The sequence below is a fragment of the Barbus barbus genome (assembly GCF_936440315.1).
Source record: "Barbus barbus genome assembly, chromosome: 37".
Taxonomy (NCBI): Eukaryota; Metazoa; Chordata; class Actinopteri; order Cypriniformes; family Cyprinidae; genus Barbus; species Barbus barbus.
The window spans coordinates 13,537,802-13,645,024 of NC_136715.1; the positions used below are offsets into that span (position 1 = coordinate 13,537,802).

The window sequence follows — 107,223 nt, forward strand, 5'->3', positions numbered from 1 at the left end:
TGAGTCATCAGGCTCTGATTTAAAAGAAAAAAATCTCTCTCAAGGATTCATCTTATTGAGAAATTTGAGAATGCAGCAGAATACCCAGTGAGTTTTTGTGTGGCGTTAGCATGTTGCTATGCTGACGGCACAATTTTAAATTGTAATTATTTTTATGGACACTTATTGGTATCAATCGAAACATACAGTTGTTTATAATCAACACTGCCTTGTCTGCCATTTAATATTCATTTTTAAATGTTATCTCTTCATTCACAGTAATACACATAGATAGTATAAATGAAAATAGGAAGGTGTTAATAAATTAGATCTCAACAGGGCTTTTAATTTGAAGTCTGGAGTGTGAAAAGTCAGTTGAACAGCATTAGAAGGTTGTCAATGACATAATAGCACCATTATTTTTCAAACAGTTGAAGCATGTAAAGGTGTGGTCTTCTCCTGTTAACTTGTGCTTCAAGACGCAAGACACAAAAGAGTTGAAAGCAAATAGTCCTGTTTTCCAGAACTCCCTTGATTATTCACAGATAAGGCGTTAGACGGGTGTATCACAAGGAAATAGGACATAAACCTTACAGATGACGTACCTTTAATGTATATATGATCTGTGGTCTTTGAATGATATGAACTGACTGATAACTTGCTGACTCAACGCCCTGACTAATGCTGAAAGCTGACGCTTATCTAAAGCTGTGACCTGCAGTGATTATTTAAAACTTTCGCAAGTTTAGCCACAGGCATCCAGCTATCGAATATTCTGATTCATCTTACTGAATAACGATTCCTGTTAATCACAGACTTTATGTATGCAAGGTAAGAACCTTCCTGTTACTGATAAAAGTTTTGTTCTCATTTGTCACTCACACAAAATGTTTACGCAATGTTGTTTGTAATTCATAGAAGTGCCTATTTAAACATTTGAGAGGTGTTTCAAGTCAGTCTTTTTTTCTTATTTTGTTTTAAAAAGTGTTTAAAGCATGATTTGTATTTTGTTTTTGTTTTTTTGTTTTTGTTTGGCTAGTTTTGTTTTGTTTTGTGTTTTGTTTGTTTTATTTTTGTTTGGTTTTGTGACGGCTATTTTTTTTGGGGGGGGGGGGGGGGGTATTGTTTGTTTTTCGTTTGTGTTTTCCACCAAATTTACACATTTCACTTAGGCTACTGAAAGTGCTTTGTTGTTGTTTTGAAGAACGCAGTTTTAATCTGAAAGCTGTAACATTGGTTTATCTAGCTATGTGTCTCATTTGCATGCTTTGCAGATGATCGGCAAGTCCCAAAGCTGCTCATATGAAAATCAGAACTGCTGGCCTTACAGACAGTCAGCATAATATCCTCTTGGTGGTGCGATTTACTGTGAAATATGACTGGCAGGCTGTGTCAGCAGAGAATGATGGGATGTGGGTTTATGATGCCTTTCTAGTTGATCTGGAGCTGGTTAATCCCTACAATAAATGATGCCGACTGGCAGCTGGATGAGCTGTCATAATGTCGAGCGAACAGGAAGAGTCTGTGAATTACAGGATGCTGTCAATCACACACTATAGCAACAGTAAACTGTACAATCTGGTAGCAGCAGTACAGTACTCGTACAGCTGGGCTGTCTGCACATGTGTAGAGAATGTTTTCAGATGGAGTTACTTCCTGTTAGTGTTTGACTTGTCAGGTATGGATTCATTTGTAACCTAGTCTTTGATTGTGAATAGGATTATGTATATATGTGTGTATATATATATATATATATATATGTATGTGTGTGTGTGTGTGTGTGTGTGTGTGTGTGTATGTGTACTTTTTTTTTTTTTATAGCTGGTATGAGCATGGCACTAGCAATACCAAGATCATAGAGTCAGTTCCCAGATTCAAATACTGGCAAAATGTTGGATTAAAATATCATTGTCTATTTTTATTTTATTTATTTTAAATTTTTATTTATTAAATTAGTTTTTTAATGCATGCCTTTTAATGAATTAAGCCTTTTTTTTAGATACATTTCTATTTTATTTTCTATTTTATTTTATTTAGTCTTTTAATGCTTTTATTTTATTTTAGTTTAGTTTTATTCATGAGATCAGCTTGTAGAGTCAGTAACATTGGCACAAATACTGGAAAAATGAATGCCTTTTATTGCATTAAGTCTTTGAATGCATTTATTTTTGTTTTGTTTTCCTCAGACTTTGTTGAGAGGAATAGTATTTAGAAGAAAGTAAATCACTGGAAAAAGAGGGGGTAGGGTTTTTGAAAAAAATGATGTATAATGACACACACGTGATGACGCAAGTGCGCCAAATTCTGGGTAACCAAAGCTTTTACCAATTGCATGAAAATAACAATTTTACAATTATAGCTTGTTGTACTTAAATAATTAACAATTACACATTAATGGGAATGAAGCATCCTTTCTTTGTCCTCTCTGTCTCTCCCCTTTTGTGTTCAGCTGATAAGAAGGTGGGGCGAAGAGAGTTGGGAGGGGCTGTCATTAGATGGCAGCACCAATAGCAGCCGCTAAAACATAATTGACTAGAATAGGAGCGCCTACCCTTCCTCCACTTCCACACAAAGCCCCTCGCTGTGATTGCCTCCTTTGTTAATCTCTCTTTCCTCTGTGGCGGCCTCCTTGCCACGTGCCAAGTTTTTTCATCACGGCAGATGTCTGACACAATCTGCTCTAATCTCTGCCGTGCTTCCTTGACATGACTGGCATGTAGTGACTTTGCAATACTTTGAATCCTATTTTGAGTTGTGCACAGAACAGCAGATTTTGTATTTGCTCAATTTCATTTCACTATAAAGACAATGGATTGAGCCAGTGACTTGAAGCAATAAAGAGTCTGTTTAATTAAAAGCGACTGGCAGTGGACAAATCTCTAAATGGATCTATTTGTAATGTTAAGACGCTGCTGATGGCAAGGACAAGGGCAAGTATAGTCAATAGACAGGGTGTGTATTCGTTATGGTCCTCGCTAATGAATTTAGAAACCCTCTTTGACAAGGGCCAGCATGAGGTCTAATCATCAAAGATGCCTAACAACACGCTGGCTAATTAGATTAGCTTTACATCCACTGCATGCAACAGTTGCTTGTCTTTACTGATGAAACTGTGAAGGAAATTTCAGCTTTATTTTTTTACACCCTGTTCAACTTTGTTATTTCTTATGAAAACCTGAAAACTGATGCTGCTTGAATGTTTTCCATCTTGAGGCTTTAGGAGAGACTTGATCTTGCTCTTGCTGAAAGGCCTGCTGAGTTAAAGCTGAAGTACGGATGTAGAGCGAGATGAACCATCAGATCGTATCGGATTTGTGTGTTTAAGGTTGTGAAATTGCACCCTTGCTCCCGATCTGCCACCTTTGCTGTCTGACACTGTCCTTCGTGGCTGTTCATTCTCACTGTGTTGTTATATAACTGTGGCTGCCTGAATGATGAGTCAGTAGATTTGGTCTCTGGTTATCTTTCCCAGAGGGCTTTAGCCAGTTTATCTCTGTTAGTATCTAAGGCTGGGGACCTGGACTGTGTTCAAGGGATAGTTCACTCAAAAATGAAAATTCATTCCCTCACCCTCATGTTCTTCCAAGCCTGTATGATTTTTTTTTCTTTTCTGTTGAACACAAATGTGTAGAATTCAGTTGAAGAATACTGTTTACCAAACAGATGACATTAAGCATTGACTAATATATATGTATATATATATATATATATATATTAGTGGTGGTCAAAATTATTAGTTATAAGAACACTAGTATTTTCATCAAGATGCTTTAAGAAACCTACCTGAAAAACTACGCTCAAGTGCACCTATAGGGCAAGCGCTGCTTTAAATGCAAAGGATGGTTGACTTAATTTAGTGAACAGAAGTGAATTGATAAAGAAAATCTATTTATGACATTATTTTTGACAGCATTTTTACACAAGTGCTTAAAACTTTTAACAGCACTGTAGCTTTGCAGGTAGGTTTCTTGAAGCATCTTTGAGACGTTGCCACAGTTCTTCTGGATTTAGTCTGTCTCAGTTTGTTCTGTTTCTTCATGTAATTCCAGACAGACTGGATGATGATGAGATCAGATCTCTGTGTGGAGCCCTGACTGTTGTCAGACTCCATGTGCAAACAAAAATCTCACTGGATTATTACAATTTATAGCAAACTGAATGTTTGTATATTATTATGTAATCTGAAATATACTGAAAATATATCTGAAATGTATATATACATTTTCTGTATGCATGTAAACTTGGTAAAATGTGCAGTGTACAGCATGCTGAATGAAAAAAATCTCTTTGCACAAATTAGATCAAAAGAGAAAAATATTAACTTTATGCGATGCAATGGAATATCATATTAAAGGAACATTTATTGTTTCCTATGCTACATTTAAACATAGCATCAGTATGCAGTATATACTGCAATATGTGGTATCCAGCTAGCATTCTATTCTGAGCACAATCTCTGAGAATTCTGACCTTGTAAAATTTGATTAAAAATGCAATGGCTGCAATGAAGTGTAGCCACCTTCTTTTCAGATCTTCCTCTATTATAAGCCAGTCTTAAGCCATTTTATTTTTCAATCAAATTCCAAGTTTCAGAAGCAGTCAGTGGCAAGGAAGATTTAAGACATTATGTGGACTTGAACGGAAAAGAGGACAAGTGTCTTTCATGTATTACTGCTGGCCTACTTTGATTGCTTTAATTGCTCCAAGAAAATCTGTCCTTACTGTCGATTGCCATTTAAAAGAAGTCTTCTGCACTCTGGAGAGGTTTAGAGGTTCTTCTCTTAACTGAAGAAAATTAGAAGGAAAAGTGCATTAAGTCATGGACATTCATGTCTATATGTTAAGTGATCAGAGGAATGATAATTGTTGGGAGGATTCTGGGAAATGGAGTTCTCTGGGGAATGAGGACATGTACATTCCTCACGAAGGGAAGCCAGCACACAGTGTGGGAGAGGATGCTAAACAAGAGTCATCCTCGCTGTTTCACAGCCCAGAGTGGAAAGAAAGAGAGAGGGAGAGAGAGGAACAGTGAGTCAGTGCTATGTACAGTATAGCACTGGAACCACTGGAGCTTCATCCCATTGGGCTCAACCACAGCCAGACAGCCTCCTATTATGGCATTCTCTGCATGGGGATAGGATGGGTCATGGGCTCAATCCGAGTGTACACTGTACAATTTAAAGCACAATTTTTCAGGTCTTTTGACATTTAGGGGAAGGGGCTCAATTTGCGGTCCAGAGTCCCCAAAGGGATGCTCTTTTTGAGACTTTTGAATTTCAAATGTGGACATAAGTTGAAATTTAACATGATTGATTGATTGATTGACTGATTGATGGATTGATTGGTTGGTTGGTTGGCTAGTTTATTAAATGTCATTATTATTTAAAAAATAAATAAATAAATAAAAACTATAAAAAAGCTATTTTAACATTTTGCAATGACAATATAAAACCTTTTTTTATTTAAATTTTGTCATAATATTACACCTAATATTTTTCACACAGAGTATAAATCGTATTCACATGAAAATATTAGTGCTGTCAGATTGATTAATCACGATATATCACATCAAAAATAAAAATGTGTGTTTACATAAAATATGTATGTGTACTGTGTATATTTATAAATATATACACATACAATGACCTCCAAAAGTATTGTAACAGTAAAGACAAAATTGCTCTCTTGGCTGTAGGGTCAACACATTTACAAATATGATTAAAAGATGAATATAAGACAAAACTACAGAATGTCACATTTTATTATTGGGTGATTTAACACACAGATGTTTTACCAGCTAAGAAGTTCAGCACTTTTAGAGTTTCATCCCCCTATCTGATGTGAGCAAGTATTGGGACAGTTGCCTCACGGGTCTTTCTAAGTGATCAGCTGTGTCCTGTTGCATTAATTCTTCAGATATTAAAAGCAGTCGTATCAGTTATATCCATTACTTCTGCATTCTGAATCTTGCATTTGATGATGACACACACAAACCAGAATGAAGATGAGGGAGCTGACTTTGAGAGAAAAGCAAGCAATTTGGATGCTAAAAGAAAAGAGGAAGTCAATTATAGCTATAGCAAAAACAAAGGGCATGGAGAAATCAAGAGTTTGGAAACCACCAGAGACACCAGCAACCAACAACGACCTGATCGGCTGAGAAAACAACAGTAGCTGATGACAGACAAATCATAAAAGCTGTGAAAATTAACCCTAAAAGACGTGTCTGTAAAATCACCAACAACTTCCAGAAAGCTGGGGTGATGCTCTGACAATCTACTGTCCTCAGGAGACTTTGACACAGAATTACAGATGCTACACAACAAGATGCAAACCTCTGACCAGCACCAAAAATAGAAAGGCAAGATTAGAGTTTGCAAAAAAGCACGAAGGTGAGCCAGAAGAGTTTTGGAACTATGTTTATGGACCGATGACACAAAGATGAACCTTTATCTAAGTGATGGGAAAGCAAAAATGTGGAGAAAAAAAAGGTAACTGCAAATGATCCCAAGCATACAGCCTCATCTCTAAAGCATAGCGGAGGTGGTGTCATGGCATGGGCATGCATGGCTGTCTCTGGAACAGGCCCTCTCAACTTTACTGATGACTTAATGTATGATGACAGTAGCAGAATGAATTTGGAAGGGTACAAACCATCTTGGCTACCAATAATTCAAGAAAATGCTACCAGATTCATTGGGAAGTGCTTCATATTGCATCAGGACAATGACCCAAAACACCCTGCCAATTCAGTCAAGCAATTTATAAGGGCAGAGAAATGGAAAGTCTTAGATTGTCCAAGTCAATCTCTAGATTTAAATCCGATTGAAAATGAATTTCACCAGCTGAAGAGGAGAGTAAAGGCAGAAACTCCCCAAAACAAGTAACAATTGGAATTGGCTGCATTAAAGGCTGGGAAATCATTTCAAAGGATGAGACCAAGAGTCTGGTGATGTCTATGGGTCACAGACTCACTGCTGTGATTGTGCGCTAGGGATCTGCATCTAAATAGTAGATTTTAATCTTATATATCTGCCTTATGTTCAACTGTCCCAATACTTATGCTCACATCAATGAGTGGGATGAACTCTAAAAGTGCTGTTCTTTTTATTTGGTAAACATGTATGTGTTGAAACGGCTAATAATAAAATGTGACATTCTGTAGTTTTGTCTCATATTCATCTTTTAATCATATTTGCAAATGTCTTGACTCCACAGCCAACAGAGCAATTTTGTCTTTACTGTTACAATACTTATGTAGGGCACTGTACATGTAAATATTTAAGAATTTTATTTCTTAGTATTTATTTCTCACAGTGAGTGTCATGGTGGACTAAAATCGACTATAATTTTATAAATAATACTGTAATACTTAATAAAAAATAATATTTTTGTGTCACAGAATGTAGTTTTATGAGTTTTTTTTTTAGGCAAGAATGTATCGATTTGACAGTACTAGAAAATATAAATGAAAACATAACTACTGTTACAGCATATTTTAGGTAGGTGGTTTCTTGTACACTTTCAGGAAAGAAAATTCTGAAACTGTTATCTGTTGTGGTACTTTATGAAAAGGTACACCTCTGTACATTATTTATCCACAAAGGGGGCATATTAGTAACTTAAAAGTACAACCCAAATTCTGGAAATGTTGGGACTTTTTTAAAATTTGAATAAAATGAAAACTAAAAGACTTTCAAATCACACGAGCCAATATTTTATTCACAATACTCCAGAAACTCAATGCCCAGACGTCTTCAAACTGTTTTGAAAAGAAGAGGAGATGCTACACCATGGTAAATATGCCCCAGTCCCAACTATTTTAAGACCTGTAGCAGGCATCAAATTTGAAATGAGCTCATTTTGTGCATAAAATTGTACAATTTCTCAGTTTAAACATTAGTTATGTTATCTATTGTGAATAAAATAGTGGCTCATTTGATTTCAAAGTCCTTTAGTTTCTTATTTTATTCAAATTTATAAAACGTCCCAACATTTCCGGAATTCGGGTTGTACATATTAGTATGGAAATGGCGTAATTTAGTATTTTTAGAAAGGCTACCACCCCAATGACAGCTTTTGTACCTTTTTCCTGAGAGTGTAGGAGACTGTAATATTTGGGGGTTCTTGGAATGAAAATATTTGGTATAGGGCATAATTGTCAGTCTTGGGACATTTTATGAAAGTTCAGTCAAATATAGTACAACCTGAGAAGCAACAATTGTAAAGGACAGAAATTAATTGCAGTGTGCACCCATCTAGATGTAACCAGACTATTAAAATATCTGAGGCAGCAGTGAACTGAAGAGCTATTTCAAGAGCTAATTTGCTTAATCATTCTTTGCTTTGGCCTCCAGTTGTATCTGTCCTCATTTGCAGAGTTGTTTACTTCTTCCATGGCATATATGATTTTCATGGCTAATATCGCTTCAAGTTTGGATATAATGTCGTTGTAAAAAACAGAAAAATGAGCAGTAAGATATCTGTAGTGACTGCTGGACATGCAGTCTCCTTTGGCCAAGCATACATTCTGCTGTTTACTGCCTGTTTTAGTGTTTTTGTGATATTGCAGTATATTTTGTCAGTATTTTCTGTCCCCTACAAAACTTCTTGCCCTTGACATTGCCCTAATCCCTGCAGCCAGCAGTAGTCATGGCATACAGTCCAGTGACAGTCGTTGATAGTCAGATTTATTAGCATGCTGTTAGCAAATGTCCTAGAGCCAATGTCCATCTCCCTTACAAACTCATCTTTCTCAGGCGCTGACTGGCCTCTGCTCATCTGTCCTGATTTACCACAGATCAGCTGATAGGGCATGGGAAAAGAGCCCGCTCTCATGTCTTCAGAGCCATTAAAGTCAATGGACGGCTTCCTAATATGGACAAATTTCCAACATAATAGCACCACCTACATGTTTTTCCAACAAAATCTCTCTCCAATCTAGATTTATAAAATATTATTTTGAATATTATTGTTTGATGGATACAGCTCCCTTTTTTATTTTGAGCTTGCTGTTTTTAAAACTGTTTAAAAGGTTTTTATACTTTAAAACATTACTTTTGATGGTAATTAAATAATAAAATCACTATTGAAATTTTATACTACCGGTCAGAAGTTTAGGGTAAGGTTTTTTTTTTTGGGTTTTTTTATACAATTAATACTTTTATTCAGCAAGGATTAATTAAATTGATCAAAAGGGACTGTAAATACATTTATGATGTTACAAAAGTTTTTTTAATGTAAAATAAATGTTTTCTATTTATTGGTGAGGATCAGAAAAACATACATTTTGTTAACCCCAAAACTTGTGATTGTTAATAAATTATTGCAGGGGGAAAACAACTACCATAATAAACATTTTATTGTTTGATTTCCTCAATAATATGCTGACAAAGCTCAATTGTTTAGGCCTAAAAATAAAAGATACGTTGGTGCTAAAATTCATTGCACGTTGACATTTTTTGTGTTTAAAAGTTTTGTGTGTCTGTCAGGTCAAGACTATGTGCCATTTTGAGCGATAACCTTTAAAACTTTGCCATGTTGCAATGCTGATTGTGGCCATGTACAGCATGTTCTCTGCACTGCCTGGTTAATGATCACTGGACAATCCAAAAGGTCAGTTTGCTAACCTCTCTGGATCACGTGTGCTTTAAGTGACAGCATCTGGACACTGTCTGAACTTTATTGGTCATAAAACTGACAAAGCATAGGACACCATAATCGTTCTTTCCCTTTTTTTCCCCTCTTCAAAAATAGAGACGCATGGTTTTTCCATGTCCTTCTTGTGTCTTTTTCTTTCTGTTAAACCAGGTAAGACCAGATGAGAAAGAGAATTAGAGGAGCGGCAGCTGAGGGAACGTGCAACCTCCGCAGAACCATGAAGATCCGGTAACAATAGACTTGTTTTACTTGAACAAAGAAGTTGTCATGGTATTTTCCCACCATTCTCTCTTGAGCAGAACACACTGATTTAGTTACAAAGCAAAGTAATACCATACACAGATGTGGTGTGTAGGTGAAGCTTTATTTGTTTCCAGTGATAGCCAACCATATTCAGAGTAGCAATATCCTTTTTACACAGAAAGCACCCTGTGTTTTAGTTGTGCCTTTTCCCACCATTTTCTAAAACAGCTTCATAAAATATGAAAACGTGTTATGCACTCAGCAGGCCTGCAGTAGCTTGGCATGGATGTTGGCTATTAGAGCCGCTGTCATTGACTTGTTCCTGCAAACACGGCTGCTCTACAGTAGTGGGTCTGACAACACTTAACCCCCAACCTTGCCGAATACCGTAACGTTAAACACGAGTAGAAGCGTGGAGAGGGCCGGGAATCTCAGGTGGTTAAGCTTGTGGGTGTGTGTGATTATAGGGAAATATAAAGGCTCAGAGCACTTCAGTAATTGCTCACAGGCGCACTGGCACATGTGCTGATTTTAAGGGATAATTTTTGTGGTTTTCACAAAAACAAACAGGAAGACTACTGATAATCTTATCTAATACTTTGTAATATTCGGCATACAATGTAAAAAAAAAAAAAAAGAAGTTGTTTAGAAAAGATAAAAAAATAAAGGTAACTTGATGCATGAAGATTAATCTTGATATTACTTCTTTGGTCGTTCACTTACTGCAAAATGTCCTATTTGGTTGATGAATTCTTATTAAGGCAACTTTAGGTCTCTTGTTCAGAAAAGTTTCAAATAGCAAACCAAAATTGTTGGTTCAAATATGCTGAAGATGCTGGAAAACAAAGAATGTGGATTTTTCTGAAGAACAGCAGGCATTGTTGAACTGCTCAGGACACACAAGCAACTCATGAACAACTATCACAAAATATAAAAACGGTTGTGAATCATCCAGGAAATAACACATAGTATTAAGATTCAAGGGTATGTAAACTTTTGAATGGGGTAATTTTTATAAATTCAATTATTATTTTGTCTTGTGGAGTATATGTAAAAATCTCTTATGTGAAATAGCTTATTCAGGACAGTATTAAATAAAAAATAGCATGCAATTGTCATGATCCCTCTTATTATGCACTTATTTCAAGGGGTGTGTAAATTTATGAGCACAAATATATATATGTGTATATATATATATATATATATATATATATATATATATATATTCTTATTTATATAATCTTTAAATGTTACATCTTAATGTAAAAATCTAATATACTAATAAAAATGCAGCAGTTCTCAAAATATACATTTTTATACTGTACTGCACATAACATACTCTTATGTGATGCCTAAATTCACTTGCGTTTAAAAACAACTGTTGTTAATTTAATATTTTGTTTGTTTTATTTGAACTAAATAGAATACAGAAATAAATACAATGCTATGTCGAATTTTAATATCGATCATTTATCGGTTATCAGTAGAGATGCACCGTTACTGAATTTCTCAGCTGATACCGATAGCCGATTATTCAGAATGATATCGGCCTATTCCGATGCCGATACCGATAGTTAGAGTTAGAGATAGTTAAAAATTTTGACGTGGTCGCAATTGTGCCAGGGCATGGTCTGCGCTGCTCCAAAACGTATGCTCTGCTCCATGCATGAAGCAGGCGCTGCAGAGCCAATGCACAGTGCAGCAGGAGTAAGATTTCTGATCATGTGAGGAGAGTGAGAGAGGCGCTTTCAATGAGTGCTCTTTGGAAGCAGAGCCTGGTTTGTACTCACCACGTCAGCACCAGCGGCAAAAATTACGCAAAGACTGAGGAAAGGATGGCGGAGGGGATGGAGGATTTGGTTTTCAAGTGAAAGTAAAATACAAGACTGCTTCTTAAACCAGAGAAGGTGAACATGTTGGTTTTACACTATGGAGGCTTTCTTTAAATGTTCTTTATTTATTTGATTCCTCAGTGTTTGCTAAACCCTCTGGTGTAGCCTATGCCATGCCTCGTCTAATTCGTTTATGTTAATTACATTATATAAGTTAGTTTGTAGCATACTGTTTTATTATTGTTGTACTTTTTAGGCTTGCTGTGATAGACGGTGTTGGCAGTGATACCGGTGTTAAGCCACAACACCGGTTACATCACTTGCCCAACGCGGCACCGTCCCCCACCGTCGTTTTGATTTTTTTATAGTAATAAAATTTATTTAGTTCAGTTAGAAGACACTACAATTATAACTGAACATATGCAGCGCACGGAACGAACAACAGTCATGCATCACAGATCAGATTTCATTTAAATCACCTGAGGAGAGTGAGTTGAGCTGACTGACAAGAAGAGTGAGGTGAAAAATACTTTTTTTTAAAACTTTTTTTTAACTGTTAATGCCTTAATATTGACAGCCCTAAATTCAACAGAGATTTTCTTCACTGACAGTATGAGTTGCAGTCTGACACTTTTTTCCTCCTCCTTTTTATTGACAGGATATAATCGGCCCTGATCATCGGCTGATTTTGAACTGGAAATAATATTGATGGGAAATAATATTGCTTTTATCGGCCGATACCAATTGTATTGATACATTGTACTGATACATCGGTGCATCTCTAGTTATCAGCCATAGCATGAAATCTTCAACCTCTCTATATTGGCCAGATTTTTTATTTTTTTTAAAATTAATAAATAAATGTAAATTGAAATTTCCCAGTATTTGTAACTCAAACCTCCATATAAGCTTGATAAAATGTAATGTAATGTTTTTTGTTTGTTTTTTCTCTAGTGTTATTTGGCTTTGCCCATTCTCACAGATCTGATTGGGTGTTTGTGCACAGGGGGCCTCTATGAAATCAAAAAAAAAAAAAAGAAAGGTGTGTGCTCAGTTTATGTCTGTGTGCGTGCACGGGCACGTGAGGAACAATGAAAAGCACGCAGAAGGAGTGAGAAGATGATGAAATGTGTGCAGTGTAATCACCACCCATATCCAAGTCTCCATGCCTCTCAGTAGACCGTTGTCAGACACTCTCTCATGGCTGGCCACAGTGCACCTGACCTCAGCCCTTTCCCTTTATTAAAAAATGTTGCCATGGCTTTCTCTCTCTGGAAGAATAATGCTATTAAAAGACGGAACCGAGTGTGGGAAAATGAAAAGTGCTGCACTTTTGTGTGCAAGTATGTTTAAAAAAGGAAGTTGGCTGACAGGTTATATTTTTACGTACGGCCCAGCTGGATGTCCAATTCTCCTATTCCTTTTCTTTATCGAATCTGGATTGGAGGGAAAAAAGCTGTTCTTACACACCAGGAAGGGATTTACTCTGAGGCTGATGAGTGGAGGAGAAAGAAAGGAGAGGGGAAATAATTGTCTGAGAGTCACCGGTGGTTTCAAGTTTCGCCGTCTTTACCCTGGAGCTTTTGATTCTTTGCTCTCCCTTTCTCTCTCTCTCACTCACTCACCCTCTCCCTTTCTTTCTCTTCGCCAGCCACCCCCCTTCAGCCCACACCACCACACTTCAGGAGCACAGTAACCGGGAGAAGAGAGGAAGGCAGTGAAAGAAGCACATCGTGAGGACTTAACAGAGACGATTCTCAGCCACAAAAACTCCCAGCAAGGTAGGATCACCTCTTTCTTTTTGGAAAATTTTTAGCTTGGTGGAAAAAGAGGGAAAGTCCTTCTTCCTCCATCCAAATGGCTGGTTTCTGTTCTGTCATTTCTCAGTTGCTAGCTCCAGGATGGATGTGAGGCAATCAATAGGTGCATGCATGTTTGTGTGTGTGTGTGTTTGATATGGGATACAAGGTGTCTAGACGGAGAAGGTGGTTTGGATGCATTGTCTTAAGACCAGAAGAGGCTTGAGCAAATGTTTTCTGTCTTACAAAGAACAATATCTTGCAGATCTAGGGTAAATATGAAAAATATGAGGTGTTTAGACATAAGCTTGAAGTGTGAATGAATGCAAATACCTAAAGGACTTCCTAGAAGAAATCTAAAAGATACAAAATATCAGTGTTGTTTTAGTATTACTTGTATATTATTATAGTTTTAATATGACCTTTTATCTTTTATTTTTATATTTTAATTTTAGTTTAATTTGTAGTATTTTATTATTATTATTATATTTTAAAGTTAAATTATTTTAGTTTTCATTTTAGTTTTAGTTAAGTTTGTTTTAGCTTTAGTTTTTTTTTTATTATTAATTTCAGTTACTAATTTTAATGCTTCAACTGTTAGTTTTCAGTTAGTTGCCTAGACAGCATTTAACATTTTCCTGTACTTTAAACCTTTCATCTAATATTTATATTTTATTCTATTCTATTTCAGCTTCATTTCAATATTCAAGTTTTATTTTATTTCAGACTTTAGTTCAGTTTTAGTTAAGTTGAATTAAGGTTAACTTTTAGCTTTAGTTTTAGTTTTTATTATTTATAATAAATATATTATTTATTTATTGGACAAAACAACATTTCTATTTTTTTAATATAATATATTATATATATATTTAAGTTTATATATGCTATATTTTACATTAAATGAACACATTTTCTAATGTTTTAGTGTTAACTACAATATCACTATGCACAGATTAACTGACTTTAAGTTATGATTCATCAGGTTAGCTTAAACAGATGACATACAGTGAAGATACATGCTAACACACATGCTAAGACAGATGTTGTCTGAGGTCATCCAGATGCCCAGGTGTGCAGCACGCAACAGAAATATGCCCTCATCACCTCAAACCAAGCAAACCAAGCAACAGTTAATTATAGACGTGAATCATTTCACCAACCCCTGCTATTTGATTTACTCTTTTCTGGTGAGGTCCAAGCACCTGTTTTGCGGCTGCGGTATATTCCAAAATCTGGAAAACAAACTGATTTAAAAACTGGCAGAAGGGTTGTTGTTGCTGATGTTGATATACATCCTGCCGTTCTGGGTTCAAACCCAATAAGCCACGAGGCAGATTAAAAATTTAAATAGGAGACCATAAACTCCCGGGCTTAATTTTTGCAAGTTTAAAAGCAGGAGCTTAGTGGCACATGGTGAAACTGCAGTGCTGGTGTGAATTTTAGACTTGCTAATTTCTACGCTATATTTGGATTTTTAGGGAAATGCAAAAATGCTAATTTGTGATGGGCAGGCTGCCATCATCTGCAGAAAATACATAAATTAAACATTGAGAACTGTGCTGAAAATGATAAAACATCCTATGTAAACCGCTTGCAGTGCAGTTTGGGTTATAAAGCCTGCTTTTTGCATCCGCAACAGCATAAGTTTCAAAGATCCACCCTTGCTGTAATTGCATGTTGATATATGATCTCTTTAGCATTGTTGCTATGGCAGAAGTCAGCTGGTAGAAGTTGGTTTGGCAGTTGCAGTCGTCAGATTGGAGCAGGCTGGCGTCCCTCAACGTGACTAGCGCAGGGTGAATAGTTGCCTCGGTGTCTGGATGGACAGACTTGGCACTGGCCGACGGATCAGGAGAGGTGAACAAAAAGCTTGAAGATGACAGACGGGAGAGGGGAAGAATACTCCACTTGTGTCCTGTGTTTAAGGAGCTCTTCAGTGCTCTGTGTGGGAGTGTGATGTTTATCTGAGATTGTGAGGAGATAAAAGCTTATTTAGACACACCTTTTCCCAAAATACCCTTTCAGCACACAATGTCTGAAGGCAGTTTAGACTTTTCAAGGAAAGCACTTTTCTCCTAATTGGGTGAATTTCACAAAAGAAATTGTCCAAGCATATCAAGCAGATAAGAAAGATGTTGAATTATTGTATGAATCTCATAAAAGAAGTATGTAGGGCAAATTTAATTAAAATACATAGTATTAAGATATTTCTTGCATAATGGAAATTAATATTATTTTTATATTATTGAGTCGAGGACATTTAACACTCTTTATGCCATAAGCTTGTAATGTGTGTCATAAAAATTAAATGTCAAAATTAAATTCAGCTTTTGTTGTGCTGAATTTACTGAATTTATTTAGTTAAAATAGTGCTCTTCACTGCAGGTACTTAAAGGCTGCTGTCTCTTTAAGACCAAATGCTCGTAGGCCTACCTAATACTGACACACATCCGGTTTCTTTCTCAGCTGTTTCGGTTCACTTAAGACATAACCGACTGTGTTTACCAGAATACTTGCCAAAACGGGTATTTAAACATAACTTTGTGTGTATGTTTCCGTTCAAAGAGAAGTGAAAGAGGAATCAATCTGTGTGAGTTGCGCAGTCTGAATCGCGGTTCAGAACTCTCTCTCTCTGCATGTGCTTACTTCAGGTGTGTGCGGCAGCGGTAAAAAAAACAGTGCATGTGTTCTCTTTTGCTTGAATGGTTTAAAATTGTTTGAATGGGTAAATTGGCAAGACAAAACACGTGCAAATTATAAACTTTCACTCTATGATGGTTAAACTTAACAGGTAACCCGCGAATCAACAGTGAACAATGAAACCCGCCGAACCGTGGGGTCTGGCCTGTACAGATCACGGATCATCTACGATCCGTTGCACCCCTACTTTTAATAAAAATATGCATTGCGGTAATGAGAATTTTAGGGGACATGTATAAAGATTCAGTTGATTAAGTTTTACACAGTAAAATTGTCTGCTAAATGAATAAATGTAAATTTAAATTGTTATATATCTCTGAATTAGTAATAAACAGTGAAACAACAACAACATTTTATTATTATTAATTATTGATATATTTAGAGGTGAAAGATGAAACAGATATGTATTAATGAAATTCACACAGTTGTTTAACAACTATTGTTTAATTTTCTTAAATATGGAGGAGCAGTATTATACATTTTTTATGTTTTTGTTATGTTAATACATTTAGAATGTTATAGATTTTCAAGCACTGTGTAAAAGATCAGTGAAAATAGTATATTTAAAAGTAACCAAGTATTACCATTGTATAGCATCAAAAGCTTTACCAATACCACAGTATTTGCTTGCAAGGGTTGTGAGTCATAAAGATTCCAGACAGAGATAAAAAAAAAAGAAAAAAAAAGCCAGGACTAAATAACAAGGCAAAAGTCTGTTGTTCAACAAAGAACATAGTCTGGAATAAAGGGCTGATGCTGTGAGATGAAACGGCAACTTGTATTGTCTGTTCTTGATTTACTGTGCAAGGGCCATCTGGGGTCCTAATTAGCCACAGCATTATTAGCAATAGCCAGTTTCCATAGGCGTGTCCCCCATCCAGCGCACACACACACAGCGTAAATTAGAGCCTTCAGTATCTGTGTGCTGTTTGCACAAGTCACTTCCTCCCACCTCTGTCTCTGGAGCATCATTTAGATGGCTAACATGAAAGAGAGGGAGCAGAAGATGAGGTGGGGTGCAGGAAGTCATATCAGACAGGGTTTCGGGAGAGTGGGTTGACTTATGGTGCTTTATTGATATGGTTCCTTTGTTCTGTGAACCACTATGGCCAGTTTAATTACTCTTTGAGTGGCCCTGCATTCGTTCTCTGCTGGGCTCCTCTGCTGGCATAGAGATAATTTTGGCAGGTGTCCAGTGGGGAAACTGTTATGATCATTATGCTACACAGAATGTTGCTGTAAATGAATACTTGCTCAAATTAAACCAAGCCTCGTTGTAAAACAAATAAAGTATATTTCAGTAATGATGAAATTATATAATAATGAAAATGTTTAGGCCTCTATACCAACCGATTGAAGTACCTTACTGAAGTGCCGTAAAAAACACAGTATGAAATTTATATTTATTTTGAGATTTGCTAAATATCATATTTATATGTTTATTAAAGGTTATATAAATATGAATAAATTACTTCTAAAATGTATCAAGACATTTATCAAATTATTACATTTAATAATATTTCACAATATTGCGGTCACCTTTATTTATATCGTACTTTAGTTTTTTGACTGCCAACAAAACTATTTAATTATTTAAATGAAACACCATCTAATGTGGAGGAATTCTGGGAATGTCAATTAATGTTTTTACTGTAAATTATAAGATGACTTTCTACTTTTTACCTTCCCAAAACTTTAAATGTAACAGTATTTTACTGTAAAATGAATGTCCTGCTAGATTTATCACAGTTTTACCATATATAGTAACATTTCTGAAAACTTACTTGCATAGCATTTTTACACCCTTTAACCATTAAAATGATGAACATTTTTACTGCATGTGAAAAGAGAAATATTTAAATTCATCGTAGTCATAAAAACAGTAGGTAAAAAATATCCAGATGACAAATACGACTGTACTGCTTTTAATTTATCCATTATTGAAAGACAGACTTTAGTGTGTCTGGCCAACTTGAGGATGTATGATAACCCAGTGATTTGGAGCTGATGCTTTCCGCTGATCTGCAATCAGCTCTCTAATTACTCTCAAAGAGGTTACAGTAAAGTTGAGTGGGGAACCTGGTCCAAAATCAGAAAACAAAGATGCCACGTTTCTGGAGGAATTTTGTTGTGTTGCTTGTAGAGACCTGTTAATCACACCTTCAGTATTTCGCCACAGGACAGAGTTAAATACCTCTCTGAGGAGACGTCAGACACAGAGAATGCACCTTTGTCTAAACATGGCTGGATGTCATCAGTAGAGATGTGTTAACATCTTTTTAACTTGCACATGTGACTTGTACAAGCCACTAATACGCACAAACAAACATGCGCTTTCCAAAACAAACCTACACGCAGAGATGGAACCTCATCCATCTGGACATGACTGTTTGTAATCACTTTCCAGTCCATGGAGAAATCCTTTTAATAATTTCCTATGAACTGCTACTAACCTGACCTGGTCACTGTGAAGGATTCTGGATAAAAATTACAGAGAGCTCATTATTTCATTTTTGTCTTTATCTCGCCACATGTTGTTTCTGAATTGTTGCCAAGGAATGGTTTCCCTCATGAAAACAGAGAGCGTAATTAATGTGATCTCTATTTATCAGGAGAGACAGTGGAGTTATTCTTGCAATATGGCCACAGGGTGTCGACGTTAAGCATAATGAGGAAGTGTGTGTGCTTTCACAGTGTTTTTTTTTTTATCGGTTTGAACAAAAATATAATTATAACTCAGTGTATGAATTATTTTATTTTATTTTGTTGTTCTTTTCTTTTCTTCTTTTCTTATTCTCATTCTCCAAACTTCTTGTCCTATGTTGGGTTGCAGGATGCTGGAGCCAGCTTATTTTTTTATATTTAAATAAATAAAAAAATGTAATAAACATTTTATAATTTTTCTTTATAAAATACAAGTTATTTCATTTTATTAAAAAAAAAATACTTAGGCCTTTTTCTACAAACTTTGAGGTAAATTAGCACTGTAACTTAACGGTAATTATTTAGCAAACAGCTTCATGAGATACATCCTGGGATGTACATCCTGGGAAGTTTCCATGCTTGCTGGCCACTTGCTGTTTTCCTTAACTATCCAATCCAGCTCATCCATTAAAGAAAAAAAAGTTTTCAAGATAATAATATGAGAAAAGTGTGTCCAAACTAAGGCTAATTTGAAACTAGAGGAGCTGTAGGTAACCAATGTAATATTTTAGTGTTGGTCAGTAACATTCTGTTCTCTCATGCTCCTTTATCAGCATTTTATTGCAGGCTCATACCTCACTAGGGATTCCAAAATTAGTGCCACCTTTGATAAGATAAAAGGTTTAGTGCTCTTTGCCCAGTGGGTTACTCAGTGTAAGTGGCATACAAATAACCTAAATTCCTCTTGTTCATGGAACCAGCCAGTACCTGTTCCATTTTAGTCTCGCTTAGGCTTGGGATAATGGGTCTTTCTGTGGCCCGTTTCATCCTTTCATCCTATCAAAGTGCAGCCCAATAAACTCTCTGATGGCTAATGAGAAACAAACAAATGGCAAATGGCGTTAAACAGTTCTTGTTTTCAGTGATCGAGAAAAAGCCTTTAAAGTTTTGTACCCTACGGTTTGAGATTTGGTTGTGTCGGTTTACAGATTAGTGGTAAATTACAAGTTAATGGTCTTGAATGAAAACAAAGGATTGTGGTGCTGGAATGTTTTAATTGGCCCAAGAACGGGGAGATTTGTGGGTATTACGAGACGTTAGACCCTAGGCAATGAATCAAGCTGCTGTGTGGTCGGACAAATAGCGATAAATAACATTCCCCAGCGGGCCTCACCCGAGCATGCGTGTGCCACGGATTATCTCCTGTGTTGAAAGGACTCGACGTGTGAGTATGTGTGTGATTGTTTGTGTGTCTGTGACTGGCCATCTGTGTTGACTCGCTCTTGATAAAGTCAAAAGAGCCAGGTTGAAGCCTGACCTTGGCCAGTGCCAAAGGTGAGACTCTAGACTCCTCATTTGGAGACATCGCAGACATAAATGGACTGGAATACCAGATCACATCATTTCTGAGAAACCTCCCCCTGCTGTGCTCAAATATTTGGTTGTACTGTAGATAAAATGTTCTGCAGGGTTTCATTTGTACGCTAGATCCATGTCAGGTCCTTTGTATTTGATCCTGTTTAGCTACTTTTCTTCCTTATGAACAGATTGTATGTTGGCTGTGTGTGTGGACATTTGCATGTGGTTATGCTTATGTAACCAGTGCAAATAGAGTGTCCTCACACTGTTGCTCTGTCCCTCTGTTGGTTTCCCTCGCACACACACCGTCCTTTTCCAATATAAATGTGTGTGTTTGTGCAAGACTAGAGCTGGCACTAACTCCATGGTGACCAGGGAAGCATAAATAAGCCACCTGTCTAAAAGCTTTGCAGGGCTGGTGACTTAACACATGCTTTAAAGCCAGTCTGTTTGGATTTTCAAATGAAAAACTGTCATTTACCCATCTTCATGTCCTAAACCCGTATTACTCCCTTTGTTCTGTGGAACATACACGAAGGTATTTTGAAGACTGTGCTGATTGCTGTTTTCCATGTGATTATAACAAATGGCAAGTGAAGCTCTTTCAAGCTCTTAAAATTGTGTCAAAAAACCATAAAAGTGGTCCATATGACCTGTGCACTATATTCCAAGTGTTCTAAAGCTTTGTGTGACAATTTCTTTTTAAGAAAAAACCTTTCCTCTTCAGCTTGTAAGATTATATTTTAAAATCAAAGAACTGGATCATTTTGATTCCTGAGCAAATTATTCAGACTGGTTTTGTGAACTGGAACAACTCGTTGCAAATATCCAATTCAAACCAATGATTTGTTCATGAATAGGACATTGCATTTATGAACTCATTAACTTGGTGTGTTGTCTTCAGAAGAATTAGAATACAGGGTCATGTTATATCATTTTAATGATAATTTTATTGTACTCTGTTGTCATTTTGTATCTTAACAGACTTTTCCACTTTCATTAAAGTGACATAACACGCAGTTTCGCTCAATCTCGTTAATCTTGAGTACCTAGTATTGCATCCTTCATATCTCCAAAGAGTCTTTAGTTTTATAATTTTTATAAAAGAAAGATACAGCTTTACGATTCTTTCCAAAAACAGACAATCTCCTGGAGGCGTGGTATGGGCGGAGCTAAATAGTCAAGAGCACTTGCGTGCCGATTACCAACAAAGCACAGAATTTGGATGCAGTTTTACTTATCGCCTGCCGTTCCGAATCATGACCGTGATCTTTTATCACTGGGACCGATCCATCTTTCAGCATCACAGGATGTACAAATCCAACGTAACCCCCCCCCCCCCCCCCCCTCCCCCACCCCCATTAAATATTAAAACGACTAGTCTAGATGATGTGTGTATCACTCTGGTTCCATTTGCGTATCCTTTGTTGCAATTTTGTTGCATTATTTGAATTCTGTTACATTCTAAAGCATACATTTGAAAAGACATGCTGTTTAGAACCATCTGATTGGCACATACACATATGCTTCTCTCCTGTGTGTATGCAAAGATGTTTGTGCCAGAACTTCAGAGCACACTTTACCCATGAGGCCATTTGTGTGCTACCAGACCTGGTGTACAACGATGTGTGAATGAGGTGGTAATGGAATAGGAAATGGAAATGACCTTACCTCATGTCACCACTTGATATATTACTGAGATTTCAAAGGGGATTAAATAAATGCTCGATATCTTACTGAGAACCTGTGAAACCCCATGGGCATAAAGGTAGATCAAGAGAATAAATGGTTGTTTTGCAAATTTTTGCACATCAATCATAAAAAAAAAGTTACATTTTTGCAATATATACATTTTTGTTGTTGTTGTGGCTTCCTGTGCTTTTAAATCTCACTTAAGTCGTGACGTATTGTCAAGTATGGTGACCCATACTCGAAATTGGTGCTCGGCGTTTAACCCATCCAAGTGCACACACACAGCAGTGAGTAGTGAACAAATGCACACACACACACACACACACACCGTGAACACACACCCGGAGCAGTGGGCAGCCATGCTGCAGCGCCCGGGGAGCAGTTGGGGGTTCGGTGCCTTGCTCAAGGGCACCTCAGTCGTGGTATTGAGGGTGGAGAGAGCGCTGGACATTCCCTCCCCCCACCTACAATTCCTGCCGGCCGGGGGCTCGAACTCGCAACCTTTCGATTACAAGTCCGACTCTCTAACCATTAGGCCACGACTTCCCCCAAAGTGGCAGATGGGGCAGTTTTTCATAAGAAAAGACTCCATTAAAAGCAGACTTCCGCATTTATGCTGATTCTGTTGAGAGCCAGCTGGGTTTTGGAATGTTCTGGCCTGTTTTGCCTGCCTCCCTTGTCTTTAACCTAAAATGTTTGCGAGAAGGCAGCCAGAGTGTCTGATAAGGTGGACGGAGTGTCATTGAGGAATGTGAAATGATACAGCATGGACACTGTGACAGCATTGTCTGTATATCAGCTTGAGCATTTTGGAAAACAAGAGGTCACATTGCAAGCACTAATAGGTCATGCATGGCTATCAGACGCCAGGATGAGTTATGAGGACAGTCTTCATTAGAAGTTTGTTTTAGGAATGAAGTGCTGGGACAGAGGCCTTTTATGTGAAAATTGCAACCACTTCTAGGAATCAGAGATGGACTTTGTTACAGTTTTTTTCCAAAAAAATAAATAAACTTTTGTCATCATTTACTCATCCTCATGATGTTCCAAATCTGAATGGTTTTTGTCATATTACACATTAGGCAAGATATTCATGATTTTCTTTTCCATATAATGAAAGTAAATAGTGACCAGGAGCAAAAAGTAACTAAAAACAGTAAATGAACATACATTTTTCTGAGAATTTTTCCTTTAACTAGGACTGAGCATGTGAGGAGTAGGGGAGTAAAAAAACTTTGTAGAGCTGGTTCTGACTGTCTTGTACACAGCTGATAAACCAACAGAAGACTGATAAAATAGTAACATCCATTAATGTAGCAATCTGCATCGTTGTGAATAAACTGTGCTTTGACCTTGGAATTCTTGAAGGGCCAGAATACTTGTTGCCAAAACTCATTATCTTATAAACTGTAGCTAGTATTGGGTTGTAGTTATGGAGCAATCCTTAGAAACAGTACATCCTTTTAAGCACAAGTCAGCCCATTCTGATCCAATGAGTAAAAATTAAATAAATAACCACTGTATGATTATAACTGAACATTGCAGGCCAGAAAGATGAAATTACAACACATTACAATAATGGCTGAACATTATTAATAATCCCTAAGGGTGTCATTAAAACATGTTTTTTTTTCTTTCATTATCACTGACCTTCTACTATGACTACAAAAATCTCATTGAAAAAGACAATGCAATAGAGGCTAAAAGCTGTCATGAAGCAAATGAGACCTAAGTAAAATTAAGGGAAAATAACCAAGAATGGCTAAGAATTTATTTACATGATCTGTCTGTGTTGTTTTAGTGCCTGATTCACTAAAGGAATTATGTAAATCAGGAGCAAAGGAGCAAACATGGCCAAAATTAATGTTGAATGCAGTTTTGCAATGTAGTGTTCATTATTTGGACTACTTTTATGCCTTTTGTTCTTTTTTGTCATTTTAGGTACTAGACAGCTCCTGGTCACAGTTCACATTCATTGTACGGAAAAGAACATTCTGCAAAAAAAGAACATTCTTCTTTTGTGTGTTCCACAGAAGAGAAAGTCATCCAGACTTGGAACGACCATAGAGTGAGTTGACATTGACATATTTTTGCTATTTTTTTTTACTATCCCTTTAACTAGGGCTGGCTAAATGAGGTAATTATGGTGCAAACATAGCTTAAAAGTTTCACCAGGTTACTAGCATTGCATTTACTGTTGTTTAATGTGACATTAAATGCACTAAGCAAAAAGTAAAAAAAAAAATGTTAAACAGCATTTAGTGTGTCATCATTTTTATTAGGCAAATAGTATTGTGATTACTGTAGTTTAGTGCATTGTTAATTGCAGAAGCCAGATTTTAAATGAAATGTAGTTTACTGTCATTTAATGCAGCGTTAATGGCACCAGGCAAGTAGCAATGAGTTTATTGCAGTTTAGTGCAGCTCTAATTTGTTTACCGTCACCAAGCAAATAGTGTTGTTAACTGCTATTCAGTACACTGCTAACTGCACCATGCAAATAGTGCTGAGTTTTGAGAATAAGATATTCTCAACAACTTAAATATTTTCCTAGAAGGTATATTTAAGCTAAAATAATGGAAATTACTTAATTTACATAATACGCATTGTACTGTTTCTGAACATTTAGTACGTAAGACTCAGGTTTTTGTGCTGAAATACTGCTAAAGTGGTGATATTCACCCCTTTATATCTCAACTTTAACGTCAAAACTGGCAAACGCGTGTCTTATCACCTGTTCTCTTCAAGCTTTAGTGGACAGTCTGAGCATGAAGAATTTGGACAGGACATGATTACACTCCCGCAAACCTATGACAATGGATTGCTGAGAAGCCCTTGCACGGCATAGTCTGTCCAAACCTCAGATGAATTGCCCTACTTCATCATGTTATATAACATTCTGCAGCCCATTAGCACTGAATCAGTGGCCGTCGTGTTCACTTCCACTATCGGGGTGGTTGGAAAAAGCAATCCAGGAGTAAGAACAGTCTTTGTTTTGTTAACCCATGAGGAATAAGTGTCAGGAGGCCACCGAAAGGGTTAAAGGACGGACCGCCACTCCAATCAGAGTTAATGATTAGAGTAGAAACAGAACTGCAGAAATGAGGGAGCATGTAGGGGCTATGCTGTGGGGGGATTTGTAGAGGAGAGCGAGAGGGGGAGTGAGAGCGAAGGAGAGAGAGAGAAAGCCACTGTGCTTAAATCCAGCTGGCTGCCTCCCTGGGAATGTAATCCATATGTGAGTGTGAGTTCAGTTGCTGAAAAAAGAAAAGATATTACCCGCAAAGAAGCGATTGTTTCTGCTTTTCTTGTTTAAATTCCACTCATTCTGGCCTCTGGACTCTGGCTCTGGTTCAACAGCCAACACAAAAGAGAGGTATAGTGTGGAGAAGGACAAAGTGAAAGTTGAGAGAAAGTTGGAGAGGATAAAAACGAAGCCGAAAGGAGCAGTAGAGAACAATATACCGATTAAGGATAACCGAAAGAGGACACGCCGGAGAAAGGCGTAGTGAGGTAGGTCATCTTAAGTTTTGGTTTTGTTTTCTATTTAATGCCAGTGGTGCAGAGGTTGTACTTTGTACTAGGCTGTTTACACTATGTCTGGTTTGGAAGCAAGAGGGAGACCATGTGTTTGTGTATGTGTGTGAATAGATGAAAAACGGGGGCGTGGGGGTTCTGCAGGATCCAGAAGCCTTTAATATAGGACCACAACAAATATCTTATGATTTCACAGCATGAGGGTACATGGTATTTACTTTAAAGCTCATGTGAAGTTTGAGCTTTACTTCCAAGACATCCTTTACATTTCATTCATGTTATTGGATAACCAGTTGGATTCTGAATGTGTCCCATACCAGTATAGTATATTTGCTCAGTGTTTTGTGTTAGCTGAAGCATTTTATCCTTGTATAGCTTTCTTTAAATAGCTTTTCTTTTACTGTGATCACCTGAGATTTGTGTTGCATGGACACTCCCTTCAGTAGTCCCTGCTGGAAAATCCATTTTAAACTGGTAGCTATGTTTTGAAATGGGGTAATTGGTCATTAGCTGATAGACCATCTTGGACCAGGAACAGACCAGCTCATCATGCCACCTTAGGCTGATGATACACAGGGCAACATTTTGAGCAATGTTACTGGGCAACTTTGGTTTTGTTGCCGTTAACAGGCAACCAGGTGAGACACGGGGCCCACGACTGATCTAAAGTATTTAGATAGAAATTTGTTACCCATTCTCAGTGGGAAAGTGCCCAAGCAACATTGCTCAAAAAAAGTTGCCTGGCAAAATTGCTCAAAAACGTGCCCTGTGTATCATCAGCCTTAAGGTGTCTTGGTGGCTGGTCGACCAGCCAAAACCAGCTAACATGCTTCAAAACACAAGTACCAGCTTAAGTTGTGTATTCTTGAACCTGGTGGAAGGTTGCACACTCACAATGAGTTTCTAGTGTTTGATGCTAAGAAGATTATCAGGTTTAAGAGCCCCCTCCTATCCCTAACCCTTCACCTGCTTGTAAAACATTGTCAATAATGGCTCACCTTTATGTTTAGTGGAAATAGAGATTTTCCTCGTTCCCAGATGGGGAAATTGTGGAAAGGGAGAGTTTTGCAGACATGAACAAGAACCTCCAAGTCTTGATTGCTCTTGGGAAACACAGGGCAGGCTGGGGTGTTTTGTCTGGAAGAATTTTCCTCACTTAAACACAGTAAAGTTAAAAGCGTGAAAGTGCTGTCAGGCAAGAGCAACAACTTGCAGTGTGAAATAATGCTAGTGGTGCAGAAATAAAGCCTAGTACAAAGACTCTGTGTTTCTAAACAGCCTGTGTGCCATGCAGGACATTTTGTCCCCAACTTGAGAAGAACTCCAGAAATCAAAGTTCAACAACTAGAAAGGTTCAGAATGCTCTACTATGAGTGACCAATCCTGTTCCTAGAGGGTCAATGCCTTGCAGAGTTTAGCTTCAATCTGCCCAAAACACACTTGCCTAGAAGATTCTAGTAATCCCAAAGACCTTGGTTTGCTGACTCAGGTGTGTTTGATTAGGATTGGAGCTAAACTCTGCAGGATAGTGGACCTGCAGGAATAGGCTTGGACACCCCTGTGCTATAGGCCTACTTTTGTTTGTCTTATCATGCCACAAGAGGAATGCATCCCTTAACAACTACACAGGCCAGTTCTCTTACACCTAAGTAAATGTGTGCTGACAGTGTTTGTAAGGGTGGAAAGACCAGCATTCCCTGAAGCTCAGCGGTCATCAAGACTTAAGAGGTATTGTTGGGAATTCGTTTTGATTTTAAATGGTCTAGTGTTAGCACAAGACATCCTATTTGTTGTAAGATTGCACCCAAGAGGACATATGCGAGGAAAAAAGTGTGTTTTGCCCATTGGAGGTGGTATTATGCTGAGGAATGTTCTGGGAACGCCCCTCTCCAGCTGGTGTGAGTGTGTGTAAGCTACTAGGTCTCAACCTTCAATAGGGATTTGTAAGTGGAAAAAATAAAAAATTCAAGTGGTTTGAAATGCTGCTTAAGGCTTCAGAAGTGTCAGGAACATATCGTTTCAATGTATCGTATTTGTCTAAATGTCATCACTGACAAGCTGCGTGACTCACATTGCAGTCTTATCAACATACTCTTATCTCATGTGAAATGTGGACATGCACGTCCTTACCCAGTATAAAACAAAAAGTAATGCCTGTTTGAGTTCAGGTGTATCATATCATCTCTCATGTTCCACTGCAGTCTTACTATAGTGGGTTATCTAGGAGTGGCATCTGTTGTTTTTGTTGTACTGTAGCTGGGCCTGGTTCTTCTCCGACCCGACACAGGAACAGATGCACTTCTGCTTGCGAGTAAATAATAATTAAAAAAAATAAAGTGAACCTGACAATTCACTTAACGTATTTTTTTTAATTATTATTTACTGGATAATTTTAAGTCAAGGGGTTTCCTAAATTTTTTTAAGTTAAGTCAACTTATCACTTTTTGGAGTGTAGTGGATAGTGAGTTGGACTTGTAACCCAAAGGTCATGGGTTCGAGTCTCAGGTCTGGCAGGGATTGTAGGTGGGGGAGTGACTAACCAACACTCTCTCCACCCTCAATACCACGACTGAGGTGAGACCCTTGAGCAAGGCACCGAACCCCCAACTGCTCCCCGGGCGCCGCAGCATTGGCTGCCCACTGCTCCGGGTGTATGTTCACTACTGTGTGTACACTTGGATGGGTTAAATGCAGAGCACAAATTCCGAGTATGGGTCACCATACTTGGCCACACACCAAGATCACATCCCTTTAAGATCTTTTGTTAATGTCCCCTGAGAAACTTGTCTGTTCAGGGTAAGGTGAACCTGAAACCATCCTAATTATACAGGGATTCCTTAGGTGGCTAGTCATTCAGGCAGCCCACCAACTAGTTGTCTTTGCACAACTTTTAAATGAGTTTTCATTACAGTTTCCTCAATGAAGCAACTTCAACTCTTTCATGTTTCATGCAGATCCCATCAGACTCCCTCTGATAGTTGATTGAATTCTTATTTTGTCAACATTTGATTTGTGCTATACACCAGGAGCATGTTAATTACTTAACACTGCATCCAGAATTGCAAGCATAACACTGTGCCCAGAAATGCAAGTAATTGAATGAAAAACTAAAAATACATCTATATGTGTCAATTTATTTGTGCTTTGGGAATTGAAACTTTTAAAAAGCACTTGTTTCCAGAATTTGCTCAGTTTGATATAGATATCATCACCAAGGGAACATTATAGTTTTGAACATTAGTGCGTAAATGGAATCGGGTGCTACGTTTCTGCAAATCACTTACCACACTTGCATACCAAAATGTACCATGGTTGGCAACTAGTTTCTCTCAGAATCTTGTAGTTATTGCAGTTGTTGTTAATACAGTAAAACTTGTTATTATTAGCTACTTAAATTGAAAGTATCAGAAAGCTTTGTACACCATCTGAAGGAAATTCAATTGTAATGCATTAGTTCCACAGTAGTAACAATAACATTAGTAAACTCCAGGATTTTGACAGCTACCATGTTAAATATTTTGTGAGGGATGTCTTGTGTGCTTGTATTCACATGATTCATTGATCTTAGTGTTTTTTTTAAAACTAAAATATCCCACATTAGTACCGAACAAGTACTGACTACAAACATCACACTGGTAGATGAAATGGGTTTTTCTAAAAACAAAAGTGGACAGTTACTTGCAATAGAGTTTGGAAGGAATGGGATTTTTTATGAACCCAATAAACCATTGCTTTACTACATTTGGTCCCAAATGCATTTTAAAAACGACACTCAACCTCATAGCTGTCACCTTTGGGAACAGGAACCTAACAATATTGTTTGATTAAACTGGATTGTTTTTATTGATCGTTTGTCTTTGTTTCAGGTTAATTTAAACCCAGTATTAACTAGCTTGTTGAGTTCTTTATGTGCACTCCAGACACCCCATGCAGTGTCACTGTTGTTTTGTGATTTTGAAATCTGGATTCCTCTGAAGTTGTTTTGAAATGTTTGTCTGTCTGAGATGCAGGTCAAAGGACACATTCCTTGTATGAAGTTGTGGTGGCGTATATGTGCTTACATTCTTTGCCTTAACCGCGGTCTCAGTCTTAAGCCATGTCTTGTGGTTGGGGATTTGCTAACTCCCTTGTGTTCCTAAAAGGATATTGCTTCCTTCTTAATCTCTTGTCTCAAGAGTATACAAGGTCCTTGATGGACCCTAGTTAAGGTGAAGGATCCTGCAACTCACAAGAGGTTACAAGAGGACTAATGGGGAAGTCGTGGCCTAATGGTTAGAGAGTCGGACTCGTAATTGAAAGGTTGCGGGTTCGAGTCCCCGGCCGGCAGGGATTGTAGGTGGGGGGAGTGAATGTCCAGCGCTCTCTCCACCCTCAATACCACGACTGAGGTGCCCTTGAGCAAGGCACCGAACCCCCAATTGCTCCCCGGGCGCCGCAACATGGCTGCCCACTGCTCCGGGTGTGTGTTCACGGTGTGTGTGTGTGTGTGTGCATTTGTTCACTACTCACTGTGTGTGTGTGCACTTGGATGGGTTAAACGCAGAGCACCAATTTCGAGTATGGGTCACCATACTTGACAATACGTCACGACTTTCGACTAATGAGAACATTTTACCAAAATAAATCTGTGACATATTAGCTTAACCCTAATGTCCTAAACATTTCCCTCTAATCTTATCCTATTTTTATTTTTTCCAAAATGTTTTATTATTATTATTTTTTATCTATTTTGAGAATTTTACACACATAGTTTGGATGTTTTAAAAAGCCCATTGGACATTATTCTAAAAACAGTACAACATATTATTATCTATTTATTGATTGGTTGATTGATTGATTGCAGTATGGTGTTGAAATGTTGCTTGTGTCCAAATGTGTTTGACATTAGTGAATAACCAACAATAATGTTAAACTTGCTTTGATTTAATGGGATAATACTGTAAATTGTTTTATGCAGGTATTATTGTAAATAGACAACAATGGAACGGGAAATAAATACAGACAGGCACACTTATATACAAGTTTTTCTTTCAGGTATTGTATTCAATATCATTATTTTAGCCTAAACACCTTAATATTCAGCTACGCTATTATGCAACGACACATAAATTGATCAGAAGTGACTGATGAAGATATTTCTATTTTAAATTAATCCTGTTCTTCTTTCTATCCATCCTGATAAAATAACAACTGCACTGTTTCTACAATGTATCATAATAACAGTAATAAGAAATCTTTCTTGAACACCAAATCAGCATATCAGAATGATTTCTGAAGGATCATGTGCCACTAAAGGCTGTTGAAAATTTGCCTTTGACACAGGAATAAATAACATTTTAAGATGTATTGAAATAGAAAACAGCTATTCTGCACTTTAGAACGGTACAGTATATATGGGAAAAACTAGTATGGACATAAATCTACACACGCTAGTATTCTCCTGTAAAGCAGTTCTAAAAGCTGAGTTGAATTTTTGCCAGCAGAAGGATAAGATTACCCATATCTCCCCTTGATCTGATTACACTGTAGCACCTGCACCTCCATCGACACTTGACTGATTTCTGCTTCAGACAGGGCAGTGAAGGCCTCCTTTATTCATTCCGACAACTCTTTAACTGTAATCACAGACCTTTTTTAACCTGTTTATCTTTGTATGATCCTCCTTTTGTAATGAGGCACCTATTGTTTGTTTAAATGAAGCACCGGGATGTGGTGAAATTATCTGACTAAAATCATAAATGACATAATGATTAGTGTTATCATAAGACAGCTTGTTTTATTGGAATCATAAATACACATATATCAGTGTAGAGTCTGAACCTTTGCCAGGTCTCTTCGTAAGTAAACATACACAGTTCCACCTGAAATTACAGGAAGATCGTAAGCACTGTTGAGCAATGAATCTCACAGTTACAAAAGAAAGCATAGCTCAGCAATGTTCTGGAAGGTATTGTTTGACTTGGTCAGGGAGAGTGCAGTGCTCATTTCTTTTCCAATAGAAAAGGAGAGAGAGAGTAGGTGAAACAGGGGGAGGGAAATGGATTTGAGCTTCAGACAGCAAACCCGATAGTGGGCACTAATCACTCTCTACCGCGGTGATGTCATCAGGGTGTGTCTGACAGATTTACCGTCTGCTGGGCAGCAGGAGGGAAGACTGATCTGTGAATCGTTTTACCGAATTGTCATGTAAGCTTTGTGTTTTTGTGGCCAGGAGCCAGTTTCACCCATGGGATTTGTCTGTCATTTAGGTGTGCATATTTAATATTTTATGATTTATTGAGTCTGTGGCAGGCTGTGTAAAACTACTAACAATCAAATTAATAAACTAAATAGACAGTAGTGGTGATAAAGTCTGAGTGATGAGCTTATTGAAAATTCTATAGCTTTAGGGTTTCATTATTTCATAGCTTGCAGCATAAACCTTTTCATTCCATGGGGACTGACTGAGCATTAAAGGGACAGTTCACCTAAAAATGAAGTCATTATTTATTTACCTTCATATTGTTCCAAACTTTTATGCCATTTTTTTCCTTGATTAAAAAAGTGGAAGATATATTGATGGATAGATCTGTCTTTAGAAGTGAGAAACAAAACAAAATAAATTGATATAATCTATATATAATATGTGAACCTGGACCCCAAAACCAGTCATAAGGGTCAGTTTTTTTAAATTGAGTTGAATAAAAGCTTTCCATTGATGTATGGTTTGTTAGGATAGGACAATATTTGGCCGAGATGCAACTATTTGAATCTGGAATCTGAGGGTGCAAAAAAATTTAAAATATTGAGAAAATCGCCTTTAAAGTTGTCCAAATAAAGTTCTTAGCAATGCATATTACTTATCAAAAATTATGTTTTGATATATTTATGGTAGGAAATTTACTAAATATCTTTATGGAACATGATATTTACATAATATTCTAATGATTTTTGGCATAACAGAAATATCTATAATTTTGACCCATACACTGTATTATTGGCTATTGCTACAAATATACCCATGCTACTTATGACTGGTTTTGTGGTCCAGGGTCACAAATATACTTTGTCTTTTTTTTTTTTTTTGGAGCCATGGTTATTTTGTAAAGAGTTCCGTAAAGATAATTCAAAATGTTTTACTTTCGTTGCATGTAGGTTGTCACGACATGAGGGTGAGTAAATGATGACTGACTTTCCTGTTTGGGTGAACTGTTCGTTTAACGTCAGGTATTAAATGCTGTTACATTAGGGGAAAAGCATTTTAATGGACACTCTCATGCCACACTGAGCACAATACTCAATAGGATAGTCCTGAGAGAGAGCTTTGTCAGCACCCCTTTTCCACCAGTGTGCATTGATCCATTTGGGTGAGTCTTAACAATCAATACTCACCGCAGACTCCATCATTAATTAGACACAGGTAAATTTCCCCACCTCTGCTCTTTTATTTTATTACTGCTGCTTTCCTCTCTCTTGCTCTCTCCTCTTTCTCTGTGCTATGAGATCACACTCAGTGAAGACAGGGAGCCCAAGGCAGCTCTTGGCAGTTCGAAAATGTAACCTTAGCTTTGAAGAACATGAAGGGAAGTAGTGGGAAACTCCCTGTATCAGTTCCCATGATGCCTCCCCCTGAGGACAGCAACTCACAGCAAATTCATAAGCTGCTTCTGGATCACCCACACTTTTTTCGGTGCAGAAAGCACAGTATTTGTATATCGAATATCGAAATATATCGAAACTCTCTTAGAACAAAGTTGCTTAAGTTTCCCATCCTTTCTTTTTTCTTTTTCTAAAGCCCCAAGCTTTACTATCCCAGCCTTTAAAGAAAACGTGTTCCTTGTATAAGAGCTGTTTTGAAGAGAATGTTTTGAATTACAGTTTTTTCTTCTTGTTCAATTAAATTTTAATACAATATATTTCACACTATTAAGGTTTTTACTGTATTTTATGCAAATAAACTTGGTAAGTATAAAATACTTTCAAAAGCATTTAAAAAAAAAAAATCTTACCAATCCCAAGCTTTTGATCGTTAGTGCATGTTTATAACAAGAAAAAAAATCCCAATGGGTTAAGAAAATTATTTTAATTCACAATATATTCTCTAATATTTTTGTTTTCGTAATGTTTTTGTAACAATCCCTCCAAGGACGACAGCAACAAGGAATATCTTCAAACAGAACTTTAATGAACACAAGCAAATATAAAGCAGAGTTGCAGAAACACTGTTAACAAACAATCACCGACAAAAACTGAACAGAAAAGATGACTTTAAATATTGCAGCTGACGAGGGGTGAACAGGTGATGGGCATTAACTAATAAAGACTAATGAGCAAATGAATCCTAAACTGAACAAAACCATACAAGGAAAAACGGAACATATAGATGAAACAGAAAAAGACAGAACTGAAGTCCAAACTCTTAACATTACTCCCCCCTCCCAGAAGGCGCGTCTCACGCAGCAACAGTTCTACCGGGGAGGGGGGGCACGGCGCCCTGGAGGCCAATGGGTGGGTCAGGGGAGTCCAGCGGCCATGGCCGTATTATTTTTTCGGGAGGCCATGGCGGATCAGGGAGCTCCGTGGCCTTGGCCCGGCCACACAGGCAGTGACTATATGGCACCCCCAAAATAATTTTCTTGGGGAAGTTCTCCTCTGGAAGCAGTTCAGGAGGAGTGGGCTCTGTGGGGCGCTCTGGAGGCGCGGACACTCGGGGCGCTCTGGAGGCATGGACTCTTGGGGGCGCTCTGGAGGTGCGGAGCTGGACGGAACCAGCAGAGACAACGGAGAGCTGGACGGAACCAGCGGAGACGAAGGAGGGCTGGACGGGACCAGCAGGGGCTCTGGAGGAACCGACCCTGGAGAGGTGGACTCTGGAGGCACAAATATAGGAGGAGCGAGCAGTGGAGGAGCGGGAACTGGAGTCCAGGACATGCCCTCGTACTCCACTAATATTCCTAGGGGCACATTTAGGATATCCGGCTGACTCGACAGGGGAGGGGCAGGCGGGTTAGCATTGGTTGCGGATGGCAGCTGGCTTGCGGGGGCCGCAGACGGCGGTGGACTGGTGTTTGCTACAAAGGCAGCCGGTGAGGTGGAGCTCAGATGGGGTAGGGCTGGCGGGAAAGACGGTGGTGTGGCGCCCACATGTGATGACCGCGGACTGGACATCGCTTCGTCCACGGTGAATGCTGATCCAGCGATCCACAGCGCAAAGTTGATATAAAACTACTTAACGACCAGCACGGATCAGCTCTGGGCATGACGAAGCAGATATCGTGCTCCAGCCCGCACTAGATTCCCTCCATTAAGGAGAGATCATCACATGTGGCAAGATGGCATTTGTCCACAAACTCCCGCACATAATTTTCCAAATCTCCTCCATTTTGAAAAATAAAGATCATAGCCCCTGAAGGATTAATAACATCATCCTTTGGGGCTACATTGATGGACGCCAGCTCCAGCCACATACTTTCCCTTTTGAAGGTCGGGACTGTAACAGTCCCTCCAAGGACAACAGCAACAAGGAATATCTTCAAACAGAACTTTAATGAACACAAGCAAATATAAAGCAGCGTAGCAGAAACACTGTTAACATAAACAATCACCGACAAAAACTGAACAGAAAAGATGACTTTAAATAGTGCAGCTGACAGGGGGTGAACAGGTGATGGGAGTTAACTAATAAAGACTAATGAGCAAATGAATCCTAAACTGAACAGGAACAAAACCATACAAGGAAAAACGGAACATACAGATGAAACAGAAAAAGACGGAACTGAAGTTCAAACTCCTAACAGTTTTGCTTGAAATGTCAAATACTTGAAAACAAAAATTAGAATTCAAATAATAAGATTTACAAAGTTAAATAATGTATATTTTTGCACTTTATCCAACCTTATTTAATCATGTGAAAAGTGTTCTGTCATCATACATACATATATAAAAGATGGTGCATTTTTCTGTGTGTGTTTAAACCTCTATTAATGGCTCTGACGTTCTCAAAGCGGGATGAGTCATTGCATGTGAGTGTGGACATCTCAGGATTGCTGTTGCTAGGAAAACAGCTGAAACACCACATTTCTCTTTCTCACATCTCCAAGAAAACAAATACAGTTTAAAATGACCACGAGTGACTTAAAGCAATGCCATATCATTATTATAATTCATTTTCTCTATGAAGTCATGCATTATATCTGTTTGTGTATATGTACATATTCTATGTCTAGGGAGCCATTCGCTCCATCTTTATCGTGGAAATGTTGCTGTTGTGAGCATCTTAAAACAGCCAGTGATCAAGTTTCAGTGCATCGCTTTGTGGTTCGCTGTGCGATACTGCCACTGCAAGCTCATTGGAGGCAGTGCTCAAGTCTAATTATTCATGCCCCATGCCTCTCTCTCTCCCATCATCCCTCCAACCCCCTCTCATCTTTCTTCCCACTCATCCTCTGGCAAGCGTGCTGGCGGTGAGGATGTGGTCGCTGTGATGTGGCAATTGTGATGTTGCTCGCCGCCACCATCTTGGCTGTACTGAGGGCAGAGGAGGGGCTTACGATTGCATCATCTCGTAGCAACGACAGAGGGAATGAAAACACACACATGCATATCTTTTATATGCACAGGCACAAACACACATCCCATTCATCATAGTCCTCCATCTAATTAGCATCTTTTTAATAACGTGCTGGAGAATGTCATCACAGATGCGTAATTGCTCCTCTCTTTATGGTTTAATGAAGGTCCATGAGCCAATATGCTTCTAGGAAGTTCCCTGCTCTCCCTTTTTGCTATGTAAATAATGCTTTTCCAGACCTGTCTGATGATATGACAGGGAGATGAGAAGCTTAAGAGCGCTGTGCCATGCATCTCGTTTCTCTCTCTATGGCAGGGGAGCGAGAGACTGTTAGGTCTAATGCTGGATTGTACTCTCAGCTGAAACCTGAAAACCTGTCAGTGAGCTGAACACCAGCAGCCAGAACACGCTGGATCCTTTTACAGGAGCACTGTAGATCTGACATCATGAAATACCAGTGGTAATCTTTAGGGTTAACTTGTCAAACGTGTAGCTGGGTGTGTTTGTAAATGTCTTAAGCACACAAATATGTAATAAATACTCAAATTGGACATACACAGCTGAAATACAGTTAGGTCTGAATGTCTGAGATCATTCTGTGTTCATTCATTCATTTTTGTCTTTTAATGCAATGAATTTCATTACAAATTTTATTATCAGCCTGACAATTTCAGTGAAAAGTTCTTTTTAGAAATTATTCATTTAAAGTGTATTCATTTTAGGGTTTCTTTTAAGTAACTTTTTTTTTTTTTTTTGTTTTAGTGACAGCAGAATGTGAGCTGCATAATCTTTTGTGTAAAACCTGCATGATTTGAGATCATCATTTGATGATTTTGAGATGCTCCAAAGAGCATCTTGTGCTTCAATAGAAGCAAGAAAAATAAGACTGTCAAAAGAGTTAACGTAGTCAATCTCACAAATTTGATTTGTGACCAAGCAATAGTATGGAATCTTGAATATAATTAAATATTATTTTATATTATTATTTTTATTGTTGTTAAATTAAATTTTAAAACTTAAATCAAATATTTTGTGTATTTTTCTTTAAAATATTTTTAAGTATTTCTTTAAAAAAATGTATTTTAGAAAAAACCTTTTTTCACTTAATTGTAAATGTTACATTTCAAATAATGTTAATATTATCTATTCTTTTTTTTTATTTCATTTTAAATCTCATATTTTAAGTATTTTCAAATAATATTAATATTGACATATTTTTTTATTATTTATTTAAGAATGTTTCCATATTTTTAATGATTCTTCATTTAACTTATTTTAAAGTGGATCTCACCCCACAGTATTGCCTTCCTTTCCATTTTTCACAGTATTGCCTTCCTTTCCAAATTCTAGTTTTGACAGCGAAGATTATTTTATGACTTATAATTCACAAAAATAGCACTCCGTTAGATTTCCATCTTGCCAGTCTAAAAGAGTAGACATTATAATTCATAACCGTAATCACAACCCCACCCCTACACAGAACATAAACCGCATATTGTCTGTGGTGCTCTGAGTGGGTGCTCTTCATGGAGACAGCGCTCATACGAACCATTTGAATCCTGCAAGCACAGATGACAAACTGGCTCTCTGGCTGACCTTCACTCCTTCACCGCAAGGACGCTTTTAATTTGAGTGTGCAGCTCTCGATACTAAGTGCAGTATAGGCGGATGTTTTTAACAGCACAAAAGCAGCAGGTAAATTGTTAGCAAATGGAAGTGCTGTTTAGACTCACCATGCCATGTGTCGTTCTGTAAAGCAAAAAACTAATTACAGGCTTATATGGTACATTATATACCAGCTCTTTGTCTTAATAATGAATGAATGCATGCTCTTCGAGGTTTAAGAAGGGATAAAGGCTGAGGAACGAATGATGGGGTCTTTCACAACACAATATGGATTAGCAGGAATACAAATGATTACTGTGAGGTTTATAGGGTTAGTTCAGATATTCAAGAGTGCAATATTCATAATTTATGGTTTAAATAAAGCAAGAGATAAATATGAAGATTTGAAATCCAGGGTGAGGAGGGGGTATCAATATGTAGGTAATCTCCTCAGAGGGCCAGGTAATCTACACTTAATTGAAGACCATGGATAGAAGAACTGGGACAACTGCCGTGTGTTTTCAATGTATTTGACAGCTCTGAAACATCTTGCTAAGGCAAAACATAAGACTGACCTCAGCAGATGCCACTAATTTCTTATTGTTCTTGTTCACATTTGATGTACTCTGTAGGTGAGATATTAAATAATAATCTTTCCACAGTCACTAAGGCCTCTGTTTATCTCAGCTAATCACTCTGCACAGAAGCAGTTAACTTCAATACTATGACGTAACTATTCAAGTGGTGCTGGACTATAAAACTGACTGCCGCAATGCTAGAGTGCTGTGGGTGGTTGCCACTGTGTAAAGTGGTCACTAGGGTGTCCTTAGTGGTTGCTAGGGTATCCAGGGGAATGTGATGGGGTTGATACATAGTTTATTAATGGTTAATGGGGATTCTGAGTGTTTGCTAGGGTGAGGGATAGTATGCTAGGATGTTTTGGATGGTTGCTAGGGTGGAAAGTGGTAATTAGGTTGTTCTAGTTGGTTGCTAGGGTGAATGGTAAGTGCTAGATGCCTGTTAGGATATTGTAGATGGTTGCTATTGTGCAAAGTGGTCCTTAGGTTGCTCTAGGTGGTTGCTAGGGTGATGATTAGAAGCTAGATGTCTGCTAGGAAGTTTTGGATGGTTGCTAGGGCGCAAAGGGGTTTCTAGGTTGTTCTAGGTGGTTGCTAGGGTGAATGGTAGGTGCTAGATGCCTGTTAGGATGTTGTAGATGGTTGCTATTGTGCAAAGTGGTCCTTAGGTTGCTCTAGGTGGTTGCTAGTGTGATGAATAGTAGCTAGATGTCTGCTAGGATGTTTTGGATGGTTGCTAGGGTGGAAAGTGGTTGCTAGTGTGTTTTTGGTGGTTTCTAGGGTGATGGGTAGTTGTTAGATGCCTGGTAGGATGTTTTGGAAGGTTGCTAGGGTGCAAAGTGGTCACTAGGGTGTTCTTAGTGGTTGCCAGGTTATCCATGGGAATGTGATGCGGTTGCTACGTGGTTGGTGTTCTGGGGTGATGTCTAGGGTCTCCTGGTGGTTGCCAGGGTGTTCAAATGGGGGTTGATGGGTGGTTGTTAAGGGATTCTGGTGATTGATAGGGTGTTCTGGGTGGTTGCTATGTGTATGCTAGGGTGTTTTGATGAATGCTGGGTGGTTAATAGGGGGTTCTCAGGGTGTTCTGGGTGACTGCGAGGGGTTGCCAGAGTGGCCTTGGGGGTTGCTAGCTGGCAGATAGCATGCTTTGGGTGATTGGTAGGTCTCCAGGGGGTTGCTAGGATGTTCTTGGGGGCTGCTGGGTGGTTGATATTTGGCGTCTGAGGTGTTTTGTTTGGTTGCTACTTGCTAGGTGATTGCTTATTAGGGTAAGGTCTCTACATGATATGACACAAATCCCACCCTCACCATAAATCTACAGGATTGTTTTGTTTTGTTTTGTTTTGTTTTGGGTTTTTTTGGCATTGAGAGTGTAAAGTATCATTTTTGACGAGTTACAAGCCAAAGTTCAGTGCCTGGGGTTATGGGTCTCTCACATTAATATTGTGACTTGCCTTATTTCCAATTAAATAGTTTTTCTGCAGTCACCCCTTACTCAAAGATAAACGACTGAGTCGTTAGAGTGGGGAAAATGGCCGGATATATGTCCATAGACATAATTAAAGTCGATCTGACATGAATATATATGACAGAGTGACATTTTAATATGCCTGACTCTGACTTTGTGCTTTTAATGCTGAGCTTGTCTCTGTGTGAGATACAGATCTAATTATTTCTGTGTGGGCGTGATTGTGTAGGTAAGGTTTGACAAGGGGCTGGTGTAGATGCAAAGCCATATACCTGAGTGGGTAATGTCTTTTGTTTTTCACCTCAGCCACTCCTCTTCACCACATCTAAAGCTGTCATAGACGTCCCAGGGGAGTTCTGGTCATGACTCCTCCTCGGTCAGGCTTTGGGGGGTAGCATCTACATCTCAATCTGATCTGTGATAGGAGGCCCCACGTGTGTGTGAGGAAGAGAGAGAGAGAGAGAGAGAGAGAGTCGGACGAAACCAGTAACCAAATAAGCTGAGCCGAGCAGATCTAGAAGGCAAGAGAGCCAGAATGAGATATAGAGGTTGAGCCAGTGAGGGAGAAAGAGAGAGAGTGTGTGAAGCTGGCTGGCAACAGCACACATGCTCAAGGAGAGAAAAGAGGACAGCAATTATTGTATCCAACACCCTACAGCTCCTGCTGCTGTCGGCGTCACAAACCTGCTCTTCTCTCCACCTGGCCTCATCCCACTGACTTATATGATTGATCCGGGGGAAAATGCTGAAGTTCCGCGCGGACCGGCGAGTGAGGTAGGTAAGACGGGATGTTGGGAGCGAGTCAGACAGCGGTGTGAAGGGAAACTCTGAGCTGGAGGTCAGGCAGGACTGCAATGCAGTGCCGGCTTTCCCATGGACTATCTTTATGATATATTGGGGTTTATTCGCGTTGCCTCATGTGTGTCCTTCCTGGATTCCAGTGTGGACGCCTTTATATGCTCTCTGTTCCTATGCTGTTAAATAATTTCTTGCTCACGGAGGACTCCAGCATTGATTAGTGGTCATATTAGCAAGGTTTATGAGCAAATAAATGTTGTGTGCCTCTATGTAGGTTTATAGGTTACACACGAGCGAGCGTGATCAGTTGCAAGACCACATCGGAGCATGCGCACGTGCGCTCACACACCTCAACCTGATTTCGGTGGCTAGGTTGTTGTGCTAGATTTATCCTCTAGTGGTTTATGGAGCGCTGGGCTCTGTTATGTGTACCTTTTTGGTGTCAAGAAGTAGATGCCTTCAGCATGAGTGAATTCTTGGCTTGTGTTTCTTGTCCCCGACCTATCAGGCCGCATGTGTGTGTTGTGTGTCTGTGTATACAGAGACTGCACAGACTTTGAGTTCTGTTTGTGTTGTCCTTAAGTGCTTGATGCCAAGAATTTAGCATGTTGTTTGAGTGTACTTCTATGGCCCACTTATACACTGAAGAGGTGTATCTGCTGTATGTAGGAATAACAATAAACTGAAGTGAGCAAGATTAAAAGGGCCTCAAGTCTAGTGTTTGAGGTAAGTCAAGTTTACTGTTTGGGTAACACATTTATTTGGGGTAGTCGGGATTTGAGATTTCAAATTTGTAAGTGTAGGGGTTAAGTTTCTTACTTGCATGCGGAATTCATAAATTTGCTAAATTTATGAATTCATAAATTTGTACTGTTGGCTAGGTTTTTAACCTTTTCTCTGTTAATGAAATTAAACAGAGCATGAATGTTTATGCAACTGTACACGAATATTTCATGCAGGAAGAATTGTTCAGTATAAGATTGGTTGTTGGTTGTTAACTAATTTCTGTAACATTCTAGCACCTCGACAGTATAGACATGTAGCTCAAATGGTAGCTAGCAACTGCAAAAACTGATAAAATGCAGTTAATGTTGTTATGGACAAAAACATCTCCCAGTTGTGTAAATGTAGACATGTAGAACTTTGAATCAAGTTAGAACTAAATTTTTAACCCCAGGATAAGCATAGTGTGAAAAGCCGTATAGAGGTCATTGGGTCATGTTAGCTTAGCAATCATATTCGGTTTAAATATGGATTTAACTCTAGCTGGTTGATTATTATCATCATGTGGATATTTCATACATTTCTCAATACATTATATTTATTGTCTTCACTTGTTTAAATTTACCTTGGCTTGAAGACAACAGGGGAAAATAATTGCTAAATTATGCAAATAATAAAACGCAATTAGCCATTTTCTGTAATCAGAAAATCACCATTTTCTGTAATTCATAATTCTGCATCATTAGAGTAGCATGATAAATAGGCTTATAAACTTTTATAAGGAAGAAGAAAACATTTACTATATAAATTGATGTCAGTGTGCAAGGCCAGTATGGATAAGTTGTATGATATGTTCTCATTCTCAAATATTTTTAGTGCTGTGCTGTGTCACCATTTGCTATTTTGGTACTATTTATAATTTTAATTAATACGTTGAATTAGCTTTTATTTGTATATTTTCATTTTGGTTTAAGTTTTTATAATTTTATGTTTTTGTTATTTTTATTAGTTCATTAATTTTTATTACTGTTTAACTTTATTTTTATTTCAGTTTTAGTGTTAGTCATTTTTGTACTTTACAACATAAGCTTATTTTATTTTCAGTTAGTTTGTTTATAATTTTCCAGCTTCTTTTTTTATTTCTTCTGGTCATCTCATATTTAAATTGCATTTTATTTCAGCTTTATTTCAATTAACAAAAACAATTTTAATAGTTTAGTTTTAGTTCAGATTAGCAACACTGCACTAGTCCAAAGCAAAATCTGCTTCCTGAAGCAAAACAAGTCTAAATTTCACTTTACTCTAACTGTAAAATGACTAAAATTATATCTTGGGCTGGATCTCCTCTAAATGCTAGTTTTGATGTTTGTGCATCCATAGATCTCTGGGTTAAACAGGTTAACCAAACCCTCACAGAAAGCAGAGAAAATGTATTTGCTTGCTCGCCTCTTGTAAAATCAATAGCCAGGAAAGTGACATGTAGCAATGAAAACACTTGTAGGATTTACACCCGAGAGACGAGTTACAAGTGTACATCCACAGGGAGTACACACGAGCGGAGGTCAGAGAAAGTGAGACAGGAAGTTGAACTCCAGGCTTCAGGCATTGTAGGACAAAAGATATGTTTTCTCTGAATACAGTCAATATAATAGGTGCATATGAACTCTGTCATGTACTTGTTGAACAGTTCTTGTTGATATTTTGGCATTGAGCACAAAGCTGTCCATACTTAACTACAACAAGGGCTGACAGTCATTAATTTCCACAGCAGTTGGGTTTACAAAGAAAGAGGCCATGTATTGATCGGATCTGATATTGTAATGCTGAGTTATTAATAAAGAAGGGATGTGTCCACTGTGAAACAGGTTTGAAGTCATGAAGAACGAGTTGTGGAGCATCTTAAACAAATGGAAAATCAGTTCCAGCTGCTGTTGGCTTGATATTCTTCCAGACACAGTTTTTTTAAAGACTGTTGTGGCTGTATTGAAATGTGTTTGTCGGTGAAATCCTAAGTGGCTTTTATTTTATTTTCAGTCAAAATGACCCTAACGGAACAGCTGGACACCAGCAAGTGATCCAGACACACCTGGAAGAGAACGGACCTTTGAAACCCTTGCTGTGAGTGATGTTTTGTTTATTATTTTGTATAAATGCTGCTAGCTTTATACTGCCTTTGCTAAATCTGTGACATGATATGATAATAAGAGCTTATCATAAAAAGCATTTCAGCCTGGATACTTGCTTGATTATTTCTGAAAACAAGCTTACCAAGGGTCTTCCTTCAAGACTACAATTATACTCATAAAAATTAATGTAATTAATGTTCTTTACAGGCATTGATGGTTCCATGAAGAACCTTTAACATCATTGGAAGCTTTTCATTTCATAAAAGGTTCTTTATAGTGGAAAAGGGTTCTTCAGATTCTAAAATGAGAAAGAACAGTTCTTTTATGAACCGTTGACTGGTTGAAAGGTCCTTTGAGAAACCTAAAATGGTTCCTAAAATGAAAACTTCCTTTATTTTTAAGAGTAGTGTATGCCTTTAGTCCAAAGGGTTCATGAACTGTAATCATTTTAGTCAGTGTATGTAATTGTTTTTAACACACTGCAGTGCCATCCTCATTTTTAAGAAGAGTGATTTGCAAGTGTTACTAGTTCAATTTAGCAGTGACATATTAAACTGATCAAAAGTCACTGAAAAACACAAAAGACTTTTACATTTGTTACAGAAAAACTCAGTTTCTAATAACAGCTGTTCTTTTGAAATTTTATATTCAGCAGAAAAATCCTGAAAAAATTATTGTTTCCACAATAACATTAAGCACAACTGTTTTGATATAGTTGATATCAAAAAAAAATATTGAGCAACAAATCACCATATTAGAATAATTTCTGAAAGATTGTGTGACTCTGAAGACTGGAGTAATGGCTGCTGAGAATTCAGCATGAAACGTAATTTTATTTAGACAAGGAATTAGTTTACTTACTGCTAAAATCGTGGTGTTCCCCACAGCCACTGTCATTCATGTTGGTGGAAATCATCAACTGACTTCCGTCTCTTTGTTGCTGCAAATGTCAGTGTGAACGCCCATGAGGAGACAGAAAAACAGTTACCTGTCAGACCAGCCCTGTTTTGTCTGCCTTTTTCTATTATAGCCACTATACAGTAATTGTACACTTGTGAAAACATAAATATATACAAACAAACAGCACTCTCAGGATAAATGACACTGAAAGCATTTTATTAATTAGTCTGAACTACATCATATAACAAGTGGAGGATAAACACGTCAGGATTTCCTTGATTTCCAAAGAAAATGCACTTACAGTACTTCTCTCAAGATCCCACTCTCCTCCAGACTGATGTAATATTGAGTCGAAAGCCAATAGCACATTAATAAGGGGCAATGCCATTAAACCGAGATCCTTCCAGGATTTATTTTTATTAATTTCCTGATACAATGCAGGAAGCTGCTGAAACACCTTCTGTTTGCAGCGATGGCTAAATAAAGAATAGATCATTAGCACAGAGACGTTTCCAATGTGGGTATCATGTCCTAATGTAGTAATTGTTATTGTCGTGTGAGTGTTCCCACTTTGCGCTAATGATTGTGTGTGTTTTAATGTCCTCATTTGATCTGTGCGTTCTTGCTCTGTTCCATATGTGTGTATGTGATGTTCTTTGCTTCAGAGACTCATAATGACTTGCGTATGGTTATAAACAACTGCGTATGGTAGCAAGCTTTCCAAGTTGGAAGCTTTAGCCACTGGGCTTCTCTAGGGGATTGCTAATTCATCTGTCTTGCTGGTCGGTGGATCGAAGGCTGTTGGAGAGGGCCTGGGTGTCCCAGTAAGGAGATCAATATGATTGAGCTGGGAATGAGACTTGCATCCACCAACAAACTCTTTCTCTTTCCTTCTCTCTCTGCCACTCCAATCACATTCTTTGTGAACCATCGGCCTGTTTTTAAACTGCAACCTCAGGGGTGCGGCCTTGCGACGGTGCCAGTTGGGAATAAAAATAGCTGTTCCCCCGAATGCCTGTGTGCTTCCTTCCCATAATTCCTCAGTTTTTCACCAGTTTGAGCTCAGTATATTGGTTTGAAAATGATTTCTCTGCTTTGGTGCGTTTAACGCAGGCAGATGAGAAGTTTGTTACGGTATCAGAAGCTGGGATGGCTCAATGGCTTTGTTTGTGTGCTCACAGGAGATCTGATTCAGAAATGAACGGCAAGGCGGGTGGCAGGGGGCCCGTGAACAAAGTCAGTGAAGCAAACAGCAACGCCAACAATCTCAGCATGCTTTCTGAGATGCCCCCGGACTCCCAGAACAACGCACGGGTCAGTACAGCTGCTGTAGATGAACTCGTTTCTAGAAATAAACATTATTTATTATGCATTTTTTAATTTTGTTATTGCTATTAGTAGTAGTAGTAGTAGTAGTCATAGTAGTAATAAAAACTGTTAATAATAATATAGTTATTAATAATATTTTTATTACTATTAACAATTAACAGCTGCATTTTTATAAACTAACTTTAACAAATAAATACTGTAATATTTTTATTATTTTATTATAATTATTATTGAATCTGAATTTGAAAATAAAATATTATTCTTGTGTATGTTAATATTACTTAATTGACCTGTTTTATTATTTTTATATATTATATTATATTATATACCTATTTCTATGTTATCTTTAATATTTTTATTTCAGTTTTAGTGATGTTTATACTTCAACTTATTCATTTTCTGTTAGTTACCAAAGCAGCATTTCTAATTTTTTAATTAGAAATAACATCTAACATTTCTAATTTTATTTTATGTCAGCTGGATTTTAATTAATAAAAACTAAAACTATTAAAAATTGCTTTATTTAACAGTAACAACACTGGTCTTGCTGTGGTGGATGTCTGTCCTCTGTAATTCATTCCTTTTGTCATCTGTTACCCAGAATGTGTGTGTGTGTTTACTGTTAGTGTAATTATGTAAACACTCCTCCATGACTCTCCCACCAGGGCACGCACACACCCAAGAGAGCTGCCACGTTTGGGAAGCGCTCCAACTCCATGCGGCGCAACCCCAATGCCGAGGTGGCCCGGCAGGGTTGGCTTCACAAACAGGTACTATTGCTCATCCTTCGACCTCACCATCATCCACACAAACAAAAACACTCACACAGCCCAAAGCCATAACTCCATAATCTGCACTTAAGACACTCTCTTTCAGAACAGTCTAGGCACTTAGATGTAGTTTCAAGGCCTTGATTTTTTTCTTCTTCTCATTTTCTGTAATGTAGGCAAGCAGTGGTATGAAACAGTGGAACAAGCGCTGGTTCGTGCTGACAGATCGATGTCTTTTCTACTACAAAGGTAGGTTGTATCTGCAAATACCGGTTTGTGTGAAAGTCACAAATTTGGTTAAACATTTAGTGAGAACCCCTGAGCTCAAAAGTTTTCTTTAAATGTATTTTTTCCAAAACAGTTTGTTCTGTAAAACATTTGAATTTACCCCATGGCATTACCTCAGCACACAGGCTGTGTGCAGCCAATAGAGGAGAAGAAGTATAAAAGTAGATCTATAATGACAGTCTAGCACAAACACACAACCTCTATGAAGCCCTTATGAAAATATTATCTGTGCTGTGTCAACGAAAAATGTACCATGGTATTATGAAGCACTTGTTTCAAAGAACCATGTGTTAATACTACAATACCGTTCAAAAGTTTGGGATCAATATACTTTTATTCAGCAAGGACACATTAAATTGATTTAAAGTGAGAGGAAAGTCATTAGCTATGCTTCCATCCACCTATTTTTATGCACATTTTGGAATATCGCATTAAAAAAATGCTGGATGGAAACACCACGATGTGCATAAATTCTAAAAATGTGCATAATTTTAACAATTGAGTAGGATAAACTTTTTTTTATCCTTTTAGAAATAATGCACATAAACTATGATGGAAACACATTTACCGAATAAATTCCACCATGCTCATCAAAGAAGTCATGTGACTTTGCATGATGGGACAGTATAACTTGATCTCGTTGCACAGCATCTGAAATGTTCTTTGGTCGTTCTGAAATGCCTGAGCAAAATCTGTCATCAAAGTAAGTCTGTATAATCATCTTAAGGCCCGTTCACACCAAGCACGATAACTATAAAGATAACGATAAAGATATAGTTCTAAAACTCGTTCTCAATATTAAAGGATGCAAAATTCATCGGATGTAAAATTCACTTTACAAGTTGTTTGAACATAAATGTGTGTTGGAAGTGTGTGTACACATCCATCCTATAATGATAAAAAGTTTTTTTTTTTTTAAATCCCTATTTTAAAATCCCCTTTCTCAAATCAGGCTGGTCTGAGGTTCCTTTCAGAATGACGTAGTTCTGTCCAGGCCCCTCCCACGATAGTTGATTGACAAGGCCGTCTTACCTTAGACCCGCCCTGAGTGAGCTGAGAGCTGTCCGGCATTGTGTCAACTCTGGTGCAGGGGAAGACAAGATGTCTCAGATTAAGCGATTGAAGTGTTTAGTTGTTGGATGTAATAATGAATGTAGCAGTCGTCATTTACTCCTTACATCTGAGCCGCTGAAGACACAGAGGATTAACGTTACTTTCGCTTTGAAGTGAATGCGCCGATCCCCGATCTACATAAATGCGTCTATGTTCACGCGAATCATTCGTGATCCAGCTTTATCTACAGAAGAAGTGAGTATAAGGGTTTTTATGAATCTTTGCAAATTGCCTTTCCTAATAATGTGCTAGTTAGCCAGTTTCGTGGCTGAAGTTTAGTATGCTCTATAGATATATATATATATATATCTAGATGCCTCATTATCGACTGTTTCTATGGGCCGTGATCATAGACTGTAAAAAAAGATGGACTACGCACCTTCACTCACTTCCATTGAAGAAAGATCTTGTAGATCCAAGATGGCGGCGCGGTCAGACGCAGCGGCTGCTCTGGGTCCCAAAGATGGTGCTTTTATGTCTTTTAATGTCATCTGTTCATCTCCAAATAGTGTAAAATTACCGCTAACTCGCAAGGAAATCACTACAAAATACAAATATGATCGCCAAAGCCTTTTGGATATTGGCAATGCGTACAAACAACAACTCTCGCCGGCGGCTACTGAGAAGCTACGAGGCCTTTGTTTAGTCTCGAGGAGCCGGACCTCGAGACCGCGGCCTCGCCTACTGACGCTACCCACACAAGGCAGCATTGCAAGCGGTGTGAGAGAGGACGGAAGCGCGGTAAGTGCGGAGGTATATGAGCTAGGCTAACCCCACAAGACCGGCTCTTCCAACACTCATGCTCTCAAACGTTCGCTCTCTGGAAAACAAACTGGAATTTATTCAACTCAGACGGTCTACACAGCATGAGGCAAGGGATTGTTGTGTGTTTGTTTTCACCGAAACATGGCTAAACGACAACATCCCGGACTCCGCCATTCAGCAGCACGGGCTAACAAGCTACCGAGCGGATAGAGATTCCTCACTATCTGGTAAGACCCGCGGAGGTGGCTTATGTGTGTATATCAACAAAGACTGGTGTAACAATACTGCGGTATTATCAAAGCACTGTTCATCGCTGGTGGAGTTTATGTTTGTGAAGTGTCGAACGTTCTATCTGCCGCGGGAGTTCACGGCCATTGTTATTGTCGCGCTTTACATTCCCCCGTGTGCAAACGCTAAAGATGCGCTTCGTGAACTGTATAGCGCCATCAGTGAACAACAAAAAATAACCCCGACGGCTTTTTCATCATAGCCGGTGACTTCAACCACGCAAATTAAAGACCGTTTTGCCAAAGTTCTACCAACATGTGAACTTTGCAACAAGGGGAAACAACACACTGGACTTTGTTTACACAACAGTAAAGAACGCTTACAAGGCTGTACCCTGCCCCCACCTCGGGTACTCGGACCACATCTCTGTTATGCTAATCCCAGCATACAGACCACTTCTCAAACTTGCCAAACCGGTTCAAAAACTCATCACAATTTGGCCAAATTACAGGACTGCTTTCAGCGCACAGACTGGAACATGTTTAAAGAGGCAGCCACCTACAACAACCACACAGACCTGCATGAGTACACTGAAACTGTGACTGCTTACATCAAAAAGTGCACTGATGATGTGACAGTCACCAAAACCATCACCACACGTCCAAACCAGAAGCCATGAATGACAGCATTCAGATCAGGAGATAAAGCAGCCCTCAAAACAGCAAGAACCAATCTGTCCTGTGGCATCAAAAATGCAAAATGGTCATATGCTCAAAAAATCAACAATCACTTCACAGACAGCAGAGACACATGGTGCCTGTGGCAAGCCATTCAGACCATCACTGACTACAAGCCCCCGCCACAGGCCTGTGATGATGACACATCCCTCCCCGATGCACTCAACCACTTTTATTCACGGTTTGAAATGCAGAATGACACACCTGCACAAAAACTGCCCACACCTCCCAACGACCGGGCGCTCTGTCTGTCTCCAGCCGACGTAAGGAAGACCCTATCTAGGATTAACCCACGCAAGGCTGCGGGTCCTGACAACATACCTGGCCGTGTTCTGAGAGACTGTGCTGCACAGCTGACAGATGTGCTTACAGATATCTTCAACACCTCGCTGAGCCAGGCAGTCGTCCCCACATGTCTCAAATCCACAACAATCATACCGGTACCAAAGAAATCACCTGTGTCCTGTCTAAATGACTACTGTCCCATAGCACTGACTCCAATCATGATGAAGTGCTTTGAGAGGTTAGTCATGCACAAAATCAAAACCAACCTCCCCAACACACTCGACCCGCTCCAGTTTGCATACCGTCCAAACCGCTCTACGGACGATGCAATTTCCTCCACCCTCCACCTGGCTCTTACCTACCTAGAAAATAAAGACTCCTATGTTAGAATGCTGTTCATTGACTTCAGCTCGGCATTCAACACAATAATCCCACAACAGCTCATAAATAAACTAAACCTGCTGGGCCTTAACAATTCCCTTTGTAATTGGATCCTGGACTTTCTAACCGGAAGACCTTAGTCAGTCCGTGTTGGCCACAACACCTCGAGCACTACCACACTGAGCATAGGTGCCCCACAAGGCTGTGTGCTCAGCCCGCTGCTCTTCACACTGCTGACCCACGACTGCACTGCCAAGTTCAGTTCCAACCACATCATCAAGTTTGCTGATGACACAACAGTGGTAGGTCTCATCAGCAACAACGATGAAACGCACTACAGAGAGAAAGTGGCACAGCTGGCTGAATGGTGTGGCACTAACAATCTGTCCCTCAATGTGGGGAAGACAAAGGAGGTTGTGATGGACTTCAGGAGAAACTCTGTTGACCACCCCCCACTGACCATCGACAGCTCGACTGTGGAGAGAGTCAGCAGCACTAAATTCCTGGGGGTGCACATCACAGAGGATCTCACCTGGACCACCAACACCATGTCACTCTCCAAAAAGGCACAACAGCGCCTACACTTTCTCCGCCGGCTGAAAAGAGCAAGTCTCCCTCCACCCATCCTCACCACATTCTACAGGGGCACCATTGAGAGTGTGCTGACCAGCTGCATCACTGTCTGGTACGGGAACTGCAGTGCTGCTGACCACAAGACCCTCCAGCGGACAGTGAACACAGCTGGAAAGATCGTCGGTACCCCTCTCCCCTCCATCCTGGACATTTTCCGTACACGATGCTCCAGCAAAACCAACGGCATCCTGAAGGACTCCACCCATCCCTCCCACAGTCTCTTCCAGCTCCTACCATCAGGAAGACGGTACCGGAGCATCAGAGCCCGCTCCGCCAGACTGCTCAACAGCTTTTTCGCCCAGGCTGTGAGAGCCCTGAACTCAAACCACCCCGCCCCCCTCTGAAACCCCATGCAAACCCCTACCTCCTGAAACATGGACCACCCCAAACCTTACCACACCAAAGAAAAAACTGTATGGAACTTTTTTTTGCAATTCGAAGTGTGCTACACACAGGTGAGTGGGCCTGTACAAACCACCTGTAGTAACACACTCTCCTCTATGTGCACTAGACACTTTACACACACTGCTGTGTGTACACAATCCCACAAAAGACTCAGCAATATATATGTATGTTTACATGCTCATGCACTACAAATCATCCTGCACTGTTCCCCAACCAACTGCTTGACTCAAAATATTTCTCTTTGCACATGTACAGTATTTATGTGAAGCATTCGTATAGTTTGTATTTTTTATCTTTTATTTTTTTTTAGTTTGTATAGGGTAAATATTTATATATAGTATACTTATAGATAAAATCTGTCAGTAGGTTAGTTGTGTATAGGTTTATAGTGTATAGGTTTATAGTGTTTTTTTACTTCATTGTTGTATGTCTGTATTTACGTAGCACCGTGGTCCTGCGAGGCACGACATTTCGTTCCACTGTATGTCCCCACATGTAACGGAATGACAATAAAGCTCAACTTGAACTTGAAAAGTGTCTCAATTGTCTCAATAGGGCGTGGCCATATTGTGCTTATTTGGGACCAGAGTCTGCGCAGTAGAGAGCGAAGTGGAGCCGCGTCCCGCCCACACTCCCGCTGAATCGATGGCAAGCACACACCCCTGACCCTTTTTAAAGTGGCCTGTACTACTCCAATTTTTGTCTGCAGATTGCCGTATAAGAGGCTTGTGTTAAAACTGCAATCTCTTCCTGAAAATCCCAAAAAAGTCCGTTGGCACCTCAGTTCACTCAGTGAAGCTGTCAGTCTCAGCTGTCAATCATGACGTCACACTCCTGTTTTTATAGTATCACGAAACTAACTAAAACCAAACGTATTTAAAAAAAAGGGACACTTGAACTTACATCGGCGTGATAAAATCTACATAAAATGAGAAAAAACAACTTTGAAAACAAAATAAAAGTGAAATTTAATTATTTAGTTTGTCTCACATCCCATTAGATTACATGGAGAGAGCAGGGTTTATGACCAACACTGGGACCAGCCATCTGGGGGCGATCAAGATGCAATGGCTTCACTTTTTAGGATTAGTGCGGCACACTTGGCCGTGATATGTAAGCCATCCGCCATTTTTGGAACAATTTTGGATTCTTTTGAAGACATCTGCGAATCTTTGAGCACATTGACTGTGTGTGTCTAAAACAGCAAGTTATATGCTTGTATATCTTTGAATATTCATTGATTATTATGGTAAATGCGAGACGCGTCAATGTATCTGGAGCGGTCGAGTAGATAATCTACACATATCTATGGTCTGCTCGTCACTCCACAGAAGAGAAAGGCAGAGTCAGCAGAGCTCACTAGCATTTAAAGCAACATGGACTAGATCAGCATGCTGAAAACAGAGCTGATTTTGACAGGGTAAAGGTGTTTTTTACACTACCATTGAGAAATTTTAACCAAAGTATGTTATCGACTTTTCATTAAGACCCTAAAGAATCATATCAACTTGTGTAAAATGGGCATCCGATGACCCCTTTAAAGAATAGCAGAGTCCACACCACAACTATAACAGAGAAACGACATCATTGGAATCACTTTCAGAACAATTTTTTTTTCCAGCTGATGAACGATACAAACATCGGCAGCCAATCAGAATCCATCCCACTATAATGAGCTGGAGAATTTAAAGCAGCAGACATGCGTGTGCTTAGATATACAAACTATATCGCCCGGTGGTGTGGATGCAAATATCGTTATCTTTATAGTTATCTTTATAGTTATCGTTCTTGGGCTTTACATGACTGCGTTTCCAAACAGCATGCATCCACCTCCGAAAAGCAATGACAGAATTTATTGTGTTTCATCTGCTCGCTCTGAGGCGCATATAATTTATCATATATGAAAATTATTATATTTAGTGTCTTCACCTACTTTTCTTTGTGATATTTAGTGCCAGTTTATCAGGAAGTGACTGTTTTGTTCTCTTTGACTCCTTGGATGGAAATGGTGCTTTATTTGCAAATGTTTTATGCGATGTTCCCGTTTTGCGCATAATTTAAATTTGCATTTTGGATGGATTTTTTGGGATTTTTATAAATAAACAATAATGTAGTCTTTGTGAGCATAAAAAATTATTCATACTTTTGAATGTAGTGTACTATACTGTATATATGAATACTTAGAAAGCACCATGATACAGCCACTGAACTTTTTTTTGTAAGGGTTACGTTGCACATGAGTAGTTTATTTTTAGTGCTGAAAATAGAGGATTTCATGTTTAGACATGTTTGTTTTGTCATGTCTGTTATTTCTCTTGAACTCAGTGATGTTGTCTTGACAGCCGCACAGGCTGATGAGCTTTACAGTACATAAACCTGAAGCATCCAACTTGTGGTTCCCTTCTACCCATAGACAAGACATTATTAATTACATTTGATTTGCTTTGGGATAATTACATGTTTTTATATGACATTTCAATTTGCATATGTATTCAGCTTGTTATTGGGAAAAAATTCAATGAAGCGTACCTGGATTTCTAAGGAGTGTATAATGTCGGAGAGCTAAGAAAATAAATTGTGTTACGATTAAAAGTATTTTAAATGTTTACGTAAAATTTTATGTGTTTGAGGTATAGTGTAAGTTTTAATAAACCCTGAATTCCCTGAAAATGGTAAAACATAGCTCTGTAAACATTATTCAGCTTGTTTAGGTATCCCTGATTTGACATAGCAGCATTTGCTCAACCTGTCATGTAAGTTTTGGATGGAATTTTCCACTGTTTATCTGTTTGTCTGGCCAATGGAAGACATTTTGAATTTTTTGCAATAAAGTTTGGTGTGGAAATAACACACTTCACCTTTAAGTGTGAAGCAAATTAGTAGTGAATTGTTCAAAAAATATTCAAACACATCCATCAATGCTCTCAGAAAGCGGTGTCTGTGATATGCGTGACGGGAATATATGACCGCCTCCTTTAGATTAACCGTGAAGGTCAGTCACAGCTCATGCAAGGAGAATCATCATCCAGAGGCATTGTTGGATAGAGGAGGGTGTTAAGATAGTTGGTATGCAGCTTTGTCCAGATGTTCCATCATGTTCCATCTCAATCACAGATGAAGGGTTTAACCCTTTCAGACCTGGTTTATATTTCAGGGACACCAACATTATGTCCACACTTTATTTCTACTCTAAATGCTAAAATATAATGAGCAAACAAAAATATGTTTATGATAATCTTTTACATTTATAATTTTGTTTATTTGAAAAGATGCAGGGTTCGTAATGGTGAATGCCATCAGGAAATATCCTAATGGGAAGGTCAAAATGGCCAATGCAAGATGTTCAGAATGTTATTGTTAGATATCACCCTACTAATAGTTCCCACAGAAGATGAATTCCTTCTCAAGAATGTCAAATGTTCTATTTTGGGTTTGAAAGATACTGAAACACTTCAAACCTCTCTGTCACCCAAGCCCCGCCTACACTGTCGTGGATAAATTTAGACTCCATTGGCAGATAGCATGCTCTTAGAGATGAGACTGGTCATGTCAGCATATGAGAGGTTGTCCCGCAGTTGTAGATGATGCGTGTCCAGCACATGTCCTGCCCCTTCCCTGAAGCCGCAGTCAGGATCAACAGCAATACACTAGTTCACTGGCTTTCAGTGGATTCCTTTGCATCCTTCTTCTTTCAAGCTTGTTTAGCATTAATTTATTTCTTCTACACACTGAAAAATCTTTCTTATGTGTAATTGGCTTATATACATTTAAACAAAATTGTGTAACAGAGATTGTTTTCAGAGAATATTTCTTGAATTAGGTATATTTTTAAAATACTGTATTTTTTAACGCATAAAATTCACAAACCTTACAAATAAAAAAAAATAAATAAAAAAAAAATCCAATTTGCCAAATTATGATACTTTTGCGCCACATTTGCATGTTTTTTGAAGTTTGGAGCTTCCTTTTCCAGGCATTGTAATTGCATGGAAAAGAATGACAACATTCTTTCTTTTGTTATGTTCCACATTATGTTCTGTTATGTCTTTGGAAAGGAATGAGGATGATTAAATGACAGAATTTAAATGTTTAAGTAAATTATTCCTTATTCTATAGGTATTATTGTAATTTTGTTTGTAAATTCAAATCAACGAGACAGATGTTTTTAGCATGCTATTATTGGACAGAGCACATGCTGGGTTATTTTGACCCAGCTGGTTAGGTTAAATGTTTTTACCCAACATGCTGGGTTGTTTAAAACTATTGTTTAAAAATGTATTGAAGAATATTTGTAAAAATTATTGAAAAATATAACATTTAATGAAAAATATTGTTTAAAAATTATTATATTGCTGCCTTAAAAATGATCTGGAAAAAAAAAAAAATCACGCACAGAATTACTAGAAGCGACAGAATTTATTTGAATTTATTTGGGTGAATACAGCATATTTTACAATATTACATATATTTAAACTCGTTCAACATGCATTTTAGAAATAAGAAATGCAACATTTAAAAGTGGCATTTTAATTTAAGTGCATTCAACTGTTCGCTTTTTCCGAAAATAAACCAGCAGCTGGGTAGAAAAAAAATAACAACCCAGCATTTAAAATGACCCAGCAAGTTAGTTACAGAAAACTACCCAGCACCTGGGTAAAAATATTAAAAACAACCCAATAAAATGACCCAACAGGCTGAACCCAGCATTTGGGTAAAAAAAATAATAACCCAGCATTTGTTTGAGTGTATACAAGTTATGCAATCACAAGTTTTTTTTTTTTTATTACATAATCTTATGACAATACTCTTGTCAGTGATTCATTGTGCATTGTTTAAAAAACAAACAACATTGATGGCACTACTATTCAGTCATGTAGTTCTTTTTTAGATGCACTGACTGTATTTTTGTGTATTTATGTGTATGCACCTGGCCGTAGTTGACAGTGATACTCTCTGAGGTAATGCAAATATGACAAACTGTGTTCTCAGTGTCTCCAAACATGTCAGACTTCCTGTAAGACTCACTCTTCACTTGCTATCGGTGTTGTTTTTAGTGTGTTCTCAGTTTTCAGAGATGGGATTCTTGTTTCTATGTATCTGTTCTCTTTGCATGCCGTATCAGACACAAACTTGTTTTGTGAGATTGTAACTGCCAATCACCCATGTCAAAACAGTGAGGTTGTCTTGGGTTTTGAGCATTTAGTATTTGTTCAGAAGCATCATGCCAGTTACAAAGTAACGAAGCGCGTGCCCCTTCAGATTATGAGCCAAAATGGATTTTAAATACAACTGGTTTAAAATGTTAATATGTTGCATGTTTGTTGCCAAAAAGTTTTTGCTTTCCAGTAGAATACAAAAATAGATTTCAAATTTACCACACAACGAAAATGCATCATGATCGGTACATTTTTGTGCGATTTGTTTGGTTTTTGCTTGTGTCTGTGTGTATGGGATTGTTCACCCAACAATGAAAATTCATAATTTACTCACTCTTATGTCACATGGAACACAAAAGAAGATGTTTTCATAAATTCTGTCCAAACGATATTAGACATTTCGGTCCATTGTTATTTTGGACACTATTCACTTTCATTCTGTCATCTGTCGGTACAAAAAAACAAAACAAAGAAAGCAAGTCGTATAGGATTAGAACAACATGGCGGTGAGTAAATTGTGTCATAATGATCATTTTTGGATTAAATTTAATCTCTTTGAACCAGTTCCATGCCAAACTGTACCAATAGACCAACATGCCTTGCTGAAGATGTTTTTAAAACATCTTTAACCAAAAAAATGCTTTCAAGATCACTCCTTTCCTTGAAGACCTCCTCATTCCCATGTGGAGTCTTCCAGGCCTGTGTTACAGGCCATGGTGCTTCCTTCTTTGAACTATACCTTACTGCCTTCATGCAAGCTTCTCCCTTTGGCAGGACTCCCATGCATTTGATCTTAGGTTTTCTGAAGCGAGTGTAGACGTCCTCCCGGCTCTTCTCAGATACGCGTGTCATGGGGTTTGTTTGGGTTTAGAAAAAAATGGTGTAAAGGCTGTTGTTTTCTTCCACAAAGCATATGGAAGATAAAGCTGTCAACACACCAACATATGTAAGCCTTGCATGTGGATACTGCAAAGTTATGAGTGTGTGTTTGGGGATTGATTTGGCTTTGCTGATCATGTGAGCAAATCCTCCTTTCTCATTGGTCTTATTAATGCTTATTTGTTGTGTAAATTTGAGAACCATTAGAGCTCAATTACCCTATCACATTGGATCATAAAATGTTCCCAGCTCGGGCTGCAATTTAATCATAAACTTGAAGAACACCTGTGCATGTGTCTACCCTGAGGAGGAGGTCTACAGTAATGGTTCTTGGCTGGATCAAGCTTTTGGTGTGAAGTAAACAGGTTTAATTATATCGGTGAGTGCAGCAAGCAAGGCCTGTGGGGCAATGGCTGCATGATTCAACCCTGTTTACTTTGCCCACGTCTTTCTGGCTAATTACTTCACACTGCTTCTCCATTATGCTCATATTTTGAAGGCAACATCAAAACACATGCTCAGTTCCAAAGCCTAGTGAGCTGCTTGCGTTGGGAGCATTTTAAAGCTTTAGAGGAACACTCCTGACATCCTTCACAGAGAAGATTGTCCCAAATGCATTGTGCCACCTAATAAAAAGCAGTAAATCCAAGGTTGCGGACAAAGCAACAAAAATATATATATTATTTTTTCTTTTTTTTTTTTGCTATTTCTATAAAAAAATACTATTCTTTTGAAGTATAGTTATAGTTAGAACTATAGTTAGTGTAATTTTTTTAATGCCTATTAGTGTCATGTTAGCTTAGCAATGTGCTAAAAACTAACTATTAAAAAAGTACTGCTTCTTTGCCGATGTAGTAGGCAATGAGATGCATTGGTTTCAATTTATAGAACTTAGAACTATTTATAGAATAGAACTATTCCTGTTATTCCTGCTAACAAATCAAAGTGATGTACAGCTTTGAGTATCCCAACAAACGTAATGTCATCCAATTTGTATTGTAATACATTTTGCAACTACTGTACAGAAAGATCATTGTACATTCAAAAATGTAACTGCGTACAGCTCAAAAACATTATAATATTAATAGGAGGCAGTGTTAGTGGCATAACAAACACACTCCGGGAACACCAGGAAGTTTCTTTCCTTCTTCGATTGAATGGCTCACTGGGATGAGAGGGTCATTTATTTAAAAATGACAATCAGCAATGCTCCACGGCTGGCTTTATCCCATACGCCTCCACAGCTGCCCTTAATATCTTGGCGACGGCACTATGTTTGGAGGAACAACACCCTACGTCCTCTTATCACCCCGGATCCATCTACCCAACTGTGCTGTGCAAAAGAGTTTGAGAATGTGTGACAGAGCAATTTAATGCCTCAATTGGTATTCTGAACACAGGGAGACGATGAAAAATGGCCCGCTGTTGTCATCGCTGCAGATATCAGAGCCGTATGCCAAGTACGAGGAAGAGAGGGTAACAGAAAAAAAAAGAAACTTAGATGAAATGATTGTTAAATGTGAAAATAGATTCTGGGTTATGATGAGCAGTGTATGCTGACATAAATAAGTTTCTCAGTAACAGATCTAGCTTCCCTCCACAACCAGTCTTAGGGTGCAGTCACATTAATGAAATCTTAGGAAAATTTTGCCAACTTGAAGCCGTTGCGAAATCTGCAAGATTTTAAAATGACTGGATTTTGCATATAAAAAGCTGATGAACAGCAGTAAATGAAGAACTTTGGTCAAGGGCTACATTATGAAATAATAAAATATAAAATAATTACATTATAAAATAAGTTTCTTCTGTGTGCTGGGTTTAGAGTGGCCTCAGCTTTTGTATCGACATGTACCTGTTTTTATGGAGTGTGAGTGATTGATGTATCAGCCCGTATATTGTTCAACAGTTCTTCTGTAAAATGACCTATTAAAGAAAATATGTAAAAGCTTGGGCACAGTTCAGATTAACTGTTTTCCAGTGAAGACAATTCCTTAAAAGATTAAATATAATTTAATTGTATTAAATTAATTGAGTAAAATACTTCAATATGTCTTTAACAATGTTTCTAGTTTGATTATTTTTATTTTTTTTAATATTATGCTTAAAACAAGAGAAAACATTATGCCAGCAGGGTAAGTAAAAATAAATAAAGTTAACTCTAGATTAATTTCCTAAAGCATGTCTAATCATTTCATGTAATTTTACTCGTCAGGCAGATGGATCTTGTTTTAAAAATTTTACTGGAAATGAAGATGAAACTTCTACATTTTAGCAATGGATGAATACGCATTGTAAGATTAGATTTTATGCAGACAGCTAATCTGTAACCACATTTCTAGGATTGGGTGACTAACCATATTAGATTAAGAATCAGCCATTTAAAATGCATATATGTCGACCACAAATCTCAATATTGGGAATGACATTCCTTGACTATAATACTGATTACAGCCCTGACAGACAGGTTTGGATTGTGCTTTTTACTGCCTTCCTTTATGCAATGTTCATTTCATTGTGTTTTCAAGCATATTTTGTTGTGGGGAAAATAGAAATAGGTTTCCATGTCAATATATGTTTCTTATACAGGACTGTTTTTGCCTAGGCTTTTGTTGACAGAATAATAGGCTCTGATTGGTTGTTCAGTGCAGGTACAGCTGGTCGAGAGCCAGAATCCCTGCAGCACTGAGTCACTGAGGGATGATAGCTATCTTTAATCTCTCTCTCTCTCTCTCTCTCTCTCTCTTTCTCTCTCTCTCTTTCTCTCTCGCTCTACTCACTTCTATACAGCACAAACACAACCTGTTCCACCCCTCCTTTCCCTCCACCCTCTCCCTGTCTCTCATTCACACACACACACACACACACACACACACACACACACAGAGCGCTGTCAGAACACACGCGCGGGTGGGTTCACTGCATTTCCCCGGCAGCAGCTCTCAGTACAGGAGATCGAGAACGTGAACGCTGGATCTCCATTGACCTCCTCTGCTCGTGCTGAAAATTTAATGATGTACTCCATTATTTAACCTGCCCGAGCGCTTCTCTTCTAGGCTGCGCGCTGCTGCTTGCTTCAGTGTCATTAGCGTTACGCTGAGATAAAAATGGATATCTATTATGGGATTCACCTGCAGTTTACCTGCTTTTCCATTACCACTGCCTGTCATCACCAGTGTAGCGGCACACAACAGGAAGCTGGACTTTTCTGATTTGGGACGGAATTATCACCTAATTTTATAATCAGCTTTTTGAAATCTAGGTTGGAATACAAATGCTTTTTATTTGTATTTTTTATTGTATTTTATTTTTACTTTAGGATTAATGCTTATTTTGTTTGCTTTTTCAATGTTTATTCCATTCAGATGAGAAGGAAGAAGTAGTCTTGGGCAGCCTTCCTCTTCTCAGCTTCAAGATTGGAGCAGTCCAGGCATCGGATAACATCAGCCGCAAGTTTGCGTTTAAGGTTGGTGAGCTTTGTGCATTTTTAGTAACTGTTTTGAATGCTGTCGGGACACGGGATGGGAGGGGTGACAGGTAAACATGGTATTCTGTGTCAGTGTAGGTCATGTGATCATAGGAAACTTTAAACTGTGTCTGAATTAATCATGATTCAATGACCGTGTATCTGTTTTTAGTCAAAACCACGGAACCTGTATTTACCCTCACCCACACATGCAGTGGACTTTGCATCTTTGCATGCGTTCCCAAGTGTGTTTGCACACTATGTGCCAGAAGGACAAACATAATGTCAAATTATATTTTCATCAGGATCCGAGGCAGCTGGGTTTGAGTACACAGACCTTTCGAGAAAGTATATATGAGAGGTCACTGTATTCTGTGATTTCTGAGTAGATACACCCCTGATTGCACACTGAGAGAACGTTGTTCTGGTGAGTTATCATAATTTAGAAAATAAGATTATGCTTTGCCTGTTTGTGAGGCTCTATTAGATTAAACAGGGTGCATGCTGGGTAGTATATGGGGATGTGTTTTAAACTGTGTTTATAGTTAAAACATACGGCTGTACTGTAGGTGTGCTAGTTCCACTTGAGGAGAATGTGAGACTGTTATGTGTTTGATAACTGTGTTTATGTCTCTTGCCTCCGGCACCGCAGGGCCCCTAAGGGCTGGGCTGGAGATGCTCAAGAATCTGATGTCATGTCTCTGCAGGTCTTGTTAGGTTTAGAGTAAAACTGCTTTTTTTATGGCACCTGGCTTTTTAACTGACCAATAGGAAAGAAGTAAGCACGACGATGCACAGCTGAGGCGTTGATGACCTTTGACACTACCTTTAAAAAACAACAGGAGTAAACCTTGCTTCTCTCAGAACTGTGGTTTAAGCTTTCTGAATATTTTGGTATTTAGGTTATTCTTTATACATAAAATATGACTTAGAATTTACTTATTTGCCATTTGTTTATATTTAGAATATTTAAGGTAATAATTTTGAATATTCAGGTGTACTCGTGTATATACTTATATATACTTTTTAAATAAACTTATATTTTAGACTTTAGATTTTTCGGTTATTTGACTCATTGAATCATAACATTAGGGTTGATATGATTTATTTAATGATTTTGAAAAGAAGTCTCTTACACTCAACAAGGCAAAATTTATTTGATCAAAAATACAGTACAACACTAATATTGTGAATAATGTTAATTTAATTTTATTAATTTAAATAACTTAACTGATTTCTATTTTGAAAACAGTGCTTAGTATTTGTATGCAAACCGTGATTTTTTTTTCTTCACGAATCACAGATGAATACAAAGTTCAAAAGAATAGCTTTTTTTTTTTTGGTACCAATATAAAAGTCTTTACTGTCACTTTTAATTAATTTAATGCATCCTTGCTAAATACAGGTATTAATTTATTTTAGAAAATTGTACTAATCCCAAACTTTTGAATGATACAGTCTAACTGTTGTTGTTCATTAACTAATATTGATTTTTCAAGAAAGAGTTGGTTTATCGTTTCAGTTATTTGACTTTAAGATCATATGTACTTCAAAACATTCTTTATGTGTATATAATTTTCAAAGTTCTCTTTTTGTATTTTTACTATGGTTTATACATCACGCATTTACTTCTAATGTTCATCCCCTGTGGAAATGGCAGGTTTGGAGACACCGCCATTACAGCTTCACTAAAACCCATGTCTGCCTATCCATGTGTTTTTGAAAACATATCCAAAGCTGTTCTGTCTCCTACAAAAGAGAGACTATTTTATACTCTAGAGATATATTTGCAGAACAAAGCAAACTATCCGTCACAAGTACCCAGTAACTTCTTGCTTCTGCACCCTAAGGCAAAAGATGTGCAGTATGTCTTTTTCATATCACCGACCCCTATGGTGCAGTTTTGGTGTGGAGCCACGTCAGCGCAGATCATTGTCGTTTTTATGGCTGCCATAATAAAAATCATGCCACCATCATACATGTCACACTGTATCTCTAGAAAATACCTTTATGCATGTTCTGAACTTATAACCTAGCATGGTGTTAATCATTAACCAGGAAATACTGAAAAGTGTTTGTTGTGTGTGTTAGGAGAAAGAAAGGTGTGTTTAGTCAGCCATTCTTCATCGTGCTCTGTGATAGTGAACGGTTACATGTATCGTGTTGCCTCCACAAAAGAACCCGAAACACGTCTGACGCAGTGCATCTTTCACTGGACCTTTTTATTCAGACTCTTCTCCTGGAAGTGTTGCCAATTCTTTTATGAAGTCCTTCTCCAGTGTGCAAAGATCAAAACTGGTGTTTGGCCTCCAGGCGCGGGATATTCTTCGGTTTCACATTGTGAAGTCTGGCTTTTCATTGCTTCAGGCGTTATACCTGTGTGTGTGTGTGTGTGTATGTGTGTGGATACATAGATACATTTTAGGGACAAAGCTATCCCCAGAAGTACAGTAAATCTGACAAAATCTTTCCCTGGAAGGCTCTCTTTGAAATGTAAAATGGAATTTTGTCATAATAAAATGGTCATGTAGATGTTAATTTGTTTGGTCTTAGTGGAATAAATCTGCTGATATGCTGCTGCTGCGGCAAAGCAAGTAGTGAGACTTGCTCCTGCCAAAACATATGCTGAAATGCTGCTGTGAGCATATAAGAAATACTGCTGCTGCACATACTGTATAACATAAATGAAATAACCCCTGTATATAAAATTTGTGAAATCACCCTATAGCAGATCTGTACAGGTGGAGCTGGGGAAGGTGGAGGGTTTCTGAAACGTGCTGCAACTGCTACAGCGAGCACTAGCTTAGTATTTGAATGTTGAGCTGCAAGCTCATTGGCTGTTGATGCAAAAAGAAACCAATCACCTCCATCATTTGAATAATGATGTCATTATGTCAAATTGAGTTCGGACTGTGCCATCTAGAGTTTCATGACAGAACTCAGGATTTAAACCCATTTACATCAAGAATGATTACTATAACGATAAATATATTAGCTTCCATAACAATTAGCTTCCATACCATAACGTTCTGTTTATTATGAACATGATTCAATTATGTCGTCAGATGCTTTAAATGCGTGAGCTCTTTTAAGTTGGGTGGATTCTAAAGGTGGACATTCTGTCGGCATTTTATCGTTCATCAACTTGGGGGAAAAAATCCAACGGTATTGTTCTTCTGTCATTATTGTCATAACTGTGATATGGACTTTGCTATTCTCGTAAAATTTCAATTAGAAATTGTAAAAAATTCATAATCGTCAGCGAAATTTATAAAAGTTAGCATCCTTATTATGAACAACATTTTAGTCTGCAGTAATTGTACTTTATATAAAAAAAACAAAGCAAAATATGATAAAACAATTAATGTGAAATTCATGCTACCTGATACATCCATAATTTCAGCAATTTATTCAGTTCAAGTATGGCCTAAATGTGATGCAATTTTGTTTTCAAAGTGTTTTCCCCTCACTTTGTATTGCCTTCTAATGCCATTTTTTCTGCAATGTATTTTTTGCCAATTTTGAAATATGCAACTGTTTTGTGATTAAGAAATCTACAGTTCTTAAAGGAACACTCCACTTTTTTTGGAAATAGGCTCATTTTACAACTCCCCTAGAGATAAACAGTTGAGTTTTACAGTTTTTGAATCCATTCAGCCGATCGGGTCTGGCAGTAGCACTTTTAGCTTAGTTTAGCATAGATCATTGAATCGGATTAGACCATTGGCATTTTGCCATCAAAAATTACTAAAGAGTTTCGATAATTTTCCTATTTAAAACTTGACTCTTCTGTAGTTACATCGTGCACTAAGACCGACGGAAAATGAAAAGTTGCGATTCGGGAACTCGAGCTGCGTCGAAAACGCTAGGAGAACGTCTTCAGCGTGACCGCGCTCTGAATACATGTGTAATCTGTCCAATGGAAGGGCGAGACGTAATCGTCCAGGAAGCATAAAAGCACGTGCGGTGGAACCGGCATCAGCTTTTTGTCATTCAGCAACCGCTACTCTCTGTGTGTGTCTGTCGATCTGTGTTGTGAGTCTTATTAAGTGTTGTTTGTCCCTACACAATCACTTGAAATAAGCTCCACAATGTGTGCAAGCACTTGGGCGAGAGCAGATCGCATCACAGGCTGTATGTTCCTCCCTGCAAACGTTACATCACTGCTGGGGATACACAGTCCGTGTGTGGTCTGCTTGAGAGCTGACTGCCCGCTTTGTGAGCGTTTGTCACTATGTCTGCTTGCTCTCGGAAGGCTCTCTTTGAGGAGTGAGCTTTCACTAGCGTTCCTTGCGGTGCCTTGCGGCGGCTGCGCTCGTGGCAATCGCACATGGATGGGCAAGCCCCTATCTTCTTCCTTTCCCATCAGATCCAGCGCCCGCTCTCTGGAATCGGAAGCCCGCCCCGCGGTTCTTCCCCCCAGAGAAAGGGCTCGACGCTCCGCCTGTCTTCCTCCGAGGAGGTGGACGTGAAGGACGTTGATGAGCTTTGTAAAGCTGCAGTGTTTGCATAAGCATATTATGAATGACGACATAATTATATTCGCGCCTTCAGCTCTAAGTAATGGGGCTGATTGTGCTTCTCCCCGCTGTACGATCTGCTGAGGCACGGCGACAAGTGAGATTGCGGGGATCGCAACATGGATCTGGCGAACGGGTTGGAGACGGGTTCGCCCTATCTCCCCCTGCATTCCCCAGATCTAGCGCTCTCGCTCGGGGCTGGAAGCTAGCGGTGCGGTTCTTCCCCCTTTGAGTGAGAGCTCGCTGTTGCAGCATGCGTTGCCGAGGCATTATGTCATTCTCATTCATATCAGAAGCAATGCCCCAGGTGGAACAGATGCTCGCGAGCTATCTGTCCCCTGCGCACAACTTCAGCGTTGGTGGGTAAGGGGTACGCGGTGCAGGTCAGGCTGGTGCGTGTCTGCACACCATGGCGGTGTTACAGGTGTACCAAGCCGACATACTTGCTTAAAGAGCTAGATGAGGGATAGAAGCTCAAGCCCTCGCCGTGTGCCAGCTCCTCATACAGAGAGGCACAAAACAGAGCGTTGCTACTCACGCACCCCCACGGCGGGGCCGAGGTGGCAAACACTCTGGGTCAGGGAGCTCTAGGACTAAGCCGGATCTGCGGACCGTACTTTAGTCTAAGATGTCCTCGGCCAAGAAGCCCTGACAAGCGTGGCCCAGGGCTTACGAGGGCAGGCCCTTCTGGGGAAGAGCGGGTTACACCTCATTATACGGTGTCCGTCTCCCCCCAGTGCCCTTGGGAGACCAGTCTTCCAACCCTGCTAGAGTTCCAGGGCGCAGCCGGCTCCAGCGAGCGCTTCTCTCAGTTACTTCCGCCCCGAAGTGTTGCGGAGCTGAGAAGCTCGCCACCCCTGCGGTGGTCTCTAGAGCTCCTGTTTCGGCCGTCTCCTGCCGGCCCTCTGCTTCAGGGCACCGAGCTAGCAGCTCTAGGTACACCAGAGGCCAGTCTCGAGAGACTGGTTCCCTCAGTAGACACTTGTGATGTGGGAGCCCATGCCAAGCGTGTCTCATTGGGTCTTGCCTGAGCAGGCTCTGGTTCTATCAGCCTGGTCTTCCTAGAAATGATGCGGGTCTGAGGACCATTGTTTCAATTGGAGGCTTCAGCTGAGGCAGTCCTGATGCTATGGCCCAGGACTTATGAGGGCAGGCCCCTCTGGGGAAGAGCGGATTACACCGCATTGCACGGTGTCTGTCTCTCCTCAGTGCCCTCAGGAGATCAGTCTGCCAACCCTGCCAGAGTTCCAGGGCACAGCTGGCTCCAGCGAGCGCTTCTCTCAGTCACTTCTGCCCGGAAACGTAGTGGAGCTGAGAAGCTCGCCACCCCTGCGGGGGTCTCTAGAGCTCCTGGTTTGGCCGTCTCCTGCCGGTCCTCCGCTTCAGGGCACTGAGCTAGCAGCTCTAGGTACACCAGAGGCCAGTCTCGAGAGACTGGTTCCCTTAATAGACCATCTGGCAGCGTGGAAACTACTGCCAATGTGTCTCAGCGGGTCCTGCGTACTGTAGAGAAAGGCTATCGTATTTAGTTCGGCGCTCCACCGCTGCCTTTCAACAGGGTGATTCCCACGTTAGTGGGCCCTGAGCAGGCTCTGGTCATGGAACAGGAAATAGAAACTCTCTTGAGGAAATACTTCATAGTTCCCAAGAAGGATGGAGGGTTGCGTCCCATTTTACATCTGCATCAGTTGAACCGCTCAGTCAGCATACTGAAGTTCAAGATGCTCAAAACTCAAACAGGTAAGTATATCAGATCAAGTCCGAGGACTGGTTTGTCACGATCGATCTAAAGGATGCACACTTCCACGCCTCCATCCTTCCCACTCTCAGGAAGTCCCTGCTTTTGGGGGCAAAGCTTACCAATATCAGGTTCTTCCCTTTGGCCTTGAAACTCTCACCCCGCACTTTTACATCAACGATTGGTTGATTCTATCTCAATTGGAGCAGCTGGCGATTCGACATCGAGATGTCGTTTTCGCGCACTTGAAAGAGCTGGGGTTGAGACTGAACGCCAAGAAAAGTGTGCTTTCTCCAGTACAGAGAACCACTTATCTAGGCGTGGTGTGGGGTCCAGGCAAGCATGTCCCCTGCTCGGTTTGAGTCGATCCTCACATCAGTCAAGAGAGTGAGAGAAGGCCAGTCACTCACTGTCAAGCAGTTTCAAAAACTGCTGGGTCTGATTGCAGCTGCGTCCAATGTGATATCTATTGGCCTGCTGTACATGAGACCCCTACGGTGGTGGCTCAGAACCAAGGGGTTCTCCCCGAGGGGAAACCATCCTCCAATCCAGAGCTCCCTCTACGAGGAAATTTGTCACTTCATGGTGCGGAGACCGCCACCTTGACCCAGTTAACTGCCCGATTGGTACAGTGCTGGAGTTCCTGCAGGCCCGTTTCTCCACAGGGGTAACCCACGCCACCCTGAAGGTTTACGTGGCACCTTTTTGGCCTTCCGCTCCCTTCTCGGTGGCCTCTCAATGGGTAGGCACCCCCTAGTACATGTTTCCTCCAGAGGCTGAGGCCTCTGGCCAGAGAGGCATAGCCATAGCCTCGAGTCCTCTGCTCTGCTTGGGATCAAGACTTACTTCTCAGAAGTTGGCCTTTGGGACGCAGGCCTGACCACTTTAGCCACTCGTGACCCTTTTTCTCTCGCCCTCGCTGTGAAAAATTGCCAAATCGCTGTTGATTTGGATCAAACTTCCCATTCTCACCTGCCTCTGCAGTCGCTGATGTGTGTCCTGAGTTCACTTTGTTTTCCTCAGCAGTCCTGGGTTGGTTACCTTGTCCTAGTGTGCGGGGCTGAGGTGTCTCTCTATCAGACATGTGGACTCTGTCTGCTGTGTAGACAGACACCAAGCAGAGAGTGTGTGTGTATGTGTTTGTGAAGTACGGTGGGAGACAGAACACACACGCAAGAAGCCGTCCAGCCCTGTATAACGTCTAGTCATTAAAGGTTGCTGCAATCATTCATTTTGCAGCTCTCCCCCATATTTTTGCTGTTGTTTGAGATCATGCTGTTAACTGCTTTGTCAACATGTTGGAGAGCATCAGATTACAGCTGTGGCTGTAACCTTCCTGCTATGTTGCATGTGTGTATTTCCAGCTGTTTGCCTTCACTCAGCTGTGTTGCAGGTTAGAGAGCTGGGATAGGAGCTTTTATGTAAAAATAGTTAATATTTACATTATTATATACAGTATTTGTTTTTTATTATATGTGTAGTCCTTCAGGTATTTCAAGTATTTTAGTATAAACAAACAAACAAATAAAGAAAAAAAGAAAGAAAGTTGAAGTGATGTGCATAAAATATTTGTATTAAAAATAAATATTGTGTTTGGCTTGTGTACTTAATAAAATGTGCAGTGAATTTATAGCAATAATAACAATAATAATATAAATTATAAAGAACTTGAAGGAATGTTTTTAAAATATTTATATTATAAATATTTGTAATAAATCATGCATGTAGTCTTTCAATTTAATTCACATTCATTTACTTATAATAATATTTTTTATATATATTTTGTGTATATATAAATGTCAAAATATAATTTTTGGTATTTTGACAACCCCATTTGGTATCATGATTTTCTGAAAGCTAGTTTATCTACACAAGCACATCTCACATCCCTATCCCCTGGACTCCAGGATCAGCAAACATGGACCAAAAGCGAGAGAGTTCAGTTTACTAGCTCCACATGACTGAGAGTATACAACTACCTGTCAGAGGCTCAGAAATAGAGAGAGACAGACAGAATGAAAGAGGCAAGGAGGCAGGTCTGTCGTTTCAATATCTGCTGAGGCTTGACTGTCTGCTTCCTCTTCCACCTGGCACTCCAAAAAGCAAAGCAGGGAATTGCTCTGTTCCTTTTTTTAACATCGAGCTGCTTTGGGCATTGGTACCTGCTGTCCAGCCTCAGCGTCCCACACTGTGTCTCACAATCAAATCAACTACTATCGGACGTAATGAGTGTAGACAGGTGAACTCACTCTCTGAGCTTTTCCTCCCAGATGAATCTCAAATTGTGATCATTTTTGTTTGAAATTGAGGATTATATGGGAAATACAGGGAGAATTCACTAATAAAGAATTGCTCTTTTCATAGTACAAATTATTTATAATTATAAAAATGTCAATGTGTAAAAATAATGACATTTACTTTAAATCCTTATAGATTTCAGTAGATTTATTGACAAGTTAATCTCTATACTGGGTTTTTAGTGAATAAGACAGGGGGTTTTACAGTGAAATACCATATGCATAACTTTGCCGAACAGTTAAAAGAGACAAAAAAAAGGAAGAAAATAAACCAACAACAAAAACTTTTTATTCTCCCTAAATTGATTTTTTTTTTTTTTTTTTTTTTTGCTTTGCTTTGAGAGAATTTCAGAGGCTGTTGAGGGATTAACTAGAAGAAAATGGTAAAGAAATCCCATCTAAAACATCGCAACATATTTTGTTGTAGTGTGAAAAGCCAAGTTGGAATGGCTCAGCCTTGTGTCAGAGCCGAGATGGGAAAGTATGTCAGTGCATATTATACTCAAAGGAAATAACCTACAGTGACTTTCATTGTGGCCTGTTGAAATATATGATCCAACATTAACAATAAACTGGCCCTCTTGGACATTCGATTACGTCTACAGTGTAAACATGATTCTTTTCCACCACTATGTAATAGATCTTTGTAGCTAATGTGTCCTGGGCTGCACCTCTGTGCCAGTGCCATAGGAGACAGAGAGCTCTTGGCACAGAGAGAGAAAACAAAACACACTCCGATTACGATGAGACTATGTAGCTTGACCTTACTTTATGTGCAATAAAAGGGTGAAATGAATGTCAGTCTTATCAGATCATCTGCTAGTCTGGTGTGTTACCATCACTTGCATCAACAAATGCACAAAAAGTGGGCGTCATTATAATATGAGATCCTACACAGTGTGAGATTCAAATACATGCTTTCCGATTTTCACATGTGTAGGCTTGTATCCCCAGGCTAGCAACAATAAAATTGATCTTGTGTTGGTTTTGTATATGGTCTGACCGAGCCTGTGATATTCCTAAGAGAACTATGGAAGATATTTATCTCCACACACTAAAGATGACAGACATTTTCAATTAGGCCATAATTAAGGTTTGACTAAATATAGTTCTGCACTGACATACTGTGTGACAAAGTCATTTCTTTTTTCTGATTTGTAAAGAAGAGAAGGAGGTACTTGTGCTTGTTTGGATAGAAGGGTACCTGGTAGTTATAAGAGTAGGTCTGTAAAGATAGATCAGTCTGGCATGTGACTCCACTGCAAAAACAAATGTCTCCTATATAAATACTGTATGTCTTTAGGATGCACTTGGAATCAGGTGACTATTTAAACTGACCTTTGAGGAAGTGATTTACATTTAGCATTTAACAATTAGACATTTAACTAATATTTAAGTGTTTTATTTACAGTGAAAGTCAGTGGTGTCCAAAACAAAACAAAAATTGTTTCACAGACAAGAAAATGTCATACAGAATGGCATGTGGTGAATAAATGATGAAGATTTTTCATTTTTGAGTGAACCATCCCTTAAAGGGAGTTTTTTTTGGGACGCAGTTTAAAGTTTATGGTTTATGATACTACTTTCCCAAATTCTTCAGCAGTCAAATATCTCTGAATAATAACGTTTTATAACTGACTGCTCATCCGGGAAACTCGTGAACTTCATGTGACCTCTTCACGTTATAATATTACATTTTGAATCCTTATATTAGCGACAACATGACAAATTAGTACCAGATAAATCATGTCACTTCAGCTTAACATGGTTCATTTGTCATGCATCCTCACAAAGCAGTGTCAAATACCTTTTGCATACTTACAAATTGCCAAACGCCTCTTCCTCCTACACTTTATTTCCTTAAATAAAGATGTACTAGAAGGTTGGACACACGGTAAAGAGGGTTTAAATGAAGACCAGCTATATTAAAGTGAAACAAACATTTAAAAGTGCCAGCTCAGCGTCATTTAGTAATAATCTGCACAAGAACAATGACTTCTCTATAAAATCAAATGCAAACAGTAGGCACAAAATTTGCCAAGCCCTGCAATGAATCAATAGTGCGGGAGTGTTTGACGGTTTCCTCGGGGAGAGGCTCAATCAAAGGAAACAAGGCATTCTTTTGGCAGGTACAAAGGTAAACGAAGGACTTGCAATAGCCTGGTTAGTTTTTGTGCCAGATTTCTGAAAATTGAGCAACTACTGCAATGCAAACTTTTGTTTTGACACTCTACTTCCTGTGACACAGATGACTGTCTCAGTTTCAAGAGAATGTTAAGCATGCAAACAACACTGAGTGAATAAATGGCAAATAAAATACTTGATTACTATAGCCCAAGTTTGTTATTCTGGTTAATTTAAGTTGTTTTGACAGCATGTCGAAACTCTCAGGCTTTTTCTCCTTACTAGACACTTCACATATGAACACTTTTATCTATACAGAATTATTATAACTTGTGTATTTAAAGTAAATCTTGTTCATCAGGTTTTGTCTATTCAAAAAAATAGTTTGTTTCTTAATGGTCTATAGTGTCCTGACTCCTGAGGAGCAGTTAACTATTAGATTGCATGAAACTGATTTTGGCACACCCTCGGATGACTAAGTGCAGGTTGTTTTATGCAAGACTAATTGAGAGGATTGGCATTGGTTGAGATCCTGAAATACAACTGAATGTTATGGTCAGATTATTGTAACTTCCAGTGATGTCACGTTTCATCAGTGGTCACACACCCTCTTCATTCAAAACCTGTCATGTCTGTTATAGAAAGAAATATGACATTGTGTAATGGACTTTTTGCATCATAAATTGACCAAAATTGCCACCAAAAGTAACAAAAAATACCCCATATTTAAAACGGGTGGACAAAAATACCCCTGTAGAGTTACACAGGGGAAAAAAAGCTCTTTTAAAGGTAAAAGTTTGTATTGTATCTATTTTCTAAAAATGATATATGATATTTTTTTTGTGCTTTAAATAGGAAAGTTTATTTTCAGACACAAGTCGTAAAAAAGTTACAAACAGGAAAAATTTGCTTGTAGATTCTGAGGTTTGTTGCTATATGTTTTTTTCCTTTTGTTTTGTTTGCTGTTTGTTACTGGACTGACTACAGAATGTAGCCCACAGTTAACTCTAAATTATTATGTATTGCCCCCATGTGGTGAAGTTCTGTACTACAGTATTTTTGACCAGCATGCATGTGTGTAAACTATTGTGTTACTTATTTAATGTAACATGATCACACAAAGGTTTTCCATTGTCTATGTGCTTAACTGCTGATATTTTGTATTTGTAATAACACAGCAAAGCCACATTTTTACTTACTGCCTATTCTTTCAGGATATTAATGTACATGTCCACTTCATTATGATAAACCTTACGACATCTAGCCCACATCTAACCTGCTCCCAAAGTTGATCTTTATATTTGAGCTAGTCATCCTTATGTAGTCTTTTCTCCTCTGTTCCCTATCTCTGAGGACCTCTGATTGAGTTTTCTCCAATGTGTCGATGAGCCACATTTAGTAGGTATTTCAGAGCACCTCTTTTTGCTACTATAACTGCATGACAAGTGACAAGATTGGACTCACCTGCTTACGTTCCTAACAAGCTGACAGTAATTATTATGTTGACAAAAGTAAATAAGTATCTTCAAACTTCTATATGTAGAAGTCTAAAATGAATATCAGTCATTGTATACAATAATTAAACTGGACTAAATTAATTTTTGAAAGTCCTCAGTCACCTGTCAGCTAATCCTCAACATTTAATTGCTATAATTTTGACTCTGTCCTGCATGTCCGAGCCACAATTTTCTCCAGTGTTGTGCTGCATATTAAATATAAACACATTTGACTTCACATGAAAATTAAGTTATTGCATGGACTATTTTTGTTTGCATGCACTGCAACTCCTACCTTCACCAGGCTCTCTGAAAGGCCTCAAAGGAATAGTTCATCCAAAAATGAAAATTTGCTTTCTGGTGAAGAAACAAACTCATCTACACCTTGGATGGCCTGAGCTTAAGTAAATTTTAAGCGAATTTTAATTTTTGGGTGAATTATTCCTTTAAGCATGTCTTTCATTCACAGGCTTTTATTTACCTGCTCATGTACATATGAACAATTGAATGGACTATTTTGCATGAGTTCTGCTGGATCTGTTTTGCATGCTCTGTTGTCCCTGTGGTATCAGGTTTACAATTATGTTCTTGCACAATTGGAGTGGCTATAGGACAGTCCAATAATATTCTCTCTTTCTCTCTTTTCCTCTTGCAGGTGTGGTGCGAAAGCAACGAAGAGGAGGAGGAGGAGGAGGAAAGTGAGGATTTAAAGGGCAGTATTGCGTTCTGTTTGCAGGTTGAGCACATAGGAATTCGTACATACTACTTCAGTGCAGACAGCCAGAAGGAGCAGGAGGAGTGGATCCAAACCATGAGTGAGGCTGCCAGGGTCCACATCCAAGCCACATCCAGGTAAACACACATCTATAATCCACATTAATTCATACACAATCCTCTCTTGCATTCAAGACCAGCGTGACAGAGCAAAAAATGGTTTTAATTTTCTCAGAAATGAAAAATCTGTAATCATTTACTCACCTTATTGTTGTTCCAAACTGCATGATTCTTCTTCTCTGGAAAACAAAAAAGTAGATTAAAATCAATAGATTTATACTTTAGTTAACAAATGCTTGATTCTCCATTCTTATTGTCATTAATAATTTGACTACATAGTGGCCAACTAAATATAGCATAGTTTGAAGTTGCGCACTCATGTGCATCCATGTGTTTTCTGTGCATCTACACTCAGGCACCATGTTTTCAGCGCTGTTAAAATAAAAGTCCCGTTTACAACTTATCAGCCAAACAATAAAACCTATTTGCCAATGCCAAGAACTAAAAATATTCCCAATTGAAATGGAGCAAACGAGTCATAATGACTACTTCCTTGAAACTCTTCTAGTGCTTTTATGGACCTTCATTCAGTACAAATAAGATTTCCACTTTTGTCTTTTACAGTAGAAAAAAAAATGTCATATGGTTTTGGACAACATGTGATTCTTGTGGATTTCAAACAGGCAAAGACACAGATCTGAGTTGTTCCTCTGCATGAAATTTATGCAGAGGAACAACTAAAATAGCACAGATGGAACACAAGCCCATGCCATTAATGCTGCTACCCTGATACTCTAGAACAAACAGTCATGTGCACTTCTTATAAAACAACATTTCATCAAACAGATCTAAGGCATCACACTGTTTATGACAGTGTTTTACATATGTTTTGTCTTTCTCTTTCCTGCTGTTCTGCAGAAATAAATCTGAGCCCGTCCCTGCAGCAGACGAAAACGACATGGTAGCCAAACGCCTCGAGCTCAACTCTCATGCAGAGAATGGCCAGAGGCCAGATGTCCATGAGCTTAACGGTGTAGAAACCAGAGACACAATGCCCAGCACCCCAGTGACCCCAGTTACCCCAAATATAGAGGGCAGAATGGGGGAGAAAGGAGGCCTGGCACCCCATCACCCCAACGGCTGGGGTAACTATGGTCCTCCCAACGGTTCAAGATACCAGTCCCAAGAGAACGTGAGGGATATGCGCGAGTCACATGAGGAGAATGTGGTGATGCGGAGAGGCTTTGTGCCCAGGACAGCACCGGAGAGACTCGCCCAGAGGAAGAGCTCCATGACGCAGTTGCAGCAGTGGGTCAACCAGCGGCGGGCTATGGTGCCTCAAGACGACGGCCGCAGGTGAGGTCTAGAGTGCTTTCATAACCTCTTTCTAGTCTTATCCGCAGGGATATTATAGTAAAAATATATTAGTAAAAAATATATTAGTAAAAAATTATATTTTATTAAATTTTTTAATGTATGATTTTGGTTAGTTTAAGTTTAGTTGTAATATTTTCAGTGGTTTTTATTTTTAGTTTCAGTTTTGCTTTTTATTTTAGTTTTAGTTTCATTACAGTATATTAGTACTTAGTTAATACTAAACTAAATAAAACAGTTACTAAACTGATTTAATTTAATCATTAATTTCTCTGCAGTATAGTTTTATTGCTGTCTAATGACATTTTTTTATAATGCACGTGGGCTGCAAAAACTAAATTTTTATTTTAGATCTTTTTGGAGTTCTACAAATGTATTTATCTTACTTCATTTTTTTTCCAGTAATGTAAAGGTCAGTAAGACTTTTTAATGCTTTTATTCAGCAAGGAAGCATTAAATTGATCAAAAGTGTCAGTAAAGAGTATTTTACTTAAGTGCACTTAAGTACTTCTGTACTTTACTTGAGTAGTATTTTTTCTGGAAACTTAATGACTTTAACTTCTACATTCTAAACTGTGTACGTGAAAATATTACCTATAAAGCCACAGAAGAACTGTTGTGTGTCTCCTAATAAAACACAATAGGTGTTGGACTTGAAGCAGCGCTGCACAAACCGTTCTGTGAGACATCAAAATACAGTGAGACCGATTAGACAGCATTTTTAACATTTTTGTTTATAATAAATAAGCCAAATAAGTCTTACTGTTTTGCTGTTGTAAAGTTATACAGCTACAGTTGTTTTGCTGGGTTTTAAAGCAGGTTTGTTTTTTTCTCTTCCTTATCACTCTGTATTTACAGGATTTCACTGTCCACTGTGTTCAAATGTGAATGAATGGCTACACATAGATGTGTGCACACACTGTCAGAGCTGTGTGAGATCACTACCATCACTCTTTTGTGGGGGTGGTAGGAGTGTTAAAGGTGGGGTAAGTGATTTCTGGAAGTCAATGTTGCTATTTGAAATCACCAAAACAAACACGCCCCTTCCCCAAAAGGGTCTTGCCCCTATTTAGCTGTTGCGGCGCGCTGCGTCCGGTGTAGACTAACCTATCAAGAAGAACCAAAGCAACCTTGGCATCTGATCGCAGGCCTTCCGCTCCTTGAGGTCTCTCCAGTGCTGGAAAGCTGATCCAATATTTACACGGGTCCTACTTCTTACCTTATCGTTCCGCAGACATTTTCAACTTTTGTTTTTTATCCGCCATCTCTATCTTTCTGTCGCTCAGCTCGGCTGTTCACTGAACGCTCTCTCCTCCATATCATGAGTAGACATGGCCCTTACTGCTGATTGGCTACAAGTTTGTTTTGGTACTCGGCCCCGACTCAGTTTTCTAAAGCGTTTTTGAAAAATTACATACCCCACCTTTAAATAATAATACTTATTATTTTTATTTATTTATTATTTTTTTCCCCATAGGTTTTTAACATTATTAAAGCTCTTTATTCCAAAGATACTACAAGCTAGTCAGTGTATTCAGTAGGTATAATGTATTGTAAGTTGCTTCAAAGGTATTGCAAGTATTACGTACAACAATAATAAAACAGTGCATCGACATAAAAAAGGAACATTACTTTTGGTACTTAAGTACTTTTAAAAGCAAGTACTTCTGTACCTTTACTTAAGTAAAAATCTGTCTTTACAACTTTTACTTGTAATGGCGTAATATTTGACCAGCAGTATTTGTACTTTTACTCAAGTAATGGAGTTGTGTACTTTGTCCGCCTCTGGTAAAGAGTTTTATTCTCTTTCAAATAAATACTGTAAATACTGAGAAAAATGTCTTTGGTTTTCACAAAAATATTAAGTAGCACAACTGTTTTCAACATTGATAAGAAGAACAAATATTTCTTAAGCACCAAATCAGCATATTAGAATGATTTCTGATGAATCATGTGGCACTGAAGACTGGAGTAATGGCTGCTTAAAATTCAGCATTGTCGTCACAGAATTAAATTCTGTTTTAAAATATATTAAAATAGAAAACAGTTATTTGAAACTGCAATAATATTACTTAATATGTCTGTTTTTGCTATGTATTTGATCAAATAAATGCAGCCTTGGTGAGCATAAGAGTCTTCCTTCAAAAGCATAAAAAATCTTACTGACCCCAAACTTTTGAATGGTAGTGTATATTTATTTACATTTGCATTTAATTTTCTGTTAATGATAATTCCTCTCCTTCTTAGTCCATCCAGGTACTACACAGTAAACCGTGCTATGCCAGCAGACTATTATGGTGTGTATGGCGGCCCTCCATATGTAGATGACTATCCTCTCTACCCACCTGGCGTGCGACCTGAGAGCATCTGCTCCATGTCGGCTGCATACAACCGACCGCCTCCTCGTTGGACCATGGAAGAGAGAAGGCGGTCATTGCGAGACGGACCCTTATATGGTCAACCTCGTGACCCTCAGTGGATGATAGGACCGCAGGGTCCTGCCTATTACCCCCAGTTGGACTCAGCGCAGAACTCTATGAGACGACTTTCCATACAGCCCCGCTCGCGGTCGGTCCCTCGTTCACCCTCTTCTTCATTGGGAGGACCCTACTCTCCACACAGCTTTGCTTCACCTGCCCGATCGCCCAGCGCCAGGTTTGATCGGGGACCTGGCCGAATCAGAGAAGAAGGAATATATGCTGACCCCTCAGTCTACGGCCTCCGCAGGTCACTGAGCTCACCTAAGGTAAAGCATCTGTCAAACAACTAAGGCTGATTTGGTTTATGTTGCCGTCAGCAGGCAACCAGGTGAGGCACAGGGCCCACAACCAATCTAAAGTATCCAGATTTGTTACCCATTCTCAGTGGGGAAAGTGCCTGTGCAACACTGCTCAAAAAAAGGTTGACCAGCAAAATTGCTCAAAATGTTGCCCCATGAATCATCAGCCTAAGTATCCATAACCAAAGCATCTCATTTGAATGATTATTTCCAGATTATTTCAGATTTTGATTGCTATATCTTGCTTAAACTTTTTTTTTCAGTCATAATGTGAGTTTGCCATTAAATTACTTATGACATTTTACAAATTATTCTGCCTTAGGACTAACCAATTAACCAGAGCATTTCATTTGATTGATTATTTCCAGATTATTTTAGATTTTGATTGCTATATTTTTCTTAAACTTTGACTTTCATTCATACTTATGACATTTAAAATAATGTAATATCATTGACGATTGATGTAGGAATATTATATTATATGTACTGTGTATATTTATTATGTATAAATAAATACATATGTGTGTGTGTGTATATATATATATATATATATATATATATATATATACATATATACACACACGCACGCACACACACTTGTTTTTCTTTTATAATAAAATATAGTAAAATATAATATAATATAATTTAATATATACTTATATTGTATTGTATAATATTATATTGCCTTCTTTGTGTATGACTTTAAAGTACATAATTCTTCGTGTTTAAGTATGATTTCCCTGGAGAAAGACGCTCCTACAGCCAAGGAATGTACCACTACAACTACCCAGCATCCCCTTCGCTCCATAGTAAAATGGTAAGTCACACTTTAAAGCATTTGTGAATGTGTTTAGCATGAAACACATCATTTGGAGCCTTGTCAATAGAGAACCAGCAAATCATGCAATCATGTGACACATAATTTCTATGTGCAACATATCAAGTGTACTAGCCTGGCTATTGAATGATGGAGACTGTGTAATTGTCTGTTGTAATTAGTGTGATGTATTGCGGTTTGCTGTGATTAGCGATGCCGTGATCAGCATGTATCTGTCCTCACCTGTGTCTCGTCTCTCCATCCGATGCTTTTGTGTGCTGTATGCTGCTGCTGGGTTTGACACACTGGGTTTTGCTGCTGCCTCACTGCACCCATCAGGAGGACATTTTAGATGTGCAGCTTCAGAGGAACCTGGAGTACCTAGATCAACAGGTAGGAGTCTCGGTCCCACAACCACAACTGAGATTCAATGCTGACAGCACATATTAGCTCTCGTCCGAAACCCAGTGAGCTACTCAACTAAGTGATATGAAAAGAATATTAATTATGATTAAATGTAGAAAATGTAGATTATTAATAAATTTCCATTTTAGCTAGGATGCTGCTTTAGAAAGCAGGCAGTAGACAGACGCAGCTCACTAAGTTTTCGAACAGAGCTTTTGATTGTTGGCTTCACTTTAAAGAGATGATAGAGAACAGACTAACCGTTGTTTGGTTGCCCAATTCAAGACATAAACAACCATGTCATTACTGTTGTCACGGTCCTCTCAAACATTTTTCCTGTTCTCACTGTCTTCTCTTCTGTGTGCGGGTTCTCACACTGATTTGAAAGGGTTTTCTAATTTTAGAACAGCTGCATGTTAACTACTGCTATATATGGCTTCTTCGTAGTTGTCACATGGGAAAGTTGTCTCGAGGGGTTATATCCCAGGAACTGTAACACAAATATGTGTTTTCTGTAGCAGTGTTTTTTATATGTTGGTTTTGAAATTTTGATCAAAGAGTCAGCTCTGGGCACATTGTAATTATTTTCATTACAATTTCTGTCAAATTTCTGTCAAATATTTTATATTTCTCTGTGTTACCAGTTTTGCTGTTTTATGAATTGTTTATTGTTTCATATTTTTACTGATTATGTTTTATAGGATATGCCTGTTATACAACCCGAATTCCGTAAATGTTGGTACGTTTTTTTAAAATTTGAATAAAACGAAAACTAAAAGACTTTCAAATCACATGAGCCAATGTTTTATTCACAATAGAACATAGAGAACATAACAAATGTTTAAGCGGAGAAATTTTACACTTTTATAAATGAGCTCATTTCAAATTTGATGCCTGCTGCAGGTCTCAAAAAAGTTGGCTGAAAAAGCAAGACATTTTGAAAAGATTCAGCTGGGAGAACATCCAACAACTAATTGACATCAGGTCTGTAACATGATTAGATATAAAAGGGATGTCTCAGAGAGGCAGAGTTTCTCAGAAGTAAAGATGGGCAGAGGCTCGCCAATCTGTGAAAGAGTGCGTAAAAAGATTGTGGAATACTTTAAAAACAATGTTCCTCAACGTCAAATTGCAAAGGCTTTGCAAATCTCATCATCTACAGTGCATTACATCATCAAAAGATTCAGAGAAACTGGAGAAATCTCTGTGCGTAAGGGACAAGGCCGAAGACCTTTGTTGGATGTCCGTGGTCTTATGGCCCTCAGACGACACTGCATCGCTCATCGGCATGATTCTATCATTGACATTACTAAATGGGCCCAGGAATATTTCCAGAAACCACTGTCGGTAAACACAATCCGCTGTGCCATCTGTAGATGCCAACTAAAGCTCTATCATGTAAAAAGGATGCCATATGTGAACATGGTCCAGAAGCGCTGTTGTGTCCTGTGGGCCAAGGCTCATTTAAAATGAGTGTTTCAAAGTGGAAAAGTGTTCTATGGTCAGACAAGTCCAAATTTGACATTCTTGTTGGAAATCACGGACGCCGTGTCCTCCTGGCTAAAGAGGAGGGACACCTTCCTGCATGTCATCAGCGTTCAGTTCAAAATCCAGGATCTCTGATGGTATTGGGGTGCATAAGTGCATACGGTATATAAAGGTTTTAGAGCACATATGCTCCCCTCCAGATGACATCTATTTCAGGGAAGGCCTTGTGTATTTCAGCAGGACAGTGCAAAACCACATACTGCAGCTGTTACAACAGCATGGCTTCGTAGTAGATGAGTCCGGGTGCTGAATTGGCTTGCCTGCAGTCCAGATCTTTCACCTATAGAGAACATTTGGCACATCATTAAACGAAAAATATGTCAAAGACGACCACAAACTCTTCAGCAGCTGGAAACCTATATCAGACAAGAATGGGGCCAAATTCCAACACCAAAACTCCAGGGAATCATAACCTCGATGCCCAGACGTCTTCAAACTGTTTTGAAAAGAAGAGGAGATGCTACACCATGGTAAACATGCCACCCGTAGCAGGCATCAAATTTGAAATAAGCTCATTTTGTCCATAAAATTGTAAAATTTCTAATTTCGAACATTTGTTGTGTTATCTATGTTTTATTGATAATAAAATACTGGCTCATGTGATTTGAAATTCTTTTAGTTTTAATTTTATTGAAATTTAAAAAACGTCCCAACATTTCCGGAATTCGGGTTGTAGGATATTTGATGGCAGACCTAGTGAAAAATAAATATACAAAAATGTATATGAAATGCATTTATTTCATGCTAAGTGTACTACAAATACATTTACATATTTATGTGCTTAGTAAAAAAAACGAACTAATAAAAGCTACTAAAATGTACTAAAGTCTGCTAAATTGAAACAACTGATTTTGTACTTAATGCACTTTAATTGTATGGAAGTAGTGTTGAAGTCCAACTAAGGATATACCGAAGTATATTTGATTGTACTAAAGTGGAACTATAACAAGTACACTTCAGTTACACTTTAAGTATCTTGGATTTAAAGGCTGACCAATTAATTGCTAATCACAACAGTAACCTCTTAAAAGTGAACAATTGGGTTCTTTGTGGAAACTTGGAAATGTATGAATATGATATCTCCCAAATAAGTCGGATACATTTTAAAATTGTGACTACTACTCTTACCAAAGGATGGAGGTTCTCTGTTTATTTGAAGCAAAAACAAAGAATAACAATAAAAACGATAATTCATTTAAAAATGTTAATAATTAGGAAGTGATGCTGACAAGCTCATGATTGAATTAGATTACTTTTTAGATTGTTTTATGTCAGTTCAATATGTATCCTACTCCAAATGACCTACTGGTAAAATATCACTAGTGCCTCACACAAATGTATGACTGTACAGTATGTGTCAGATATAAAATGTTAAATAACTTATTAATTTATGTGTAAGTAATTACTGAGGGGTTAACGTTTTTCATTTTAAAATAATGGTCCAGATCACTAGTAGTCCCTTAGTAGCACTTAACTTTAAAGTGAAAAATGCATGAACCCCTCACTAATTACTCAAACTATTAATTATTTGTCAGTTTGCAGGAACTACTGGTGATCTGGACCATTATTTTAAAGTGAAAAACAGCTTAACCACTCAGTAATCACTAAGTAATTTAATACGTTATTTAACATATTTAAATCTGACACATAGTGTACAGTCATACATTTGTGTGAGGCACTAGTGATATTTTACCAGACACTATAATCTGGAATTTATGCAGTTTTGTGCTCAACACACTATAAATGCAGTCAATGCCTTCATTTAGTATGTGAATTGTTTTTGTCAAGAGAACATCATTATTTATATTCAAGAAAAGTCCTTCCCAGCCTACTGTCACTAAAGGTAGGTCTTTTGGAGTCAGAGACATACTGAACTGACACAAACTAGAGCTCATAATTGTTAACTAATTCAGTCACTTCCTAATTATTAACATTTTTTAAATGAATTGTTTTTATTATTATTCCATGTTTTTGTTTGAAATAAACAGAAAACCTCCATCCTTTGGTAAGAGTAGTAGTCACAATTTCAACCTGTAGCTGACTTATTTGGGAGATATCATATTCTTCAATTAGTTTCCACAAAGAACCCAATTGTTCACTTATAAGACATTACTGTCGTGATTAGTAATTAATTGGTTATTCTTTATCAGTTGGTCATAGTTCGCAAGTAGTTCTCAAAGAGGATATTTTTATTTAAGAATTATCACATATCTAATATCTAAGGAACTACCTTTGTCCTAAATTTGCTACTACTTACTGTTTAATTAATCTTGCTTCTCTATTAGATAATAGTATTAAGTTAAGTTATAATGTAGTACTACCTATTACATCCTGCATAGTTACTTGTTAACAACGGACCATTATTCTAAAGTTTTACCGTTTTTTTATATATCAGTAAGTCTCGAGCAAATAGATTTGAACTGTATATAGTATGAAATAAATGTATTTTAAATATATTACTTTTTTACTAGGGAGAATCCAAAAGATTTCTATTTCAAATAAATGCTGTGATTTTGAACTTCCTTTAGACCAAAGAATCTGAGAAAAAGTGAATCTAAAGTAAATTTACACAAAATAGTGTGAAAGCTTGCCCCGGTCTCTCCTATATCCTCGACCTGCTGTGGACATTGCAAGTATAGGTTTCATCAAAGTCGCCCATACTCAAGGTCAGGAATAGCCAGGTGAATGATGGTGTGTTCTGCCCTAGATGACAGATGGTGATCACCTAATCGGCATGGTAAACAGAATGGTTGAGCGTTCCTATCCTCGAGCAAAACTGTTCTCACAAGTAAGAGAGTCGAGACTCCTCTAGAGAGGCAGGCTGCTGTTCTACCAGCTATTCCTGCGCTACTGAACCTCAGTTCAGCCTCTTTCCGGCAAAGTTAGGCTCAGACGAGGCTGTTTTGAGGTTGTGACGGAGCCTGCCTCTCTCTGTGCTTCCTGGTCGATGTGGCATGTTGGATGTTTTGATGCTTTAGGTTTTAAAGCCCTAACCTTTAAGTTCAGCTATGAGAGCCACAATCTTCAGTTTCTCTTTGGTTTTAAGATTTTTTCTTTGTGTATCTGAATCCTGCCATTTCCAGTGCTCATTTGCCCAATATCACATCCTCCATTGTGTGGTCATTGTGTGTTGTGTTATCTTGCTGTTGTCCTCTGTGTACAGTATGTCTTATCCACTCATCCCATCAAGCAAGAAAGCCATTTTCAGAGTATAGCCTTCACACGGTGGGCTTATCATTGACATAGCATTTGGGATGGTTTTTGTTGCTGAATAATGCAAATGACACATTGCAATGGCTAATATTTATTTATGGTATTTATTAATTTTAAAGTTTTTGTATTTATTTATTTTAGTTTTGAATGAATAACAATTAAAATTTTTATTAGTATCATTATTTATTGTTCATTTTATTATTATTTTAAATCTTTTTTACTTTTGTCCAAAATCAAATTAAAATAGAAAGACTCATTTTCACTAATATTTCCATTTTTATCTATTGTCTTTGATTATAGGTGCCTCCATTCCATGATGTGTACGGTGATCTACATCCCACGCTGAAACTTAATGAGATTGAGACCAGTGTAAGTCACTTTGTCTGATCAAAGACATGCATAAATGTACAACTTTAGAAATGATTGTCATTCAAATAACAGACCCATGAACAATTCATTTTGTCACTGTACAGAAACTACTGGGCCGCTTGTGTGAGCAGAATCGACTTGTGATAGAGCAGGAGGCCGTAGTTCATCGTTTGCGAATGGAAAAGGTACATTTGTTGCTTTTAAGAGTTCCTAGTTAATGGTTCCTGGCTCAACATATATATGAAAATATAATATAAAATGCTATTATAATATATTTTATTATAATATTTACACAAATGTTACAGTATTAATTTAATATTTAATTTTAAATGATCAATTTAAACCACCTAATTTTTCCTAAAAAATACTGGCCTTACTCACTTGACTGTTTTCTGCAATTTCCAGGATAGTCTAGAGGGGGTGCTGGTGGCCACACATCAGGAAATGGAGCTGTACAGAAACCAGCCGCTTGCCATGGAGAAACTTCAGCTGAAGAAAGAGAGTCTCCAAAACAAGCTGATTAACATCAGAGGAGAGCTGTCTCAGGCCTCCAGTGTAAGAAACCAGACAATTTTACACTGTTATGAAAACACAATCTAAGCTAGTGTTACTGATTTAAATAAATGTTATTTCATTTGTTAATTGTACATCATAGGCCCTGACCACCACTCGTATGGAGTTTGAGGCACTAGAGGATGAAGTAAACAGCATCCATGGTGACCTATGGGAACAGCTGAACGCTGGAGGGCAGGTACGTGGTACACTGGCTTGAACTCTTAAACCACAAGCCCTAAATGACTTCTGCCATCTTTCCATTTATTCATGAGCACATGCAATTATCCGTTTGCATATAACCTCCATTGCATTCAGCACTGTCATGATCATTTTAAATGATTGATTTACCTTGAAGGCATTACCGTAGTAAAAAGGTGACCTCGATGATACATAATTAAATTGAATATTAAATTAAGATCCATAACAATTATCTATTTAATGCGACAAGAAGTCCTTTGAATGGAAATGAATTATGCAATCAGTAATTGTGATTCTCTCATGAATTATTAATAAGAATGAATATGCATTATTGTAATGATCCTGACAGTGCTTTAATAATGCATGTGTCTTTTCTGTTTCAATGAATCGCTTCCCTCCCAGAGTGAGCTGATACACAGGCACATTCAGAAGGAGTTCTGGAGGGTTCAGGATGTTTTGGAGGGGCTGCACAAGAATAACCCGTCTCGTGGCACAGACACAGCCAAGCACAGAGGTCAGATGATCTGATACTGCGCGGAGTCATGCATAATCTGCTTATTTTGGCACTCAACAATGTGGTCCCGCAGAGCAGAAGAATAACTTCTTTCTTACCAGTTTCTGGTTATGACATTTTTAAAATGCATGTTATTGTGGATGATTCTTCCATGCATATGTTTCATTTGTAAAACTGGGTTGTAATTTTTTATCAAAATGTCATAACCGGATCGTCTGGTGAAAGCGCAATGATATATGCTTCTCTCAAATGACTTTTCCAGTCATTTAGTCTACATAAACAAGTAAATATATAAATATATGATTTGCCATCACATTGTCCCATATTTTCTCTGTATAGAGCTGCAGTTTTCTTGAGAACATTGTTTGCCTGTTATGCTGCTGCAACGCTTTCATGCCGTGCTTGATGTATGTATTGCAGGCTTAGTAATTGGGAAACAGAGAGCAGTGTCATTTGTTTCATGATTTGATTTTTTTTTTTTATTGAAATACAACTGCAGCAAACTAGAGCACATTACAGGGAAGAATATTAGGTTACTTTTGACGTCATGATATAAGTCCTTAACTCTATTATCTGTCTCTGTCTCCTGTAGCCAGTGGAGCATCTGGCTCTTACAGCACAAACAGTCCTGCAAGTCCCTTGAGTTCAGTGAGTCTGACAAGTCCTCTCAGCCCCTTCTCTCCTGTCCTTGGCTCTCAGGCCTCTCCCACTAAACAGCTGGCCACAGAGGTATTTCACACAGCATTATTCTTTAATGAAAGACTGTCTTACTCATTACAGTGTGTACAGAATACAATACAGCAGCATATACTGTACCAAGTCATTTAATTTAAATGCAGAAGGGGATATCAAATTGTTCTGTTTCTCCTAATTAAATCAAGTCTGATCATAGGACTCACTATTTTTGTTTAGCCTGAATTGATCCCGATTCAAGATAAATTATATTTGCTGTAAATGCCCAATTAAAGAAACTGCCACTGAGTTGTGGTGATAACTTCAAAAGGCTTTTATTTTGTTAAAATGCCATAGTAGAGTGCAACAGTTATGGAAGTAAAAATCCCATTCATTTTCTCCATAGGGAATACATTTCAAATGATAACTTTAACGACAGATCTACTATGAGCTACGAGGATGTTAATTGATGTTATATGCCTTTAAGTCATCAGCCTGCATTTAACTTATTTAGTAAATAATTATGTTTAACAGTGGAATTCCTGGTGTAATACTACATTGCCCATGATTCTGCAGAGAAACTGGAGAGTAGCAACACATAAACTGCAGCTTAAGCACCTGCACACTCCCATGAATCACTGCAAAATATAATAACGGGAGTCAGTCTCCCTACACTCTCAAACTATTTAAATATTTGTATGCATGATTTGTATATTTTGCAATAAATGTAAAATATTGTTTCAATATACATAATTAGAATATTTAAATCAATAGTTTTATATATTTTCCTCATTTTCAGTTTGATTATATCCTTCACAGTGCTTTGTGGGACTGTAGTTCTTTCCCTCATTAAGGCTGTTAAGTAGACAGTCTTGCACCTTTGTCTTTTGTCTGATTTTCAGTTTATTTTCCCCTTCAAATCAAAGTTTGTAATCTTTTGATTCACCTTGTAGCTGTTTGGTTTGTTTCGTGGCGTATAACTCCTAAAAAAACACTTTTTAAAAATCCCTATGGGCAAAATTAATTAGAAAAATGCTGGCTGCTGTTGCACTCTATTGGCTTGTTAGCATAAGATAAAGCTTAATCAGGAGTTCAATAAATATTTTAACTGGAATGATTAAACGACCTGAAATGGGATTCAAAGATTATTTCTGTGTCTAATACCTGTTTTCTGGCTCTATGATTCTGTTTTGTTGTTGTTGTTGTTGTTACTTAGTTGTAGTCACTCTTAAATGCTTGGTTGTGTGTGTTTGGAGTACTCATAGGTTATCCACTCAAATATAAAATATACCCCGAGTTTTACACCGTTTCTAGCACATGCTGTTTATTTAAAAGAATCAGCTCCTGACTGAACGGCACATTTCCAGTATTTACATATTAAAACAGATGGCCTTTTAACCCAGCTCACAGTTGCCTTTGCTAGCAGAGAGCCAAAACCACAAAGTACATGTGTGGGTCGTGTGCAGGTCAGTGTTTATTAGTGGTTGTGGTGAGAAATCCATGCCCATATGCTTCCCATGATTCTCTCCGCCCTCCACCTGGCTTAGTCGCTCCTGATACACAGCTCTCTCTCCGCTTCTCTATCCCTTCTCTTCTCTCCTCTTCCTTGCTCTTCCTTCTTTCCCTATCCATATATTTTACTCTCTCTTCCCAACTTCCTGTTTTTTCTTTTCCCTTGCCTTCCTACCACAGGAGGTTGGTCCTCCACGACCTCCACTTCCTAAATCTTACCAGCCCCTGGAGTCCTCCCAGTCCTTTCCCCCCTCCGTTCCTCCCCTGCCCTTAGACAGCAATGCCTGGCTGCGCAGCATGGGCCCCCATTCAGGCATCCATCAGGAAGGCTACAAGGATGACGAAGAATTCGGCAGCAGAAAGGTACCTCAGAGAGGCGGCGGCACTACAAGATCGAGGAATCATACTTCCACTGTGTCCATTTTCACGACATAATCATTACTACAACATCAACAACATCTTTTTTTCACCTGGACTTATTAACTTCATTACTTTCCTTTCTTTACATTTCATTATTTTACTTCATATCATCTGTTTGATTTTACATATTTCTGATTTTGTCATATATTACTTTATCTCAAACTAAACGCTATCACAATATAACATCTATTGTAATATATAGCAAATATTGGAATAAATAAATCAGATAGAGTAGCTTGTCTTCCAACAGCTCTCTCCGCCCTCCCATTTTTCCCTCCAACGTGTGTGTGTGTGTTATAGTTTCTTCATATGCACACTTGTGTAGTTGCCCCATTTCTGTCCTTAGTACCTGTTTTATTTGTGCTTGCTTTTGTCTGTGCTAGTGTTGCATTTATTCAAGCTGGTGACAGCATGCTGTGATGTGTAAAAATGATTACATTGCTTTTATGTATAGTCATATTTGCCTCAACAACCTCATGCATTTACAGGCTGTGAGTCATCTCGCTGCTGAGCAAACTGTAGAAGTCCCCACTGTGCCCCATGCTGACTGTTTATTTATTTTTTTGGAAAAATGGTTTCCTAGTTGAAAATGTAGGTATGGGATTGCTAAAGGTATTTAAGACATAATATGAAACCAATAAGAATGGAATCAGATTACAATCAAGTAAGATTCATATTGATTTTTTTTTTTTATCCTGTCAGGACATGGTGGGATGCTGGTTTTAATTACAACAGAATTTCCATTAGCAATCCTATACATTCCTTTAGGATATTTTTACTATGGTTTACATTTGTTATGTTCTGTTCCAGCACAACTACAGCTCACAAGGAGAAAAGATCAACGACTTTGATACAGAATCCAACCAGAATAAAGGTACAAAGGAAAAAAGGGCACATATTTTTCTTGACCTTTCCTGAGCATATGAACTTAATTATATTATGGTTATAGTATGGACAACTGAAAAACTCAGAACTCAGAAAACTCCGTTGGTCTAAAAAGCGTAATTTATAATTGACTTTTTCCTTGCAGTTGGAATTGTTCCACCCAGGACAAAGTCGCCATCACAAGACAAGAACAAGTCTGATGGCGTCCAACGAAGAAATGGGAAGGTGTCCAATGGTCACATTTCTAGAGTAAGTTAAATCTGTGCTAGTAAATTGTTTATGTTTACAATAGTAGTTCCACGTTTTATAAGAAAATATGAAGAACTATAAAATATAACCAGTACCATTAATTTTAATCAATATAAATAGGTTACAGATTCAAATTATGGGTTCAGATTCAGTATGTATAGGACTAGATGGCATTATAGATAATCTTTTATAAATGCAGCGTATAATGGTGCTGTATGTGTGTCCCAGGAGAGGCCAAAGAGTGCGGTGTTCCCCGCAGAGGTAAAGTCTAAAATGAGTGTGGAGGAACAGAATGAGAGGATACGAAGAAACCAGAGCAGCTCCGTCAGAGACAAGAGGCGCAGCCTCAACCTCTCCGGCAGTCAGAACATTGATGGCTACAAATCTTCTACTAACTACAGAGTGGTTAGTGTCATATTGTTAAACATCATTTTTTTTCTCTGTACTGAAAGAGTGACTTGTTATTGTAAATCTGGCTGGTTATCAGTGCACCTTATTATTACCAGTAGCTCATGGTTTTGAGACACTACGGGCAAAACACTAGGAAAACCACTTAGATTTTGTGCTTGACATTCTGTGCCATGAGATTTTGTGCTATTTTTGCTTTAGACTAGAGGAAAGAAAACATCCAGATTACACACTTATGTGTTGATTTTTTTACACTTTATTTTCTTCTGTAGATTTAAATTAGATGTTTTAAATTGCAGTATATAACCTATATAATGTAGTAATCTGTAACATGTATAACACATAACATTAACTCTAATACGTCAACAAAATGAAACCGGAATTTTGACCCTGGCTTTATCAAAATAGCCTTAACATAGTATAAAACAATAGTCTTATCAAAAAAAGTCTTAACATGCTGTGATTAATCAACTGCTTAAAATCAGATTATATCTATCTATAAGTTAAAACTTGTTTTATATCTATAAGTTAAAACCAATTTACATGTTGTGTCTTGCCTTAATTCTTATCCCTACTATTTATGAGGGTCAGATCATTAAAGAACATTAAAGAACAAGAAGAACATTAAAGAAAAAAAATCAATCCTATAAAAATATCTAAACTTGAAATTTGCATGAAAAGTAGCAAGACTGCAAAATATATTATTAATATATTCAAAATATAATAATTAATTAATAAATATATTGCTTGTCAAGTATATGCTTAAAACAATTAAACACAATTTCTCAATTGTGCAAGCAGTGTTGGGGGTAACGCATTACAAGTAACGCAAGTTAAGTAATAAGATTACTTTTTTAAAGTAACTAGTAATGCATTACTTTTTAATTTAGAAGGAAATATCTGAGTTACTTTTTCAAATATGTAACTCCAGTATTGACTGAGAGCTCTTGTGTTGCCAAGTTGAGAGAAATCGGGAGTATAAGTGCAGAGGCATTGTGTGTGAGTATGATCTTACTGTAGTTCTAGACTAAATATAAACATGTATTTACTGATCTCACCTGCACAAAAACAGTGTTCCTCAAAATCAATAAAAACAGTCAAATACAAACTCAGAATATTATATAAATCTGCGATTAATTAGGTATGTTAAATAAGACAAATTTCATTTATGCATTTAATCCCATTTTATTAACCAATGTCTTTGCTACTGACCTTTGCTACTGATGCAATTCAACCATACTAAGCAAAAATGACACATTTGTATGTAATCTTTGTTATTGCTGAATAGTGTTGAACTTTCTTTTCCTGCGTCATATTCTTCATGCAATTTGTGTGAGCTGTGCCCTCTACTGTACAGACATGAATTTACATTTCCTTCAGTCTGAGGCATATTCATTTCACTTTTGTTTTGAAAGGGCTTTTACATTTGTAAAATAACTTTTTTATTAAAAACAAGCAAGCAAGCCCTGCCCAGATTTAAAAAGTAACTGAAAAGTAACGTAACACATTACTTTCCATAAAAGTAACTAGTAACATAATTAGTTACTTTTTAAGGAGTAACGCAATATTGCAATGCATTACTTTTAAAAGTAACTTTCCCTAACACTGGGTGTAAGGCAAATTAAAAATATTATATATAACAATTTTGCAATGCATTAAAAGTCACGCTAAGCATTGAGCCAGTTGTTCTTCCTGATATCCAGGTGCGGAGGAGAGTAACAACTGATGAGGTGGATATTAAGGATCTTGAGGCGGCTGTGAGGGGAGAAGGTGTAGAGTCACCCAGGCAGGAAATTGCTCGTTTGCGACGACAGGTGGAACCGGAACACTACGACCTGGATCTCAACAAAGAGGTTAGAAGTCACATAGCAGCACTGCACATTGCACAATGAACAACCGTTTTTGTTCTACATTGTTCAGTTTAATAATGGCTGATGTGAAAGATATGCAAGGACATTTGTGTCATTGTTTCTCTAGTTGTCCATGCCGGATAAAGTCCTGATCCCTGAGCGATACTTGGACATTGAGCCCAGTACACCACTCAGCCCAGAAGAGCTGCGGGAGAAACAGAAGAAAGTTGAAAGAATCAAGACACTGATTGCCAAATCAAAGTATGATGCACATCATGCCCTCATCCACTGCACACTGAGTACACTTTATTGTATTTTTATTTCTGTCTGTCCAAAACTTTTGTTGTTATGCCATAAACCGAACCATACCTGCCAAACAACTTAGGGACTTTCAAACTTCTAAAATGAGGTCAAGCTGTCAAAATACAAGTATAAAAAACACCATAAAAATCCAAAAGTTCACTTTTGTGTTCTTTGGAAAACAGGTTACAGGTTTGGTTTGGAACAACATTGAGTACACTTTGGCAGCATTTCCTCCTAGGTGAAATCAGAATCAGAATTAGCTTTATTGCCAGGTATGTTTGCACATGCGAGGAATTTGTTTTAGTGACAGTAGCTCCACAGTGCGACAGAATGACAGGAACACAAGATTCAATCCCCATTCCTGTAAGCATCTTCTTTGACCTGACGGAGCTGTCTGAGTTTTGCAGTGAACCACGGTTTGTCGTTGTTATAAGTTAGATGAGTCCTGTTAGGAATGCACATATCCTCACAGAAACTTATATATGATGTTACAGTCTCTGTGAGCTCGTAAGGTTGAGGCCGGCTTATAAAACCCGCTCTGTCTCATTAGTCCATCTCTTTACAATCCTTAATACAGGTTTAACAGATTTAAGTTTCTGCCTGTAGGTTGGAATAAGATGAACCAAACAGTGATCAGAGTCCTAAAGCTGCTTGTGGAACAGAGTGATATGCGTCCTTTATCGCTGTGTAACAGTGATCCAGTATATTACTGTCTCTGGTGGGACATGTAACATGCTGTCTGTATTTTGGCAGTTCGCGGGAGAGATTTGCTTTATTAAAGTCCCCGAGAATGATTAAAACAGAGTCCTGGTGTTGTTGTTCTGTGTCTGTGATCAGATCAGTGAGTTTCTGTAAAGCTGTGCTCACGTGCGCTTGCGGTGGAATGTAGACACTCACGAGAATGAAGGAGCAGAGCTCCATTGGCGAATAGAAAGGTTTACAGTTGATGAAAAGCGTTTCTAGATCTGAACAGCACATTTTCTTTAACACAGTTACATCTGTACACCACCTCTCATTGATGTAAAAAGATGTCCCGACGCCATGTGATTTCCCCGTTGATTCTGCGTCGTGATCTGCTCTGATCAGCGTGAAATTAGGCAGAAGTAACACGCTGTCTGGAATGGTGTCCTTCTGCCAGGTTTCCGTGAAACACAGAGCAGCAGAGTTTGAAAAGTCCTTATTAAACCGGGAAAGCAGAAGGAGTTTGTCCGTTTTGTTGGGTAGAGAGCGGAGATTAGCCAGATGGATGCTAGGCAACGGCATTCGAAATCCACGCTGTCTGAGCTTCACAAGCGCGCCGGCTCGCTTCCCCCGTCAGCGCGTCCTGAAGCGTCTAAACAGCGCTACGGCTCCGCCAACTACTATGTTCAGCAAAACATCTGAATAATCGAAAACTGGTTGGAGATTTTGTGGAGTGTTCTGCCGAATGTTCAGCAGTTATTCCTTGGTAAATAGACAGAACACGAAAACTAAAAACTAACAAAAACACTAAAACAACTGGAGAGCCAAGCACAATGGCTGCCATGTGCGGTGCCATCAATACTTGAAGAAATGACTCTAAATACACCTGAGGATATATATCTTTTTTTATTGAATATTGATATCTCATCTGTTTTTCGCCAGCCTTCAAAATGTGGTGCCGGTGTTGGACGGGCCGGTGGAGGGACCCAGTAACCCAGAACATCAGCTTCAGGAGCAGGAGAAGCGCATCGAGATTTCCTGCGCTCTGGCTGCCGAGGCCTCCCGCCGTAGCCGGCTGCTCTCCGGTGAGGAAGCCTGCCGCCCTGAGGAGCCTGGGCGAGCTGTGACCCCAACTGTCTGACCACTGTCTGACTCTCATGCCCTTTCAATGTCACATGCTCCTCAATGTCCTCAATGCACACTTCACCACACTTCAGTGCTGAGGTTGCACTTTAATTGAGTTATTTTTGACTTTGTTGAACTATTAAATTTGTTATTTTGCAGAAGAAAATTATAATATAAATGATTATATGACTTATTTTTATTATTACAATCTGTTTCAGATAGCTTTTAGATAACATCTAGATGTGTGACCTTGGTACTGAAGCACACTGTCTAGTTCCATCTAGATTCACTGGGGAACTGCTCTAGATTGAGATTTTACTCTGTTTAATTACTATGAATATATTCAGGTTTGTTATCATCACTAAATTTTAAACATCAGAACATATATTAATTGACAGAGGCAGAGAGGACAAGCATCAGTATAAATAGAGAGATTTAAATAAATACAGTATATATAGTTTTATTCATCATGCCTTTGATCTCAGTTTCTAGATTTAGATTTATAGACAACCAAAATGTGAAAAAAAAAAAAAAAAAATCATGATAATTTTAAAATCATGCATTGGACTTTCCTTCATACTTTTCTTTCATTTCATTCCATATTTTTGATAGTCAAAAATTTTATTAGCAAGGATTCATTTTGCCTTGTGGCTCTGTGAGAGGACAGTATAGCTACATCTCTGTCCCACAATTCCTATTTCATTTGCTTCATGTCATATGTTTTGTTTTGACATCCCCCCCCCATAATTTCACTGCATTGCAGCCCAGTGCCTTCCGCCTGTCCCCCTGCCTCCCCAACCAGCCTGGTCCCTCCCCCTTCTGCTGACTACTCTGACTCCTCCCACATCATGAAGGTATGAAGGTGAGTCCCACCCACTGCACAACAATCCCTGTTCCTTCCTTTCACTTCCTGTTCCTCAGACAAACTCTCTTTCTGGTCCAGCTCATTACTACCCTTGCTTTCTTTTACTTTCAGTAGAGCAAGAAATATAATGACACAGATTATTGAGGCATTTACACCACCTTGTTTTGGTAGAAAAATATGCAGATATGGAAAAAACTTTGCAGCAATAAATAGCTGCATATTTGTTGCTATTCCACAAACAGCTCCTACAAATGTGTTGACTGGTTTTCATTCTGTATAATTAGCATCTTTTCCAATGATCAAGTCTTAAGAAAGAGACTAAACAGACAAACATAAATGTAACATCTGCTATCAGCTCGTGGCAAAAAATAGTCAGCCATGATCAAAACCATGTGACAAGAATTTTAAAAAGGCAATGCTGGTGTTAGAAACTGCACATTTGGATCATGTTGATCGTATCACAGTGGACCTTCATAAACACTAAATTTATCTTGTGGTTCATAAACAGTTTGTTAAAGACAATTTGCTCCTGCTATTTTCACACAGAAACCATCTATTTTGGCAACAAGTGCCACCATATTGAATATATTCAACTTGAGTTTTTCTGATGGTAGCAAACCTCACAGTTCAAAAGACTCATGTGGGTAATAAAGTGTGCCAATAAGCCAGATAGTGTTATTCCGATAGCTATTTTTATAAACATGTTAACTTCAACTATATAGGCCCTGTCACAAATGGTGTGTTTAATGTAACTCTGTAGTTCTAAACCAAGGGTCTGGGGCCCACAAGGAGGCCTCAGCAAACTTCCAAGAGGGGCTTCAAGATATTAAGATATTATAATTTTAATTCACAACATAAACAAGTTTTTTTATCATGTAAATTAATTACATCCTATAACTCCATGGCCAGTTTTCTAATATATATTTCTAATATTTTTTTCTAGTCATTCCAAGGTCTAAAATATTTAAGAGGGTAGCAATTATGAATGCTTTGCATTCTCAATACAGCCTTTTGCCAGACCCACACCGATGTGAACTTCCCTGTGTAGCCAAGTGCAGATCACATGACTGAGAGTGCCATCTGGGACAGAGTCATTCTTTTCAAATAGTTGCTTCTCTATGACAGAACATTTTTCCATAGAAGAAAAGAATTCACACTCATGTCTAATAAAGCGTCACCTTGATGGTGGCACATTTTGCACTATCAATTGAGGTCTGATACATTATTTTCTTCACCCAGAAATGAACATGCTGTAATCAATAACTCACCCTCTTGACACTCTGACCCTGTATGACTTATACAAAATTATCAATACAATGAAAGTCTGTTGGGTTCAATATTGTTTCAGACATGTTCATTTCACTTCATTTGGACTAAAAGAGTTGAAATCTTCTTTAAAATATATATTTTTGTGTGTTCCACAGAAGAAAGTAATTCATATATGTTTGGAACGACATGACGTAAATGATGACATTTTTGAAGATTCTGTCATTAATTACTCACCCTCATGTCGTTCCAAACCTAAGACATTTGTTCATCTTCGGAACACAAATTAAGATATTTTTGTGAAATAGAAGAATACGACAGTCTCTAACGATACATTTGTTCTCCTCTTCTCTTTGTTCTCTCTCTTCTTCCATTTTCCCAGCTCAAGCTCTTGCAACTGTCAGATTTGACGATGAACCCTTCTGAGTGTCCAGCAGACAAAGAAAAGATGGAAAAAACCCCCACTGAACACCGAGAACATATGTTTTGCCTCCACCAAACATTTTATTTCTTTCGATTGCTTACACAACACCATACAGAGAAATATTTCAAAATGTTTGGATATTTGCAGGCTGTTCACGAATGAGGTTATCTGCCTCCACATCTCCTCGCAATCCACATTCGGAGTGCGTAACCCACGGCAGAAATACGTAATTCAATTCAATTTTTTATCATCTGTTTTGACTTGGTTTCGGAGGATGGCAGTCATATTTCAAAAGCTACAAACTAGCCAGGAAGTGGACGATGTTTACAGATTCATATCTACTCTCGGTCACATTACTGACTGGAGTACATACAGCAGATTCATACTACAAATGCTGGGTACAGCTGCTCAGGGCGGATTCTGCAGACACAAGCACGTTTGTGACTGGAAAGAGCATGATGAAGATCGAGATGTGACCAGAGGAAAATAGCCATGCTTGAGGAAGTTGAAAAAACTGACCAAGGACTACAGCAAAGTTGTCAAAGCTCAGTTTATCTGTAATTCATCTGAAAGAAAGATTCGGAACTGCTGGTATGATAATTAACTGTGTTCAGAACACAAGCCGCAATCGACCCCTGAGGATTTACGAACGGAACTTGGAGCAATCGTAGACTGTTGATGAATCCTTTGTTGTCTTGATCCAAAGGATGTTGTTGTTGCAAGAAGGCATTGGGCACTTCCCCTCCATCATCTTTAAGGCCAGACTCACTGTGACTTCTCCTGGCCTCCTCTTTTCCCACAGTCCTCTCCGGTTTCACTACAGGGATTGAGTATCCTCTTCCCATTAACATTGCAGTCTCTCAAACCATTGTCAGGCCTTTAAGTACCGTGTGTATCTATAAAGAAAGCATATATATTGATATGATTATTACTCTAATCTTTGCATCAAAGCCATGTGGACTCATCATAGTGCTTTTACTGCTAGTAGTTACCAAATAATGGTACCTAAATACTTGTGAGCGTGTGTGATAGATTAATAAGAAGAGAAAGCCGAATCATTGGAAGTGTCCTTAGAGTTGTAAGTCTGCTTGTTGAAACAATGCGTGTTCATGCGAGGCCAGCAACTTGCATTACAGCCTGTACATACTGACGTTAAATTATGTAACCTGCTGACCCAACAGAATATCAAAGCCCTTATTTGTGGATCGTTGTGCCATTTGGAGATTCATTTGGCTGTTTCTTTTCTGCTGTGGCACAATTTTTGTGTAAATATAGATTGACATGGAATTAAATGGAACAATATTTTGGATTATTTTTCTATCACTGGTAATTACCTCTGTAATCAAGCAGCTTGATTATAATGTGTCGTAAAGTAAAGACAAATTTGCCAAACCATATAAATCTCCTGTTTTGTACTTTGAGGGGATCTTTCCCCTATAGCGAAACCTCTAAAATGCCATGCAAGTTGTTAGCCCATACTGTGCTTTCTGCTTGTCTTTTTTTACATGAAATTAGTCTGTTTTTGGTCAAACGCTTGACTAAACACTGGCCTCAGCTTGTGTATGATCTGTTTTGTGAGAATTTTTGACAAAACTGTCATTTATTTCTCCCATCGAGAAAAGTCACGGAAATCAAGTTGTGCCCCTGAATCAAGCTAAAACACAGGATGAGATCTGGAAAAATTAATAACGTTCCACAAAAGCAGATTAGCCATCATCACTTTTAAGCAAAAAGCACCCTGAAGGGAAAGACAGAGATCTATTTTTATCATTTTTCAGAAAGAGAAAAACAAGATCAATGCATCGCATATTTTTCTATGTATAAAATGAGGTTTGATTGGTTACATTTATAAAATAATTAAAGAGAGTTTTGATGTGATATATTATGGAGATACTGATCGAGGCTGATATATTTTTAATTTATTGACCGAAACTTTGCAGCATCCTTTTGAAGGCCGTGTTTAAAAGTCATTTTTAAGTGTTATTTTGTACGTAACTGGACAAAATGGTCAAAGTTGCAGTTGGACAGTCAAAGCAGAGATGTCTAATGTAGCATATAAAGTGGGATTAACTACAGTAATTCAAAATAAGCACATTGGTCTGTGTAAATATTTTTAAATCAAAACACTGTATGTCTTCATATTTACCGTAACTAATGCTATTTTAAGGAAAAAAATGAGACTGCTTGAGCTATGCAAATCAAACAAAATAATACGTAATGTGCTTGCTTTAGAAGTACCCTCATGCAATAAAGTGAATGTATTTAAAACCTTCTTTTGTAATTAAAACTCTTCATTTGTTCGTATCACTTTTCTTCAGTAGAGTTTGGACATTCAGAATTGTATTCCAACACTCGCTTCAGGTGAGTGTACTGTGAATGATAAACAAGAAAAATATATGCATATATTATTAATGTGTTACTTGCAGGGTCCAAAAAGCAATATTTTTCAACCTTAAGCAGAGAACACCTTTAGACACAACACTTACTTTACACCTAAAACAGACACACTTTTCATTGACATCATTGCATTACAAGATAAGTTACAACAGAAGCTCTTTTCAACAGCTTGTGAGCTAAATAGTCAACTAAATTAATTACAGAAAAATGAAGCCTATTTATCACAAAAGTTTGAAGCCTTAATCTTGTTTTGACTGCTGGAAATGGAATAAGCTGCATTCAAACCCATAGTGTTGAGCCAGAAATCAGTCGATTCAACATTCCAAAACGTTTTCACAGGAATCCCAACCACATTTATGACCATAATTTTTTAGCTTTGTTTTGAATATTTGCTTTATTTTACATTTGTATTTAATTTGGGGATGAGACTTTATGGGAAAGCAATTATAAATTTTGACAATAAGAACACAAGAACTAAGTGAAAGCCAAGAAAATGTGTCAGCAGTATGGAGTATGGTGCTAATAAATATACAACACTGTATGTTTGTGATATACACAACTCTACTTGAAAGTATTAAAGGGGTCATTTGATGCGATTTCTATTTTTCCTTTTCTTTAGTGTGTTATGTAGCTGTTTGTGCATGTCATCTTATGATCTGCAGAGTTACAAAGCTCAAAGTCTCCCACAAAAGGATTTATTCTATCTAAAAGAGAAGGCAGATCCAGACCGGGCTTAAACGCCTCATTAAAATACGCCCCCACATGTCTATGTCATGATGTGGAAATATTTGCATAATGTTCACACCAGTAAGGGGGCACGTGCCCTCTCAAATTTTTGAGCCAAGTGGATTTTGAATGCAGCTTCCAAAAGACAAAAAAATAGCCGATTAATATTTTCTATATTTAATACAATCGTGCTGGCATGAATCATATTAGCTGCTAAATTCAAATCTGAGTTCCCTGACTGGCCCTGAGCCAGAGATAGACGCGTTTTTATAGCAACCAATCATACACAATGCTGTTGAGCTTATGAATCTAATGACCAATCAGATGCGTTCAGATGAGTGATCGCTAAAATGCGTTGTTTTCTTCACTGGATCGCTGACTGAATATGTCTTCCTGGCGAATTCTCTCGTAAGAAACAACAAAGTGCAAATGTGTGTACGAATCTGTAAGTAAGATATTCATTTCACAATGTTAACAGTTTCAGTAATTTTCAAGTTTTTGAGAGTGCTTGAACTCTCGAGACTGTCAGTAAAAATGTTCTTTGACAATGTAAACGTTATTTGCTCTCTTTCTGTACAATGAAAGTGTTATGATTAGTAGCCTAACTTACAATGTTTTTATTCTCATTAACTTTCAATGTTAAATTCACATTAAATATAAAGTCAGTCGTATTAAAATATGTAATGTCATGATATCCATATCTGTTAATTTAGTAAACAGACAGGTTTTTATGCATAGTTAATACATTGTTAGGTTACTTTGACCATTATCCACTAGATCAACTAACATAATCTATAAAGGTGAGAATCAAGATATTTCATGATATAGTTAATGCGTTTGGGAATGTTTCGAATAAAATAAAAATAAAACAAAAGTGCTGTTGTGGCCTGCTGTGTGTCACATGATGACCCCCCCCCCAACTCGGGCCCCCTCAAAAATAATGGGTGGTTTCACACAAAGAAAGGCGGCGTAGTTTCAGTAATTGCAGTAGTGTTGATGCAGCCATGTCAGGGAGAAGCTGTCTTTCTATGCGAAAGCAAAAGCACATATATTTGGCCTTCCGAAAGTAGTATATGCAGTTAGGAATCATTAAGATTATTTACAACAGAACAGCACAACCCAGATGTTCGAATTTGTGCAACGCATTTTATGGACGACAGTTTTGTGAACCTAGGAGAGTATAGGCTGGCTGTGAAGTCTATATCTAAAAAAAAAAAAAAAAGGGGTCAATCCAACTTTGCTATGACAATCTGGCGCTTCTGAATCAGCAACTGTATGTTTTGTTATTAGTTTAAATATTTGCTATATTGACTGTTCAAATGCAGAGTTTTGCTCGCCGTGTGTGAGAGAGAGAGAGAGAGAGAGATGAGGTTCACATCACAGTGGAGTCAGAGTATCATCACTGTGTCTGTAACGCGTCTCCGTTCCCCTCTCGGCCTTGAACTGATGGTAAAACTAAGGACATTATTAACTGTCTTTGCATTTATTTTGAAAGCTGAAGCTCGCGATTATGGTAAGGGGCATGCTTGTGGTGTTCGGCCAGTCACAATGCACTGGGTCAGGTGGCCAATCAAAGCAGACTGTGCTTGTCGGAAGGAGGGGCTTTGTAGAAAACGACATATGAGAGAGGCGGGGCATAGAGGACCTACAATAATGTACAGTAATTGAAAAATAATGTGTTTTTTGAACATTAAAGCATGTCAACATATTCTGTTACACCAAATATACAAAATAATGATCTTTAAAAAAGCATCATATGACCCCTTTAAGACTTTATGTTGTGAAGAAGAGTTGGTTGTTTATAAGACAGTTCACTTTGTTGCATTTGTTTAACACCAGATAGAATTAATGAGTGGATAGCGAAAAGGTATTTGTGTAATGGAAAATAAAGACATTGTTAGATATTGTTTTAATAAATAGCAGGAGAGAACTGGGCTGTGGTTGAGGTAAAAAAAAAGTTGGTATTGGCAGGCCTTTTGGCGAGTCAACAGGCTGACGGTGGGCTACATTGTATGCTCATTTAAAGGGGTCATATGATGCTTTATCAAATAAATAAATTCATAATGTCCTTAAGTTTTACCATCAATTTAAACATATTTAAATTCTGTGATGGGAACAAACTTTCATAGAATGCTGCTCTTGACCAATCAGGACCAAGTATTCCAACAAGCCTTATAATCAGTGCTTGAAGTGGAAAAATAGAAGTGCCCCCCCCCCCCCCCATTTATTTATTTATTTATTTATTTATTTATATTAAATAAATAAGTACTTTTTAATAATTCACAATGTATGTATATTACCACAATTGATCAATCAATAATTAAATAAAAGTTTTCAATACAAATTAGCACAAGTCAAGCTGCAATACCAAACAGGACCACTAAATCACCTGCTTTTAATATAAGGATCCATTCAGAATCGCTAAATCTGACCACCGCATAATCAGCGTTCATTATAAAACACTCTTGCTTTTAAGCCAAATACACGCTGACATCTGGACGTACGTCACTATTCTCTCCATAATCGCTGATGAAATCGGCCGTGTTTTCTCTGCATTAGCGCTGTTTTGAGCTTACTGTTTGAATTCTTTCACTGGATCCTTGGACTTTCCAGGAGTTTACGGTTTAAAATGATGTGATTGCTGAAGCCTGCTTCTTTTCATTTTAAGATATGATTTTCGTTATAAAGTACTAATTCAAATTAGTAATCGATAAATAATTATTATTCTACTACTCCGCGACTCTGCTTGCATTCATTCATGTGATTGGTCGAGATGAGAGGTGATCCTGCCTGGGTGTGATTTACATAATTTCTATATAATTTCTAATCATATATGGGATCATATAGCCTAATCACCAGACCCTGAAGATTTTACTCTGAGTACCGGCAACATGTCAGAAGTGCTGGTACACACAAAAAAGTGCAGGTACTATAAAGGCTAAAATATAGAAGTGCTGGTACTGTGTACCGGTGCGTACCGGCCCACTTCAAGCACTGCATATAATAATTTTGTTTATCTTGTCACCAAAATTGTAAACTTTTTTTTTTTTTTTTTTTTTGTGCTGTTTTGCACGGTTTACAGTTATTTGTCATGCTAATAATGCATACATTAAAGTGATTAAAGGGCAGAGGATATTAACAAGTTGTGAAAGGGTGTTGTTTAGGGTGGCAAGCTGTCAGCTGTGGGATGCGAGGTAAGGAAATGAGGGCAGATGAGTGAGTGGACACATGCTTCTGTGGATGAGTGAATGGACTGTGATAGAGTGTAGATGAGAGAAAGTGCATCATCAGGCAGAGTGTTCTCTCTCATCAGTCTAATAGGTTTGGTTAATGTTCACCCTATGGTAGGGTTCAAAAGTCAAGCATTTGTGTGCAAGACACAAAATAAAAGCGAAGAACTGAAACCGGGAGATCTGAGCCAAGAGGGACAACAGAGCGAAGACCATGATCACAATCACAGAGTTTCAGAGTGAGTCTCTTTCTTTCACTTGAATATACATTAAACACTGTATGAGATAAAGTTCTGTCCAGTTACAACTCAACTCAGAGACAGTTATGTTCATTTTCACACTTAATGTAAATTGTTACTGCTCAATTAAAGATTCAAGATTTTTATTTGTCACATACACAAGTATACAGAGTATAACCAGCAGTGAAATGTAAGTAAATGAAAACGATGTAAATCAGTACATAAAGACTGGCCTGTATTTTAGACATTTTGGTTTGCAGTGGTTAGAAAATTTTCAGAAGATGCTCTCTCTTTTTTTAATGACCACGAAAATATCTGCTTTATTGACTAACTAAGAATACAGCTGCAATCTATTTTGACTTGTTTTCCAGAAATCGGTGTGGGTCTGTCAGGATTCGGTGTGTTCTTTGTGCTGTTTGGAATATTGCTGTACTTTGACTCGGTCCTGTTGGCATTTGGAAACGTAAGTGCTGTAATGAGCTGTTTAGACATGACGCAATGAACTATGTAGATCTTTGGTCATGGGAAAGGTTTCTTAAAGGGATAGTTCACCAGAAGCTGAAAATTCTGTCATCAATCTTAAGTCACTTTTATCAAATATTTTAAGTTTTGAGAGTAAGGGCGAAAGGCATTTTCACTGGAAATACTTTTAATTACATTTTTGGGTGAACAATCCCAACATTACAGTTTGGTTCTGTTTTTTTGTGTGTAATTTTTTACTCTGCAAGAATGCGTTACATTGATCAAAAGTGACAGTAAAGACATTTACATTGTTGATATATATATATATATATAAGTAAATGCAGTTATTTTGAAATTGAAAAAAAAAAAAATAGGGATGCACGACATTATCGGACTGATATCGGAATCAGCCGATGTTGGTTTTAAATGTAAATATCGGCATCGGCCTGATATGAAAAATTATGCCTTGCCGATAAGAGGAATGGGTTAACTCGCACATGATCAGGGTGTGCTAGTGATTAGATCATTTCAGCAGTGTGGCTAATTCTTGAAGCAAAGTTTTGTCTGAATGACCATTAGATTCACTCTTTTGGATCCCTGCAGTTAATCTGTGAAAGCACCTACGCATTCAGTGTGTGATAGAGTAAACAGTAATAGCACATGCAGCGGCAGCAGTGACAGCCTCTCCGTTCGGTAAGGGGTTTTAATTTGTAGGGGGCGCTGTTGGCCTACTTCTAGTTAAATTAAAAATAAAATAGCCTACACAAATAACATTTAGACTGTGTTTCTGATTAAATAAAGCAGTAAGTGATGTCATAAAATAATGAGTATGTTTTGATTTAAAGGTCAGAAGCTATAGCTTACATTAAAAAAAATCAAAAACATGACACAATTGTGTGTATACTGATTTATTTGTGCATCTCTAAAAAAAAATGTTATGAAAAGAAATTCCAGTTTCCACAAAATGAATCAGCACAACACTGATGATAATAATGGGTGTTACTTCAGCAGCAAATCATCATCAATATTTTCACACACACACATATATATATATATATATATATATATATACTGTATATATATATATATATATATATATATATATATATATTAGTATTCATATTAATATATAATAATATTTATTTAATAATAAATAAATATTTATAAATAAATAAATAATATTTATTTATTTATAGTGTAGATTTTTTTTTTTTTTATATATTATATATATATTTTTTTTTTTATTGTAATAGCATTTTACGATTGAGTTTTTACTCAGACTTGCAGCCTTGGAGAGCATAAAAGTTTTTTTTTTCTTTTTTGTTTTTTCTTCAAACATCAAAAAATCTTTTGAATGGCAGTGTGTGTGTGTGCATATATTATGTATTTTCCAAACATTTTTCCTCTGCTATCAGATTCTGTTTTTGTCTGGTCTGGCCTTCATCATTGGCTTGAGGAGGACGGCCCACTTCTTTTTCCAGAGACAGAAGCTCAGAAGTTCCGCCTTCTTTCTAGGAGGCGTGGCTTTAGTTCTACTAAGATGGCCTCGTATTGGCATGCTAGTGGAGACCTATGGCTTTGTGCTTCTATTTAAGTAAGTAAATAGTTAAGTCATATCCTGTGCAAGGTAGACACCTCTAAGATGTTCCTACTTCAAACCAACCAAGATGCATTTTGTGTAAACTAATTGAGGAGCCTTTATTTTACTATTCATTACCCTATACATGCTTTTTTCTCTGCTTGAATTGACATTATTTTTAGATCATTCCTCTCCTAAAAAAAGAATAATAATTCTGTATTGTTTGTAGGTCATTCTTTCCAATGGCTTTTGGATTTCTCGCAACAGCCTTAAACATTCCTTTTTTAACTACGGTATGAAACAAAAGCTGTTTTACAATGCTTGGATCAAAACTTTCATAAATCTAACGACCAATAAAATTTAAGTGCAACCTGTGCGGTTAAACACTTCAGGAAGTCAAACGTTCTCTGATGTTTATATTCTCTCTCTCTCTCTCTCAGACTTTAAATAAATTTTCTGGAAGTAGTTCCTCAATGGTGTGAGAGCAGATGCTGGAAATCTGGAGGTGCTTTTGCAGTGAACAGCTCAAACTGAACTGCTGTTGTTGTTTTTAATGTATATGATGGATAGTTGTCTCAGTTTATTTTATTTTTATTATTTTAGCCTATTTACAGTAGTTAACATTTATGATATGTTGAATAAACTCACCAAACATGCCCAGTGTTCTTACTCAAGAATATTTTTTGTTCATTAATTTCATTGCAAATCTATAAGGGGTGGGGGAGGGGGATGTGGGGGGAAAGGGGGTTCAGGATTTGAAGCGCACAAGACGTACGTAGGCCTATATTTTTGTAGATTTCTCTCCTGAGGTGAACACAAGCAAAAATGAAATGTCCAATGATTTTTAAAAGCTTGTTGATGTGCTCTCAGCCCTTCAAGTTATGAATACATATTTTAGAGCTGTCCTCTTCCAGTCATCTAATTTCTATTTCATCTGTCTGCTCCCCCCAACTTCAATCAACCACCCTCAAATAGAAAATGATATTGAGTTCAAATATATATAAAGGCTTTGTGGTTCTGGAATGTTCCTGTGAAAGGGATGGGTGGTGGACCCACCCCAGGGCAAAAAGACAAGATCAGAGGGAAAGAGGGGAGGGTTGTGGAGGTCTGCGACCCACTGAGGAGGCTATGACGCAAATAGTATTGTATGAGAAAAATAAATTGTGTCTGAAGGTTGCATATACCAAACACAACCTCCATACCTGCAAGTGTAAAGGTAAGCCATTTACTCCCATTGCCATGTTCATTTGTTCATTTGCATAATGGTCTGTGTATGTGTACGTGTGTATAATATATATATATATATGTATGTATGTGTATATATACATTTATAGGGTTTGAAGGCTATTTTTGTAAATGTATATTTACATTTGTGCATTTGACAGATAATTTATCAAAGCAATTTACAGTGCGTTGATGTAAAACCAAGAGGGTCTGAATCTGATCGAAGTCCTATAGGTTTTTTTTGTTGTTGTTGTTGTTGTTTTTTTAATGCACATTTTTATTCTGCAAATTTTGGCAGCCTTTCAGTTGTTCTTAATTACCTTTTATGTTGCTATATTATTATTGTTTCTTAGATTATATCATATTATGTATAATATAATATAATTATATTATATTTTATTATTTTATTATATTTTATTATATTTATAATATAATAAAATGTTTTAGAATAAAATATAACAAAATTAATATTAACTTTGTGACCAAAATTAATATTAATTTTGTTATATTTTATTCTAAAACATTTTATTATATTATAAATATAATATAAATGCATATTTTTATTAAATAATCATTATAAAATATTTGTAGTATAATATTCTGTTATTATTATTATTATTCATTTTTATATTTTATATTTCATTTTTACACCTATGAACTGCATAGCATAGGAGCAGATGTGAAAGGCTGATTTCTGATGCTTTTGATAACTAGAATTCTCTTTGAAGTGTGTATCTGTGTGTGTTAGAGTTTGAATCGATACGTGTGTGTTTGAGCTTATGAACTGAGTATGAAAAGATACACAAATGTCACCACGAATGTGTGATCTCATAAAAAGTACCCAGGGATGGGCAGTATTTCAAATACATGTATTTAAAATACGTACTGTATTTGAAAAACAAAATACTATTTTGTATTTTAATACCTTTGAAAAAAATCTAATGTATTTGGTATTTAAATACATTTAATCTTAGTATTTTTGTATTTTCAAAATACATCAAATACTTTTTGCCAATCAACCTCTTTATTAGACTGCTGGTTCCCTGTATCAACTAGCTCAAACATGCCACTTTCATGCTTTTCATGGGAAAATCTTGTTAAAGTCAAAGTCGTAGATATTTAAGATATTTAATTCTGAATAAAATGTAGCATCCCATTTGTTGACAACTATATCATCATTCACAGTGCTATCTTTACAGTTAGCTTGTTGATGATTCTGGATTCTTTTCAGTTAAACGCATGCTGTTTTGCTGTGTATAAACCATACAAAATGCTTGAAATGGTTATTGCACTACTATGTGCTTCTATTCATCTAAGTGAATAGAATATAGCACACCACAACTATAACCATAACAGCAAAAA

The 107,223-nt window shown here is 38.0% G+C and overlaps 2 protein-coding genes across 2 annotated transcripts; both read left to right on the forward strand.

The window, feature by feature from the left end:
* Window positions 1-40,160: 40,160 nt before the first annotated feature.
* On the forward strand, window positions 40,161-98,276 carry LOC306857279 (pleckstrin homology domain-containing family A member 6-like). Its single transcript, XM_079397143.1, is given in 27 exon segments — window positions 40,161-40,418; window positions 43,200-43,283; window positions 45,373-45,505; window positions 46,186-46,290; window positions 46,467-46,539; window positions 60,523-60,623; window positions 73,454-73,650; window positions 74,491-74,928; window positions 77,194-77,692; window positions 78,456-78,542; window positions 78,882-78,935; window positions 84,009-84,077; window positions 84,182-84,262; window positions 84,483-84,632; window positions 84,733-84,828; window positions 85,233-85,344; window positions 85,937-86,073; window positions 87,709-87,891; window positions 88,759-88,822; window positions 88,979-89,082; window positions 89,311-89,487; window positions 91,194-91,343; window positions 91,468-91,601; window positions 93,267-93,409; window positions 94,213-94,226; window positions 94,229-94,303; window positions 95,963-98,276. Coding segments are annotated over 27 exon segments (3,696 nt in total). The 5' UTR covers window positions 40,161-40,386; the 3' UTR covers window positions 96,167-98,276.
* Window positions 98,277-102,501: 4,225 nt separating this feature from the next.
* LOC306856680 (vesicle transport protein GOT1A-like) lies at window positions 102,502-105,332 on the forward strand. The gene is made up of 5 exons (XM_079396064.1): window positions 102,502-102,596; window positions 102,968-103,059; window positions 104,474-104,652; window positions 104,867-104,930; window positions 105,078-105,332. The coding sequence occupies exons 1-5, from the start codon at window positions 102,572-102,574 to the stop codon at window positions 105,117-105,119; spliced, it is 402 nt and encodes a 133-aa protein (XP_079252190.1). The 5' UTR covers window positions 102,502-102,571; the 3' UTR covers window positions 105,120-105,332.
* The last annotated feature ends 1,891 nt before the right edge of the window (window positions 105,333-107,223 follow it).

Bases quoted from the DNA above. Each gene is read 5' to 3' on its own strand.
- LOC306856680 (XM_079396064.1), top strand. From the start codon at position 102,572: ATGATCACAATCACAGAGTTTCAGA. The intron at 102,597-102,967 runs GTGAGTCTCTTT...CTTGTTTTCCAG, and splicing joins CACAATCACAGAGTTTCAGA to AAATCGGTGTGGGTCTGTCA. The intron at 103,060-104,473 runs GTAAGTGCTGTA...CTCTGCTATCAG, and splicing joins TCCTGTTGGCATTTGGAAAC to ATTCTGTTTTTGTCTGGTCT.